Source organism: Camellia sinensis, chromosome 3 (genome assembly GCF_055761805.1).
Source record: "Camellia sinensis isolate YWXY chromosome 3, ASM5576180v1, whole genome shotgun sequence".
NCBI classification, from domain to species: Eukaryota; Viridiplantae; Streptophyta; class Magnoliopsida; order Ericales; family Theaceae; genus Camellia; species Camellia sinensis.
The window spans coordinates 34,111,373-34,255,551 of record NC_138963.1 but is presented as its reverse complement, the minus strand read 5'-3'; the positions used below and the strand labels follow the sequence as shown (position 1 = coordinate 34,255,551).

The following is a 144,179-nucleotide window of genomic DNA, read 5'->3' as shown; positions in this document are numbered from 1 at the left end:
AATAAATTATTTATTTTACTACCACACCCATTATTATTATTATTATTATTATTATTATTATTATTATTATTATTATTTTGACCCCTAAACCTTTAATAATTATATTATTTTACAAAATTACACATACTAATATATAATAAATTATATATTTTTCTAACTGAGATTAAATGATATTAGTATAAATTCTACAGAATAATTAAAAATCTGAATTGTTACACGGGGGATGTCTGAGGAGACGTCCGAGGAGACATCCAGGGACTTCTTCTTCACGCCTAAAACGAAATAAAATATGAATTTATTAGATATAAGGTACAGTGACTCCCTACAAATAGGGAGTCATTGTAGCAATCCTAAATTTAAGGGATGGTATAAGGGATTTATTGGGAAAGAATTTGTAAAGAATTAACCCCTTATAATAGCAAAAAGCTATTATAAGGGAATTGATAAAGATGCTCTTAAAGCCTCCCCACCGAAACCCTTAAACCTTTTCATTACTTATTTTAAGGGGCAAATGACTTCCTATACGCCTGCATCAGCTCCCCTAAATAATCTCCTAAATTGGTTTTTGTTACAGTGATTCCTTATTTGTAGGGAGTCACTGTAGCTCCCTTATATATATATATATATATATATATTGTTTTGCTTTGTTTGGGGACTGCAGTACACATTTATGATTTTTATTTTTTAAAAATTTATAATTAAAAATTATATTTTAATAAAATAAAGCAAAAATAGGGAGTTTGTTAATAGAATAGAGAAAGAATAGGGAGTCTGTTGGGGGAGATAAATGAAAAAGTAATTCCTAAAATAGGGAATGAATTTTTTAATAATATTTTATGACAAAATTTAGGTAAATTAGTGGGAATACTCTTACAAACTCAAAAAAATAATAATAAGAAAATCACCAAAAACTTCAATCAAATGTTAAGATTTATTCCTATCATACACTCACATCAACTCCTTTAAATATACAACCCTTGGGTCTCGTTTATTTTTAGAGATAGAATAGAGGAGATTCATAGTAAGGGAATTAACAGTGAGGGGATTAAGTAAAATTGTATTGATTTTGATGATAGTTGTTAGTGTGAGAATTATTAAATTATTTTTATATAAAATAATAAAACAAATACAAAAAATTAAAAATTAAAATTCAAAAAAAAAATCCCAATATGTAAAAGATAAAAAAAAAAAAAAAAAATTCGAATTCCCTCACTACTATTTTTCTAATACCACTTCTACCTCTTCCATCCCAATCCCCCTTCCAACCTCCATCTTAATCCCCTCTTTCATCCTAATCACTTTCTTAACTCTACAAATAAACATAATACTAAATAATCTCACCTCTATTCCAATCCCATTCCATCTTTTACACCCAAAATAAACGGGCCTTGATCTAATATTTTGTGCACATTTCTAGTTGATTTTTCTGAAACATGAACTTTCTGTAAGGCAAATGCCTCTGATAAAAGTCTTTTCCGTTTGGTGTTTGGGAAGCAAGTTCCCAAATTTTTTTCTCATTTTTTCCACTAAAAGACAAAAGTTTTGCAAAACCAAAAAAAACACATCCAAACAAAATATCACATCCAACCCCATAATCATTTCACTTTTTCTCTCACAAACATCACATCCAACCACATAAAAACCCAACTATCTTCCCAAACACCAAAAAATTTTTATCTCATAAAAACCTACATCTACTAAAATCTACATAAAAACTCACTTCCCAAACACCATCATTGAACAAGCCAAAGTTGTTGGAGCACCAAATATAACAATACACAGTTGGCATTAATTATCAATGACAACGCCTTGTTTGGAATTTGTTATTTTAGTAATTTTAATTTTTTTTTATTAAAATATGAGTTTAAAAAATTAATATGTTTGGAATGATTTTAAGTTTTTATGAAAAGATGTAAAAAAAATAGAGAAAAAAATAATATTTGACTTTTTGATATAGATGGTTGATTTTTTAATTTTTTAAGTGACTTTTAAACTAAAATATTGACTTTTAGGTTAAAATAATAATTTTTTGACCTTTTGACTTTTTAATGTGGTCTTTAGTTGTAGTTGTTTGTTGTTAGTCAATATTGTATCATCAAACTCTTTTTTGTTTTCCCACCCTTATTAGTATGAATAACGTTATATGTTGGTAATGTCATAATATATGTTAATACAATAAAATTGGTATATCAATTGGTGATGTAGCACTAATGTATTAGTAAATATAAGTTGATTTTTTTAAAGACTTAAATGAGAGTTCATAAGAAAAAGTGTGTAAAATATAATTATATTTCATTTATATTTTACTTGCCCTTTTTCTTTTTCTTTCTAAATCTCTATCTAAATCTATGAAATAAATACGGTCTAAGGGTGAGTAGAATTAGGAGACAAGCCCCTAGCCATCTTGGTGCTTTATGAAAGATGAACTAACAATGGCTAAGTGATCGGCGATCCCGTGAGGGTATTTATCACGCAGAAGAATACAATCCGAAAGAGACAAAAATAGAGAGAAAATCAAGTGAAGTTCGGCATTGATCTTGGCCTGGTATTTATAGATAATATGGTGCCTTGACAGAGAAGTCACACCCTTATCCAAGAGACATAATGTTTCACAAAGCATTGTGTCTTTTCATTCAAATTTCAAATCATTTTCCAGATTCTTCTTTGTTGCGGGAAGGTTTAGAGATCACTCCATATATGGACTCTGATTTGGTGTGAGGAGATCCACCATATTATGGTGTCAACATCTCTCATACCTTCATCTCCCACTTGAGCACACTATAATATTGGTGATAAAACCTGAGTTGGGCATGTTTACCTTGGTATCAAAATTTTGCCTCATGCTAACTTTCATCTACGAAATTACCTCATAGATCGACGTCTGATTGTGACTTGGCCATACGTGCGCACGTTTTTGCCACTAATCTGACTGCATTCGTACAAATGTGTTCTCCCACTGTTAACACATTCCAAATGACTTTAATTCACTATATTTCAAGTGAACGACATCAATTTTCAGTGCTGGGTTCATAGTCCATACCCAATCACCATTGATGACTTCAGCCACACACATTCCTCATGTGTCGACCTACGCTGAATTTTTTGTTAAGTACTTCCTCTAAGTCCTATTCCTGAAGGTTTTCCTTAACAAACCTTATCAACGACTTTTTGCTAATCAAGCAAACAACATCATCTAGTCAGCATGTTGCATATTATGGATTTTACATCTTATGCTAACTATGATGTTCGTATCTTGTCGGTTCTTCTATCTTATTACCTGACCAAACACATGTTTTCATGCAAGATAAAGTCGTAAAACATCAATTATCTAGGCATCCCCAGAGTCATCCGACTATGCTCTTATATAAGTAGCTAAACCACCGAGCTAGGTATTTTTCAATCCCATATTAGCTACATGTTCTTTAAATTTTTCCAATGACAACCCTTTGGTCATAGGGTCGCCACCATCTCTTCTAAGGGTATATAGTCGACTTTAACTTCACCTTTCTCCACTATATCCTGAATATAGTAGTAACTTACATCAATATGTTTTCCCATAGAGCTATTCACTCCACTTTTTATTAATGAGATGGCGAACTGATTTTCACAAAACATATTGACCGGTGTGGCAAGTATACCTAATTGTAAACTGTCAACAAATCGTTTTATCCATACCGTAGTACTAACAGCTATGCTGCAGGCTATGTATTCAGCTTCCATGGTGTACTTTACAACACAAATTTGTTTCTTACTTAACCAAGAAACGGCTGTTCCACCAAACAAGAACACATGACTGCTAGTAGATTTTCTATCATCTACATCTCCTGCAAAATCCGCGTCAATGTATCCTTTTATGTTTAGATCACACAAACCAAAACATAATTTTAAGTTTTTAGTGCCTTTTAAATATCTGAATATTCTTTTGACTACTTGCCAATGTTCCTTACCTGGATTGGATTGAAATCTACTTACCAATCCAATTGCATGACATATGTCAAGTTTTGTGCTTGTCATAGCATACATTAGACTGCCTACTGCCTGAGCATATGGGACATCTCTCATTTCCTCAACGTCAGACTTAGTTTGAGGACTCATTCTTTTACTAAGACTTTGTCCCTTTCAAACAGGTGTGCTTAAAGAATTACAGTTATTCATATTAAATCTTTTGAGCACTTTGTCTAGATATTTCTCTTGATCTAGATATAATAATTTCGAATCTCTATCTCTTGAAATTCTAATTCCTAGAACATAGGTTGCAAGACCCATGTCTTTCATTTCAAATCTAGATGCCAAGAAAATTTTGGTTTTTATAATCATATCTGGACAATTTCCTGCCAATAATATATCATCCACGTATAAAGACAATAATGTTAACTTGTCATCATTTTTCCAGATATAAACACAGTGATCTAATGGACTCATAACATAGCTTATTTCTAAAATGGCTTGGTGGAATTTTAAGTACCATTGTCTTGAAGATTGTTTAAGTCCATACAGGGATTTGTTCAATTTGTAGACTTTATCCTTGTTGCCTTGGATCTGGAAACCATCAGGTTGCATCATATAAATTTCATCTTTTAATTCCCCATTGAGAAAAGCTATTTTAACATCTAATTGATGCAATTCCAAATCCATCCTGACTACTACCACCATTAGAATCCTTATTGAGGCAAATTTTGCAACAAGAGAATATGTATCTACAAAGTCTATTCCAGGTTGTTGCGTAAATCCCTTGGCTACTAACCTGGCCTTATATTTCTCTAAACTTCCATTTACTTTGAATTTCTTTCTAAGAACCCATTTGCAGCCAATGGTTTTTCTTCCATTCAGGAGATCGGTTAATTCCCAAACATCATTTTTCTTGATCAAGTCAATTTCGTCATTCATTGCCTCAAGCCATTGTGTAGCATCACTGCTACTCATTGCCTCATTATAACTAGTAGGATCATCTACTAAGTTATTAAGTTCTTCAACTTGAAAAACATAATGATCTTTTAAAAACGTAGATGGACGTCTTGCTCTCTTATTCCCACTTATCTCAGGATTCGAAGCAGGTAAAACAATGTCATGTAATTTTTGTTTCCTCCCACTATTAGGTGGTTCTTGAAGAATTTGTGGATCGTGTGACAAAGAAGGAAGAGAAGAATCCAGAGATATTTCGGAGAGCAATTCAATTTGTTCAATAGGAGTAACAAGATCAGTGGATTCAAGAAAAATAACATCTCTACTTTCTATTAATCCACGTTCGGGATAGCAAAAATGATAACCACTCTCATTTTCAACATAGCCAATAAACTTGCATTCCCAATTTTTACTTCCCAATTTATCCCTTAATGGTTTGGGAATAAGTGCATGTGCTTTACATCCCTAAACTTTGAGATTTTGAACATTAGGTTTAGTACCATGCCAGTATTTGTAAGGAGTTAGAGATTTGGCTTTTGTTTCGACTCTATTTAAAATGTACGTAGCGGTAGACAAAGCTTCTCCCCAAAAATGAATAGGAAGATCAGCATGAGCTATCATGGACCTTGTCATTTCCATTAGAGTACGATTCCGTCTTTCTGCAATTTCATTTTGTTGTGGTGTGTATGGCATTGTAAACAAATGTTTTATGCCATTGTCCTTGCAGAAAGAATCCATCGCTTCATATTCGCCACCTCTATCATTATTTAAGTTTTTAATGGACCAACCAAGTTGCTTTTCTACCTCTAATTTATATTCCTTAAACTTCTCAATTGCCTCAGATTTGTGTTTAAGAAGGTAAATATGTCCATATCTTGAATAATCTTCAGTAAAAGTAACAAAGTATTCCATGCCTCGATGAGTTTTAGTTCTTAAAGGGCCACAAATGTCCGAATGAATTATTTCAAGTAATTTCGAAGATTGCCAATGTTTTAAAAATGGCTTGCTAGTCATTTTTCCTTTAATACAGGGTTCACATATATCAAAATCATCAGTACACACTTCAGGCAATAGACCACTTTTAAACATTCAAGATATTTTATTTTTATTAATGTGACCTAATCGAAGATGCCATAAATAAGAACCATTATTGGTAGAAATAGACAAATAATCATAAATACACACTTTATTATTATCAATAGGAAGAGAGTACATAACATTCACGCTTACACCTTTCACTAATACATTCCGTTTCTTAACCAACACTTTGTTAAACCTAAAATTAATCTCAAAACCCTTTTAGGTTAAAAAGGGAACTGAAATTAAATTTCGGTGAATGCTGGGTGCATAAAGCACATCATGAAGCACAATGGAAGTTCCATTAATAGAGAATTGACAGTTGCCGATGCCCAAAACATCACTATAGGAGTTATTGCCCATGTAGATTCTGTGTTCATCAATCTTCTTTTCAGTAAACTCCACAAACATATCTTTATTTTGCACAATATTCCTAGTTACAGTAGAATCAATCCACCATGAAATCGATGAAGGTTCAAGCACCATTGCTTTAGAAATGGTCATGGCAATGGGATTATGATCCTTTTTCTGCTTGTTCTAAGAACAAGTGACTTTGATATGACCTTTTTTATCGCAATTGTAACATGGGCCTATTTGATTCTTGTGATGTTGTTGTTTTTGTCATCCTTGTTACTTTTTCCATCCTTTCTGGAACCCCTTCTTCTATTTTTTCTTGAAAAAAGTTGTCTTTTTCGTATTGAATGGTGTGTGGGAATTATTTTGTAGTTGTGACGAAAATTGTGCTATCAACAAGTTAGAAGACAAAATTTCTTTACACCTCCGCTTCATTCTTTCTTCTTCCAAAACCAAGAATATAGACAATGTTACCATTGAAATCTCCCTTCCGCTAGGAGTTAAAGATGTGATAACATGATCCCAAGACAATGGAAGACTATTAAGTATGGTAGTTATTTGCATCTTGTTTGACAAAGAATGATCAGCGTTGGATAATTCTTTAGCAATAAATTCCATTTGATTAACATGATCACCAACACTATCATTATCACTCATACGAGTATTATTATATTTGTCCAAGAGCAATTGAATTTAAGTGTCCAATAGAACTCCATACTTACTTTCTAGTGTTTCCATTAATTGTTTTACAGTTTCATGTTCTTCAAAAAGCGGAATAATGTTGTCTTTCATATTATGTAACATAGTGGCCTTTGTCATTGCATCATCTTCTATCTATTTATTTTGAAACCAATTAGAATCATCATCTAGTTTAGAAGTGGATAAAGTGTGTAATGTTTTTTCATCTGTAAGAAGATAAGAAATGTGGCGTTTCCATGCTCAGAAATTATTTCCATTAAGTATCTCAATTCTTGAAGAATCCATGGCATTTTCAATAGTCATACTAAAGCCAAAATGTGTTACATTAAAAATTCAAATGTGAATATTACAAACTAAAATAAACAAATAAGCAAAACTATATACAACAACAAGTCTTAATAAGGATAAGCCTTGAAGTTGTTGAGTCAGCCCTTGTGGTAAGCAAAAAATCGGCCGTCTTGTCTTGGGTAAGAAGAATGATAAAAACCGAATGGCCTATTAAACCCAATACTTTGCTTATGAGTATTGTAAAAATAGTTACGAGCCCAAGGGACACAACGGTGCTTATTAAATATTTTTTCTTTGGATGTTTTACTATTTAACACCCTTGGATAGCCTCCTTGTCCAATTATTTCTTTAGAAAATTGAGAACAATTACCCACGGAAAAATTCTTAGAATAATTCTGAAAATTTTGGCTTTTGAATGACTGAAAACGGCCTTGAAATGAGCAAGAACGGGCCAAAAAACGGTTTGAACCAGGCTGCTGCCGATTCAAGGGCTGGACTGAACCAGTTTGAACCGGTTAGGACCAAACCAGCATGACATACGGGTCAGCACACAGGTCAGATGGGCGCGGGTCGTGCGGAGCAGGCGGGTCGCGCTGGGTAGGCAGGCGCGGGTTTGGACTGACACGCGAGTCAGCGTGTTGGGCGGACCGCATCTCTAGGCCGTTGGGCTGCTAGACCGCACTTGGGGCTATGGGCTGCGCCTGGCTTTTGTAGCTCGCTTTTCGTACTGCTTTCGGATACAACAAGCCCTATAGTTCAGACTCCTGTGATTCTGAATCTGATTTCACAAGTGCATTGTGAAATAGTGAAAACACAAAAAGAGTCCAAATCTGGAAATCTTTTGAAAAATCGATGTTTGAATCAAATGCCAAAAATAGATTATTTTGCCAAATTTCAAAGTCGCCACCTAAATATTTTTGAAAAATTCAAGAAACCTGTGACTCTAGCCAAAGGCCATTAGTCCATCATCACCAAAGTGTCTCGGCTCGGGAACTCAAGTACGAGAGGAAAAGGTCATGAATTGAGCACCCCACTCACCCGATCAAAGATCGGCCTCTACTAATCATGATGTGATTTTTATTTACATTATATACTCTTGTTCTGATTCTTAGGCTAACCTTACTATGTGATACACGCAAGTATAGACTAATTTACAAAAGTTGGAACGCTTTGATCTCATGTTTGTTTGAAAATTGTTTTGAATACGCGTCACTTAAAAAAAGTGAGTTTGTATGTACATTTAATCAATTCATCCAAATTTTAGCACTTAGCCTTCATCCACTGGCATTCAAACAAATATATCATTTAAGTAATTAGCCTCATGGAAAATATGCTTGATACGACAACACGAACACACAACGCAATATGCTAAAGCAAAATGCTCACCTAGTACTCCGAGGCAAGCCAAACAAAGCAAAATAATTAGAAAATATGCATGCTCCTAATTTATGCAAAATGACTAATGTAACACATACAATCATGCAATTAAATAGGCTCGGCTACTAGCATGATATATGAATCAATTTAAGGCATGCAATAAATCACGTACTCAATCAATGAATTTGAATGTTGACATTGGTTAGTATGATGAGCCGAACCTTAATGCGTGCGAGACGAGTGTATGCAAACATGGGAATGCTAAGTAAACATGATGCTCTGCACTACCATCGTAAGTGGGTAAATAAAAGGAAGAAATAAATGAGGGTTGGAAGACATAGAACATTATTATATATTCGCCCTCATGCAAGAGGGTGCAAATGAGTGTCCGAGAGTCCGGATTTTACTAACTATTACAAATTCAAATGAATGAATCAAATGATTGACTAGCTAAGTTATTACAACAAGGATATTAGAATGAGCAATAAACTAGCAATCTAAGGTAACTAACTATACAATTAAAAATAAACAATAACAATAACTACAACAATAATTAATTACAACAAGAATGAGGGCATAAATTTATAACATAGATAAACCAAAAGATGCACAAGGATCTCATGCACGGTGCCCAGAAGTTACTCTGTCTGTCCAGCTTACTCCATTCCACCCCAGTCACTGCCCTCTGTTTCTACAAAAAAGTCACTATTTGCCAAGCATTGGGAGCCGACCGGCACCCAATGAGATCCGGCCAGGCCAAAACAGTGCCAATCGGCACTAAATTTGATGTCAAAAGGTGTTTTGTGCTCTGAGGTGAGAATAGTGCAGACAGAGCTTTTCTAGGCTCTATTTGTCCCTTCTGCTCTTCTCTGTCATGGAAAGCCTCAAGAGAAGGACGAAGTCATTTCCAAAACCATCAATGAGCAAGTTACTTTCTTGATGATTCCGGACATGATTTGGACAAAAATCAATGAAGGCGGTAATAATAAGACCACTCTTCTCTCTTATCATAGAGAGCTCAAAAGGAGAAGTAGAGACGCTTCAAGGGTTGTCAAAACACCGTGAATTGACATGTGACAACTCTTGACACAATAGATTCGGCATAACGTCCGGCCGAGCCCAAGTAGTATAACTCATGTTCTTTATGTTGGTTGGTTCATTTTAAGCCAAATTCATTAGTTTTTGCCATTCATTAATCTATTTTTGTCCAAGGTGATGATTACGTCCACTAAAGATTATATCCCCTAAATGAGAAGCATGTCAAACGGGAAGTGATTCTCAACATGAAAGAGATACTATGCCGTTGACGATGAACCTTCGTAGAGATTAAGCCATTAAGCATAGATCTCTAGCTCATGTTTTGAATAACCATCAACCGGTTGAAACAACTTTCAAATGAAAGAAATGGATGGTAGGTTGCTTGTTAAAATGAGGTTCTTAACATGGAAATCAATTAAAGAAAAGCTAAGAACAATATGCAACAAGCTATGTATAAGGACTTATGATACGACAAACAAACTAATCAAAGCTTGACCCAATTAAACAACCTAGGACAGCCCTAAAACAGTCCCTCATAGGTGAAAAACATTGGCTTAAAGTGCATGAAAAGTGCCCAAAAAGCTAAACAAGCAAGCAAATAAAATAAGGCTAGTAAGCAAGAGTAAGGAGGGGTGGCTAACCCCTTCACCTTTGAAACCTCAAAGGATGATTTTTGGCCTCTTTTAAACTCTGAAAATCAATTTGGAAAGCAAAGAAAAAGGTGTAAAATAAGGATTTCAGCTATAGGTGAAGGTGTAAGAAAGAGTGTTAACTCTCTCTACCCTTTGGTAGCTATCCAAACCCAAGCTTAGACACTTGAAATAGGCTCAAGACAATACATAAAAAGAAGAAATAGATAGCAAGAGATAGCAAAGAGAGCATGAGAAGAGGTAATAAGCTTATACCTCTCAAAGAAGGTAAACTCTTTGTTGTGAATCAAACTAGGTCCAAACACACTCTCAAGCTTGAATTGTGATGCTCAAGGCTCAACCAAGGATAAGGTCTGAAGGTGTATATGGTGTATGGATGTAGGTTAAAGATGGTAAGCTTGCTCAAAGATTGCTTGCACAAGAAGGAGCTCTCAAGAAGGTGTTTAGCTTCTTTGAAAATTTTCTAACCCTTAAAATAGAGATATATAGTCGTATTCATAGAATTTGAGCAAAAGATGTCATAAATATCTTCAAAAATGGACAACTGGCCCATTCCCACCCAGAACAGTGTTTATCGCTCAAAAGTGCCGGTCGGCTCCCAATGGCTACGGCCGACTCCTAATGTAATACGGCCGGCTGCCAATACATTCCCCTGTTCCCCTGTTTCAAACACAGTGCAGGTCAACACAAGGTTCAAAAAGGAATTTCTGGGGTACAATATGTATGAATATGAAGGGTTCGGGATTGGTTGCCAAGCTCGAACCTAAATCCTTCGTTAAGAACTCGAACCATACTCAAAACAACTTTCATCATCGAGTGCGCAGGACCAAGCATCCAAGTCTTGTGCGCGGTAAAAAATGGAGTGTCTACAGTTTGTCTGGGCTGTGCCTACGGCTCTGGGCTGCTGCGTTGGCCCAGGAAATTTCTTTTTAATTTTCAAGCCCAAGGGGACAGATGTCCCAGCAGGAACTCTAAGATTTGGCCCTTTTGTCTTTAGCCCAAATGTCTGATCTTTCAAAACAGAATCTGCAACGACTTTATTGCTCCGGCTATCTTCTCCGGTGACGGGTATCGGTGACCAAATACTGAAAATTGAACTTTGTGGGTCAATTTTTCGCCGTTTATCACAACGAATTTCACCGTTGTGATCAAAATTCTGAGAAGAACAATATGGTGCTAATTTGGAGATGCAATTTGAACCGAAAAATATTTTATAAAATTGCTTCCAACAGTATAATTCGGCCTCACTTTCGGCAAGGTTCAGAACAATTACACCACCAACGGTTATTTTCTTTGGATAGTTTTCTGGGAACACAACACGTTGGTGATGATTAAATAAACAAACGGAATTAACCAATACCAAAGATTGATGTTTCTGAATTTTTTGTAGAAATCTTTCGAAATTTTTTTGTTCTTCCGAGCTGTAATTCGTCATCTGCGTTTATGTGTAAACTGCGCTTTGATACCACTGAAAGATGGACTAACAATGGCTAAATTATCGGTGATCTCGTGAAGGTATTTATCATGCAGAAGAATACAATTCGGAAGAGACAAAAATAAAGAGAAAATCAAGTGAAGTTCTGCATTGATCTTAGCTTGGTATTTATAGCTAATATGGTGTCTTGACAAAGAAGTCACACCCTTATCCAAGAGACATAATGCTTCACAAAGCATTGTGCCTTTTCATTCAAATTTTAAACCATTTTCCACATTCTTCTTTCCTGCAAGAAGGTTTAGAGATCACTCCATATATGAGCTCTAATTTGGTGTGAGGAGATCCACTATATTATGGTGTGAACATCTCTCATACCTTCACTTTATAAGAGTGAGAAAGCTAACTCTTATAGATGTTAATCTAATAATTAGTTGACTTTCACGGATCAATAATATACATACATACATGAAGTTCTAACATTTTATCAGACAGGATAGTTTTGGTTCTTTCATGTCAACCAAAATGGAGAAAACTTTTTCCTCAAAAACGAATCTGAGGTCTAACTTCACTAAAAATTAATGCACCGACTAAAAAGCTAATTTATTAGTTAAAAAAGTTTAATTTATAAAAATAAAAAAAATAGATAATTTGACATATTTATTTTTTTGTCAAAAAAATCAATTTTGGTCATTCTATAAAGCTGTTAGAAATACTAAAAAGTGAAAAATACGTCAAATGAACTAGTATTTTAATCATTAGCTTTATTGTTGATTTTTTATTTCATTTTTTTTTGGGGGCTAATACACTAACCTTTTTGTTGCTCTCAAATTTTGAAGACAAATGCGATAAAATAAAAAAGAATAATTATCGAATTGATTTAATTTTTTTTTATAAATGTGTGCCCTACTAAATCAATGGTTTAAATTATCGAAACAAAATTTGTAGTGAGCTCCATGCGCCTCTCAAGTTATCTCAAATTTAAATTTTAACTTACAAAAACCTGATCCTAATGGAAAAATGATGTACAAGTCTACTTTATAGATCCATTTTCTAGACCTGTGTAAATGAGATGATTGGTGGATTATTAGAAATGATATGAGAGAGAAATTTTACTTTAGATGTTTTTATATATTGCCATACAATTAAATTTGTAAAACAAGTCTAATTTTTATGCTTAAATAGTGAAACCAATCATTTTTTGATTTTTTTTTTAAGAGTAATGTTAGACATCATAAAAAAGAATGAAAAATTTTATAAATTTTTTTTGTCTTTAAATTACACACAATAAAATATCACACATTAATTAAATAATAAAAAATTTTCATAAAACATTGCATCATGCCTTGTACGGGAGCCAAATATCCGGCACCACCCGTACTTCTCGCGTCCAAGCTACGCCTTTCTCCGATCGACCTGCGAACACAACGAAGGTGAGCTACCCAGCAGTGCATTGCCAGAAAACTCAATCGACGGTCAAGTCAACACACACTCAGAGAGAGAGAGAGAGAGAGAAGAGAAGACAATGTGTTAGTGTTTCTCTCACCAGAAGATGTTTCATCCCCAGCATGGGGGGAGCAGTCATGCTTATATACCTTCTGTACGTGCCTCTGCATCCATTCGCCTTTTGACGCGTGGACCTGTTCTCTTATCCCACTTTCCCACGTGTCAACACAAATACAGCTAAACACCACCAAACCAAACTGCCAAACGGCATTGGCGCGAACGGACAGCCCGGTAGCGTTACCCCATCTTCCTACGACTGTGTTACTTCTGAGACATGCAATGCTCCTAGCCGAGCCCCGTTATAACCGAGCTCTTGCTCGGCTGGGATGGTCTGCAGAGGATCTTACAAGCCGATCTCAACGAGCAAACAACGCGAACTGAGCTCTTGCTCGGTTGGGCCGGTCTGCAGAGGATCTTACACGCCGATCTCAACGAGCAAACAACGTGAACCGGGCTGGCAAAGAAGTTATCCCGGCCAAATCGGACCTGGGCTTTAACCAAGCAAACTGCCCCTGGATTGGCCCAGCCCAGCTCGGCCCAAACATGCTCGAACTAATTTTAGCCCGGTTATTACCACGACCCAAAGCCAGATTATGAAATCTCCCTCTCAATTGCCCCTTATTTTCGTCTGCGCTAGCGTGACTGGGATTACATGCTTCGACCGGGGTCGTTTCTCTGTCTGGCCTTACACCGTAAAACATTCACCGCGCTAAGTCCTACGCTCAGTCTCTTGACTTGCTCAGTCGGCGCCTCGACTTACCAACCTGTCTTTTCAGTACTGACGTCGCCGTTATTATAGACGCGTGTCGTTCATTCATTGGCCTCAAACAGCCAACCCAGCCGCCTCCCGCTACCTCTTCACATTCAAATTTCGGCGCTTCTCTTTCCCTTCTTATACCCGTCATCCTTCCTTTCATTCCCCTTCTTGTTCTATTCATCTTTAGCTTCAAAACCACCTTGCGATCAAAAGCTCTCGTCCTCACTCATTCTATTAAGATTGGAGCATCCCCGCAAGCCCATTCCACACCTTCACCGTCGTTGGGGGCCCCGTCCCACTGTTTCAAGCTACCGTCCGAGCCCTAACCTGTAAGTCTTCGACTCTCCTCTGCTCTTCAACTGTTACTCATGTTTTTATTGTATAACTGGGCCATTGACTATCATAGTTGAGTCTAGGGCATGAAGACAATAGGTTTTAGGACTTCGAATGGAGTTAGCCTAGGATGTGACCCCAAAAACCATTTCTGTCCTTTTTCTCTTAACTGTTCATCATCTTCTGTGATGAACACGCGAGGATCTGGGACAGACCGAGCTTTATGTCTTCGTTTGATCCAAAATTATAAGTGGACCGAGCTAGTTCCAAGTTTGTAGGACTTAGGCGAGAATTGAGATAAGAAAGCACTGGGACGCTCGATCGAGCTGATATCTGGTCTGCTTCGAGCGACTGAGCTATTGGCCTCACCCAATCGGACCGAGGTGCTGTTGCGCTCAAAGTGACCGGGCAGAGCTCAAGCTCGTTTGCGCGACCGCGCTATTACTTACATTTGGCTTTTAACTGCAAAGTCCTAGGGGACTAGACACCAACACAAGGGCTCTCAAAGACCGAGCAGCCCCCGTGCAAAATTTAATCAAACCAACACTGCCGAGCTAAACAAGCTGGTCACTCATGAGGCGCTACTGTTTCCTTGTAGACACGCCGGGCGCCCTTGCCGTGTTCTGTGAGGAGTACAGCATCCCCGCCGACGTACACCTGGAGCTCGTTGAAGAGAGCATAAATTCATGGGGCATATTAGAATCTTGCCCCTTCACCGTACTGAGCATGATCGAGAGCGGGTTGCATTTCCCGGTACAACCCCTCATGTGCGAATTCTTAAGAAAAACCGAGCTAGCACCCACCCAAGTATCTACCAACACATACCAAATTATAAACGGCGTGGCCGAGCTGAACAACCGCCTTGGTTTAAACCTAGGCCTAGCCGAGATCTTACATCAATAAACGCTGGTCGAACAAAAGACGGCTTCAACTATTATCTAAAAATAAGGCCGGGGAGGGAAAGATTAGTGACCGGCATGCCAGATAAAGACATGAACGACAACGATTTTTTCTGGGTGACCGGTAACTACGAGACGGCTGACGTGCCTGATTGGTATATTAGCAAGAACTTCGGTTCATCTTGTAAGCTTATTTTCCCAACTAATCTTTTTTACGCAGATTGTTTGCGCCAAGCTAATTATTTTTTATTTCTTCTTCTTTTGCAGCTATTGAAGAACTGCAAGCAAACTACCAGTATCCCAACGAGGAAGCGATCAGGGCTGTGCTGAGAAATCGGGAGCGAGACTGCCACGAACTCCTCAGCTACGTCCCCTCCTACCACTATTCAGTGCCACGTAGGAGTAAGGTCACAGACTTTCTCCGGGCTCCATCTCCCCCTCCTGACCCAAGTCTGCCAAACGTGCCTCTTATACGGCTGACTGAGGAAGAAGAAATGGCAAAAATGAGCAGGATCAAGAACCTGATTACCGCTACCTCTGTCGAGATTCTGAGCATGCCACCTCCTGCCCCATCCGTCAGCCAGAGCTCGGGGACCGTGATCGCTCTAGCTTCCATGGCCGCCCTCTTCGAGCCCCGCCAAGCTGGCAAGAGAGCCCGATCTACTGACCCTTCAGCCGAGCTTGTTGCTGAACTGAGTACTGAACAAGAAACGCAGGAGGCTGTAGACACCCAATTTTTGACCGACCTTAAGACTCAGACGTCATCGATTGAGCGCTCAGTGATGGTGCATGTTCTGCTTGTTCTGAGATTTCAAAGTTTCGGCTGAGAGCCTTGCCTCCGAGTCTCGGAACATTTTGTGCTTTGACTCGATCTACGGACCAGGTCTTGTTTTCTCTTCCCAGAGGGAGGGAAAGGTCTTGTAGACCACCTCTCAGTGGCCGTGGGCTACTTTTCGTGGTCGTGGGCCACTGTTCCCGTTTGGAGACTAGTTTTCGATTTTTAGAGCCGTCGGCCGCGCGCCTCGGCTCGGGACTGCTTAACATTCTCCGTTTGGCACGATTTTTGGAACACACCCTGTTTCCTCTATCTAGAGGGACACTGTGGCCCGGGAGACCACTTTTTTGGTCGCATGCCACTTTCGGTGCTCAACAGCCAGTTTTTGAGGCACCCGGCCGCGCGCTTTGCCTCCCAAACTCTCATTTTGCATCCGTGTTGGTTCATTTTTGGCATGAACCTTGTTTTCCTTGTTTAGGAGGTGGTACAAGGATGGGAGACCAGCTTTCTCCTTAGAAACCACTTTTCTCCCTGCCAGCCAGTTTTCTGGTCGGAAAACTGGTTTTCTTGGTCTTTGGGCCATATTTTCTGGTTTTCCACCCCACCATTGGCTTGCTTTCAGTGTGGAGACCACCAATACCCTTGGCCGACCACTTTTTATCTGGGAGACCACTTGCCCTGGTCGGCCAACTACCTTTTCTGGTCGGCTGGTTTCCTCCTGTTTTGTCAGATTGTGTGGATGCCAGCTGTGCCAGCTGGAAGGCACAGACTGTATCCTCCATACACGTGTATGGAGGATTTGCACCCAAGCTTTTAGCTTCTTGAGGAAGCTTTAGCTTTAAACCTCTATAAGAGAGGCCCTCCATCTCCTCTGCATAGGTTCTGAAATTGGCTAAGGCAAAAATATATAGTTCTCTCTATATCTCTACATTTTGGGTTCAAAAAGTGTGTTGTTCTTGACCTATTGCACCACACCTCATAGCCATACACCTCCACCATTGATCTGAGGTTCTTGGAGGGTATTTTTAGAGGTTGAAGAGTTGGTTTTTTGGTCCCAAAACTTGCTGGTTTTACTGAGCTTCAAGGGTAACTCATTTTTCCTCTTTTTAAGCTCTATCTTGATCATTCTCTTAGCCATACTTGCATGCATATTTAGGCTTTGTTGTCAACTGAAAAAAGATTCATATTTAAGTGTTTTTCATGTTTGTTTAAGGCTCTTTTGGTGTTGAGGATCATCTACCCTCTTTCATGCTCTTTTTAGCCTTGTTTTGTGCCATGCCATGAGACCTTTGTGTTGATCTTTGCTTGGCCTTTTAGCCACTGAAATCTAGCGAATTTTCAGTGGTTGGCATGTGGTTTTGAGGGCCTAAACCAGAGAGGGGAAACCCTCTCTCTTTTGGCCTTGTTTGTTTGCATTTTTGGCCTTTCAAAGGAGCACATACTTTCATACTTCCAAGGCTTGGCTCAGGCCCTTTTTAGTGACTTTTGGGACCTGCCTAGACTCTGTCTGTGGCTGGTTTGGTCACCTTGTGTTTGCCTCTTGCATGTGTAGAATTATTCCTTTCATGGTTTATCAAAGTAGCACCTCATTCTTGCATGCATTGGTCATGTCTCAATGGGGTTTTGGCCATCATTTGGCATGCCATGATTCTATTTTTGGCTGGTTTGGTAGCCTCTCATATTCTTCATATGCTTGTAGTGTAAATCATGTTTACTAGCTTGAAATGCATGATGTTTTGGCCCTCTATTCTAGCATATTTTGGCCATGATCCAAACTGATTTTGTTCATATTTCGGGCTGCCTTAGCTCTGTTTTGAGGCCTCTTGGTCGAATGATGCTTTCCATGCATGCTTGTAGTGTAATAGCCTTGCCTAGCTTTGAGTTTTTGAGGTCCCTTGCATGCTTAACTTGAGGTATTTGTATGTTTTGGCATTATGAGGAATGTTATTTCAGAGCTTATTTCTTGGCCATATTCTCATGTTTGCCACTCTTTCAATGTGCTTGAGAGTTGTATCATTATACCCCATTTGTGAGCCATTGCATGAGCTTCATTTTTGTGCCTTTCAAGCCATCATCTTAGTTCACTTTTGCTCCTATTCTGGCCTGCATAGGGTCTGTTTGGAGTTGGTTTGGCCATTTGAGCATTGCCTTGCATGCCTATAGTGTAATACAGTTCACTAGTTTTGGTGCTTGAGCCATTCAACATGCACTGTGTGAGTTGTTTACATTATTTGGAGTCATTTTGTATGCCATTTCAGAGTTGGAACATGTGTCCTTGCACTCCATATTTCATCATTTTCAATGCGTTTGGAAAGTTGTGTTTTATGCCTTAAGCTTGGGGTCATTGCATTGGGCATGTTTGGAGCCTTGTTTTCATCATCTATGGCCACTAATTTGGGTGTGGCTGAGGCCCATCCATTTTGGTTTAAGTCTATTTTGCATCGAGTATGCAATTGTAGTTCATAGCATCGAGTATGCCACGTTGTCGAATGATTGATCATTGCATTGTGCATGCCTTGGTCATCTCATTGTGTATATTAGTTCCATGTGCATTGGGTATGCTAGTGCCATGAGCATTGTGCATGCCATGTAGCTTATAGCATTGTGTATACTAGTTGCATGTTTGCATGTTATCCCTTGCATGTTTGCATCACTTAGTTGCATTGCATTAGGATTACATGCTAGAGTCGCATTGGTGCATGCCATGTTATGTGTTGCATTGTGTTTGGAATAGGAGTTAGTCCGAACACAGGAAACAAGCGATGTTTCATACTTGAAGTGATGAAACATGCCTCAATTCTCGGTCGTTGACACTCTTGACTACCCATGATGGAGTTGTTGGCTTTAGGTGTTTGTATGTGCGTTCATTTCACATTAAGTCGTGCAATTAAGCTCCTCGGCCATCATGCATCGAAATACGTGATTGGTGGCCCGAGGGTCGAGGACTACACTCCCTTGAGCTTATGCAATGATGGGGAGAGTGGTCGTGCACACATGTGTTACAAATCCTTTGCCGTGCCTCTCTCTTTCCCTTTGTTGCAGAAAACCAGAAACCAGGAGAGGAAACTGGTCGGCTGACCAGATTTACTGGCAGGCCGACCATTTTTTTTGGTTTCCACCACAAAGGGTGGTCGGTAGTTGGTCTCCCATGCCTATAAGCTGGTCAGCAGCCTTCCCACAGATTCCTAGGGTGGAGTTTTATCTCTCTGGAGCTTTGTGCAAGTTTCTGAGATCAATTGCAAACAAAGGCAAGTTGGGGCGTCGTAAGGGATTTCTGAACAAGGCAATTCAAGCATGCATGCGTCCTTCGTCATTCAAAGCAGAGCTAAGGCAGCCCACATTCATTTAGTTTGTATGCTCATTTAGATTGCGTACTTAGTTAATGATGTGTAATAATTAGCTGTAGCTTATCATTCGTTTCATTGTGTAATTACTAGTTTAATTAGATTAGCTTAGGTTAGCTAGTTGGTTTTGTATTATTTATTCGGACCCTCCGTCGAGAGGGCAAATTTTGTAATAAGTGTGCATGTGTGTGCTGCATGTCTTCCAACCCCACGTCTTTCTCATTTTTATTTACCAGCTTACGATGGTTAGTTTTAGGGCATGTTTCAGTTAGCATCCTTATGCTTCGCATGTTTGCATTCATTCATCTGTCTTGCATGTACCGGGCTCGGCGCATCATACTAACTACATTGTATTTCAATTTCGAGTTGAATACATGTTATCTGTGCATCTCATATGCCATCTTAGAATAGCTGAGTCTATCTTAGTTGCATTTTACATTTGTTCCATTAGCCATCTTAACATGAATTAGGATCACGTATTGATTACTAACTAGTTTCTGTTTTGGGCTTGGAGTACTCGGTGAGTGTTTATGCTTTAGCATCCTTGCATGTGTGTGAGTGACTGCCATGATAGCATGCTTGCCATGAGGCTAACTGTTTATGTGATATACCTGCCTGAAAGCCTGTGTGTGAAGGTTGGATTATTTAAATTGGAACAATTCATCGATTGCGAGTTTTAAACCCACTTGAGAGTGGCAAATCACCATGTTTTCTAAGCCCACTTGAGGGTGGCAAAATCCGCATTTTAGCCTACTTACGAGTAGCAAACCGCTTTCAAAAACAAACATGAGATGTTTTGTTCCAACTTAGACGATCCAGTCTATACTTGTATGCTGTGCGCATCACGTAGCAATTCTAGGCTAATAAACCGGATTAAGAACGCATGTGTTTTCAAAAACAAAGATATCATGCTTAGTACAGGCCGATCTTTGATCGGGCGAGCGGGGGTGCTCATCTCATGACCTTCCCCAATCGTACCCAAGTTCCCGAGCCGTGGTAACTTTGGTGATGACGAACATGTGGCCTTAGGCACGAGTCAGGGTTTCCTAAATTCTCCAAAACAAAATATTTAGGTGGTGACTCTGTATCTAGCAAAGCAGTCCATGTTTGGCACTTCTTTCTAAAAAATCAGTTTTTCAAAACGATTTGCCAGATTTGGACTCTTTGGTGAATTATCAATCTCGCATTGCACTTTTCGAGATTAGATTCAGAACCGTGACATTTGAGTCCGAACTGTAGTGAGCCTAATGAACAAAACGGGATTTTCCTGGGACATTTGGATGCGTCTACAGTTTCTGGCGACTCTGCTGGGGAGTTAGAGAACTTGACTCGAACTCATGATATCTTGTTTTGATTACACTTATGCGTTTCTTTACATTGCATTTGTATTGGTGCGCCTAGGACACCGTGTTTGCCATCTGCTATTCCTGAATGGTTTGCCGGAGGCTCGATTTGAGAAGCGTGCCATAAGGCTAATCGGTTACGGGCTCTGCCACGATGGGAACACAAACCCCGGTTTTTACCGGGGCACCCTTTTTGACCATTCGACCTAGTGCATATTTGGAATCCATAGTGACCATCCCAAACTAGGACAGGTTGTTTACCCGATTATAGGTTGTTTGAAACCGCTGTGTGCGTAGTGAAACGCTAGCTCTTGACAAAATAGGACAGGGAAACCCTACCCCAACATAGGGGTGTTTTGGCTCTCACTTGCTTACTATGTGCTTTTAGAGTGTGTCTCTATAGGAATGCATGTATCAGTTTGCAAGTCTGGGTATCAGGCTTGCGGGCATCAGTATCAGTATTTAGGAATCAGTTATATCCGTGGGTATCAGATTCAGATTTGGGGCAGTGGTTTGGAAACAATGATCAGTAGTTGAGAACAGTATATTCAGCTTACAAATGCCAACTGTGTGTTGTGTTTATTTAAGCCGTTATGCTATCCGTTTTTCTGGTTGTTTATTTCCTTATTATGCTTTATTTATCTTTTTGCTAGGTAGTTTAGCACAATTGCTTCCGACCAAGCAGATATTCCCCAAGCACTCTGGACTAGAGGTCGTCGACTCCATCGATCTGAGGATTTGATAGACGGACAACCAGTGTTCAACTCTTTACCCCCGGTTGCTAGACGGAGGTCAATGAGACATAGTGTATCGGTACCACGGTTCCCAGATCAGTGATCCTTGAGCAGTCAGGTTGAGATTCCCGAGTCTACTGCAGAGGCAGATATACCAGCAGTTCAGTTAGATCAGGACAGTATAGCAGGAATGGAGAAAATGATGCGTCAACTCCAAGAAAGTATGAAAACTATGCAGCAGGACACTGTTCGTCAAGCAGAATTCGCCAAACAACAGGCTGAGGTCATGGCTCAACAGGCAGAGTTAATTGCCAGGCTACAACAGCAAACCGGAGCATCTGCTTCATACCAAGCTCCTCTCCCACCAAGAGTCCCAATACCCGGGGAGACGACGAATGTTCAGAATGTCCAGGAGGATACAGACATCCCAACGGGGCCACCTCTGCCCTCGATTCTACCTCAACTATCCAAAGCACCCACGCCTATCAATCTACCAGATTCTCCCTTCGAGTTCGAGGTAGACCCCACAGCATTGAATGTGAGCAAGCTTGAAAAGCTGTTCAAGAAATCTCAGGGTGTCAAGTCCATTCCAGATATCGAAGATGGGTACACCGACGCAGCCGTGACGCTGCTGGACCGGTTTAAGATGCCACCCATTGACCGTATTGATGGATCCGGTGATCCTATGGTGCATCTGCGGTTGTTTTTAGACATACTAAGGCCGATGGGCCTCACCAGATTACAGAAGCTTTCTTTATTCGGCCGAACCCTGTCGGGTGTAGCGACCATTTGGTATGCAAAATTGGAAGATTCCGTCAAGAAGAACTGGGAGGAGATGGCCGAGGCCTTCGTAGCTCAATACTCCTATAACACACAGATTAAGATCGTAACCCGTGATCTTGAGACAACTAGACCAGAGCCGAATGAGAGTTTTCTGACTTCGTGACCCGCTGGAGGGCCAAGGCCTCGATGATGACCATTAGGCCAACTGACAAAGATCAAATACGGATGGTTGTGTGCAACCTCCAGTCCAAGCTCATGAAAAAGATGATTGTCCTCCCTCTCCCCACTTTTGGAGATCTACATGAGATTGGGGTATAGATCGAGGACGCCTTGAAACAGGGTCTGATTGACAATGATAGAGAGCAGCCTAGGAGAACCTTCAACCGCAACACCAATGCAGGCACGAGCAGTACTGCAACTGCCAGAGCCTCAGAAGTAAGCATGGTCACCACCACCCCCGCAAGAACCCTTACAGCTACACCATTCACCGGTGCGTCCGGAAGCAACTCACAAACAACCAAGTACCAACCTCGAGGCCAAAGAACCTTCACCCTATTATACATGCCCCTGTCCAAAGCTCTAGGGGTTTTAATCAGGAGACGGCACTTGAAGCCCCTAGAGCCGTGGCCATTGCCAGAAACACTTTTCCCCTCCCATAACCCAGTCAAATATTGCGCATTTCACTAGCAACATGGTCACGACACCAACCATTGCTTTAGATTGCGTCACGAGATTCAGGATCTCATCGACAACAGGGTGATCATGCCTCCGGAGAAGCCGAACGTCACAACCAACCCTCTCCCACCACACAACCAAGCCCCACCTCCCAAATGCATCCACTCAATCCAAACTGGGGTTGTGTCATATGACCCTAGCATATATATCACCCCGTCTCACCTACCTAAGCCGGAGTTGTTCATTCGTGACAGCACTGACTTGTGCATGTTGGACATCTCTCGAGCCCAACCTGACCCAATGGTGGTGACCATCGAAGATGGAACAGGGATGATTTCGGAGGAAAGTGGGGTTGATGATTCAGGACCTGAGGAAATTGGGAGCTATGCTGAGGAGGTATATGATCCGAGTGGCTACATTGCGTCGGCAGGCCAGGCTAGGCTGAACTTGGAATTGCCAATGGGGGCAGAAATTTGTGTAATACGGGGAAAGGGACTTGATCAGAGGATAGATGACTTAGCAGCTCTGGAAGGGGACATAGCTAACCTTCAGTTTTTCAACGAACAAGATCCGGGAGACGTGACAGTCAACTGGTTTGATTTTGAGGAGTCAACAGAGGTTATAGTGTGGCTTGACGACCAACCAGATATTGTTGAAGAATCTCAGCTAGAAAAGGGCCCGTCAGGGGCAAGGATATCAATTGTGGCCGGAAAGGCCGAGGATCAGAATGCATCACTGGAGAGCGCCGGTGCCAAGAATTTCTCTCGGCATTTGGGTATTTTGAGTACAGGAGATGTTGAACAGCAGGCTGCACTGAAGCAGTTTGAACGGGAAGGGATCGAAGACTCTGAGAGAGCCAGAAAGGCTAAAGCTCCTGTGGGGACTGAACGTGCTGTGTGCATGAGAACAGAGCGCGTTGCGAGCACATGGACGGAAGGTGCTGTGCGTACAAAGATAGTTGTAACAGAGCCCGGCAGGTGTTTGTCGGCTGCCGAGGGCATGTGGTGGGAAGACGATGACCTATGTCTTGCCCACACTGATGAGGACTGGGGGAGTAACCAGCCAGATGATACCTGGTATATTGGTGAAGTTGACCATATGACTAGGAGTGAGCGGTATTTCAAGCCTCTGCACCTAGATCAACCAGAGGCATTCGGGAAGGACAAGGAGTCGGAGAAGCAGAAAGAGAAGCTACTTGAAGAAGAGGCCATGCTAAAGCAGTTGAAAAAGATACAAGCAGACATCTCCATCTGGGGATTGCTTATGGCTTCACGTGTTCATAGACAAGCTGTCCTATCGGCAATGGACAAGGCCAAACTCTCAATAGACACTACGCCTGAACAGCTGGTGGGATGGGTTTTTCCAGGAGGGGCTTCCCCGATGTTGACCTTTTCCGACAAGGAACTGCCGCCTGAGGGCGCGAATCATAACAAACCGCTTTACCTCTCTGTGGAATGTAAAAGCAAATGGATACCAGTGGTTCTTGTCGACACAGGATTCGCTATTAATGTATGCCCGTCAAGGACGACATATGAAATCGGGTTGAAGCCCGCGGACTTTGTGCCAACAGCCCAGGTGATAAGGGCATACGATAACACAAGCAGAGAGGTAATGGGGACAGTGAAAATTCAGACGCAGGTTGGTCCAAGACAACACAAGATTGACTTTCATGTCTTGGACGTTCCCGCAACCTTTAATTTACTCCTAGGGCAGCCGTGGCTGCACCAAGTGAAGGTAGTCTTTTCCACCCTGCATCAGATATTGAAATACCCCCACGGGAAGGGATGGCTATTGTTTTTGGGAATTCGTCAATCTATCCTCTGCCAGAAGTGTCTGCACCGATTTTAGAAATTGAGCACGGCACGGAAGATGTGTTCCTATCTGGATTTACCCTAGCCAAGGCCCGGGTCGTACAGAACATCTTAGCTGTTGATGAGGGGTTGTACGTTAGCACACAGTCAGTGTACCTCATGAATAAGCTCCAACACATCCCCGGGATGGGATTAGGGAAGAGTGGCCGGAAGGGCATTGCAGTATCGGCCAAAGTGCCGCACAACCTGCATACCTTTGGCTTGGGTTATCTGCCCACCAAAGAAGAGTGGGTGAGGAAAGGCAAGGAGATGGCCGGGAGAGCCAGAGCAAAGTAGGCAGGGAAGCCTTATGAATTAATACACCGACCCATCCAGGGTACCCTAAATGGACGCTTTGTCCGGGAGGGGGAGGATTTTCCATTCTGCGGCTTCCCAGAGCCATGGTTGAATGCAGAAAAGCGTCGCTTGCCAGGGTTTGAGATCTTCTTTGACCTGCAGTTATCCGGGGATGACGTTGCTGAGGAGCAGACAGACTCATCAGCCGAAGTTGAGCAGTGTGGGAAAGTGGATTCTGAGAACACCGAGATTGAAATTGGGGTAGCATTGGCTTGTCTACTTTCAGATCCTCCGATCGTACAGAAGTGCTTGGGGGATAACTTCTCGGTGTCCATGATCGGGAATGAAACGGCTGCGAGCCCACCTTCAAACATTTTGGATGCATCCATCGCACCCTCCCTCATCTGGCAGTATAAGAAGGGATTTTTATCAAGCAGCACCGGGTCAGGTAGTAAGCCGAAATCTAATTCCACCGAGTCTGTGGAGTCTGAATTAGGTTCCAGCTCATCTGAGTCTGAGTCCGGTATTCCTGGGGGTGACAACCTGGATGCCACAGTCTTGTCTAGGTCGTCTTTTTCTTTCTCTTTTGAGTCTGTTGTAACAGAGGAATCGGACGATTTGGAAGTGATTAATGAGAATGGATTGGCTGTGGCTTCTGAGTACTTTTCTGTGCCTTTGGTTTATTGTATTGATCAGAACTTTCAAAATTTTGATGAAAACGACAAGGAAGAAATTCCTCCGGTTTTACAACGTTTAATTGATCAAGAGGAGGAGAGACTTGTTAAACCCTTGGTAGATGAAATCACTATAGTTAATGTTGGTACTGAGAAGGACCCGCTGTTGGTCCAGATCGGGTCCACGTTGTCTTTGGAGGAGTGCGAGTGCTTAGTCGCTTTATTAAAAGATTTCAAAGATGTTTTCGCGTGGTACTACGAAGACATGCTTGGAATCGATCCTGAGATTGTACAGAACCTGATCCCTCTTGACCCAGAGGCCCGACCCGTTAAACAGAAACTCAGAAGGATCCGCCCGGACTGGGCTCTCAAGATTAAAGAAGAGGTCACCAAGCAAATTGACGCAGGGTTCCTGCTGGTATCTGAGTACCCAACTTGGTTGGCCAACATCGTTCCGGTGCCAAAGAAGGATGGCAGGATCCTGGTATGCGTGGATTTCAGGGATTTGAACAGAGCCAGTCCGAAGGACGACTTTCCTTTACTGCATATCGACGAGTTAGTGGACTTCATAGCGGGGCATGCTTTGCTTTCGTTCATGGATGGCTTTTCGGGCTATAACCAGATTGTGATGGCACCCGAAGACTGGGAGAAGACTGCTTTCACCACTTCGTGGGGGACTTATTGCTATAGAGTAATGCCATTTGGGTTGAAGAATGCTGGAGCTACATATCAACGGGTTGCGACCATAATATTGCACGACATGATCCACAAGGAGGTTGAGGTGTACGCGGACGACATGATTGTCAAGTCCAAAGAAAAAGAGGGCCACTACACCGCCTTACAAAAGTTTTTCCAAAGGATCAGAGAATTTCAGTTGCGGCTAAGTCCTCAGAAATGTACGTTCGGTGTTACAGCTGGGAAAATGATGAGGTTCTTGGTCACACAGAGAGGTATCGAAGTCGACCCTTCAAAAATCAAGGCCATCTTAGAAATGCCACCACCGAGGACTGCAAAGGAGGTGCGAGGCTTTCTGGGTAAAGTGCAATTCATAAGACGGTTTATTGCTAAATTAACCTTGACTTGTGAACCACTCTTTGGTCTCCTGAAGAAAGGAATGAAGTTCCAATGGGACGGCAGATGCCAAGCTGCTTTTGAACAGATCAAGCAATACTTACAAAACCCACCTGTGTTGTCACCACCTGAGCTGGGGAAACCGTTGATTTTGTACCTTTCAGTAACTGAAACTACAATGGGCTGCATGCTCGCACAGGAGTCCGGGGACAAGGTGGAGAGAGCTATCTACTACCTGAGCAAGAAGATGCTAGATTATGAAACCCGTTACACTCCGCTGGAAAAGGCTTGCTTAGCCTTGGTATGGGCTACCAGGAAGCTGCGGCACTACCTTTTAGCTCACTCTGTAATGTTGGTTTCAAGATTAGATCCCATCAAATATCTCTTCAAGAAATCGGCACTTATGGGTAGTCTAGTCCATTGGTTGCTTCTGCTTTCCGAATTCGATCTGAAGTATGTGACTCACAAGTCAGTAAAGGGGAGAGTGATAGTGGAGTTCCTAGCCGATCACCCAGTTGAGGGGGATGAAGCAGTTGAGTACTTATTCCCAGACGAGGCCATCTTGCATATCGAAGATGAGTTTTGGACGATGTACTTTGATGGAGCGTCAAACCAGTATGGGTATAGGATAGGGGTGTTGCCGATAGCACCCGAAAATTCTCGTATCCCTCTAGCATTTAAACTCCGATTCAAAGTCTTGAACAACGAAGCAGAGTATGAAGCATGCGTTGCTGGTTTAGAAGCCGCCCTAGAACTAGGGGCAAAACGGTTGGACGTCATCGGGGACTCGAACCTTGTTATATCTCAAGCTAAAGGAGATTGGAAAGTCAAAGAATAAAAGATGAGAATTTACCACCAGACCTTAGACTTGCTAATTCCTCGGTTTGAGAAACTGAACTTCGCTCATCTGTTAAGAGAAAATAACAGGTTTGCAGATTCATTAGCAACTCTGTCTTCTATGATAGACATCCCTTTTGGAGTCTGGATGCGTCCGATCATCATTGACCAGAAGTTTGCACCGGCCTACGAGTCGATTGCTGCCATAGAAAAGGTTCAAGATGAGAACCCCTGGTATTACGATGTCTGGAACTTCTTGGAGAAAGAAGCATATCGACTAGGGGCAAATGCCAAAGACAAGAGGGCAATCCGAAGAATGGCTGCTCAATTCATCATCTGCGGGGGAAAACTGTACAAGAGAGGTCATCTGGGAATGCATAAGCTGTGTGTTAAGGCTGAAGAGTCGAAGCACCTAATGGAGGTCATCCATGGAGGAGAGTGCGGAGCGCACATGAACGGGTGATGCTCGCCCGGAAAATCCTCAGACAGGGTTACTACTGGTCCACCATGGAGGAGGATTGTATCGGCTTTGTTCGGCGATGCCACAAATGTTAGGTCCATGCAAACCGCATGAACATCCCACCGTCGAAGCTGTACAATATGACTTCGCCATGGCCATTTTCTGTTTGGGGAATCGATGCAATCGGGGCCGTCACTCCAAAGGGGTCTAATGGGCATGAGTTCATTCTGGTCGCGATAGACTATTTCACAAAGTGGGTTGAGGCCCAATCTTATGCGGTGTTGAAGGCTTCACATGTTGCGAAGTTCATCAGGAATAACATCATCTGTCGCTACGGGGTCCCAAACGAGACTATTTCAGATAACGGTTCCCACTTCAAGAAGGAAGTGATTGACTTGTTGGAAAAATACAACGTGGCTTTTCATATGTCATCCACATATCGGCCGCAGACCAACGGAGCAGTTGAGGCCGCCAACAAGAACATCAAACACATTCTGCAGAAGATGGTGGAAACCTACCGGGACTGGCCAGATAAGCTGTCATTTGCTCTGTGGGGCTACCGAAAGTCAATTAGAACTTCTACTGAAGCGACTCCGTATTCATTGGTTTATGGGATGGAAGCCGTTCTACCTATCGAAATTGAAGTTCTGCCATTACGAGTACTGGCTGAGTGTCAGATAACTGAGGCAGATTGGCACCAGAACAGATTTGAGGAACTCATGCTCTTTGACGAGCGTAGACTGAAAGCATTGTACCATGTTTAGGGTTATCAGCGTAGAATTGCCAGGGCTTTCAACAAGAAAGTTAAGTCCAGGAATTTGAAAGAAGGAGATCTGGTGCTCAAAGACAATCGAGCTCCCATTCATGACCCTAGGGGCAAGTTCAGACCCAATTGGACTGGTCCCTACATCATTAAGTCTATTTGGTCAGGTGGAGCTGTCGTTCTAATGGACCTAGATGGCCTAGAGTTCTCACAACCGATCAACATAGACAAATTGAAGAAATATTATCTCTGAGAGGCTCGCTAGGCCGAAAACCCGAAAGGGCGACCTAGGCAAAAGTTAGAGCACAGAAAATTTGAAATGATAAAAATTGAGCTCGCAAGGTTGAAAACCCAGAAAGGGCGACCTTGGCAAAAGTTAGAGCGCAAAAGGAGAGTGTCAATACACGAGTGAACCTGAGCCGAACTACGTAAGGCTTGATTCCCATCTTTGGGATACGTAGGCAACTTCGTTCTGAAGTCCAACCATAAACACTTCCCCGATCAACTTTGTCCATGTGATCATGTTTGGTCGTCTTTGTCTATTCTGCATTCAAAAGCTCGATTGTGATCTCCGGTGCAGTGCTATTCAGACTAGGGGCAACTTTCCAATTGCTAGGATCCGGGGTTGTGCATTTCAGTGACAGATCTCAAGCGTGTCTAGTTCTGATCCATATCGAAAATGGTTTTGAAAAGTTTTAATAAAAGTTGATTTTGCTCAAATTAATCTTTTTACGACTTAGACCATTTTTAGACCAAACGAAAAAATTTCAGTGCCCACAACCTTCAATTTTATGGATTTCAATACAGAGTTCTCCTACTCTTGAATACAAATTGAAGTTACTTTTGGTTACATTCATAAAGAAAACTTGAAAGTACTGATAAAGCAATAAATTCGGGGCATAGATAGATCAGGTGTTCCTGCGCCCCCTCCCAGAGCTGGTCGAAGCTTCTGATGCCAAGTTGGGCCCAATCTGTGCCTCTTCATTGAGTCAATCTATGTGCTCATCAGAAAGGATGTAACTGAAAGTGGGAGCGGGGGCCAGAAGCTTTCTCGTCCTCCACGCCGTGGCATACCAAGCTAACTGTGTGCCTCGGACCGAAAATGCAGCTGGGTACTCTACCGAGCTCCCATCCATGACCCTAGGGGCAAGTTCAGACCTAATTGGACTGGTCCCTACATCATTATGTCTATTTGGTCAGGTGGAGCTGTCGTTGTAATGGACCAAGATGGCCTAGAGTTCTCACAGCCGATCAACATAGACAAATTGAAGAAATATTATCCCTGAGAGGCTCGCTAGGCCGAAAACCTGAAAGGGCGACTTAGGCAAAAGTTAGAGCACAGAAAATTTGAAATGATAAAAATTGAGCTCGCAAGGTTGAAAACCCAGAAAGGACGGCCTTGGCAAAAGTTAGAGCGCAAAAGGAGAGTGTTAATACACGAGTGAACCCGAGCCGAACTACGTAAGGCTTGGTTTCCATCTTTGGGATACGTAGGCAACTTCGTTCTGAAGTCCAACCATAAACACTTCCCCGATCAACTTTGTCCATGTGATCATGTTTGGTCGTCTTTGTCTATTCTGCATTCAAAAGCTCGGTTGTGATCTCTGGTGCAGTGCTATTCAGACTAAGGGCAACTTTCCAGTTGCCAGGATCCGAGGTTGTGCATCTCAATGACAGATCTCAGGCGTGTCCAGTTCTGATCCATATCGAAAATGGTTTTGAAAAGTTTTAATAAAAGTTGATTTTGCTCAAATTAATCTTTTTACGACTTAGACCATTTTTAGACCAAACGAAAAAATTTCAGTGCCCACAACCTTCAATTTTATGGATTTCAATACAGAGTTCCCCTACTCTTGAATACAAATTGAAGTTGCTTTTGGATACATTCATAAAGAAAACTTGAAAGTACGGATAAAGCAATAAATTCGGGGCATAGATAGATCAGGTGTTCCTGTGCCCCCCTCCCAGAGCTAGTCGAAGCTTCTGATGCCAAGCTAGGCCCAATCTGTGCCTCTTCATTGAGCCAATCTATGCGCTCATCAGAAAGGATGTAACTGAAAGTGGGAGCGGGGGCCAGATGCTCTCTCGTCCTCCACGCCGTGGCATACCGAGCTAACTGTGTGCCTCGGACTGGAAATGCAGCTGGGTACTCTATCCCCTCTACCGGGCAAATCTGATCATGGCCGAACTGGCGCTGGAACCGGAAAAGAAAATAGAACGCGCAGTGTGTCCCGAGATATGCTGTAGCTCATTACCGGTAAATTGAGCCAAGGACAACGCCAAGTAATACGGTCTACGGACAAATTGCACATCCAGTCGAACCACCATCCCTCATCAAGGGCAACGACTAGATGTCGCCGGAAAAAGTAGCCGCGAGCTACGTATGCTGGGCAAGAGTCCACAACCTGCAACTTGTCCATCAACCACACTTGGGGAGGGATGAAAAATGAGAGAATAAAGAATGGAGAGATGTTGGATGATAGAAAAGTGAGAAAAGGGTTTTGAGAGAAAAATTGAGCCTGAGGGCCGAGTGATGTGAGCAATATATATGTGAGGAAGGGTGGAAGTATTACCTGCAGCAGTAGTGGACTCCCCGCAAATCTAGTCGTTTCCCGGCGATGGAAAGCATCCAAGTCCATCAATGTCTCGGCCAATGCCATGGCAATGCAGCTCTTGCCCTCTTTCAAGCCTTGGGCAACTTCGATCAGACGAATGCTAGACCCGCTGAAGCCTGGGGCAAGCAAAAAGTGAGATAGCATGCACAAACAAAGGGCATGGCACCGAAAACCTTGCCATTGGTGATCACTGCGGTCACCAGCATAAGAAAAGCGATGAATCAGGCTGAAGATGTCCAATTCTTCAACGCGGATCAGAGATCGAGCGTCGTGCATAGTGAGCCCACACATTCGCCCTAAGGCTTGTGCGTGGCCGAAGCGAAGCTGTGCAAGATTTCTTCGTTGCGCTCGGATTCCATCAAAGCTTGGAAGTCTTCGAAGGTAGGACACAACGTGAATAGTGTTATCGGGTTCCAAAACCTTGCCGCGGCATGGAGAAACGGAAGGTGCAGCGGAGTACGACTCAACGTGAATAGTGCATTTATGCCGAAGCCTCGGAAGTTCAACTTTTTCGAGCCGTCTAAGGTAGCAATCCAAGTTGTGAGATTTTGGATGAGAAATGCCTCCATTTTGATGTAAAACTGAGATGGAATGGGAGAACCACAAAGCTGGAACTTTTATGGAGGATAAGGCACTGTTTGGGGGACAAGTGTCAAAAATCTGGAGGTCACCATGCCAACTGGTCGGCTGACCACTTTTTCTGGTCGGCCAGCCAGTTTTTCTGGTCGGCCGACCACATAACTGGTTTACTGAGCAAAAAACTAGTCGGCCAGCCACTTTTGGTGGTCGGCCATGGAGAAAAACTGGTTTTTGGCCTTTCCCTAGTCTCTAGAAGAGAGCTCCTAGCCTTTCCATGTGTTGGGGGTGTTGAAAGTCCAAGGTCACCTCTGTTTCGGATGCGTTCCGTCGCCCGTTTGTCTGAAATGTATTTGCTTATCGAGTTGTTAAGTTTTGCTTATCGAGTTGTCAAGTTTTAATGAGTTGTCAAGTTTTGTTCATCAAATTGTTGCTCTTTGTTTATCAACATTGTTGAAGTTTGCTTATCGAGTTATAGACTTGCTGAGGTTTTGTTGTTTCTTAATAAGTTTGGCTATTTAGTTTGCTTTGTTGGCTCGTTACCTGACTTGGCAATGTACAATGTTCAATTTCCATTCAATCTCATTTTTGTGCAAAATGATGCGATGCGATGCCAAGAATGCAAAATACAACACTTTTTGAACAAAAAGCTGTTTCATTCCATCATAGCTTCTTTTGTTACAACATTTTACAACAGGGTACAAATTTTAAAGAAAATAAAACTGCCTAAAGCTGATGTGCTACAACTACTAGTAAAACAAAAAAAAATAAAAATAAAGCAAGAACATCTGTATCAGTGCTGTCAAGCTCAAGATTGGGAGGCGCTCTTCATCCTCTTCGACTGAGCAGCCTCTGCACCATCTCCACCAGCACCATCATTCGAATCGGAGCTGCCGTCCTCGGAACCCTCCTTAGCATCACCTCCACTCTCAGAACTGGAGCCAGAGTCCTCCTCTCTACCTGCGGATGTCTCCGACTGAGGATGCACAGACTCCTCCTCCCCGCTGGACTCCTCATCATCTCTGATAGGCGTTCTACGCCTGCCTCGGCTGCGAGTCGAGCCCCCTCTCCCAGCTCCTCGAGAAGGCCTGGATGGCCTAGTCTGTAGCAGTGGCATCTGAAAACAAAAAAAGAGGGCAATTTGAATACATCAGCCGAAGTATGTATATCAGATGCAGATGTGGGAATGTTGCGTAGAGTGTGTGCTTGTAGGTGTAGTATGTGAATGTGGTGTGTCAGATGTGCTCTACACATGCAGTCAACCAATGTAATGGAATGTTCAATTTCAGTATGTCATCAGAAGTATGATAAATGCAAAGAAATCGAACAGTACCGAGACGCCGGCGATGAACAACTGCGCCTCATCCGCAGGACCATGCTTTCGAGTGAGGCCACCACTCCGAGGAACCCCTCGCAATACTCTCTGGGAGGCTACAGATGTAAGTGCAAGTCATCAGTGAATGAATGAATGTCTAAATATCTGAGTGATAAATCAAAATTGTAAAGCATACCGGTGGCGAGCCAGGGTCACTGACGTATCGATGATCAGGCAATGGAGGCTCCATTGGAATCGGGTAGGATGTCCCATACCGCCAGCCTGTCAGCTCGATCGGAAGATCCGGCCACCCAGCATACTGATAAGTCGGGGGGATCTCTCTAGCCCCACCCCTCGATATGCCGGCTCCGCTGGTCGAAAGAATGTCTTTAGCTCGGGTGCGACTCGAGGAAGGCACGTCAGCAGCCCTCTCCTGGGGGCACGGACATCTGACAGCGGAGGCATCAAGTATGTATGGCGATAGGTCGTGTAATCTCCCTCCTCCAGCAATAAAACTGCATCAGTACCCAACATAAGCTCCTCGACCTCCCGGGAAGTGAGTCTCTCAGTGGATCGCATGTCATCTGGAAGTGCTGAGGGGATACCCTGATCAGGGTTGCCCATTGACTGATGCATGAAGCGATCCCCAAGAAACCAGGCCCTGCCAACTGGCCCCTCAAATAAAGTCCTGTATCGAGAAGAGGCCCACGCCCAAGGGAATCGGTACAGGGCATCTCCTGACAAAGGTGCCCAGGGCTGCCAAGAGATTTGCGGATAACAAGTGCATAAACCGATTAGATGTTGTGAATATGCAAGATAAACCAAAGCTGAAAACATGACAAACTGAGAGTTTTGGATTACCTCCGCCGGCCGTACAGTATCAAAGAACTGGCGGAGGTAGGGCAAAGTCTCCCGAGTCCTCGGCCGACACCAATCCTCAAATCTGCGGGAGTAGGGGATCTCAAGAGGTACCTCCACCTCGAGCTCAGGGGCCAGCGTTGGGAAGTATGCATAAACCCATAGCTGTGAAAGGTAAGACAGCGACTGTCAAAACACAGAATGTATTGAAAATACTGAATGCCGAGTGCAGAACGTGGATGCAGAAAATACGGAATGCTGAGTGTAGAATGCAGAGTAAAGAATGTAATGTGTGCCGTGTGTGCAGTGTACAGATAATGAAAAGCAGAAATGTAAATCAAAAGGACAGAATGTACCTCCCAGGCTCTCCAGTAGCCACCTATTATGTTCCCTCGCCTGCGGGAGGTCGCACTCATATAATAGTAAAGGGTGGCGAGGCCGGCGCCACCCCAATCATATTGGCTGACCTGTGATAGGTCTACCAAAGCACTAAGAAAATAAAGTCCAACCGTGTTCCCCCTGTCGGAGAACAGTGTGGTCCCGATGAGGAACATCAAAAAACCCCGAGCATACTGCTCTATCTCCTCGACAGTCTCGGGCGAAGTCCCCTTATACTGCACGGGAAACCAGGTGTACCTGACTCTACCCGATGATCTGTCGATCGACAGGCGGACTCCCAGTAGATAAAGCCAAGCCGCCTCCCACTCGCCCATATCTGCGTCATAGGGGACCGGTCGGCCGGCTTCGTCAAGGCCCGTCAACATAGAAAAGTCATATGGGGTCATTGTCATGTCCCCAGTAGCTGAAAAGTGGAACGAGTTGGTGGTGTCCCACCATCTCTCCACGAGTGCCCCCATAAGGGTCCTACTCGCCGGGTAACGTGATATCTCCATGCAGAAAGGTCCAAATCCCGCCTCGTCCACGATATGGCGAACGGTATCTGGGAGCTCCGTATACCACTCCCTAGCAAGGATCGATCCATAACCTCATGTGGAACGGGAAGATACCTACATTCAGAATGAACAGATGTATTCAGTTTCAAATTAAAATGTATGAGCTGTGTGCAAATCAAATCAGATACTGTGTTATGGACTGCGTGTTCAGTTTGAGCTATGTACAAATCAAATCAGGCACTGTGTTATGGACTGCGTGTTTAGTATGAGCTGTGTGCAAATCAAATTAGACACTGTGTTATGGACTGCGTGTTCAGTATGAGTTGTGTGCCAGAAAAACGAGCAGTGTGCCCGAAGAACGAGCTGTGTGCCAGAAAAATGAGCTGCGTGCCCGAAGAATGAGCTGTGTGCCAGAAAAACGAGCTGTGTGCCTAAAGAACGAGCTGTGTGCCAGAAAAATGAGCTGTGTGCCCGAAAAATGAGTTGCGTGCTCGAAGAACGTGCTGTGTGCCCGAGAATGTGCTGTGTGCCTGAGACAAACTGCGTGGTCAGAATGAGCCGCGTGTTCAGAGTAACTTGCGTGCCAAATTAACAAAGTGTTATGTTGTGAGCTGCGTGCCAAATGGACAAAATATTGTGTTGTGAGCCACGTGCTAAAATGACCAGACTATTTGTATATATGAGCTATGTGCCAAATAGACCGGGTAGTGTGTGAAGGTGTTCAGAACGAACAGATAAAATACATAGCGAAAGCATAAAATGTGCAAGAAATGCAGAATACATTGCAGAGAACGTGGAAGTAAGGTACGTACCTCTCGCGCCTGGTAGGACAGATGAGACTCTGGTTCCCATAGCAGTAGGTCCACAGGTGCTCGTCGCTCAAAGTCAGTAAAGTGATGGAAGGTGACAGGAGGTAAGACATGCTCTGGAGGGTCGTACCTCTCAGGGTCAAAAGGCCGAATCCTCGGAGGCAATGACATGATATCTGGCTCATCCTCTGCATGTGGAGAACCTCCCCCGTGATGGAAATGATCCGCTATCTAAAGAAATCTGCAAAAATGAGCAAAACGAGCCAAAATTGTAAAAATCAACAAAAGTCATCTCTCGAGAAAGGAAAGAGTCAACAAAAGTCAACTCCTAAGAAAATGTGCCAAACTTCGAGACAAACATACCTCAAGTGGTGAAAGTGGAGAAAGAAGCTCCGAAATCAAATTTTAATCGGTTCAAAGTGAAGAAAATTGAAAGTTTTCGCGAAACAACTTCGCGTGGGGCGTTGGAAAACGCGTATAAAGTACAGATCTGAGGGGAAAAATGGTCTGGGGAGCAAGAGGAGCTGATTTGGCCTTAGAGGTATGAGCAAAAGTGATTTGGACAAGTCAACTTAAAGATCCGAACCTAAAAGGACAAAACTGCCCCAATTTTTGTAAACTGGTCGGCCGACCAGTTTTTCTGGCTGGCCGACCACCTTGTGAGCAAAAACTGGTCGGTGGCTATTCTAGGTGGTCGGCCATTCCCCCTAGTTGGTCTCCAAGGTCCCTTGGATCTCCCTGTGTATTTTGGTGATGATTGGAGTGCTCAGCTCTCGAGAAAGTACAAGAAAAGTGCACTTTTCGGTGCGAGATGTCTCTGCGGGAACTTCAATTCAAGTCTTCGATGTGTGGCTCGTCGTTACTCGCCAAGAGCAAGGTGTATCCTTTTTGAGTACACTGCGACCCCTCCAAGAAGTAAATCGGAGGTCGCGTTTGAGTTGCTATCTTTAAGGCTCGTACTTCTCTACTCAGCGTTTTGTTACAAGCATGCTTTTGACGTTGCATTGTTATGCACACCACTTGCATTGTTGTGCACGTTCCACTGGTATTGTCATGCACCCATAGTTTACTTACGTCGTCACGCATGGTTTGCTTGCATTGCTATGCACCTTTTCATCGGCGTCATACGTATCTGCGTTCGATATAGCGTTAAACATATGTTGCTAACTATGTTGTACCTATTAAGTTTCTCTCTTTTGCAAGCACGATATTGTATATACAGTTCATTCGAGGCTGGTGCGACCAGACGATATTGTATGTACGATTCATTTGATGGTGCGACCAGACGAACCAGACGGTATTGTATTCTCCGTGTGAGACGTAGCGAGAATTATACAATTCTCTTACTTCCTTTCTGCATGTGATGTAGTTTGGTCTGTATTCGCTTGCTTAAATTGTTGCATTTCTCGTGCATATTTGCTTCATTACAGTTTTTTTTGCATGATCATAAGTTATGTTCGGCCTCCTGCATGTCTTTTGCATTCTGCCCCTGCCTGCGGCCACATCTCTTTGATTATCTTGCTTGTTTGTCTAAGTCTTCGGCCTTGTCAAAAATGGGTCGCCTCTGGGCTTTGACATTCACTCTCGTCACTTATGACTTTTGAGTTCTGTCAAAGAGGGGCAACTGTAGACACCCCATTTTTTTACAGACCTTAAGACTCTGACGTCATCGATTGAGCGCTCGGTGATGGTGCATGTTCTATTTGTTCTGAGATTTCGAAGTTTCGACTGAGAGCCTTGCCTCCGAGCCTCGAAACCTTTTGTGCTTTGACTCGGTCTACAGACCAGGTCTTGTTTTCTCTTCCCGGAGGGAGGCAGAGGTCTTGTAGACCACCTTTCAGTGGTCGTGGGCTACTTTTCGTGGTCCTGGGCCACTGTTCCCGTTTGGAGACTAATTTCTGGTTTTCAGAGCCGTCGGCCACGCGCCTCAGCTCGGGACCGCTTAACATTCTCCGTTTGGCACGGTTTTTAGAACACACCCTGTTTCCTCTGTCTAGAGGGACACTGTGGCCCGGGAGACCACTTTTGTGGTCGCACGCCACTTTCGGTGCTCAACAGCCAGTTTTCGAGGCACATGGCCGCGCGCTTTGCCTCCCAAACTCTCGTTTTGTGTCCGTGTTGGTTCATTTTTGGCATGAACCTTGTTTTCCTTGTTTGGGAGGTGGTACAAGGATGGGAGACCAACTTTCTCCTTAGAAACCACTTTTCTCCCCGCCAGCCGGTTTTTTGGTCGGGAAACTGGTTTCTTTGTCTTTGGGCCACATTTTCTGGTTTCCCACCCCACCATTGGTTTGCTTTCAGTGTGAGACCACTTGCCCTAGTCAGCCGACAACCTTTTCTGGTCGGCTGGTTTCCTCCTGTTTTGTCAGATTGTGTGGATGCCAGCTATGCCAGCTAGAAGGCACAGACTGTATCCTTCATATACGTGTATGTGTATGGAGGATTTGCACCCAAGCTTTTAGCTTCTTGAGGAAGGTTTAGCTTCAAACCTCTATAAGAAAGGCCCTCCCTCTCCTTTGCACAGGTTTTGAAATTGGCTAAGGCAAAAATATATATCTCTCTCTATATCTCTACATTTTGGATTCAAAAAGTGTGTTGTTCTTGACCTATTGCACCACACCTCATAGCCATACACCTCCACCATTGATCTGAGGTTCTTGGAGGGTATTTTCAGAGGTTGAAGAGTTGGTTTTTTGGTCCCAAAACTTGCTGGTTTTGCTGAGTTTCAAGGGTAACTCATTTTCCCTCTTTTTAAGCTCTATCTTGATCATTCTCTTGGCCATACTTGCATGCATATTTAGGATTTATTGTCAACTGAAAAAAGCTTCATATTTAAGTGTTTTTCATGTTTGTTTAAGGCTCTTTTGGTGTTGAGGGTCATCTACCCTCTTGCATGCTCTTTTTAGCCTTGTTTTGTGCCATGCCATGAGACCTTTGTGTTGATCTTTGCTTGGCCTTTTAGCCACTGAAATCCGGTGGATTTTCAGTGGTTGCATGTGGTTTTGAGGGCCTAAACCAGAGAGGGGAAACTATCTCTCTTTTGGCCTTGTTTGTTTGCATTTTTGGCCTTTCAAAGGAGCACATACTTTCATACTTCCAAGGCTTGGTTCAGGCCCTTTTTGATGACTTTTAGGACCTTCCTAGACTCTGTCTATGGCTGGTTTGGTCACCTTGTGTTTGCCTCTTGCATGTGTAGAATAGTCCCTTTCATGGCTTATCAAAGTAGCACCTCATTCTTGCATGCATTGGTCATGTCTCAATGGGTTTTTGGCCATCATTTAGCATGCCATGATTCTACTTTTGGCTGGTTTGGTAGTCTCTCATATGCTTCATATGCTTGTAGTGTAAATCATGTTTACTAGCTTGAAATGCATGATATTTTGGCCCTCTATTCTAGCATATTTTGGCCATGATCTAAACTGATTTTATTCATATTTTGGGCTGCCTTAGCTTTGTTTTGAGCCCTCTTGGTCGAATGATGCTTTCCAGGCATGTTTGTAGTGTAATAGCCTTGCCTAGCTTTGAGTTTTTGAGGTCCCTTGCATGCTTAACTTGAGGTATTTGCATGTTTTGGCATTATGAGGAATGTTATTTCAGAGCTTATTTCTTGGCCATATTCTCATGTTTGTCACTCTTTCAATGTGCTTAAGAGTTGCATCATTATACCCCATTTGTGAGCCATTGCATGAGCTTCATTCTTGTGCCTTTCAAACCATCATCTTAGTTCGCTTTTGCTCCTATTCTAGCCTGCATAGGGTCTGTTTGGAGTTGGTTTGGCCATTTGAGCATTGTCTTGCATGCCTATAGTGTAATACACTTCACTAGTTTCGGTGCTTGAGCCATTCGACATGCACTGTGTGAGTTGTTTACATCATTTGGAGTCATTTTGTATGCCATTTCAGAGTTGGAACATGTGTCCTTGCACTCCATATTTCGTCATTTTCAATGCGTTTGGAAAGTTGTGTTTTATGCCTTAGGCTTGGGACCATTGCATCGGGCATGTTTGCATTAGTTTTGGAGCCTTGTTTTCATCATCTATGGCCACTGATTTGGGTGTGGCTGAGGCCCATCCATTTTGGTTTAAGTCCATTTTGCATTGAGTATGCCATTGTAGTTCATAGCATTGAGTATGCCACGTTGTCGCATGATTGATCATTGCATTGTGCATGCCTTGTTCGTCTCATTGTGTATATCAGTTCCATGTGCATTGTGTACGCTAGTGCCATGAACATTGTGCATGCCATGTAGCTTATAGCATTGTGTATACTAGTTGCATGTTTGCATGTCATGCCTTGCATGTTTGCATCACTTAGTTGCATTGCATTAGGATTACATGCTAGAGTCGCATTGGTGCATGCCATGTTATGTGTTGCATTGTGTTTGGAATAGGAGTTAGTCTGAGCACGGGAAACGAGGGACGTTTCATACTTGAAGTGATGAAACGTGCCTCAATTCTCGATCGCCGACACTCTTAACTACCCATGATGGAGTTGTTGGCTTTACGTGTTTGTATGTGCATTTATTTCACATTAAGTCGTGCAATTTAGCTCCTCGACCATCATGTATTGAAATGCGTGATTGGTGGCCCAAGGGTCGAGGACTACACTCCCTTGAGCATATGCAATGATGGGGAGAGTGATCGTGCACACATGTGTTGCAAATACTTTTCCATGCCTCTCTTTTTCCCTTTGTTGAAGAAAACCAAAAACTAGGAGAGGAAACTGGTCGGCTGACCAGATTTACTGGCAGGCCGACCAATTTTTTGGTTTCCGCCACAAAGGGTGGTCGGTAGTTGGTCTCTTATTCTTATAAGCTGGTCGGGAACCTTCCCACATATTCCCAGGGTGGAGTTTCATCTCTCTGGAGCTTTGTGCCAGTTTCTGAGATCAATTGCAAACAAAGGCAAGTTGGGGCGTCGCGAGGGATTTCCGAACAAGGCAATTCAAGCATGCATGCGTCCTTCGTCATTCAAAGCAGAGCTAAGGCTGCCCGTATTCATTTAGTTTGTATGCTCATTTAGATTGCTTACTTAGTTAATGATGTGTAATAATTAGCTGTAGCTTATCATTCGTTTCGTTGTGTAATAACTAGTTTGATTAGATTAGTTTAGGTTAGCTAGTTAGTTTTGTATTATTTATTCGGACCCTCCGTCAAGAGGGAAAATTTTGTAATAAATGTGCGTGTGTGTGCTGCATGTCTGCCAACCCCACGTCTTTCTCCCTTTTATTTACCAGCTTACGATGGTTAGTTTTAGGGCATGTTTCAAATTAGCATCCTTATGCTTCGCATGTTTGCATTCATTTATCTGTCTTGCATGCACCGGGCTAGGCGCATCATACTAACTGCATTGTATTTTAATTCCGAGTTGAATACATGTTATCTGTAGCATCTCATATGCCATCTTTGAATAGACGAGCCTATCTTAGTTGCATTTTGCATGTGTTGCATTAGCCATCTTAACATGAATTAGGATCATGCATTGATTACTAACTAGTTTCTGTTTTGGGCTTGGAGTACTCGGTGAGTGTTTATGCTTTAGCATCCTTGCATGTGTGTGAGTGACTGCCATGATAGCATGCTTGCCATGAGGCTAACTGCTTATGTGATATACCTGCCTGAAAGCCTGTGGATGAAGGTTGGATTATTTAAATTGGAACAATTCATCGATTACGAGTTTTAAAGCCCACTTGAGAGTGGCAAATCACCATGTGTTTCTAAGCCCACTTGAGGGTGGCAAAATCTGCATTTTAGCCTACTTACGAGTAGCAAACCGCTTTAAAAAACAAACATGAGATGTTTTGTTCCAACGTAGACGATCCAGTCTATACTTGTATGTTGTGCACATCATGTAGCAATTCTAGGCTAATAAATCGGAATAAGAACACATGTGTTTTCAAAAACAAGATATCATGCTTAGTACAAGCCGATCTTTGATCGGGCGAGCGAGGGTGCTCATCGCATGACCTTCTCCAATCGTACCCAAGTTCCTAAGCCGAGGCAACTTTGGTGATGACGGACATGTAGCCTTAGGCACGAGTCAGGGTTTTCTAAATTCTCCAAAACAAAATATTTAGGTGGCGACTCTGTATCTGGCAAAGCATTCCATGTTTGGCACTTCTTTCTAAAAAATCAGTTTTTCAAAACGATTTGTCAGATTTTGACTCTTTGGTGATTTATCAATCTCACATTGCACTTTGCGAGATTAGATTCAGAACTGTGACATTTGAGTCTGAACTATAGTGAGCCTAATGAACAAAACGGGATTTTCCTGGGACATTCGAGCGCGTCTACAGTTTCTGGTGACTCTGCTGGGGAGTTAGACAACTTGGCTCGAACTCATGATATCTTGTTTTGATTACACTTATGTGTTTCTTTGCATTGCATTTGCATTGGTGCGCCTAGGACACCGTGTTTGCCATCTGCTACTCCTGAACAGTTTGCCAGAGGCTCGCTTTAAGAAGCGTGCCATAAGGCTGATCGGTTACAGGCTCTGCCACGATGGGAACACAAACCTCGGTTTTTACCGGGGCACGCTTTTTGACCATTCGACCTAGTGTATATTCGGAATCCATAGTGACCATCCCAAACTAGGACAGGTTGTTTACTCGATTATAGGTTGTTTGAAACCGTTGTGTGCGTAGTGAAACCCTAGCTCCTGACAAAATAGGACAGGGAAACCCTTCCCTAACATAGGGGTGTTTTGGCTCTTACTTGCTTGCTATGTGCTTTTAGAGTGTGTCTCTACAGGAATGCATGTATCAGTTTGCAAGTCTGGGTATCAGGCATCAGTATCAGTATTTAGGAATCAATTATATTTGCGGGTATCAGATTCAGATTTTGGGCAGTGGTTTGGAAACAATGATCAGTAGTTGAGAACAGTATATTCAGCTTACAAATGCCAACTGTGTGTTGTGTTTATTTAAGCCGTTATGCTGTCCGTTTTTCTGGTTGTTTATTTCCTTATTATGCTTTATTTATCTTTTTGCTAGATAGTTTAGCACAACTGCTTCCGACGAAGCAGATATTCCCCAAGCACTCTGGACTAGAGGTTGCCAACTAGCAGTCAGGTTGAGATTCCCGAGTCTACTGCAGAGGCAGATATACCGGCAGTTCAGTTAGATAAGGGCAGTGTAGCAGGAATGGAGAAAATGATGCGTCAACTCCAAGAAAGTATGAAAACTATGCAGCAGGACGCTGTTCGTCAAGCAGAATTCGCCAAACAACAGGCTGAGGTCATGGCTCAACAGGCTGAGTTAATTGCTAGGCTACAACAGCAAACCGGAGCATCTACTTCACACCAAGCTCCTCCCCCACCAAGAGTCCCAATACCCGGGGAGACGACGAATGTTCAGAATGTCCAAGAGGATATAGACATCCCAACGGGGCCACCTCCGCCCCCGATTCTACCTCAACTATCCAAGGCACCCACGCCTATCAATTTACCGGATTCTCCCTTCGAGTTCGAAGTAGACCCCACAGCATTGAGACTGAGCAAGCTTGAAAAGCTGTTCAAGAAATCTCAGGGTGTCAAGTCCATTCCTGATATCGAAGATGGGTACACCGACGCTGCCGTGACGCTGCCGGACCGGTTTAAGATGCCACACATTGACCGTTTTGATGGATCCGGTGATCCTATGGTGCATCTGCGATTATTTTCAGACATACTCAGGCCAATGGGCCTCACCAGATTACAGAAGCTTTCTTTATTCGGCCAAACCCTGTCGGGTGTAGCGGCCATTTGGTATGCAGAATTGGAAGATTCCGTGGGAGGAGATGGCCGAGGCCTTCGTAACTCAATACTCCTATAACACACAGATTAAGATCGCAACCCGCGATCTTGAGACAACTAGACAGGAGCCGAATGAGAGTTTTCTGACTTCGTGACCCGCTGGAGGGCCAAGGCCTCGATGATGACCATTAGGCCAACTGACAAAGATCAAATACGGATGGTTGTGCGCAACCTCCAGCCCAAGCTCATGCAAAAGATGATCGTCCTCCCTCTCCCCACTTTTGGAGATCTACATGAGATTGGGGTATAGATCGAGGACGCCTTGAAACAGGGTCTGATTGACAATGACAGAGAGCAGCCCAGGAGAACCTTCAACCGCAACACCAATATAGGCACGAGCAGTGCTGCAACTGCCAGAACCTCAGAAGTAAGCATGGTCACCACCACCCCCGCAAGAACCCTTACAGCTATACCATTCACCGGTGCATCCGGAAGCAACTCACAAATAACCAAGTACCAACCTCGAGGCCAAAGAACCTTCACCCCATTATACATGCCCCTGTCCAAAGCTCTAGGGGTTTTAATCAGGAGAAGGCACTTGAAGCCCCTAAAGCCGCGGGCATTGCCAGAACACTTCCCCCCTCCCATAACCCAGTCAAATATTGCGCATTTCACCAGCAACATGGTCACGACACTGACCATTGCTTCAGATTGCGTCACGAGATTCAGGATCTCGTCGACAACAGGGTGATCGTGCCTCCGAAGAAGCCGAACGTCACAACCAACCCTCTCCCACCACACAACTAAGCCCCACCTCCCAAACGCATCAACTCAATCTAAACTGGGGTCGTGTCATATAACCCTAGCATATATATCACCCCGTCTCACCTACCTAAGTCGGAGGTGTTCATTCGTGACAGCACTGACTTGTGCATGTTGGACATCTCCCAAGCCTAACCTGACCCAATGGTGGTGACCATCGAAGATGGAACAGGGATGATTTCGGAGGAAAGTGGGGCTGACGATTCAAGATCTGAGGAAATTGGGAGCTATGTTGAGGAGCTATGCTGAACAGGTATATGATCCGAGTGGCTATATTGCGTCGGCAAGCCAGGCTAGGCCGAACTTGGAATTGCTAATGGGGGCAGAAATTTGTGTAATACGAGGGAAGGGACTTGATCAGAGGATAGATGATTTAGCAGCTCTGGAAGGGGACATAGCTAACCTTCAGTTTTTCAACGAACAAGATCTGGGAGATGTGACAGTCAACTGGTTTGATTTTGAGGAGTCAACAGAGGTTACAGGGTGGCTTGACGACCAACCAGATATTGTTGAAGAATCTCAACTGGAAAAGGGCCCGTCAGGGGCAAGGATATCAATTGTGGCCGGAAAGGTTGGGGATCAGAATGCATCGCCGGAGAGCGCCGGTGCCAAGAATTTCCCTCGGCATTTGGGTATTTTGAGTACAGGAGATGTTGAACAGCAAGCTGCACTGAAGCAGTTTGAACGGGAAGGGATCGAAGACTCTGAGAGAGCCAGAAAGGCTAAAGCTCCTGTGGGGACTGAACGTGCTGTGTGCACGAGAACAGAGCGCGCTGCGAGTACATGGACGGAAGGTGCTGTGCGTACAAGGACAGTTGTAACAGAGCCCGACAGGTGTCTGTCGGTTGCCGAGGGCATGTGGTGGGAAAACGATGACCTATGTCTTGCCCACACCGATGAGGACTGGGGGAGTAACCAGCCAGATGATGCCTGGTATATTGGTGAAGTTGACCATATGACTAAGAGTGGGCGGTATTTCAAGCCCCCGCACCCCTAGATTAACCAGAGGCATCCGGGAAGGACAAGGAGTCAAAGAAGCAGAAAGAAAAGCTACTTGAAGAAGAGGTCGTGCTAAAGCAGTTAAAAAAGATACAAGCAGACATCTCCATCTGGGAATTGCTTATGGCTTCACGTGTTCATAGACAAGTTGTCCTATCGGCAATGGACAAGGCCAAACTCTCAATAGACACCACGCCTGAACAGCTGGTGGGATTGGTTTTTCCAGGAGGGGCTTCCCCGATGTTGACCTTTTTCGACAAGGAACTGCCGCCTGAGGGCGTGAATCATAACAAACTGCTCTACATCTCTGTGGAATGTAGAAGCAAATGGATACCGGTGGTTCTTGTCGACACAGGATCTGTTATTAACGTGTGCCCGTCAAGGACGACATATGCAATCGGGTTGAAGCCCGCGAACTTTGTGCCAACAGCCCAAGTGATAAGGGCATACGGTAACACAAGTAGAGAGGTAATGGGGACTGTGAAAATTCAGACGCAGGTTGGTCCAGGACAACACGAGATTGACTTTAATGTCTTGGACATTCCCGCAACCTTTAATTTACTCCTAGGGAGGCTGTGGCTGCACCAAGTGAAGGCAGTCTTTTCCACCCTACATCAAATATTGAAATACCCCCACAGGAAGGGGGTGGCTATTGTTTTTGGGAATTCGTCAATCCATTCGCCGTCAGAAGTGTCGACACCGGTTTTGGAAATCGAGCACGGCACGGAAGATGTGTTCCTATCCGGATTTACCCTAGCCAAGGCCCAGGTCGTACAGAACATCTTAGCTGTTGATGAGGGGTTGTACGTTAGCGCACAGTCAGTGTACCTCATGAATAAGCTCGAACACATCCCCGGGATGGGATTAGGGAAGAGTGGCCGGAAGGGCATTGTAGTATCGGCCGAAGTGCCGCACAACCCGCATACCTTTGGCTTGGGTTATCTGCCCACCAAAGAGGACTGGGTGAGGAAAGGCAAGGAGATGGCCGGGAGAGCCAGAGCAAAGTAGGCAGGGAAGCCTTATGAATTAATGCACCGACCCATCCAGGGTACCTTAAACGGATGCTCTGTCCAGGAGGGGGAGGATTTTCCATTCTGCGGCTTCCCAGAGCCACGGTTGAATGCAGAGAAGCGTCGCTTGCCAGGGTTTGAGATCTTCTTTGACCTACAGTTATCCGGGGATGACGTTGCCGAGGAGCAGACAGACCCATCAGCCGAAGTTGACCAGTGTGGGAAAGTGGATTCTGAGAACACCGAGATTGAAATTGGGGTAGCACTGGCTTGTCTACTTTCAGATCCTCCGATCGTACAGAAGTGCTTGGGGGATAACTTCTCGGTGTCCATGATCGGGAATGAAACGACTGCGAGCCCACCTTCAAACATTTTGGATGCATCCATCGCACCCTCCCTCATCTGGCAGTACGAGGAGGGATTTTTATCAAGTAGCACCGGGTCAGGTAGTGAGCCGGAATCTGATTCCACCGAGTCTGTGGAGTCGGAATCAGGTTCCAGCTCGTCTGAGTCTGAGTTCGGTATTCCTGGGAGTGACAACCCGGATGCCACAGTCTTGTCTAGGTCGTCTTTTTCTTTCTTTTTTAAGTCTGTTGTAACAGAGGAATCGGACGATTTGGAAGTGATTAATGAGAATGGATTGGTTGTGGCTTCTGAGTACTTTTATGTGCCTTTGGTTTATTGTATTGATCAGAACTTTCAAAATTTTGATGAAAACGACGAGGAAGAAATTCCTACGGTTTTACAACGTTTAATTGATCAAGAGCAGGAGAGATTTGTTAAACCCTTGGTAGATGAAATCACTACAGTTAATGTTGGTACTAAGAAGGACTCGCGGTTGGTCCAGATCGGGTCCACGTAGTCTTCAGAGGAGCGCGAGCGCTTAGTCGCTTTATTAAAAGATTTCAAAGATGTTTTCGCGTGGTCCTACGAAGATATGCCTGGAATCGATCCTGAGATTGTACAGAACTTGATCCCTCTTGACCTAGAGGCCCGACCCGTTAAACAGAAACTCAGAAGGATCCGCTCGGACTGGGCTCTCAAGATTAAAGAAGAGGTCACCAAGCAAATTGACGCAGGGTTCCTGCTGGTATCTGAGTACCTAACTTGGTTGGCCAACATCGTTCCGGTGCTAAAGAATGATAGAAGGATCCGGGTATGCGTGGATTTCATGGATTCGAACAGAGCTAGTCCGAAGGACGACTTTCCTTTACCGCATATCGACGAGTTAGTGGACTTCACAGTGGGGCATGCTTTGCTTTCGTTCATGGATGGCTTTTGGGGCTACAACCAAATTGTGATGGCACCCGAAGACCGGGAGAAGACTGCTTTCACCACTTCGTGGGAGACTTATTGCTATAGAGTAATGCCATTTGGGTTAAAGAATGCTGGAGCTACATATCAACGGGCTGCGACCACAATATTGCACGACATGATCCACAAGGAGGTTGAGGTGTACGCGGATGACATGATTGTCAAGTCCAAAGAAAGAGAGGGCCACTACACCGCCTTGCAAAAGTTTTTCCACAGGATCAGAGAATTTCAGTTGCGGCTGAGTCCTCAGAAATGTACGTTCGGTGTTACAGCTGGGAAAATGCTGGTGTTCTTGATCACACACAGAGGTATCGAAGTCGACCCTTCCAAAATCAAGGCCATCTTAGAAATGCCACCACCGAGGACTGAAAAGGAGGTGCGAGGCTTTCTGGGTAAAGTGCAATTCATAAGACGGTTTATTGCTAAATTAACCTTGACTTGTGAACCACTCTTTGGTCTCCTGAAGAAAGGAACGAAGTTCCAATGGGACGGCCGATGCCAAGCTGCTTTAGAACAGATCAAGCAATACTTACAGAACCCACCTGTGTTGTCACCACCTGAGCCGGGGAAACCGTTGATTTTGTACCTTTCAGTAACTGAAACTACAATGGGCTGCATGCTCGCACAGGAGTCTGAGGACAAGGTGGAGAGAGCTATCTACTACCTGAGCAAGAAGATGCTAGATTACGAAACCCGTTACACTCCGCTGGAAAAGGCTTGCTTAGCCTTGGCATGGGCTACCAGGAAGCTGCGGCACTACCTGTTAGCTCACTCTATAATGTTGGTTTCAAGATTAGATCCCATCAAATATCTCTTCAAGAAACAGGCACTTACGGGTAGGCTAGCTCGTTGGTAGTTTCTGCTTTCCGAATTCGATCTGAAGTATGTGACTCGCAAGTTAGTAAAGGGGAGAGCGATAGCGAAGTTCCTAGCCGATCACCCAGTTGAGGGGGATGAAGAAGTTGAGTACTTATTCCCAGACGAGGCCATCTTGCATATCGAAGATGAGTTTTGGACGATGTACTTTGACGAAGCGTCAAACCAGTATGGGTATGGGATAGGGGTGTTGTTGATAGCACCCGAAAATTCCCGTATCCCTCTAGCATTTAAACTCCGATTCAAAGTCTTGAACAACAAAGCAGAGTATGAAGCATGCATTGCTGGTTTGGAAGTTGCCCTAGAACTAGGGGCAAAACGGTTGGACGTCATCAGGGACTCGAACTTTGTTGTATCTCAAGCTAAAGGAGATTGGAAAGTCAAAGAAGAAAAGATGAGAATTTACCACCAGACCTTAGACTTGCTGATTCCTCGGTTTGAGAAATTGAACTTCGCTCATCTGTTAAGAGAAAACAACAGGTTCACAGATTCATTAGCAACTCTATCTTCTATGATAGACATCCCTTTTGGAGTCCGGATGCGTCCGATCATCATTGACCAGATGTTTGCACCAGCCTACGAGTCGATTGCTGCCATAGAAGAGGTTCAAGATAAGAACCCCTGGTATTACGATGTCTGGAACTTCTTGGAGAAAGAAGCGTATCCACCAGGGGCAAATGCCAAAGACAAGAGGGCAATCCGAAGAATGGCTACTCAATTCATCATCTGCGGGAGAAAACTGTATAAGAGAGGTCATCTGGGAATGCATAAGCTATGTGTTGAGGCTGAAGAGTCAAAGCACCTAATGGAGGCCATCCATGGAGGAGAGTGCGGAGCGCACGTGAACGGGCTGATGCTCGCCCGGAAAATCCTCAGACAGGGTTACTACTGGTCCACCATGGAAGAGGATTGTATCGGCTTTGTTTGGCGATGCCACAAATGTCAGGTCCATGCAATCCGCATGAACATCCCACCGTCAAAGTTGTACAATATGACTTCGCCATGGGCATTTTCAGTTTGGGGAATTGATGTGATTGGGGCCGTCACTCCAAAGGGGTCTAATGGGCATGAGTTCATTCTGGTCGCGATAGACTATTTCACAAAGTGGGTTGAGGCCCAATCTTATGCGGTGTTGAAGGCTTCACATGTTGCGAAGTTTATCAGGAACAACATCATCAGTCGCTACGGGGTCCCAAACGAGATTATTTCAGATAACGGTTCCCACTTCAAGAAGGAAGTGACTGACTTGTTGGAAAAATACAACGTGGCTTTTCATAAGTCATCCACATATTGGCTGCAGACCAACGGAGCAGTTGAGGCCGCCAACAAGAACATTAAACACATTCTGCAGAATATGGTGGAAACCTACCGGGACTGGCCAGATAAGCTGTCATTTGCTCTATAGGGCTACTGGACGTCAATTAGAACTTCTACTGGAGCGACTCCGTATTCATTGGTTTAGGGGATGGAGGTCGTTCTACCTATCGAAATGGAAGTTCCGTCATTACGAGTACTGGCTGAGTGTCAGATAACTGAGGCAGATTGGCAGCAGAACAAATTTGAGGAACTCATGCTTTTTGACGAGCACAGACTGAAAGCATTGTACATGTTCAAGGTTATCAGCATAGAATTGCCAGGGCTTTCAACAAGAAAGTTAAGTCCAGGAATTTGAAAGAAGGAGATCTGGTGCTTAAAGACAACCGAGCTCCCATCCATGACCCTCGGGGCAAGTTCAAACCCAATCGGACTGGTCCCTACATCATTAAGTCTATTTGGTTAGGTGGAGTTGTCGTTCTAATGGACCTAGATGGCCTAGAGCTCTCATAGCCGATCAACATAGACAAATTGAAGAAATATTATCTCTGAGAGGGTCGCTAGGCCGAAAACCCGAAAAGGCGACCTAGGCAAAAGTTAGAGCACAGAAAATTTGAAATGATAAAAATTGAGCTCGCAAGGTTGAAAACCCAGAAAGGGCGGCCTTGGCAAAAGTTAGAGTGCAAAAGGAGAGTGTCAATACACGAGTGAACCCGAGCCGAACTACGTTAGGCTTGATTCCCATCTTTGGGATACGTAGGCAACTTCGTTCTGAAGTCCAGCCATAAACACTTCCCCGATCAACTGTCCATGTGATCATGTTTGGTCGTCTTTGTCTATTCTGCATTCAAAAGCTCGGTTGTGATCTCCGGTGCAGTGCTATTCAAACTAGGGGCAACTTTCCAGTTGCTGGGATCCGGGGTTGTGCATCTCAGTGACAGATCTCAGGCGTATCCAGTTCTGATCCATATCGAAAATGGTTTTGAAAAGTTTTAATAAAAGTTGATTTTGCTCAAATTAATCTTTTTACGACTTAGACCATTTTTAGACCAAACGAAAAAATTTCAGTGCCCACATCCTTCAATTTTATTGATTTCAATACAGAGTTCTCCTACTCTTGAATACAAATTGAAGTTGCTTTTGGTTACATTCATAAAGAAAACTTGAAAGTATTGATAAAGCAATAAATTCGGGGCATAGATAGATCAGGTGTTCCTGCGCCCCCTCCTAGAGCTGGTCGAAGCTTCTGATGCCAAGCTAGGCCTAATCTGTGCCTCTTCATTGAGCCAATCTATGCGCTCATCAGAAAGGATGTAACTGAAAGTGGGAGCGGGTGCCAGAAGCTCTCTCATCCACCATGCCGTGGCATACCGAGCTAACTGTGTGCCTCAGACCGGAAATGCAGCTGGGTACTCTATCCCCTCTGCCGGGCAAATCTGATCATGGCCGAACTGGCGTTGGAACCGGAAAGGAAAGTAGAACGCGCAATGTGTCAGGCCAATTAACTGAATCCCGGCCTGCCGGGACATGCTGTAGCTCATTGCCAGTAAATTGAGCCAAGGACAACGTCAAGTAATATGGTCTGCGAACAAATTGCACATCCAGTAGAACCACCATCCCTCATCAAGGGCATGGACTAGACGTCGCCAGAAGAAGTAGCCGCGAGCTGAGTATGCTGGGCAAGAGTCCACAACCTGCAACTTGTCCATCAACCACACTTGGGGAGGGATGGAAAATGAAAGAATAAAGAATAGAGAGATGTAGGATGAGAGAAAAGTGAGAAAAGGGTTTTGAGAGAAAAATCGAGCCTGAGGGCTGAGTGATGTGAGCAATATATATGTGAGGAAGGGTGGGAATATTACCTGCAGCAATAGTGGACTCCACGCAAATCTGGTCGTTTCCCGGCGATGGAAAGCATCCAAACCCATCAATCTCTCGGCCAATGTCATGGCAATGCAGCTCTTGCCTTCTTTCAAGCCTTGGACAACTTCGATCAGACGAATGCTAGACCCGCTGAAGCTTGGGGCAAGCAAAAAGTGAGATAGCATGCACAAACAAAGGGCATGACGCCGAAAACCTTGCCATTGGTGATCACTGCGGTCATCAGCATAAGAAAAGCGATGAATCAGGCTGAGGATGTCCAATTCTCCGTCGCGGATCAGAGATCGAGCGTCATGCATAGTGAGCCCACACATTCGCCCTAAGGCTTGTGCGTGGTCGAAGCGAAGCTGGGGCAAGATTTCTTCGTTGCGCTCGGATTCCATCAAAGCTTGGAAGTCTTCGAAGGTAGGACACATCTCTTGCCCGCTAAAACTAAAGACATGTGTTATCGGGTTCCAAAACCTTACCGCGGCATGGGGAAACGGAAGGTGCAGCAGAGTGCGACTCAACGTGAATTGTGCATTTATGTCGAAGCCTCGGAAGTTCAACTTTTCCGAGCCGTCTAAGGTAGCAATCCAAGTTGTGAGATTTTGGATGAGAAATGCCTCCATTTTGATGTAAAACTGAGATAGAATGACAGAACCACGAAGCTGGAACTTTTATGGAGGATAAGGCACTGTTTGGGGGACAAGTGTCAAAAATCTGGAGGTCACCATGCCAACTGGTCGGCCGACCACTTTTTCTAGTCGGCCAGCCAGTTTTTCTGGTCGACCGACTACATAACTAGTTTACTGAGGAAAAAATTGGTCGGCCAGCCACTTTTGGTGGTCGGCCATGGAGAAAAACTGGTTTTTGGCCTTTCCCTAGTCTCTAGAAGAGAGCTCCTAGCCTTTCCATGTGTTGGGAGTGTTGAAGGTCCGAGGTCACCTCTGTTTCGGATGCGTTCCATCGCCCCGTTTGTCTGAAATGTATTTGCTTATCGAGTTGTTAAGTTTTGTTTATCGAGTTGTTAAGTTTTAATGAGTTGTCAAGCTTTGTTCATCAAATTGTTGCTCTTTGTTTACCAACATTGTCGAAGTTTGCTTATCGAGTTGTAAACTTGCTGAGGTTTTGCTGTTTCTTAGTAAGTTAGGCTGTTTAGTTTGCTTTGTTGGCTCGTTACCTGACTTGGCAATGTATAATGTTCAATTTCCATTCAATCTCATTTTTGTGCAAAATGATGCGATGCGATGCAAAGAATGCAAAATACAACACTTTTTGAACAAAAAGCTATTTCATTCCATCATAGCTTCTTTTGTTACAACATTTTACAACAGGGTACAAATTTTAAAGAAAATAAAACTGCCTAAAGTTGATGTGCTACAACTACTAGTAAAACAAAAAAAAACAGAAAATAAAATAAAGCAAGAACATCTGTATCAGTGCTGTCAGGCTCAAGATTGGGAGGCTCTCTTCATCCTCTTCGACTGAGCAGCCTCTGCACCATCTCCACCAGCACCATCATCCGAATCGGAGCTGCCGTCCTCGGAACCCTCCCCGGCATCACCTCCACTCTCAGAACCGGAGCCAGCGTCCTCCTTTCTACCTGTGGATGTCTCCGACTGAGGATGCGCAGACTCCTCCTCCCCGCTGGACTCCTCATCATCTCTGATAGGCGCTCTACGCCTGCTTCGGCTGCGAGTCGTGCCCCCTCTACCAGCTCCTCGAGAAGGCCTGGATGGCCCAGCCTGTAACGGTGGCATCTGAAAACAAAAAAAACGGGCAATTTGAATACATCAGTCGAAGTATGTATATCAGATGCAGATGTGGGAATGATGCGTAGAGTGTGTGCTTGTAGGTGTAGTATATGAATGTGGTGTGTCAGATGTGCTCTACACATGCAGTCAACCAATGTAATGGAATGTTCAATTTCAGTATGTCATCAGAAGAATGATAAATGCAAGGAAATCGAACAGTACCGAGACGCCGGTGATGAACAACTGCGCCTCTCTCCGCAGGACCATGCTTTCGAGTGAGGCCACCACTCCGAGGAACCCCTCGCAATACTCTCTGGGAGGCTACAGATGTAAGTGCAAGTCATCAGTGAATGAATGAATGTCTAAATATCTGAGTGATAAATCAAAATTGTAAAGCATACCGGTGGCGAGTCAGGGTCACTGACATATCGATGATCAGGCAATGGAGGCTCCAATGGAATCGGGTAGGATGTCCCATACTGCCAGCTTGTCAGCTCAATCGAAAGATCCGGCCACCCAGCATATTAATAAGTCGGGGGGACCTCTCTAGCCCCACCCCTCATTGTGCCAGCTCCACTACTCGAAAGAATGTCTCTATCTCGGGTGCGACTCGAGGAAGGCACGTCAGCAGCCCTCCTCCTGGGGACACGGACATCTGATAGGGGAGGCATCAAGTATGTATGGCGATAGGTCGTGTAATCTCCCTCCTCCAGCAACAGAACTGCATCAGTACCCAACATAAGCTCCTCGACCTCCCGGGGAGTGAGTCTCTCAGTGGATCGCATGTCATCTGGAAGTGCTGAGGGGATACCCTGATTAGGGTTGCCCATCGTCTGACGCATGAAGTGATCGCCCAGAAACCAAGCCCTGCCAACTGGCCCCTCAAATAAAGTCCTGTATCGAGAAGAGGCCCACGCCCCAAGGAATCGGTACCGTGCATCTCCTGACAAAGGTGCCCAGGGCAACCAAGAGATCTGCGAATAACAAGTGCATAAACCGATTAGATGTTGTGAATATGCAAGATGAACCAAAGCTGAAAACATGACAAACTGAGAGTTTTGGATTACCTCCGCCGGCCGTACAGTATCAAAGAACTGGCGGAGGTAGGGCAAAGTCTCCTGAGTCCTCGGCCGACACCGACCCTCAAATCTGCGGGAGTAGGGGATCTCAAGAGGTACCTCCACCTCGAGCTCAAGGGCCAGCGTCGGAAAGTATGCATAAACCCATAGTTGTGAAAGGCAAGACTGCGACTGTCAAAACACAGATTGTATTGAAAATACTAAATGCTGAGTGCAGAACGTGGATGCGGAAAATACAGAATGCTGAGTGCAGAATGCAAAGTACAGAATGTAATGTGTGCCGTGTGTGCAGTGTACAGATAATGAAAAAGCGAAAATGTAAATCAAGAGGACAAAATGTACCTCCCAGGCTCTCCAGTAGCCACCTATTATGTTCCCTTGCCCGCGGGAGGTCGCACTCATATAATAGTAAAGGGTGGCGAGGCCGGCGCCACCCCAATCATATTGGCTGAATTGTGATAGGTCTACCAAAGCACTAAGCAAATAAAGTCCAACCGTGTTCCCCCTGTCGGAGAACAGAGTGGTCCCAATGAGGAACATCCAAAAACCCCGAGCATACTGCTCTATCTCCTCGACAGTCTCAGGCAAAGTCCCCCTATACTGCACGGGAAACTAGGTGTACCTGACTCTACCCGATGATCTGTCGATTGGCAGGCAGACTCCTAGTAGATAAATCCAAGCCGCCTCCCACTCGCCCATATCTGCGTCATAGGGGACCGGTCGGCCAGCTACGTCAAGGCCCGTCAACATAGAAAAGTCATATGGGGTCATTGTCATGTCCCCAGTAGCTGAAAAGTGGAACGAGTTGGTGGTGTCCCACCACCTCTCCACGAGTGCCCCCATAAGGGTCCTACTTGCCGGGTAACGTGATATCTCTGCGCAGAAAGGTCCAAATCCTGCCTCGTCCACGATATGGCGAACGGTATCTAGGAGCTCCGTATACCACTCCTTAGCAAGGATCGATCCATAACCCTGTGTGGAACAGGAAGATACCTGCATTCAGAATGAACAGATGTATTCAGTTTCAGATTGAAATATATAGGCTGTGTGCAAATCAAATCAGATACTGTGTTATGGACTGCGTGTTCAGTTTGAGCTGTGTGCAAATCAAATCAGGCACTGTGTTATGGACTGCGTGTTCAGTATGAGCTGTGTGCAAATCAAATCAGACATTGTGTTATGGACTGCGTGTTCAGTACGAGCTATGTACCAGAAGAACGAGCTGTGTGCCCAAAGAACGAGCTGTCTGCCAAAAAAATGAGCTGCGTGCCCGAAGAATGAGCTGTGTGCCAGAAAAACAAGCTGTGTGCCCGAAAAATGAGTTGCGTGCCCGAAGAACAAGCTGTGTGCTAGAAAAATGAGTTGTGCCCGAAAAATGAGCTGCGTGCCCGAAGAACGAGCTATGTGCCCGAGAATGTGTTGTGTGCCTGAGACAAACTGTGTGGTCAGAATGAGTCGCGTGTTCAGAGTAAGTTGCGTGCCAAATTAACAAAGTGTTGTGTTGTGAGCTGCGTGCCAAATGGACAGAATACTGTGTTGTGAGCCACGTGCTAAAATGACCAGACTATTTCTATATATAAGTTGTGTGCCAAATAGACCGGGTGGTGTGTGAAGGTGTTCAAAACGAACAGATAAAATACATAGCGAAAGAATGAAATGTACAGGAAATGCAGAATAAATTGCAGAGAACGTGGAAGTAAGGTACGTACCTCTCGCGCCTGGTAGGATAGATGAGACTCTGGTTCCCGTAGCAGTAGGTCCACAGGTGCTCGTCGCTCAAAGTCAGTAAAGTGATGGAAGGTGACAGGAGGTAAGACATGCTCTGGAGGGTCGTACCTTTCAGGGTCAAAAGGCCGAATCCTCGAAGGCAATGACATGATGTCTGGCTCATCCTTGGCATGTGGAGAACCTCCCCCATGATGGAAATGATCCGCCATCCAAAGAAATCTGCAAAAATGAGCAAAACGAGCCAAAATTGCAAAAAATCAACAAAAGTCAACTCTCGGGAAAGGAAAAAGTCAACAAAAGTCAACTCTTGAGAAAATGTGCCAAACTTCGAGACAAACATACCTCAAGTGGTGAAAGTGGAGAAAGAAGCTCCGAAATCAAATTTTAATCGGTTTAAAGTGAAGAAAATTGAAAGTTTTCGCGAAACAACTTCGCGTGGGGCGTTGGAAAATGCGTGTAAAGTGAAGATCTGAGGGGAAAAATGGTCTAGGGAGCAAGAGGAGCTGATTTCGGCCTTAGAGGTGTGAGCAAAAGTGATTTGGACAAGTCAACTTAAAGATCCGAACCTGAAAGGACAAAACTGCCCCAATTTTTGTAAACTGGTCAGCCGACCAGTTTTTCTGGCTGGCCGACCACCTTGTGAGCAAAAACTGGTCAGTGGCTATTCTAGGTGGTCGGCCATCCCCCCTGGTTGGTCTCCAAGGTCCCTTGGTTCTCCCTGTGTATTTTGGTGATGATTGGAGTCCTCGGCTCTCGAGAAAGTACAAGAAAAGTTCACTTTTCGGCACGAGATGTCTCTGCGGGAACTTCAATTCAAGTCTTCGATGTGTGGCTCGTCGTTACTCGCCAAGAGCAAGGTGTATGCGTTTTGAGTACGTTGCGACCCCACCGAGAAGTAAATCGGAGGTCGCGTTTGAGTTGCTCTCTTTAAGGCTCGTACTTCTCTACTCAGTGTTTTGTTTCAAGCATGCTTTTGATGTTGTATTGTTATGCACACCACTTGCATTGTTGTGCACGTTCCACTGGTATTGTCATGCACCCATAGTTTACTTACGTCGTCACGCATGTTTCTCTTGCATTGCTATGCACTTTTTCATCGGTGTCATACGTATCCGCGTTCGATATAGCGTTAAACATATGTTGCTAACTATGTTGTACCTGTTAAGTTTCTCTTTTTTGCAGGCACGATATTGTATGTACAGTTCATTCAAGGCTGGTGCGACCAAACGATATTGTATGTATGGTTCATTTGAAGCTGGTGCGACCAGACGAACCGGACGATATTGTATTTTCCGTGTGAAATGTAGCGAGAATTGTACAATTCTCCTACATCCTTTCTGCATGTGATGTAGTTTGGTCTGTATTCGCTTGCTTAAATTGTTGCATTTATTGTGCATATTTGCTTCATTACAGTTTTCTTTGCATGATCATAAGTTATGTTCGGCCTCCTGCATGTCTTTTGCATTCTGCCCCTGTCTGCGGCCACATCTCTTTGATTATCTTGCCTGTTTGTCTAAGTTTTTGGCCTTGTCAAAAATGAGTCGTCTCTGGGCTTTGACATTCACTCTTGTCACTTATGACTTTCGAGTTCTGTCAAAGAGGGGCAACTGTAGACACCTCATTTTTGACCGACCTTAAGACTCAAACGTCATCGATTGAGCGCTTGGTGATGGTGCATGTTCTGTTTGTTCTGAGATTTTGAAGTTTCGGCTGAGAGCCTTGCCTCCGAGTCTCGAAACTTTTTGTGCTTTGACTCGGTCTACGAACCAGGTCTTGTTTTCTTTTCCCGGAGGAAGGGAGAGGTCTTGTAGACCACCTCTCAGTGGTCGTGGGCTACTTTTCGTGGTCCTGGGCCACTGTTCCCGTTTGGAGACTAGTTTCCGATTTTCGGAGCCGTTGGCTGCGCGCCTCGGCTCGGGACCGCTTAACATTCTCCATTTGGCACGGTTTTTGGAACACACCCTGTTTCCTTTGTCTAGAGGGACACTGTGGCCCGAGAAACCACTTTTGTGGTCGCACGCCACTTTCGGTGCTCAACAGCTAGTTTTCGAAGCACCTGGCCGCACGCTTTGCCTCCCAAACTCTCGTTTTGCATCCGTGTTGGTTCATTTTTGGCATGAACCTTGTTTTCCTCGTTTTGGAGGTGGTACAAGGATGGGAGACCATCTTTCTCCTTAGAAACCACTTTTCTCCCTGCCAACCAGTTTTCTGGTCAGGAAACTGGTTTTCTTGGTCTTTGGGCCACATTTTCTAGTTTTCCACCCCACTATTTGCTTGCTTTCAGTGTGGTGACCACCAATACGCTTGGCTGACCACTTTTTATCTGGGAGACCACTTGCCCTGGTCGGCCGACCACCTTTTCTGGTCGGCTGGTTACCTCCTGTTCTGTCAGATTGTGTGGATGCCAGCTATGCCAGCTGGAAGGCACAGACTGTATCCTCCATACACGTGTATGTGTATGGAGGATTTGCACCCAAGCTTTTAGCTTCTTAAGGAAGCTTTAGCTTCAAACCTCTATAAGAGAGGCCCTCCCTCTCCTTTGCACAGGTTTTGAAATTGGCTAAGGCAAAAATATATATCTCCCTCTATATCTCTATATTTTGGATTCAAAAAGTGTGTTGTTCATGACCTATTGCACCACACCTCATAGCCATAAACCTCCACCATTGATCTGAGGTTCTTGGAGGGTATTTTCAGAGGTTGAAGAGTTGGTTTTTTGGTCCCAAAACTTACTGGTTTTGCTGAGCTTCAAGGGTAACTCATTTTCCCTATTTTTAAGCTCTATCTTGATCATTCTCTTAGCCATACTTGCATGTATATTTTGGATTTGTTGTCAATTGAAAAAAGCTTCATATTGAAGTGTTTTTCATGATTGTTTAAGGCTCTTTTGGTGTTGAGGGTCATCTACCCTCTTGCATGCTCTTTTTAGCCTTGTTTTGTGCCATGCCATGAGACCTTTGTGTTGATCTTTGCTTGGCCTTTTAGCCACTGAAATCCAGTGGATTTTCAGTGGTTGGCATGTGGTTTACCTCTCTCTTTTGGCCTTGTTTGTTTGCATTTTTGGCCTTTCAAAGGAGCACATACTTTCATACTTCCAAGGCTTGGTTCAGGCCCTTTTTTGTGACTTTTGGGACCTGCCTAGACTCTGTCTATGGCTGGTTTGGTCACCCTATGTTTGCCTCTTGCATGTGTAGAATAATCTCTTTCATGGCTTATCAAAGTAGCACCTCATTCTTGCATGCATTGGTCATGTCTCAATGGGTTTTTAGCCATCATTTGGTATGCCATGATTCTGTTTTTGGCTGGTTTGGTAGCCTCTCATATGCTTCATATGCTTGTAGTGTAAATCATGTTTACTAGCTTGAAATGCATGATGTTTTGGCCCTCTATTCTAGCATATTTTGGCCATGATCCAAACTGATTTTGTTCATATTTTGGGCTGCCTTAGCTCTATTTTGAGGCCTCTTGGTCGAATGATGCTTGACATGCATGCTTGTAGTGTAATAGCCTTGCCTAGCTTTGAGTTTTTAAGGTCCCTTGCATGCTTAACTTGAGGTATTTGCATGTTTTGGCATTATGAGGAATGTTATTTCAAAGCTTATTTCTTGGCCATATTCTCATGTTTGTCACTCTTTCAATGTGCTTGAGAACATCATTATACCACATTTGTGAGCCATTGCATGAGCTTCATTTTTTTGCCTTTCAAGCCATCATCTTAGTTCACTTTTGCTCCTATTCTGGCCTGCATACGGTCTGCTTGGAGTTGGTTTGGCCATTTGAGCATTGTCTTGCATGCCTATAGTGTAATAGACTTCACTAGTTTTGGTGCTTGAGCCATTCAACATGCACTATGTGAGTTGTTTACATCATTTGGAGTCATTTTGTATGCCATTTTAGAGTTGGAACATGTGTCCTTGCACTCCATATTTCATCATTTTCAATGCGTTTGGAAAGTTGCGTTTTATGCCTTAGGCTTGGGGCCATTGCATTGGGCATATTTGCATGAGTTTTGGAGCCTTGTTTTCATAATCTATGGACACTTATTTGGGTGTGGCTAAGGCCCATCCATTTTGGTTTAAGTCCATTTTGCATCGAGTATGCCATTGTAGTTCATAGCATTGAGTATGCCACGTTGTCGCATGATTGATCACTGCATTGTGCATGCCTTGTTCGTCTCATTGTGTATATTAGTTCCATGTGCATTGTGTATGCTAGTGCCATGAGCATTGTGCATGCCATGTAGCTTATAGCATTGTGTATACTAGTTGCATGTTTGCATGTTATCCCTTGCATGTTTGCATCACTTAGTTGCATTGCATTAGGATTACATGCTAGAGTCGCATTGGTGCATGCCATGTTATGTGTTGCATTGTGTTTGGAATAGGAGTTAGTTTGAACACGGGAAACAAGGGACGTTTCATACTTGAAGTGATGAAACGTGCCTCAATTCTCGGTCGCCGACACTCTTGACTACCCATGATGGAGTTGTTGGCTTTAGGTGTTTGTATGTGCATTCATTTCACATTAAGTCGTGCAATTCAGCTCCTCGGCCATCATGCATCGAAATGCGTGATTGGTGGCCTGAGGGTCGAGGACTACACTCCCTTGAGCTTATGCAATGATGGGGAGAGTGGTCGTGCACACATGTGTTGCAAATACTTTGCCATGCCTCTCTCTTTCCCTTTGTTGCAGAAAACCAGAAACCAGGAGAGGAAACTAGTCGGCCGACCAGATTTACTGGCAGGCCGACCACTTTTTTTGGTTTCCACCACAAAGGGTGGTCGGTAGTTGGTCTCCCATGCCTATAAGCTGGTCGGCAGCCTTCCCATAGATTCCCAGGGTGGAGTTTCATCTCTCTGGAGCTTTGTGCAAGTTTCTGAGATCAATTGCAAACAAAGGCAAGTTGGGGCGTCGCGAGCGACTTCCGAACAAGGCAATTCAAGCATGCATGCATCCTTCGTCATTCAAAGCAGAGCTAAGGTTGCCCGTATTCATTTAGTTTGTATGCTCATTTAGATTGCTTACTTAGTTAATGATGTGTAATAATTAGCTGTAGCTTATCATTCGTTTCGTTATGTAATAACTAGTTTGATTAGATTAGCTTAGGTTAGCTAGTTAGTTTTGTATTATTTATTCAGACCCTCCGTCGAGAGGGCAAATTTTGTAATAAATGTGCGTGTGTGTGCTGCTTGTCTGCCAACCCCACGTCTTTCTCCCTTTTATTTACCAGCTTACGATGGTTAGTTTTAGGGCATGTTTCAATTAGCATCCTTATGCTTCGCATGTTTGCATTCATTCATCTGTCTTGCATGCACCGGGCTAGGCGCATCATACTAACTGCATTGTATTTTAATTCCGAGTTGAATACATGTTATCTGTAGCATCTCATATGCCATCTTAGAATAGCCGAGCCTATCTTAGTTGCATTTTGCATGTGTTGTATTAGCCATCTTAACATGAATTAGGATCATGCATTGATTACTAACTAGTTTCTGTTTTGGGCGTGGAGTACTCGGTGAGTGTTTATGCTTTAGCATCCTTGCATGTGTGTGAGTGACTGCCATGATAGCATGCTTGCCATGAGGCTAACTGCTTATGTGATATACCTGCCTGAATGCCTGTGGGTGAAGGTTGGATTATTTAAATTGAAACAATTCATCGGTTGCAAGTTTTAAAGCCCACTTGAGAGTGGCAAATCACCATGTTTTCTAAGCCCACTTGAGGGTGGCAAAATCCGCATTTTAGCCTACTTACGAGTAGCAAACCGCTTTCAAAAACAAACATGAGATGTTTTGTTCCAACTTAGACGATCTAATCTATACTTGTATGTTGTGCGCATCACGTAACAATTCTTGGCTAATAAACCGAAATAAGAACGCTTGTATTTTCAAAAACAAGATATCATGCTTAGTACAGGTCGATCTTTGATCGAGCGAATGGGAATGCTCATCGCATGACCTTCCCCAATCGTACCCAAGTTCCTGAGCCGAGGCAACTTTGGTGATGACGGACATGTGGCCTTAGGCACGAGTCAGGGTTTCCTAAATTTCCCAAAACAAAATATTTAGGTGGCGACTCTGTATCTGGCAAAGCAGTCCATGTTTGGCACTTCTTTCTAAAAAATCAAATTTTCAAAACGATTTGCCAGATTTGGACTCTTTGGTGATTTATCAATCTCGCATTGCACTTTGCGATATTAGATTCAGAACCGCGACATTTGAGTCCGAACTGTAGTGAGCCTAATGAACAAAACGGGATTTTCCCGAGACGTTTGGGCGCGTCTGCAGAGGCCGAGCCGGCTGCACCGTGGAGGCCAAAGCTCTAACACCGTGGCAAAGAAATCTCGGCCACCGCATCTGTGAAGGGTGACAAAGAACACCTCTTTGCCTTTGACCTGTCGAAGGCATTGCATTTATTAAGCGACGTGACCGAGAGCGAACATGTTACTGACACCCGACTCGTTAAATCCACGGTCAAGTCCATAACCAGGGTATGTTTTCGAAATCTTCCCAAGTCTGTGCTCAGTTAGTCTTCTTATTTCGGCTAACATCTTTCTTGTTATAAGCCATCCAGAAACAGCACATGGTCATAGACCGAATTGTGAACCTGTGCCATAAAGTCACCAAGTTAAGCCGCTGAGCTTGGCCAGGCTAAGGCTTCACTTGAAATGGTCAACGCCGGCAACGCTAGGCTTCTTGGCCAGCTCGGTAGGGCCGAGCAAGAGATGGATGAATTGAAGGCCCAACTCACAGCCAAAAACAAGCGAAGTAGGTCGCCGTGGATGAGGCAAACAATCTCGGTTTCAAGGAGGCTGAGGACAACTGCACTGAGCAAGTCGAAGCCACCAAGGACATCTATTTCCAGTCCAATTAGAAGGCCACTTGCGAAAAACTCGGCCAAGGATCTGAGACCGAGGTGTTCGTGTCATGACCCGAACCCGCCCCCATGGGTTAAGGACATAACTAGCCAGTAATCCTGAGATTACCTACGGCCTCAAACCAAATCAGACATAACTCGTCAGAGTAAAGGGGCCAAACGGAAGGAAAATTTAAAACTTTGTCCATAGAGCTGTGCTTACATGGCACGTCATAACAAACCATACATATGCATGTTAATAACTCACTTCAGAAAATACAGTAGCATAAGGTTCTGTATAGACAAGATCATTCAAGTCTAAGTCAACCCAAGAAAACTATATACAAACGTATTCAAAGTCTTCGCTAACGTGACAAAATAAAACAGGATAACAAAAAGGCAGAGACGAATCTCGTGCGTGAGACGCCAGGGCTAACTCTTCAAAACTTGGTTGTTCCTTCCAAACTTCACTGAGGCTGGGTTTGGACCTCTCTTGGCTCACCTACAAACACATGAATAAGCATGAGCGAAAGCCCAGTGAATAATATCAAATAAAAAAGTTACACAAATGGTATTTAGAACAACGTGCTTCAAACGGCCTTGGGCCTAATTCGTATTTCTATCTAACATATATATAAATATAGGTCAAGTGATTACGGTTCCAAATACATCATACGGCCTCGGGCCCAATTCATTCGTATCATTCAAGTCAAACTGGCCTTTGGACCATTTGTACTTTCATTCATGTCAAATTGGCCTTTGGCCCATTCATACTTTCATTCAAACCAGCCTTCGGTCCATTTGTTCTTTCGTGTCAAACTGGCCTTTGACCCATTCATTCAATCATGGCATACTGGCCTTTGGCCCACTCATTCTTTCATGTCAAACTAACCTTTGGCCCATTCATTCCATCGTGTCAAACTGGCCTCGGGCCCATTCATACTTTCATGTCAAACTGGCCTTTGGCCCATTCATTCAATCATGTCAAACTGGCCTGGAGCCCATTCATACTTTCATGTCAAACTGGCCTCTGGCCCATTCATTTACCAACACAAACATTATCCACCATCCAAACTAATGAACTTATAAAACTTACATAGAAGTAAGCAATTGGACAGACAATGCATTTCAGATATCTTTGATAAGATATTACTCACAGTGATCGGTTGGTTGATTTGCCCTAGAGCTTAACCCTACACATCACATAACACATATGAGTCACAAACAATTCAATCTGTTCTTAATTCACATATTCCTCTTTAGGCTTCATTCCTATCCTTTTAACTCATTTACAATGCTCAATGCATGCCTAAGAGTGCTTAGAAGTGAAAGAGAACGGAAAACGAAACACATAATGCATTTACAAAATTTCAAAAACAGGGGTCCCCCGCTCGAGCGTGGACTTCCCCGCTCGAGCGGACCCATAAGGTTTGCAAAAGTGCTGGTTACATCAATTTTACGCTCGAGCGTGAGTTCGGGCGCTCGAGCACGAACTCGGTCTACATAGCTCCCCGCTCGAGCGGCAGTTCCCCGGCTCGAGTGGACATCATAAATTCTGGGTTTTCCAGAATGGTTCTTGAGCTCAAATTCAACATTCAAACCAACATTTCTTGCATATTATGGCTCAAACTTAACATATACATATACTAACATGGCACCAACACCAAATTACAACATTATGAGGCTCAATTCCATGAATTACTTACATGCATGACTCAAATTATCCCAAACTCATCATCAACATGCTAAATACAAACATTCAAGACTCACACCCCCATGATTTGCACATGCATGTGGGAGATACTCATTATTCTCAACTTAATTGGTGAAGAGATGGTCAAATACATGGACTTCAACCAAAATTCAACATGGAATACACACTTTATGTTCAAACATGGAAATTTATAGCAATTTCTTACATGCATGCACTTGTTGACTTCAAATTCAACAAAACCAACTCAATTCATGCTCTTGATCACCATTCAACTTTGAATTCACAAAATTACAAAATTAAACTCATGAATTCATAATCAACTACTCACCTAGAAGCTCAATCTTCCCAAACTATGGTCAAATCTTGAGTTGGTCTTCAATTTACTCAAGCTTCAAGATCAAAACCTCAATTTCCCACACTCCCTCTCTCAAATTCGGCCTCTCCCTCTCTCCTTAGGATGATTTCAGCCAAAATGAAATAAAGAGAGAAGTTGAGTGCAAGTGGCTCTTTTTTATATAAGCCCCATTAATCACAATAACCAATATTAAATAATTGGGCACTATATCATTAATTTAATCTAATTAATATGATCCGAATCAATTTTCAATTAAATTTCACCGTAGGTTCTAAAAATTATGCCAATCACCATAGCGTAGTCAATTTTGATTTATGTGGCCGATAGAGCCTTCAATTTAAATTCCAAAGCAAATAATCAAACAGATATTCCTACGGTGAACAGATAGAAATTCAAAACCACATATTTTCACATAAATGGCACACAAAATCATACCAAACACATAATCATATTCATATTAAGGACCGATTAGCATACTACGGAACAGGGGTATCACAGTTCGCTTCTCCTCTTCCCGTCTTCCTGTCGGTCTACCTGATTCCTTATGCCAACGAAGTCTTCAATGCTTTGCAAGAAGAAGCGAAAAAAGTGGCCGAGGACGAGGGTAGCCAAAAGGAGCTCGGTGAAAAGGAAAAGGCTGTTGTTGTAGACCAAGAGGTCGCGACCGAAGGAGCCGAGGATGAGTTTGCCGACCTCTCCCTATTAGCGTAGTTTAGACTTGTCTTTTTTGATTTCTTTTTGAATTCCTGTAATCGGGCTACAAGCCCCACCATATGTACTAAATTTTCCAATCAATGAAAAGTTCACATTTTTCTTATACTCTTGCAATGTTTGCCATAGTTTTCCTTTTAACCGCGTTATTCTTGCCCGGCGTGTTACAAACTGATTGAACCGAGAAAATTATCTCGGTCTTTAAAGACAAACGAAAATTATTTAGAGTTGAGAAAATCATCAACTCTTCTAACCGGGGTAAAACATCTCGGCTAAAATGCTAGGGTTTGGCAAATCACTAACTTTTCTATCCAGGGTAAAACATCTCGGCTATATAACTAGAGTTGAGCAAATCACCAACTCCATTAGCCGGGATAAAACACCACGGCTAATTTACTTGAATCAAAACATCAACACCTTTTGCCGGGATAGAACATCTTAGCTAATATATTCGAGTTGTGCAAAACATCAACTCTTCTAGCCGGGATAGGACATCTCGGCTAAAACGCTAAAGTTAAGCAAATCATGAACTCTACGAGCCGGGGAACAACACATCGGCTATAATCCTAGAGTTGAGCAAATCAGATCATCAACTCCATCAGCCGAGATAAAACGCCATGGGTAATATACTCAATTTGAACAAAACATCAACTCTTCTAGCCGAGGTATATCATCTCGGCTAAAACCTCAGAGTTGAACAAATCATTAATCCTTTTAGCCGGGGTAAATCATCTCGGCTAAAACCTCAGAGTTAAGAAAATCATCAACCCTTTTATCTGGGGTAAATCATCTCGGCTAAAATCCCAGAGTTGAGCAAATCATCAACCCTTTTAGCCAGGGTAAATCATCTCGGCTTTAGAGGCGGTTGCCCCTCGTTCACTACATTACTTCGAACAAAACAAACTTCCTAAGCAGAAATAATTCATTTCTATTACATTGGCAAATGGAGTATTACATTCAAAAATAAAGGGAAAACTTGTTCCTTCACAAAAAATTACACACAAAAGACAAAGACTAAAAATAATACAGTTTGAGGTTAGCCGCATTCCATGGCCGGGGTATGCTTTTGCCATCCAAGTCCTCTAAGTGGTATGCCCCCTTGCTTGCTAGACCGATTATCCCATAAAGCCCTTCCTAGTTTGCCCCAAGCTTGCCTTCGCCTGGCACCAGTGTGTTGCCCATCACATTCTTTAAAACCCAGTCCTCGACTTTAAGCGTTCTGGGGTGCACTATTTTGTTGTAGTTTCTGAACAATTCTTGTTGATATGCGGCCACATTGATTAACGTATTTTCTCGGCGTTCGTCAGCTAGGTCCAATTCCAGGGTGATGGCTTCAGAGTTCAACTCGGGCTCAAAATTTTCGCTGTGGATGGTGGGTATGCCGATCTCCAATGGAATGACTGCCTCCATGCTATATGCCAGGGCAAAAGGAGTCCCCGGTCGAGCGTGTCGGGGTCGTCCAGTATGCCCAGAGGACACTAGGAAGTTCCTCAGCCCACTTGCCTTTGGCTTTCTCCAGCCTTTTCTTCAACCCATCTAGAATGGTCTTGTTTGATGCTTCATCTTGGCCGTTGGACTGAGGGTACGCCGGGGTGGAATTGTAGAATTCTATCTTCAATTCCTTACAAAATTCTCTAAACGGCCGTCAAATTGGGTGCCATTATCATAAATCAAAGCCTTGGGGACGCCAAACCGCGTTATCACGTTCTGCCAAACAAACCGCTTGACATCCTTTTCTTTGATGGTCGCTAAGGGTTCGGCTTCAACCCACTTGGTGAAGTAATCTGTCGCCGCAATGAAGAACTTCTGGTTGCCTGGCACTGTTGGGAGTGGTCCCACTATGTTCAGCCTCCACATTGCGAAAGGTCAAGGACTTATGAGGGGGAGAAGTCCGGATGTGCCGGTTATGTTCAGCTGTAAGATCCACTAGCTGGTCTATTCTGGGCAGTGGAAAGCTGTCTTTAGGGTAAGCTCGATTGACCGTCTTGTAATCAACGCAAACTCGCCACTTTTCATTTTTCTTGGGTACTACGACCGTGTTCGAAACCCACCAAGAGTAGTGCACTTCCTAGATTGCCTTAGCTTTGAGCAGGTTCTTGACTTCCTCCGCGACTACCTCGACGTGATGAAGGGCTGATCTCCTCGTTCTTTGAATGACCGGACGAGCATCCGGGAAGACATTGAGTTGGTGGCAAATAAAGCTTTGATCAATGCCTAGCATGTCGTATGGCGTCCATACAAATACTTCGATGTTTGCCACCAAGAACTCCACCATCTTTTTCCTTTCTTGGGCGGTCAGGCTAGATCCCAGCAAAAAGAACTTGTCAGGATTCTCTGTACTGATCCGCATCTCCACCAACTCTTCAACAGCCTTTTCCTCAGCCCTAGTGCCCACATCATCTAGGACATTTTAGTCTTTCGAACCTTCGATCATTTGCACGAAGCCTTTGGATGCTCGGTTCCCATTCACTACCACGAAACACTGCTTCGCCATGACTTGATCACCTCAAATCTCCTCAACTTCCCCCGTAGCGGAGAAGAACCTCATAACCTAGTGATAGATCGACGCCACCGCCTGCATAGCGTGAAGCCATCCCCTACCAAGGATCAAATTGTATGTGGACGGCACCTTCAACACCCAGAATTCCACCTGCTTGACTACGGATCCGGCTTTGACCGCCAGGATTATCTTTCCCATTGGCCACTCCGGTTGTGAGTTAAAACCAAAAAGTGGCGAAGTTGCAGGAGCCAAGTCTGTATCTCAGAGTTTGAGCTGCTTGAAGGCGTCGTAGTACATGATCTCAACCGAGTTGCCTTGGTCGACCAAGATGCGCTTAACATCGAAGTCCCTGACGCAAAAGGTGACCACCAGGGCGTCATTGTGCGGAGTTTAAATGCGCTCAAGATCCCTGCTTGAGAAGCTAAGCACATTTTTCTCCTCAGTCTTGCCTCTTTTGATCACGGGCTGAACTGACAAAACTTCCCTCATATGTTTCACTTTTTTGATCATCTCTCAGAGCTCACATACCCGCACCATCTGTACTATACCGTGGATCACGTTGACCACTCCTTGGGAGGATGCCTCTAGGTTGTCCAAACCACTTGGCTCAGCCGGTGCATGGTGTGCAGCCCTAACGCCCCCATCGATGTAACGATCCAAGTGACCGGCGGCGACTAACTCTTTCAAGTGTTGCTTTGAAGGCAAGCAGTCCTCCGTCCGGTGCCCTCGCTCCCTATGAAATGTGCAACGATACCACGAATTGAAGACTTTTTGCGCATCGCCTAACTTAGCGGGAAACCGGACGTAAACCTCATCGCGGATTTCACTAAGTATGCGGTAGATTGAAATCTTAAAAACTGTGGTGATGCCCGTACGAGCGTTCAACTTTTTGTTTGCATCTGCTGCCTCATCACGGGGATAATCTGTTCGGTCGTTGCGGCGACCTTTACCCCGGTTCCTATGATCTAGACCGCGGTCTGATTCCCTTGTGCGATCATGTGGACGGTTTGTCTCCTGTCTGACCGCGTGGACTTTTCCAGCCACCCTCTTGTCCGTTGCCACCTGATTTGTCTTCGCGGTGGACGCCGTCGCATCGTTCTCCACACATATGTGCTTATTGATGTGCTGCATCAACAGCTCCATGGAAGTCAGTTGGTTCATCGTGAGCGAGTCCCTTAGTCTATGTCCGACCGAGAGACCGCACTTATATTGGGTGATTACTAGGTTGGTCGGGCAATCTAGGATCTCATTGAATGTTTCCCAATACTTGGCGTTGTAGGCTTTGAGGGAGTCGCCTGACTCCATTTTGACGCTCAGGAGGTGGTCAACTTCCTTTGGCGTTTTAGTATTGGTTTTGAATCGAGTCACGAATGCTTCCGCCAACTGTTGCCACATTTCGATGCTTTCCTTCGGAAGCCTCTCAAACCACTTCAAGCGCAACTCGCCCAAACTCGACAGGAAAATAAGGCACATGAGAGCGTCATTACGCCTGTATCCAGCCATAACCTGCCGAAAGTGGCTTACATGCATGTACGGATCAGTTTTTCTGTCATAAAGCATAAATTTGGGCTGGGGAAAGCCCGCTGGGAACGGTGTGGTCTCTATCTCAAGGGAGAAGGGGGTGGCTCTCAGTCTTGCTAAATCTTTGTCCAAAGGGACAGGCACAACTAAGCGAGGTGGCGGCATTATGACTTCTTCACTGGTGCGACCTCTGTAGGATAACCGCTGGAGCGCCGGCACCCTTTGAACCTCCCGTCGGCGCGCTCGTTCTTTCAAGACGTCCCTCAAGTCCTCCGAACGGGAGGAGTAGAAATATCTTGATCTCGTCGGCGAACGTGAGGGATGGTAACTACTATCTTGCGCGCAAGACTTCTTTGCAGGCAAGTCTGCGTCTCCAACCCCATAGCTTCTTGTAATGGAAATGGAGGGTGTGTGTCGCTGGTTCTGGCTGTCTGAACGCCGGGGTTGGGTGCGCTCACTGTGGTCACCCACTCCAGCAACACCCTTTCCTTTGACTTGCCGTTTGAGAGCTTCCATCTCTGCCGCCATTCTCTGGATGACGGCGTTTTGGTCCCTAAACTTGTGCTTCAGGCGTTGAGCATACGATTTTCTTCGCCGCCGGTGTCCGTCTGGACTTCGCGAGTGACCAATGCTTCTGGCGCGCTTATCTCGCGTATCTCTGGGAAGTATTCCTGGTGAGGTCTCCAGGCCCGCCATGTTCGGAACGACGGGAAGTCCGTCTTTCCATCGAACTGACTTTGGGGTAATACCATCGATGGCAGACAATGGTACTTTCTTGTTGTTTACCATGGAAGGTGAACCAATGAGCTTGGAGGGCAAGGTTGTGTCTGTTCAAGCTTCCCACAGATGACGCCAATTGTATGGGAGCCAAATATCCGGTACCACCCGTACTCCTCGCGTCCAAGCTGCACCTTCCTCCGATCGACCTGTGAACACAACGAAGGTGAGCTACTCGGCAGTGCGTTGTCGGAAAACCCCTCCGACGGTCAAGTCAGCACACACTCAGAGAGAGAGAGAAAAGAAGACAATGTGTTAGTGTTTCTCTCACCAGAAGATGTCTCATCCCCAGCATGGGGGGCGCAGCCACGCTTATATACCTTCTACGCGTGCCTCTACGTCCATTTGCCTTTTGACGCGTGGACCTGCTCTCCTATCCCACTTTCTCACGTGTCAGCGCAAATACAGCTAAACACCACCTAACCAAACTGCCAAACGGCGTTGACAGGAACGGATAGCCCGGCAGCACTACCCCATCTTCCTACAACCGTATTACTTTCGAGACATGCAATGCTCCTAGTCGAGCTCTGTTATGACCGAGCTTAGCAGCCCTCCGTTATGACCGAGCTCTTGCTTGGTTGGGCCGGTCTGCGAAGGATCTTGCACGCCGATCTCAACGAGCAAACAACGCGAACCGAGCTCTTGCTCGGTTGGGCCAGTCTGCGGAGGATCTTACACGCCGATCTCAACGAGCAAACAACATGAACCGGGCTGGCAGAGAAGTTATCCCGGCCAAATCGGACCTGGGCTTTAACCGAGCGAGCTGCCCCTGAATTGGCCCAGCCTAGCTCGACCCAAGCATGCTCGGACCAATTTTAGTCCGGTCATTACCACGGCCCAAAGTTAGATTATGAAATCTCTCTCTCACCTACCATTATTTTTTTTTTAAACAACATATCAAAGATAGTGTTAATAATATAGCGTCAAAAAATGGACTCATGTAGCTGAGGCTATTAGTATTCATGATTAGAATAATCTGTAATATCTTTAAGGGGAAAAAAATGGGAAAATTAATCTCAGTCTCATCTTTTAAAAATAATTATAAGTTGATGAAACAGTTTTATATTTTAATAATTAAAATTTATAAACTTTACCACTAATTGAATGTTTTTTTTTTTAAATTCACGCTGAATTGGTATTTTCCCAAAAAAATAATAATAATAAAACTCTTATAGGTATGATCATCATTTTTTTTGGTTGATGTGTAATTTTTGTTTAAAAGATATTCCAATTTTTATGATGAATACAAAATTTGTCAGTCATAGAGACTATTTTAACACACATTTAATACTTTTAATAACAAAATTGACAAATTTAAAATGTTGAAAGACTAGAATGACACAATTCGCAGTCTAAAAATTAAAAATATAATTAGCCCTTTTAATTATATAATGAAGACTTGTAAGAAAAAATTATTTATATATTTTGTATTTTCATTTTTTCTTCCTTAACTCATATACTGGATGAGCCTCTCATCCCACCCCACCCCACCCCTATCCCCACCCCCACCAGCCATAAAAAAAGAAAAAGACAAACAACCACTATTAATACCCATGCATATCCAATACTACAATTTAAAACCATAATAAGCATTACTAAAACAAAAAAGACTTCATAACAATACTAAATCTTTCTAATCAAATTAGATCATTGCCACACCACATTAATTCTTCTTGGCCACTGCCATCAGTGGTTCGAATTTCCTCACTGTTACTCCCATCCTCTCCTTTCTATCCATAGTCTCTGCAGTGACTTGACCATTAAGCTTCCACTCAAACTCATGCAACAATGAGCCCAAAACCAAATGCAACATCCGGTGAGCTAGCGGCACACCGGCACACATCCTCCGCCCCGCTCCAAACGGTATCAGCTCGTAGTGTTGCCCCTTGTAATCGGTTTTTGAGTCCAAGAACCTCTCGGGCTTGAATTCCATAGGGTCGTCCCAGCATTCAGGGTCTCTTCCAATCGCCCAAGTATTAATCAACACTTTGGTGTTCTTGGGTATGTGGTAGCCCGTGAAATTGGTATCTTGAATTGCCTTTCGAGGGACTAGGAATGGGATCGGAGGGTGTAGACGGAGCGTTTCCTTCACCAAGGCTTGCAGGTATGGTAGGCCGTCGATGTCAGACTCTTCCATTTTTCGATTGGGTCCAACGATGTCGATGAGCTTGGCTTTGGCCTTGATCATCTTCTTTGGGTTGCAGAGGAGTTCTGTCATGGCCCATTCGATGGTGCTGCTAGTTGTTTCTGAACCGGCTAAAAATATTTCCTGCACCACTTGATGATGAATATCATTAATACAAAATTTGTGTTCAAAAAATGGTATGGTAAGGGTAGATAAGTTTGTTTCGATTATCCAAACCGTTTATATAACTTTAAGCATGCAACATATTACTTGGTGGAAGCAACAATTCCTTTTTCAAAACCACTCTGATTTTGTTTTCCTAATCTGTTTTTGAAAATAAAATAAAATTAATTTGGTGAAAATAAATAAATAAATAAACAGCAATCATTTGCATATGATCTTCTTTTTTCTTTTTCTATTTTTGAGGGAAAATAATTTTTAAAAAGTTAAATTTTTCTTAAATTTAAAATTTTCTTTCTTATTTATTTTTGTGAAATTAATTTTTATTTTTTCAAAAATATTTTAAAAAATAAATTATGAAACCAAACCAAACATAATGTCATTTTGGATGACAGTTTCAAATTGGGTTGGGCTTCCTATCAATTCATATATAGATTGTAGGGGTTATCTCGTCCAGTGGCGGAGTCAGAAATTTAATTTAGAGAGGGCACTTATTAATTATAATAATTTTTACAAAAATATTTCATGTAAATTTTTTACGATTGATTTCAGGAAATATAAAAAAAAAATGTTTGTAACTAGTGTATCATGGACAATATAAAAAAAAATAGATGTAAGCCTTAAAATAAATTATATAATGATAGATTATTTTTTGATACAAAATTTGATTAAAAATTGAATATAATGGTAATACCACGTCATCATTGGTATGCAATAGCACCCACTAATGGTAAATAAACGCATAAAGAGTGAACCTCACATGTCAAATGTAACTAACAATCTAATAAATTTCATATCTTTATAGTGAGATTACTTATACTTGCATATCACTAATAATAACATCATCGTTACATTCAAAAAATTTCATAGTTAGTATAGTTTATTTATAATAGTCTCTTCATTTTCAATCAAAACAACCATTATTGTTTTCATAATTTTTAAAATGTCATTGACATTTCACTCTAATAATATTTTTGTAATTTTTTATTTAATTTTTTTTTATGTTTGCAAAAAAAAAAAAATTCCAAAATCTAGGGGGGCACGTGACCCCCTTGGTCACATGCTGCCTCCGCCCCTGATCTCGTCTCATTATTATATGTCTCCGGCGCTGTTTGGTAAGGAAGTTTTTTGTTTTGTTTTTTTTTTTTCATTAGAAGATAAATTGGTTACAAAACCAAAAGAAACAAATCCAAACAAAATATCACATCAAATCCCATAATCATTTTACTTTTTTTCTCACAAACATCGCATCCAACCACAAAAAAACACAACTATCTTCCCAAGCACAAAAAAAAATTTCTCTAATAATATCCTACAACTAAAAAAATCTACAAAAAAAACTCATTTTTCAAACACCCACTCATTTTGATTATCCAAATCATTTATTTTGTAATTAACCATTCATTAATATACATCAACCATGAAAAGAAGAATTAAATTAATTTAATCATAATATGTTCAATTTATTACATTCGTTACAAAAAAATATTTTTTTTTTAAATACATTTGCCAAATAATAAATTCAACATGTTATGATTATTAAATTAATTTTATTTTTTTAAAAGTAATACACATAAAAAAATGAAAAAAAAAATAAAAACATTACGATATAAATGATTGGAATTATTAAAACAGAACCACTCAAACAACGCTCTCCCATTCAATTTTTAGACTGAAAACTGAAAACTGAAAACAATCTGTACCCTTTGGAAGTCACCTAGATTCTTCCAGTACTACTACTAGTAGACAAAATCAACAGAAAATATATCTCTTTTGAAATTATGATTCTAATTAAAACTTTTCAAAATTCTTTTTAAAATTTATAATTTAAATATATCAAATTTAATTTAAAAATTATTTTCAGAATTCATAACTAAATACTATTGGCTACATATTTTGTACAAGCCAATTACAATTCGACGAGTAGCAAAATAAGGATAATATAGGAAGACTATTCAAGTCTTCGATCCTGATCGTACACGTGGCAATTAGTATTGGTTATTACGAGATCTGAATAGCAGTAGATCAACAAAGAGATGCAAGGTGATGTGGCTTCAACAGTTATTCACATTTCAAATTCAAATTTAGGAGGGAAACCTAACTGCAAGTAATGGCGTAATGGAGCTAATCTTGAGGCAACATGATCAACGATCATGGAGGAGCAGTTCGACGGTTAGAAATGCAGTTCGATGGTCATCCTTGAGCAGTATAAATAGCTGAGAAGGTCCCAGAAAAAGCTCTCAGACTCATATCCAAAAAACCAGTCTTATTATACTTATTTCAGTTTTACATTTCCAGTCTTACATTTTCTGTACTTTAAATTCCTGCATTGCACTTCGTTCATAGGAGTAGTTTCAAGTAGATTGTTGTTGTAAACCTCTACGAGGCTGAGTTTGAATCATTATAAGTTTTTTCATGTTAATGAAATACTTCAACTGTTCTTTATTTAATTGTTATTTTGCTTAATTATCCTAAATCAAGCCACCAGTAAAAGTCCTCTTCATTGAGGCTGAAAGAACTAAAACGCAATCGTCTGATAATTGGTTGGCAATTAATTTTCTGTAAGAACTGATTGATCCTTTCTGGCACGCTCGCAATTACAATAATAACCTTCGAAAGCCAAAAAGCCAACATATATTTTTGGCACGCCCAGTGGGACTAATTCAAATGGCTAGACATAAGAGGCAAGGAGAAAATGAACGCTTGGAAGAAGGCGTGGAAGGAGAGGTAGAGATACCTAATCCAGAGGATAATGTGATAACACATCCTGTGGAAACTCTCATTTTATCAGAATCTGTGGTCGAACAGACCAGTACTTCAGAACAAGTACCACATGTTTGTAATATTGGACGAGACCAAGGAATTGAACCGTCCACTGTCCCATCTACTCAACCAATAAATCCATGGAGTGGCTTAATAGATGCAATGGGACAGCAATTAATGAACACAATGGAAAGGTGGGCAACATCCTTTTTGGATCGAATGAATAACCACCAATTAACAAACGTAAGACACATGGAGAAAGTTTCGAATGTCCGTCAACAAAGATTGGCTAGAGATAAACAGCCTATGCAAGTTAATGGACATTCTAATGGTCAAACTAATAATCAGAACTATGAAAGACCATCACCTCAATCTTGGTACGAACCTATTCCAAGGCCTATAGCAGGTCAAAATGCCTCAGTATTTAACAATGAAGCCATGCAATTTGGTGGATCTGGCCCAGTATAAGAAAATGGCATAACAATGGTTCCAAATCCCATGTTCGAAGCCATACCTAGCACAAGGGGTTTCACTAATCCCTTATTCGAATTAATACCCGGGGGATTGGAAGGTTTTCCTACAAATAGAAGGGACACAACACCAGTCCCAGCACCTTTCGCAGGTCCTTTCGTTGGACAGGCTCAAGAGGTTACCCACACCCCCAACCGCTACCTGCACCACAGGGACAACCAGTCCCAAATATACCACCTTATGGACCAAGAGGACTACAAGCACAAGTTGGCCCACCAATCCTGTGTTTGCTCCTCCCTTAGTGGTTCAGCAGGCACAAAATATGGTCCCTAGGGACCAAATTGTTGACATTGTTAGAGAGACGTGTGGACCAATGGCTCGGGGGGTCCAGACTCTGGTGTACAGGAAACCATACCCAGAATGGGTGGACAGGGTACATGTATACCCAAGGAGTTTCAAGATACCAGATTTTGTCCTTTTTCATGGGAATGGAAACCAATCAACAGTAGAGCATATTGCTAGGTTTGCTGCTCAATGCGGTGAATTTACTAATAATGACTATATGAAGTTAAAGTTATTCCCAAATTCCCTAACTGGGGGAGCATTTGTATGGCATATTAGCCTTACACCTGGCTCTATCCAAGCTTGGCAACAAATGGAAGAGGCATTTCATGCCCAATTCTTCCAATCGGCGTCAAAGGTTTCCATGGAAGACTTGGCAAGATTGGGTCAAAGGCCTGACGAGAAGGCCACTCAGTTTATTGCCAGATTTAAAAGGGCTCGAAATAAATGTAGAGTCATCCTGCAAGAGCCAGAATTCGTGAGATTGGCTCAAAATGACTTAGAATTTAGGCTTCGAAAGAAGTTTGATTCGACTGAGATCAGAGACTTAGTAGAACTCACTTATAAGGTGTCTAGATACGAAGCATTACTAGAAGAGGAACAAGACCGAAATAATGCATCGTACAAGACATATTATAGAGATCCTAATTATGAGATCGATGCAGCAGAGATTGTGGGGAAAGAACTTGTGATCTGTGAAACATTGATTCATAAGGATACAACAATTGACCAGCAGTTTAAAAAGAAAGACCTTCACAAGAAATACTCTTTCGATTTAACTAAGGCAGATGACATTTTCTATCATTTGCTTGCGGCTAACTTCCTTAAGTTACTAAAAGGGGTTAAAATTACATCTCTTGATGAACTTAAAGGAAAAGTATATTGTAAATGGCATAATTCTTTGTCTCACTCGACTAAGAACTGTATTGTTTTTTGAGACAGGATCCAAGAACAAATTCGGAAAGGAAGTTTGAAATTCCCAGCCAAAGCTGAAAAGGCCATGGGGATCGACAGTAATCCATTTCCAGAAATTGGAGAGGTGGCAGCCAATGTCATTATACCGGACTTTCAGAACCTGTCTTTGAAAGAATTGGAAGAAGTCAATGTGCAGATGCATGTGGCCAACCAGACAACTATCAAGAAAGACACTGGAAATCTACCAACTATTGGACAAGGTTTTTCACACCAGAGAGAAGACTCTGATGAAGAAGCACTGTATGACGATTCCTTAGAGGCAGCTGTGATGCAAAGGATGTGTCCTAGGTGCAGACTAAGTTACAAGTGGTTGAAAGGACTTCCAATTGATGGGAAGCAATATTACAAGGATGTGCAGAGACATCCTAAACCAACCAATGCTTACAATAAAAGGCCATATCCATCTGGTATTAGGCAGCAGCCATTGAGGGTTGAACTAACAGCTGATAGAATCCATTCCAAGGGCAAGAGGCCTTTACATGAGTCTAGGCCACCTAATTATTACAGAATGGAGAGCAGTCATTCTGAGAGGAGACTGGAGAGAGGTTCAGTTTATGGGATCAAAGCCAGAGATTGGCCCCCTAGACCAGCCTCACGCAAGATAGAAAGTGGACACCTTCATCAAAGGCCTGAGTTAGGCCCAAAGCATGAAGTCAAGGCCAAACAATGGCCTTCATGGCCAGCTTCGAGGGTGACTTTGAAGGAGGAAAGAAGCAATTCAATAGCTAGGTCAGTAGGTTCGTGGGTACCTGGAGTCCCAGACTGGTTTGTGATGCAGAACAAACCTAGGGAGGTGTCTACCCAGAGAGAGGTTGTTGGAAACCAAGGTAGGATGGTAAAACCTCCTTTGGTGGCTCCAAACAATTGGGTCCTGCTTAAATAACCAAAAACAAAGGAACCAGATATGGTCCCCGTAATTTCTAGATCACAAAGGAGGAAAACTCAGCGTAGGTACACTCAGTACCAGCAAGACCTGAAAGAGAGTGAAGAGAGTTCTTCATTGGTACAGACAAAAGGAAAGAAGGATCCAAAGTCAGACAATACTCCAAAACCAACTCTATAAGGAAAAATAGGTTGCAGCAGAGAACAGTTGGCCAAAGTTCACTCTGAACTAAAAGCCAGAGAGAAGTCCAGTTTAGCAGGATTGGAGAAGGCATTGATAGAGAGTGACAACGAGACGGAGAAAGAAGTTGGCTGGGGCCAAAAGAAAGAAATGGTTGAGGAAGAAATGTTTGAAGCCTTCATGGCTGAACAAACATTTCTGGTTAAAAAGCCAGTCGTGACAGACCATTCGAAGGATGAAGTGCCAGAGATCAGCATGGAGGATACTTCTGCAGTAACTGAACAAGGTGGCCAAAGAGAGAAACAGACACAGCCAGCCATCCAATTTGGCTCAATGTCAGTGAACATGGTACACATACTACCGCATGAATTCCAAGCTGGAGATGAGAATTAAGAGGGGCAAGAAATTGACCCAATTCTAGTTTCTAGCAAAGACTCACAAGTGAGTATGGTGCAAGATAATTCCGGAATGGTTACCCCAATAGAAACTGAATATGAGAGTGAAGAAGTAGTGAGTATTAACCTCTCATATCCTTTTGAGTATCCCTCGAATTCTATGACACAGCATGTCAAGCCTTTGTATATCAAGGCCTTCTTCAATGGGATACAATTGAACCGAGTCTTGATGGATAATGGGGCAGCAGTGAACTTACTACCGAAATCTTCATTAAAGAAATTAGGGAAAAGGAATCCCATATTAATCCCAACCAGTACAACCATTGCTGGTTTCGCTAGAGACAGACAGATGGCTCAGGGAATTCTACCCATCAACCTGAGTTTGGGAACCAGGGACTGCATGACGACATTCTTCGTGATCGACAGTAATACTAAGTACAATGCTTTACTTGGTAAAGATTTGATCCACACTAACAAATGTGTGCCTTCCTCTTTGCATCAGAAAATAATGATGGCCTTAGGCAATGGAGAGACAGAGGAAATTGATGCAGATTCTCAACCTTTTATAACCTGCGCAGACTTCGTAGAGGCCAAGTTGTATATTGAGGGAGTGACACCACTCAGTATACTGAGGAAATCTGATAGCTCAGCTGAAGTGACGGCTGATGAGGAAGTGACACACCTGAAGCACTTAGTCCAGGAGAGTGCTGATGAAGAGGTTGTCGTTAAAGATGACAATGATGCCTGGTTGTAGGCAAAGAAATGAAGCACCAGAAGCCAATTCTTTGGCTCTAATTAAGTTTTTAATATTGGATGTAAAATTAATAGTCCAGAAAGAGCAAGAGCAAGAGAAAGAAGCCATGATAATTGGCTGCAAGCAGAAGCAGCAACAGGCCAGAGTTTAGGCCCTTGACAAATACTGTGCATTGGACATTGAAACAAAAGTCCAGGAGATACAGGAAGAAGAAGCCTTGTGGACAGACTTTGTCTATGAGGAGGAGGGTAAAGATGTTGACTCAAAAAACCTGGGAGCAGAATACAGCAAGGAGATTGCTTCGAAGCCAGAAGGAATTAAAAAAGGAGCTTTAGTAAGTTCTCAGATACAAGACCCTTTGGAAAAAATAAATCTAGGAGAAGGTTCGATACAACAACCCATTTATATAAGTACTTGGTTGAATGCTCTTGACAGGAACCAGTTGTTGGTTATTTTGAGGAGATATAAAGATTGTTTTGCATGGTCTTATAATGAACTAACAGGATTGGATAGGTCATTAGTGGAACATAGGCTCCCTATGAAGCCTAATTTCAAACCATACAAGCAAAAACCAAGAAGAATGAGTCTAGAAGTGATTCAGAAAATCAAGGAGGAAATTCTTAGACTACTCAAGGCAGGCTTTATTAGGACAGCCAGGTATGTTGAATGGCTATCTAATATTGTGCCTGTAGTTAAGAAGAATGGTAAAATGAGGGTATGTATTGATTTCAGAAACTTGAATCTGGCAACTCCAAAAGATGAGTATCCTATGCCTATAGTAGATTTGTTGGTAGATAGTTCAGCAGGGCATCAAATTTTTTCAATGATGGATGGGCACTCTGGTTATAACCAAATCTGCATTGCAGAGGAGGATGTTCACAAAACAGCATTCAAATGTCCTGGAAATATTGGCACCTTCGAATGGGTTAAAATGCCATTTGGTCTGAAGAATGCTGGGGCTACATATCAGAGGGCTATGATATTGTAGTTAAATTGATGATATTGTAGTTAAATCCCAATCCATGGAGGAGCATCTGTTTCACTTGGAAGCAGCTTTCGAAAGAATGAGAAAGTTCAAGTTGAAACTCAATCCTCTTAAGTGTGCTTTTGGCATATCATCTGGAAATTTCTTGGGCTATGTAGTACACAAGAAAGGAATACAGATTGACCAGAACAAAGCCAAAGCCATCATTGAAGCTAGACCCCCATCAAGTAAGAAGGAATTACAAAAGTTCCTTGGACAGGTTAATTTTCTCGAAGATTCATTTCTAACACTGCAGGGAAAACTAAAGTATTTTCTTCCTTGTTAAGGTTAAGAGATGAAAAGGAATTTGTATGGGCAGCAGAGCATCAAATTGCTTTCGAAGAAATCAAAGCCTACTTGGCCAACCCTCCAGTGCTAATGCCACCAAAGGGTGATAAGCCCTTGAAATTATACATAGCTGCAGCAGAAGATTCATTGGGAGCTTTCTTAGCCCAAGACAATGAAGAAGGCAAGGAGCAATCTGTTTATTACCTTAGTAGGTTTTTAAATTCTTGTGAATGTAAATATTCAGCTGTAGAAAAACTGTGCCTTGCATTGTATTTTGCTGCAATGAAATTAATATATTATTTTTTGCCTACAACTGTCTTGGTAATTGCAACTACAGATTTGGTTAAGTATATGTTATCTAGAGCTATGTTGAGAGGAATAATTGGCAAATGGGTATTAGCCTTGTTAGGATTTCATTTAGAATATGTTTCCCAAAAGGCAGTGAAATGACAAGTTTTAGCCAATTTTTTGACAGACCATCTATCTCAAACAGAGAGCCAAGAGATAATGAAACTTGGTATGGCTAGTGTTGAGCCATGGCAAATGTGGTTCGATGGATCGAGAGCCAATGGCCTAACTGGAATTGGTATAGTGATTAAGTCATCACAAGGAATAGAAACCACACATGGTTTTAGAGTGAATGAAATTACTTGTTCTAATAATCAAGCTAAATATGAAGGCTTAATAGTGGGATTAGAAATTCTTATTGGATTTCAAGTTCATGCAGTTGACATATTTGGAGATTCTCAATTGGTGGTTAACCAAGTGAAAGGGATTTTCAGATGTCAAAGTATAAGCATGTTGCCATACTATGTTGTTGCATTACATCTGCTTTCTCAATTTCAAATAGCAAATGTAACTCATGTCCCAAGATTCTTGAATAATAGAGCTAATGATGTGACTCAGAAAGCTTCAAATTTCAAGAGGAGGGATAATACTTAAAGGGACATAAACCAAACAACATACCAGAAATCTATACCACCCTTAAATAAAAGGAATGTGGTCCTGGAAGTCAATCATAATGACTTACAGGAACAAGATTGGAGGCATCCAATAATGCAGTACTTGGCTGGCCCATCCTCGAAGGCCAGCAGAAAAATTAAATTGTAATATATGCAATACATCATATATAGCAATGCTCTCTACAAAAGGGGGGAGATGGTTTATTGTTGGAATGTTTAGGCCCAAAAGAAGCATTAGCAGCTATGGCTGAGGTTCATGAAGGCATCTGTGGTGCTCATCAGCCTGGTGTGAAAATGAAATGGGTACTTAAGGCATTCCTACTATTGGCCAACTATCCTTAAAGACTGCATAGAATATGCAAAGGGTTGTCAGGCATGTCAAAAGCATGGCACAATAAGGCATGTGCCCATAACTGACCTGCATGCAGTAGTAAAGCCTTGGCCATTTAGAGGATGGGCCATGGATATGATGGGAAAAATACACCCACCCTCTTCGAAGCATCATTGTTTCATTTTAATGGCTACTGATTACTTCACCAAATGGGTCGAAATTAAGCCATACAAGGCTGTAGACCAAACTGAGGTCATTGGATTTATCAAGGATTTAATCCATAGGTTTGGCATCCCCAAAACTATAACTGTTGATAATGGGACTGTTTTCGATGGGAAAATTGTGAAGTTTTTTGTGACAGAGTTTGGAATTAGCCTTGTTAATTCCACCCCCTATTATGCACAAGCCAATAGCCAGGCTGAATCATCCAATAAGTCCTTGAAGAAAGGAATACAAAAGGTTGTGGAAGACAATCCTAGGGATTGGCATAACTTATTGTTTGATGTATTGTGGGCTTTTAGAACTTCCCCAAGGTCAAGCACTGGAGTTACTCCTTATGCCTTGGTGTATGGGCATGATGCTGTGTTGCCTGTGGAAATTAATGTTAAGTCTTTGAGGGTAAGATGCCAAGACCAGCTAGATCCTGAGCAATACCATCAGAGTATGTGCTTGGAATTAGAAGGAATAGATGAAGCTATAATTCTGGCATTAAATAGCAATCTCTTTCAAAAGAAGGAAGCAGCCAAAAATTACAATAAGAAAGTCAAACACATTGGCTTTGATAAAGGTGATTTGGTATGGAAGATAATACTCCCAATAGGAATTAAAAGCTATAAGCTTGGTAAATGGTCACCTAACTGGGAAGGACCATATCAAATTCATAGAGTCCTGCCTTTCGGAGCATACCATTTGAGAAATTTGAATGGATACATACATCCAAAAAAGATTAATGGCAGATATTTGAAGCCTTATTTTCCAACTATTTGGAAAACACAAGGAATAGAATAAATGTCAAGCAAAGGAACACAAGAGTACTCAAATGATAAATCAGAATTTATTTTTTCATAAAGAGTTAAATACATTTTGCCATAAATTGGCCTAGAAATCATTACAATGCCTTAATTGTTCTTTTACAACAGACTTCCTATTCTTAAATTAAGAAAACAACTGGATGGCTATGGTCATTTCTTGCTTTCGATTGGCCATTCCTTGGTTGGTGATCTGCAGTTTAGTGTCAGTACGGATTAAGGCCTGGTTCAATGCAGATAGCTCCTCTTCAAGTTGAGCTTTCCTCTCCAGTAATCGGGTTCGATAATGGGAGACAAAGGAATGCTGTTCCTTTAGCCCGGAGACTTCAGCATGTACTGTGGAAACAAAGCTCTGGTCTCTCACTAAGTTCTCCTCTGCAGCCTTGGCAGCATGACAAATGTTGATGTAAAAGTCAATAGTAGTTGCTGCCTGTGATAAATGACTTGAGACAGTTATACTGGATTGCTCAACAACTTTGCAGCACTAAAGGAAGCCATTTCTCATTATAGGCCTTTGTAAAGCCTCAAAAGGAATCCTTAAAAAGGATGTCAATAACTCCAGATAGCTGTCTAAGTCCATCAAGGGTGCAGAAGGCTTACAACCGGAGGAAGAGGAGCTCTCAAGAATTGTTAACAAGGAATCAGCCAGAACTAATGACTCAACCTCATAATTAGCTATTAGAGAGGTAGAGGACATGTCAAAGAGACTGGTCAGTCTTGCTTCGAAGATATCTACCTCATCCGAAGACATAAGGGGTACAGAAAGAGCAGTGGTGGAAGGCACAGAAGACTGCATAGGGATAGGAGAAATGGGTGGAGCATCTTCAGTAGTCTCTATGGTCCTAGCCACCAATAGGTCAAGGGAAGAAGGGCTGGAAGTAGGTAAAGGTAACAAACCATAGGTTGGAGAGTTGCCAGCATCCTCTGTAGGGGAATCAGCTACCATTAGAGATGGAGCAGCAGAAGTTGAAATTTCCTTAGGAGGAAGGGGAAGAGCAAGGCTCGAAAAAGAACTGAATTGAGGTAGATCCAAAGATAAGTAAGGAAGATACGGATTTAATCCAAAGGAAAGAGATGCAAGAATGCTTGGCCTAAATGAGGGTACGTTGAATGTAGGCCTAGGAAGTGGGAGTATTATCTGAATAGTCCTCACATTTTGCATCTGATCAACTTCAACTGAAACTGAGGGAGTCCTTATTGGAAGAATAGGCTCAGTAGTTGTTGCTATACAAAAAGAGATGTAAAGTAATGTCAGGTTTCAATACCAAAAAATTTGATAAGAGAGAAACAGTAGAAGCATGAAAGAAATTACTTGTTTCAGAAGTGATAGCAGCAATAGGAGAGCTTCGAAGGGAATAGTGCTCAGCAATATGTTGCCTTCTTGCAGTTTCCCTTTAGATTGCATCAGCAGTAGCTGCTTCATCTCTTAAGAATTGCTGCTATCGTCTCTTCTCAGCTCTCTCAAAAACAATTATGGCCTTAGAATGCTCTCGTTCTACTGCCTTAGCAGCTGCTTCATGAATAGGGTCTTCGACCAAATCAGAAGGAGAGACAGTCGTGTTCCTTCTCTTTTTCCTTTGTACTGGTATTTCCTGTTCCTTCTCAATTTCTTTCTCTCCAATTTGGGATTCAGTAAGTTCCTCTTCCACTACTCTGACAGTTGTCTCATGAGTGGGATCTTGAACCAAGCCAGAAAAAAGGATGGTCACTCTTTTCCTTCTTTTCAAAGGTGACTCTTGCTCTTCAGTTGCTTCTTCTTCTTCTTCTTCTTCTTCTTCTTCTTCTTCTTCTTCTGCTTGAACCTCAGGTACTTCCTTTTCAGGCTCAAGTAAAAGTCTCCTTTTCTTTTGTTGCCGTTTGCTTTTGAGAAGATTTAGAGCTTGGGTCTTCTGAGGAGAATCTCCCTATGAGGCACCCGCACCACCTTCACAAAAGAAGAACTAAAGACAAGGCTAAAAGCATTATAAAGAAGGCAAAATGAGAAGAGACAAGGGTATATACCTTTCTTCGAGGCAGCCCGAGTAACTCTAGGAGGAGTCGAGGCAGCAAGAGCAGACTGTGTGGTAACAGGCACAAGAACTGAAGTGGTAAGGACAGTGGAAGGAATAACAACTCCAGCTCCTTTGGGCTTGGGCAAATTCAACACCATCAATAAGTCTTGAGGAGAAATGGCCAGATATACTTCCATATTGGACACCCACCAGTTGTGGTACCTCTTCAACATGTTACCTTGAGGAAGAAAAGGGCTATACTCAAAATCGATCAAGTCCTGTATAAACTTAGAAGTTGCCTCTTTTAGTCTGGACCGACGAACTTTCAAATCCCTGGTAGTAAGACTTAGATTGGTGTTACTGCAGAGAGGTATTGGGACCCCTTGTGAGAAGCCAAATTGTCTAGTAAATTGAGCAGGACAGTAGGGCTCAGCAATGCATTTGTAAGCTCTGGTGTTCATAGTCCCAATGAATAATTCTCTAGGGATTAAAATAGAGGCCCATATGTCTTTTTGAGCAGGTGAAGCACAGAGCCTATCATTCAGGAAATTCTTCAACCAAGATAGGCCAATGGTCATGGGTTCGAAGGGACGAAAGCAATAGGAAGGAGGAGAAACTGGAAGTCGGTGGAAGAGAGAGAAGTAAAAAGCAAAAGTAGAAGGATAAAGGGAAGCATTGGCTAGCCTCATGCCATGAGTAGGAGGGTTTGGCTCAAAAAATTTAAGGCATTTGGATTGTAACTCAGTGAAATAAGCAAAAAGTCAAAGCTGAAGAATCCAAAATGGCCCCCCTTGATTGGCATCTAAGGGTTTCTCACAGAAAAGAGAACAGGCTCTATATACGTGACCAAGAACGTATGGAGCTAAAGCCACCCTCTTCTGTAAAACAAGGGCTTTGGCAAGAGGGGCAAATTCAGGCATGATTCTTTGAGAGGAGGTGCAGAAAAGGAATTTGCAAAGCCAATATAGTAAGAAAGAAAAGAATTCCCTATCGGTCACAGGACCCTCTCTTCTATTCTCAGCCTTGACAAAGTCACTATAGGATGAGTTAAGAGAGGGAAGGGAAAAAAGGACTGCTAGGTCAGGATAATCTGGTCCAATGGGGGTTCCAATGGGAGATAATCGTAATAGATGGCAAATGTCAAGAACAATAGGGGCCATCATCCCACATCTGAATTGGAAGAAATTAAAAATAGGATTCCAAAAGCATAGGGCAGCAGGAATTAAGAAGGGGTCCTTTGAGATAGTTGACCTGGATAATCGGAGGGCATCGAGAAGGCAAAGTTCTTGAAGGTCCAGAGTCCTACCGAGACAACCCGATCATACCATTCTTGCCATTCCGGTCTCACTGTAGGCCAGCATCGATGAGGGCGATTCGTCCTCCAATTCCTCCAGTCAAGGCCACCCTCGTAAAGGAGACAATGGTCTTCTAGACGAGGATATAGAGCTGGAAGCTCAGCAAGAATCTCCTTGAATATAGGCCCAAGCACATAGTCTTGTTGCTCATAACGACAAGGGATGAAGATGCGTCCATCGATGGCACTTTTCAGGATACAGACGGGCTCGCACGTTCTACGACTGGTACTTTAATGAAGAAGAAGCCATTGATCGAACGCTTCCTCAAAAGACAAAGCTAGAAAAGGGAGTAGAGAGAAGTGGAAGATTGGTAGAAATAAAGGGTTTCTGTATTAAGCGAGCAAGTGATTTCAGAGCACGAAATAAAAGGGTTTTAAAAGCTTTTATGTTTGGAAGATATATTGCGTGATTCGTTAAGTACTAAAGTACAAATACGAAGAGTTTCCTTCAATATTGATACTTTTGGAGGGAAAAACACATCCCAGACGTTGAAGCCAGCTTCGAAGTATAGTATTTGGCTTCGAAACTAGATTTTGGCGCCAAAAGTCAAATAATAAGCGACTTCGAAACTAAGAAGCCAGCTTCGAAGTATATTTCATACTTATGGATGCAAGAATGCTCAAGTATTCGTTTACTTCGAAAGGATTAAAGACCTGTTTTAGGTTTCTCAATGAAAGCAATGTCCTTTGAAGCAAAACTTGAGATCCTTTAAGGATGGAAATTGTTGTTCGAAACATCAAAACCATTAATTGGTTTATATATATATTTAAGAAAGATTCTCTTTCTAGACTAAAAATAGCATGGACTGTTCTTCGAAGCAAAAATGGTCAATTTAAAATGGTTCATCATACTAACCATGACCATATGTTGGTTATAATCAAAACAAACTTTAAGGGGTAAGATTGTTAAATTCGAAGCACCAATTTTAAATGAAAATCAGTAAAAAATTGTTAATTATATTCCATAAATTGGAAAAGTTCATTGTTGGTTCTTTTAGTGTTTCATTTAAAACGAACGAGTCCAAATTCGAAGGATAAGATTGTTCAGTTCGAAGCTCTGAATTTGCTTTTACATTCGTTACAAAAAAATATTTTTTTTTAAATACATTTTCCAAATAATAAATTCAACATGTTATGATTATTAAATTAATTTTATTTTTTTAAAAGTAATACACATAAAAAAATGAAAAAAAATAAAAACATTACGATATAAATGATTAGAATTATTAAAACAGAACCACTCAAACAACGCTCTCCCATTCAATTTTTAGACTGAAAACTGAAAACAATCTGTACCCTTTGGAAGTCACCTAGATTCTTCCAGTACTACTACTAGTAGACAAAATCAACAGAAAATATATCTCTTTTGAAATTATGATTCTAATTAAAACTTTTCAAAATTCTTTTTAAAATTTATAATTTAAATATATCAAATTTAATTTAAAAATTATTTTTAGAATTCATAACTAAATACTGTTGGCTACATATTTTGTACAAGCCAATTACAATTGGACGCGTGGCAAAATAAGGATAATATGGGAAGACTAGTCAAGTCTTCGATCCTGATCGTACACATGACAATTAGTATTGGTTATTACGAGATCTGAGTAGCAGTGGATCAACAAAGAGATGCAAGGTGATGTGGCTTCAACAGTTATTCACATTTCAAATTCAAAGTTATGAGGGAAGCCTAACTGCAAGTAATGGCGTAATGGAGCTAATCTTGAGGCAACATGATCAGCGATCATGGAGGAGCAGTTCGACAGTTAGAAATGCAGTTCGATGGTCATCCTTGAGCAGTATAAATAACTAAGAAGGCCCTAGAAAAAGCTCTCAGACTCAGATCCAAAAAACCAATCTTATTATACTTATTTCAGTTTTACATTTCCAGTCTTACATTTTCTGTACTTTAAATTCCTGCACTGCACTTCGTTCATATGAGTAGTTTCAACTAAATTGTTGCTGTAAACCTCTACGAGGCTGAGTTTGAATCATTGTAAGTTTTTTCATGTTAATGAAATACTTTAACTGTTCTTCATTTAATTGTTATTTTACTTAATTCTCCTAAATCAAGTCACCAATAAAAGTCCTCTCCGTTGAGGCAAAAAGAACTAAAACGCAATCGTCTGATAATTGGTTGGCAATTAATTTTCTGTAAGGACTGATTGATCCTTGCTAGCACGCTCGCAATTACAATAATAACCTTCGAAAGCCAAAAAGTCAACAAATACATAATTCAAAATTCAATTCAAAACTTTTTTTCAAAACTCAAAAAACTAAACTATTTTCAAAACTCTATTTAAAAAAAATCAAAAAAACATTTTTTTATTTTATTTTTTAAAATTATTTTTAGAATCATTATTTGAGTGTGGAGTCGTATTTTGAGTTACAATTTTGAGTTGAGTTTTGAAAAGAGAAATATGTTTGATTATGAGTTTTGAAAGAAGTTTGAGTTGTATTTTGAATTTTTTTTTGTTTTTATTTTTTTAAATATTTAAAAAAATTATTTATTTTATTTTTTTAGAATAAATATTTTGTATTTTAAATTTTTATTTTTTTATTTTAATATGCACTGTATTTCATACATTTGGGCGTTGTATTTTTTTTAAATATTTTAAATATTTAAAAATTAAAAAAATATTTTTTATTTTAAATATATAATTTTTATTTTAAATATTTTAATTTTTTAGTAATGTGTTTGCTTACGATTTGAATGTGGAATTTTGAGTTACGTGTTTGGTTATGAGTTTTGAAAATAATTTTTAAATTGAGTTTGGAGTTATGTATTTGGTAACAATTTGAGTGTGAAGTTGTATTTTGAGTTTAAAATATTATAAAAATTAAATTTTTACAAAATAAAATAAAATATTTAAATAAAAATTATATATTCAAAATAAAAAAATAAATTTTCTTAAACATTTTTAAATATTTTAAAAAATAAATCCAAAAAATTTCAATATAGAACTCAAAATTTAAAATACAACTCAAAAAAATTTTCAAAATTTAAAATTTAAAAACTCTTTTCAAAACTTTTCTCAAATCATATAAATTTTTTCTTTTTAAAATTTAACTCACAATTTCTCATTTAAACACTTAAATTATAATTTTAAAATTAAACCACACGGAGTCTAAGGACTCGTTTGGGAACATATTTTTTTAAGTAACTTTTTGATTTTTTGACTAAAATATGATGTAAAAAAAACTAGTATATTTGGGATGACCTTTTGATTTTTTACTAAAAGATGTGTAAAAAGTAGGGAGAAAAAAAATCTTTAACTTTTTTATATAAATTATTGATTTTTTGACTTTTTTAATAAAATAAAAAAGTCTCTTGACAAACGAGGCCTAAGTGATCAAGGCAGTCAAAGGAATTTAAAGACGGACAATAAACAGACTACATCGTAAATTCAGAATTCTATGTTTGGTTCACTCTAATGTTTCTCTTTGGTTTACCCAATAACACTGACGTCTCAATGTAGACGCGCCCGCGTGAGGCTTTCGCGCTACAGTTCGAACTCAATTTATGTCACGGTTCTTAATCTAAACCAAAGAGTCCAAATCCGGCAAATCGTTTTAAGAAAACAGATTTTTAGAAAAAAAGTGCCAAATATGGACTGCTTTGCCAGATACAGAGTCGCCACCTAAATATTTTTTAAGGGGGAATTTAGGAAACCCTGACTCGGTGCCAAAGGCCACGTGTCCGTCATCACCAAAGTTGCCTCGGCTCGGGAGCTAGGGTACGATTGGGGAAGGTCAGCTATGAGCACCCCCTCTCGCCCGATCCGAAGATCGGCCTCTACTAACCGTGATATCCGTTTTTGAAAACGTTATGTGTTCTTATTCCATTTATTAGCCTAGAATTACTATGTTATGCGCGCAGCAATCGCCTAAATTAGAACAAAACATTGCATGTTCGTTTTGAAGATGGTTTGCTACTCGCAAGTAGGCTAAAATGCAGGTTTTGCCACCCTCGAGTGGGCTTTTAGAAAAGATGGTTTTGCAACTATCTAGTGGGCTTAAAAAAATTCACAGTTTTTAATGCATTATTCCAATTTAGGTAATTCAACATTCATCCACAGGCATTCGAGCAGTTATATCACATAAGCAGCTAGCCTCATGGTAATCATGCTGTTATGGCAACACTCACACGCATGCAGTATGCTAAAGCATAAATGCTTACCGAGTACTCCGAGCCAAAAAAAAAACTAGTTAGTAATCATATGCATGATTCTAGTTCATGTTAAGATGGCTAATGCAACACATGCAAAATGCAACTAAGATAGGCTCGGCTAATCTATAATGACATGTGAAATGCTACAACTAACACGTATTCGATTTGGAATTGAAATACAAATGCAGTTAGAATGATGCGCCGAGCCCGGTACATGCAAGACAAATGTATGAATGCACGCATGCATAGCATAAGGTATGCTAATTTAAATATACCCTAGTCTACCATCATAAGCGGGTAAATAAAACAGAAGAAAGACGTGGGGTTAGAAGACATACACACACTCACGCACACTTATTACACAATTGCCCTCGTTCAGAGGGTCCAAATAAATATTACAGTCCGAATACCAAATTAATTATTACAGAATTTCTAATTAATTAACAAATTAAACGTAGGATTAAAGTGGCCACAGCCCCGCCTTGGGATGCGTGGATGATGCATGTTTGACTCGTCTCGCCCGGAAATTTGCTGCCATAGCACTGTTGCCTCTGTTGACACTGCCCTGCCCCTCTGAAATTTATGAAAGTCTCCTGAACTGTTCTGAACTTCATTCTGAGTGCAGTGGAGTTCCACCGGCCATGGGAATGAGGTTATCGGCTAAAGATTTTGCTCTCGGCCAAAATTATTTTCCGGTCGACACTCATCATTGCCGGTCGGCCAAATCTTCCTATTGAAACCTGCAGTTGACAGCAGCAGAGGGCAAGCAATGTATGGCATGGAATTTTCAAGCAAATGTGAGCATGAGCACACTCCTTATCATGCAAGGGACTCAAGGGAGCATGACCCTCAACCCTCGGGCCATCAATTATGCATTTTTGATGCATGATGGCCTAAGAGGCCAAGTTAGCAACTTTGATGTAAATGTATGCAAACAAAAGAGATGAATGCCAGCACCCTATCATGTTGAGGTCAAGGGGATTGACGATCGAGGGTTGAGACGTGTTACATCACTTGGAGTATGAACACTTCTCAATCCTCATACTTGGTTTGACACCCCAAACCAAGCCAAATGTAATGCATGGATGCAACATACAATGCAAAGTGATGCAACTCATGCAAGATAACATGAACATGCTAAGCTAATGCAACATGACACTATCTAATCCTGCATGCTAGACTAATGCAATATGGACATATCAAGCATACAACAAGACTATATAATGCCATTAACTAAACAACATGCAAACATGCGAAAATGATACAATGTAAGCATGCAACCAATGCAATACAACATGCAAGCATGCAAAATATGCAAAGACAAACTTATACTGAAATGAGAGGACCTCAGCCCACCCCCAAAACAGTGGCCTAAGAGGATGCACAAGAGCACAAATGATGCATGCAAGCATGCACACATCAAGGTCCATCACCTAATCATAAAATGAGACAACTCTAAGCATACTTAAAGGCGATATATATGGGTATTAAACCAACATGCTAAGCTCTGAAAATCAATAGAGAATGATGCCAAATCAAACAAAACATGCAAGCAAGGCATGTAACAATGACCAACACTTGAAGCCAATAAAGGGGGTCAAACCAAAGCTATGTCAACCAAACCTTAAAGGACCAAAATGACCTAAAACAGTCCCAAGGGACCCCAAAACAAGACTAAAGCATACATAGATCATGGTCAAAACACGCCAAGGAATGAGTCCAAAACATGGGCATTCAAGGCCAAAAATGGGAGCATTGCTCAACATCTCCCCCAAGCAAACACGGCATGAATTTTTCAATACAAAACAGAGTTTTAGCATGCAAAAAGGGCCCTCAAAACCACTGATATGGCAGCCTAATGTCTAAACACATAGGCATGCACAATGACCATTTCCCAAGGCACAAAAGAACAACCTTTCAAGGCAAGAAAGTGATGATGAATGTGGGCATACAAGCATGGATTAGGGACTGAAATGGCATATGAAATGACTCCAAATCATTGAAACAACCCAACTAAAGCATGCTAGTGACTCACACACTCAAGGCTCACAAGCCAAAATACAAAGGGACTATACCAAACATGGCAAATACGACCAAACCAGCACCCAAAAGACCTTAATCATGATAAATTATGACCAAAAGCTTCACAAAGCTAGGCAAGAATATGCAAGCACGATGGTTTAATGGCTAGATGCATTTCTAGGCAAAATAGGGGAATACAAAGCAAGTGTATTAAGCATGTAAGGGACCACAAATCCGACCAAAAACAGAGGTAAGATATGCCCAAATAACACCCAAAAACCTCTGAAATAGGGCCAAATACAACCAAGCATACATGCCACCCTTATGAGCCAAAACATGAACAAAATGAGAGACCAAGGGAGAGGGGTGTCCCTCCCCTATGCAAGACCTCAGAACCCCTTCCTCACCACTGAGAATCTATTTGGTTTTAGTGGTGAGAAGGCCAACACACCAAGGTAAACAAAGCTTACCGAAAGAGCACAAAAAGAGGCCAAAAGAGGCCTAAGAGGGGGAGGTCGACCCCAAACACCAAAACAACCTTAATGAAGAATCTTAAGCATGAAAGTACAAGAATTTTTTCAGTTATACACAAAGCTTAAATCAACATGCAAGACAGGTCAAAAGCCAATGCAAGATTGGAAAAACTAAAGTAAAGTAGTTACCCTTGAAGAACTCTTGATGAACAGCAAATGCAGCCCTCTTCTTTTGATCAAAATCATCCCAAAAGCTCAAGAACAAACCCTCCAAGCCCCTTAAGGTCGAAGTAAGGTGTGATGGTGTGTGTGTTAGTGCAAAACTAAGGTAAAAATACACTTTTAGGCCACAAAACACACACAAGGGAGGAGAGAGAGGGAAATATAGAGAGAGAGGATATATATATCAGAATATATGTATAAGCTCTGTCTTTTTTGTTTTGTTTTTTGCTAACCCTTGACAATGGAAGAGGAGAGGTCCTTATATAGGCAAAGGAAATGGTTCTAAGCTTCTCAAAGAAGCTAAGTAAAATGGGGCAAAGGGGGCAAGGAGGTCAAGGCTTCTTGAGGAAGCTAAGACAGCTGGCCAAGGTTCTTGAGGAAGCTTTGACAAAGGGTCAAGCTTCCTCAAGAAGCTTTGACCAAAAAGGGGCAAAAGGGGCAAAACAGCCACATGTAAGCCCCGGGGTAGGTTTGGTGCATTCCAACTGGCACAGCTGGCATGCACCATGCCTGAAGAAGGCAAAAAGGTGTTACCGGCCAAAAAAAGAGGTTGCCGGCCAAACAGATAGCCAGCCGGCCATACTGAATGCCGACCAGCCAATGGTATAATTCACCAATGGCCAGTAGCCTCAAAACATAGCCGGTGGCCTCAAACCAAGGCCGGTGGGTGCCAGGGGTAGCTAACAAGCTACTTTCTACCCTCAGAAGCAAAAAAAACACAAATGTTTAGTGCAAAACCAAACACAGAACAGTCGAGTTGAGAGATCCTGAGGCAAGGCGCGTAGCCAAGACCTCCGGGAACTCAAAACGAAACACAAACATGAGTAATCACCGAGTGTTTGAGCGGTGACGTCCAAGTCTTGAGGACGGTCAAAAATGGGGTGTCTACAGTTGCCCCTCTTTGACAGAACTCGAAAGTCATAACAATGACGGGAGTGAATGTCAAAGCCCAAAGACGACCCATTTTTGACAAGGCCGAAGACTTAGACAAACATGCAAGGCAAACAAGATATGCGCCCAAAGGCAGGGGAAAAATGCAAGACAATGCACAAAGCCGAACATAACTTATGATCATGTAAAGAAAACTGTAACGAAGCATAACATGCAATAGTTTTAAGCTAGCATATACCAAACTACACTATGATGCAGAGAGGATGTAAGAGAATTATGTAATTCTCGATACGTCTTTCTTGGAGAATACAATACCTGCGCGGTTCGTCTGGTTGCACCAGCCTCAAATGAACCGTACATACAATATCGTGCCTGGAAAGAAAGCAAACTTAACAGGTACAGATATCGTTAGTAATATGCATAACATGCAATCGAAAGTGCGTGACAACGCAAGTTGAGTGGGACGCATAACAATGCTGTGAAAGCACAAACATATGTAAGTAACGAACACGTGACAACGTGCACAATGTGCATGAAGAAATTTGAACACATGTAAGTAAAGCATGTGGTTTACGCAAGCAATGTGTATAGAAACTTGAAATTGAACACATGTAAGTAAAGCATGCGGTCTACGCAAGCAATGTGTATTGAAACTTGAAATTGAACACATGTAAGTAAAGCATGCGGTCTACGCAAGCAATGTGTATTGAAAGGAACTTGAAATTGAACACATGTAAGTAAAGCATACGGTCTACGCAAGCAATGTGTATTGAAACTTGAAATTGAACACATGTAAGTAAAGCATGCGGTCTACGCAAGCAATGTGTATTGAAAGGAACTTGAAATTGAACACATGTAAGTAAAGCATGCGGTCTACGCAAGCATTGTGTATTGAAACTTGAAATTGAACACATGTAAGTAAAGCATGCGGTCTACGCAAGCAATGTGTATAAAAAGGAACTTGAATTTGAATACATGTAAGTAAAGCATAACGCAACAACGCATGCAATGTGTATAGAAACTTGAAATTGAACACATGTAAGTAAAGCATGCGGTCTACGCAAGCAATGTGTATAAAAACTTGAAATTAAACACATGTAAGTAAAGCATGCGGTCTACGCAAGCAATGTGTATAAAAAGAAACTTGAATTTGAACACATGTAAGTAAAGCATAACGCAACAACGCATGCAATGTGTATAGAAACTTGAAATTGAACACATGTAAGTAAAGCATGCGGTCTACGCAAGCAATGTGTATAAAAAGGAACTGGAAATATGGTAAGGACCAGTTATTCATGATGTTGAAATGTCATGCACTGTAACATGGTATAATTGAAGTGATTTGTGGAATTCACAAGATACAAAAAGGATACAGGAAGGGACGTTCCTTGCGCATACCGAGCATCGCTCATAGAAGACACGGTTTGAGGTCAACTCCAAGGCCTACTAACGTGCCGAAAGTGTACTTTCTTGCACTGTCTCGAGTAATGGAGGCGCCAAACCACATAGCTGACCAGAACAAGGGCGCGGGAGGTGCGTTGACCATAAGGGGAGGTTACCAGTATCAATTCCGATACTTTGCTGCCCCGCTCTTCTTTTTGCTTTACTTTCCTTTTTACTAGTAGTTCGAACACATTGCACTGCCTTAAGCAGGTTTTACCTTTTCAAAAATGTGTATTTTGCAAAACACATGAGGGAAATGAAACAACCATTTTAATCAAAATGATGTTACATTTGTGCTTTCCTAAGAATCGCATCGCATGGTATCACATAACAATGTGGATGAAATTGAACTCGGTTTGAAAATTGAGCATTCGCATGGTAATAATCAGGTAGCGAACCGACTTACAACTCGACAAGCAAGGCAGGGAAACTTAATAAGCTAGCCACGTGCGAGTACAGCTTGACAAGCAACGAAAACTTGAAAAGAGTGAGATAAGCAAATTTACAACAACTCGATAAGCAAATGGGCGTGACGCCGCAAAATCCATCATCGGAGGGTCTTGGAAGTGGTGGCATTCCCCAAATTCTCAGCATAAACAGTTCATAGAACAAGGAGGAAGACCACCGGCCAGGGGTGAAGGCTATCGGCCATGATAACTTGTCACCGGCCAAAAGTGGTGGTCGGTCGGCACAATATTCGACCGGCCGGCCGTGAATGAAAGAATCACCAAAATGTTGACACATGTCCTCCACTCAATCTTATCCCCTATAAAAGGCCTCAGCTTCGTAGTTCTACTTAATTCAACACTAATTTGCTCGAAATGGAGGGATTTCTTGCCCAGAATCTCTCGTCCTGGATTAACAACTTGGATGGCTCGGAAAAGCTGAATTTCTAGGGTTTCGGCATAAATGCACTATTCACTCTGAGTCGTACTCCGCTGCACTTTCCGTTTCTTCATGCCGCAGCGAGGTTTTGGAACCCGGTGACTCATGTCTTTAGCTTTAGCGGGCAAGAGGTATGCCCTACCTTCGAAGATTTTCAAGTTTTAATGGAATCCGAGCGTGACGAGGAGATCTTACCCCAGCTTAACTTTGGTCATGTTCAAAGCCTAGGGTGAATGTGTGGACTCACTATGTATGACACTCGATCTCTGATTTGTGACGGAATGCTAGATGTTCCGAGTTTGATTCATCGATTTTCGGATACTGGTGACCGCGGCGACCATCATTGGCAAGGCTTCCGGCGACATGCCCTCTGTTTGTGTATGCTATCTCATTTTCTGTTTTCCTCAGGCTCCGGGGGATCTAGCGTCCAATTGATCGAGGTTGCCCTAGGCTTAAAGGAGGGCAAGAGCTGCATTGCCATGACTTTGGCAGAGACGTTGATGGGCTTAGACGCCTTTTATCATCGAGAGACGACCAAATTTGCGGGGAGTCCACTACTGCTGCAGGTAATGTTTCCCACCCAATCTTACATATGTGTTGCTCACATCACTCGACCCTCAAGCTCGGTTTTTCTCTCAAAACCCTTTTCTCACTTTTTCTCTCATCGTACATCTCTCTATTCTTTAATCTCTCATTTCTCATCCCTTCCCAGGTGTGGTTAATGGATAAGTTGGAGGTTGTGGACTCTTGCCCAGCATACTTAGCTCGCGGCTACTTCTTCAGGCAACGTCTAGTCAATGTCCTTGACAAGGGATGGTGGTTTGATTGGATGTGTAGCATGTCCGCAGACCGCATTGTTTGGCGGTGCCCCTGGCTCAATCTGCCGGCAATGGGCTACAGCATGTCCCGACAGATTGGGATTCAGTTGATTGGCTTGACCCATTGCGTATTCTATTTCCCGTTCCGGTTCCAGCGCCAGTTTGGCCATGACCAGATTTGCCCCGCAAAGAGGATAGAATATCCGGCTGCCTTTCCGTTTCAAGGTGCATAACTTGCTCGGCAGGCCGCAGCGTGGAGGACTAGAGAACTCCTGGCCCCCGCTCCTACTTTCAGTTGTACTTTGTCTGATGAGTGCATAGATTGGCTTAATGAGGAGGCACAGATTAGGCCCAGCTTGGCATCGAGGGTTTCGACCAGCTCTGGAAGGGGGCGCAGAAACACCTGACTTGGCTATGCCCCGGACTTATTGCTTTATTAGTACTTTCAAGTTTTTCTTATGAATGTAATAAACGGCAACTTTAATTTGTATGCAAGAGCAGGAAGAACTTTGTACTGAAATCAATGAATTTTGAAGGTTATGGTACTGAAAATTTCCCGTTTTGGTCTAGAGATGGTCTTAGTTGTAAAAAGATTAATTTGAACAAAGTCAACTTTTATCAAAACTTTTCAAAACTATTTTCGATATGGATCAGAACTGGACACGCCTGAAATCTGTCACTGAGATGCACAACCCCGGATCCCTGAAACTGGAAAGTTGCCCCTAGTCTGAAGAGCACTGCACCGGAGATCATAACCGAACTCTTGAATGCTGAATAGACAAAGATGGCCGAGATGATCAAATGGACAAAGTTGATCGGGAAAAAGTTTATGGCTGAACTTCAGGATGAAGTTGCCTACGTATCCCAAAGATGGGAATCAAGCCTTACGTAGTTCAGGCTTAGGTTCACTCAAGTATTTTCACTCTCCTTTTACGCTCTAACTTTTGCCAAGGCCGCCCTTTGCGGGTTTTCAACCTTGCGAGCTCAGTTTTTATGTTTTCTAATTTTCTATGCTCTAACTTTTGCCTAGGTCGCCCTTTCGGGTTTTCGGCCTAGCGAGCCTCTCAAGGGTAATATTTCTTCAATTTGTCCATGTTGATCGGTTGGGAGAACTCTAGGCCATCTAAGTCCATCAAAACGACAGCTCCACCTGACCAAATAGACTTAATGATGTAGGGACCAGTCCAATTGGGTCTGAACTTGCCCCTTGAGTCATGGATGAGAGCTCGGTTATCCTTGAGTACCAAATCTCCTTCTTTCAAATTCTTGGACTTAACCTTCTTGTTGAAAGCCCGAGCAATTCTACGCTGATAACCTTGAACATGGTACAATGCTTTCAGTCTTCTCTCATCAAAGAGCATGAGTTCCTCGAATCTGCTCTGCTGCCAATCTACTTCGGCTATTTGACACTCAGCCAATACCCGCAATGACGGAACCTCAATTTCGATAGGTAGAACGGCCTCCATTCCATAAACCAATGAATACGAAGTTGCTCCGGTAGAAGTTCTAATTGAAGTCCTGTAGCCCCACAGAGCAAATGGCAGCTTATCTGGCCAATCCCGGTAGGTTTCCACCATCTTCCGCAGTATGTGCTTGATATTCTTGTTGGCGGCCTCAACTGCTCCGTTGGTCTACGGCCGGTATGTGGACAACTTATGGAAAGCCACATTATATTTTTTTAACAAATCAATTACCTCCTTCTTGAAATGGGAACCATTGTCTGAAATAATCTCGTTTGGGACCCCATAATGGCAGATGATGTTATTTCTGATGAATTTCGCAGCATGTGAAGCCTTCAACACTGCATAAGATTGGGCCTCGACCCACTTCGTAAAGTAATCTATCGCGACCAGGATGAACTCGTGCCCATTCGACCCCGTCGGAGTAACAACCCCGATCACATCGATTCCCCAAACTGAAAATGGCCATGGCGAAGTCATATTGTACAGCTTCGACGGTGGAATGTTCATGCGATTCGCATGGATCTGACATTTGTGGCATCGCCGGACAAAACCGATACAATCCTCCTCCATGGTGGACCAGTAGTAACCCTGTCTGAGGATCTTCCGCGCTAGCATTACCCCATTCATATGTGCTCCACATTCTCCTCCATGGATGGCCTCCATCAGGCATTTTGATTCTTCAGCTTCAACGCATAGTTTATGCATTCCCAGATGACCTCTCTTGTACAATTTACCTCCGCAGATGATGAACTGAACGGCCATTCTTCTGATTGCCCTTTTATCCTTGGTATTTACCCCTGGCGGGTATGCTTCCTTCTCCAAGAAATTCCAAATGTCGTAATACCAGGGGTTTTCATCTTGAACCTCATCTATAGCAGCAATTGACTCGTATGCTGGCGTGAATTTCTGGTCAATGATGACGGGACGCATCCGGACTCCGGACGGGATGTCTATCATGGAAGATAGAGTTGCTAAAGAATCTGCAAACCTGTTGTTCTCTCTTAGTAGATGAGCAAAATTTAGCTTCTCAAACCGAGGAATTAACAAGTCTAAGGTCCGGTGATACATCATCATCTTTTCTTCTTTGACTTTCCAGTCTCTTTTTGCTTGAGACACAACAAGGTTTGAATCCCCGATGACATCCAACCGTCTTGCTCCTAGTTCGAGGGCTGCTTCTAGACCGGCAATGCATGCCTCATATTCTGCTTCGTTGTTCGAGACTTTGAATCGGAGTTTGAATGCTAAAGGGATACGGGAGTTGTCGGGTACTATTAGCAACACCCCTATCCCATACCCGTACTGGTTGGACGCTCCATCAAAATACATCGTCCAAAACTCGTCGTCGATATGCAAAATGGCCTCGTCTGGGAACGAGTACTCAACTGCTTCACCCCCTTCCACTAGATGGTCGGCTAAGAACTCTGCCACTGCTCTTCCCTTGACTGACTTACGTGCCACATATTTTAGATCGAATTCGGAAAGCAACAGCAACCAACGAGCTAGCCTACCCGTAAGCGCCGGTTTCTCGAAAAGATATTTGATGGAATCGAGTCGTGAAACCAACATTACAGAGTGAGCTAACAGGTAGTGCCGCAGCTTCCTGGTAGCCCATACCAAAGCTAAACAAGCTTTCTCCAACGGTGTGTAGCGAGTCTCATACTCTAGCATCTTCTTGCTCAGATAGTAGATGGCTCTTTCCACATTGTCCTCTGATTCTTATGCGAGCATGCAGCCCATTGTGGTCTCGGTTACCGAAAGATACAATATCAACGGTCTCCCCGGCTCTGGCGGTGACAACACAGACGGGTTCTGTAAGTATTCCTTGATCTGTTCAAAAGCAGCTTGGCATCGGCCGTCCCATTGGAATTTCTTTCCTTTCTTCAGGAGACCAAAAAGTGGTTCACAAGTCAAAGTTAATTTTGAGATAAACCGTCTTATGAATTGCACTTTACCCAGAAAGCCTCGCACTTCCTTTTCAGTCCTTGGTGGTGGCATTTCTAGGATGGCCTTGATTTTGGAAGGGTCGACTTCGATACCTCTCTGTGTAATAAGAAACCCCAGTATTTTTCCCGCTGTAACACCAAACGTACACTTCTGAGGATTTAACCGCAGCCGAAATTCTCTGATCCTTTGAAAGAACTTTTGCAAGGCGGTGTAGTGGCCCTCTCTTTCTTTGGACTTGACAATCATGTCGTCCACGTACACCTCAACCTCTTTGTGGATCATATCATGCAATATTGTGGTCGCGGCCCGTTGATATGTAGCTCCAGCATTCTTCAACCCAAACGGCATCACTCTATAACAGTATGTCCCCCACGGGGTGGTGAAAGCAGTCTTCTCCCGGTCTTCGGGTGCCATCACTATCTGATTGTAACCTGAGAAGCCATCCATAAACGAAAGCAAAGCATGCCCCACCGTAAAATCCACCAACTCATCAATATGTGGCAAGGGGAAGTCGTCCTTTGGACTAGCTCTGTTCAAATCCCTGAAATCCACACATACTCGGATCCTACCATCTTTCTTCGACACTGGAACAATGTTAGCCAACCAAGTCGAGTATTCGGATACCAGTAGGAAGCCTGCATCGATTTGCTTGGTGACCTCTTCCTTAATCTTGATGGCCCAGTCCGGACGAATCCTTCTGAGCTTCTGTTTGACAGGTCGGGCCTCGAGGTCAAGAGGGATCCGATGCTGTACAATCTCAGGATCGATTCCAGGCATGTCTTCGTAGGACCATGAGAAAACATCTTTGAAATCTTTTAATAAAGCGACTAAGCGCTCGCGTTCCTCCGAAGACAACGTGGACCCGATCTGAACCAACAGCGGGTCCTTCTCAGTACCAATATTCACAACAGCGATTTCATCAACTAAAGGTTTAACAAATCTTTCCTGCTCTTGATCAATTAATCGTTGCAAAACCGGAGGAATTTCTTCCTCGTCGTTTTCGTCAAAATTTTGAAAATCCTGATTTAAGCAATATATCAAAGGCACAAAAAAGTACTCGGAAACCACATCCACATTATTCTTATTAAGTACTTCCAAACCGTCTGATTCTTCTGTTACAATAGACTCAAAGGAGAAAGAAAAAGACGACCTGGACAGGATTGTGGCATCCGGGTTATCACCCCCAGGAATACCGGACTCAGACTCAGTTGAGCTGGAACTTGATTCCGACTCACAAGACTCGGTGGAATCAGATTCCGACTCACTACCTGACCCGGCACTGCTTGATAAAAATCCCTCTTCGTATTGCCAAACGAGAGAGGGTGCGATGGGTGCATCTAAAATAGTTGCTAGTAGGCCCGCAGCCGTTTCATTCCCGATCATGCATACCGAGAAATTATCCCCCAAGCACTTCTGTTCGATCGGAGGATCTGAAAGTAGACATGCCAACGCTACCCCCATTTCATTTTTAGCGTCCTCAGATTGCACTTCCTTACTCTGCTCAGCCTCAGCTAATGGGTCTGTCTGCTCTTCGGCAATGTCATCCCCAAGTAACTGTAGGTCAAAGAAAATCTCCAACCCGGCACGCGTTTCCTCTCCGCGTTCAGCCACGACTCTAGGAAGCCACAGAACGGAAAGTCCTCCCCCTCCTGGACGAAGCGTCCGTTTAGGGTACCCTGAATGGGCCGGTGCATTAAGTCAAAAGGTTTCCCCATCTGTTTCGCTCTGGCTCTTCCGGCCATTTCCTTTCCTTTCCTTACCCAATCCTCTTTGGTGGGCAGATAACCCAAGCCAAAGGTATGTGGGTTATGTGGCACCTCGGCCAATGCTGCGACGCCCTTCCGGCCGCTCTTTCCTAATCCCATCCCGGGGATATGTTGAAGCTTGTTCATGAGGTACACCACTTGAGCACTGACATATACCCCCTCGTTAGCAACCATGACGTTTTGTACAACAGGAGCCTCAGCAAGGGTGAAACCTGACATAAACACATCCTCCATGCCATGCTCAATTTCCAAAACTGGTGTAGATACTTTCGGCGGTGGGTGGATTGATGAATTTCCAAAAACAATGGCTACTCCCTTTCCATAGGGATATTTCACCATTTGATGCAAGGTAGAAGAAACTGCCTTGACTTGATGCAGCCACGGCCGCCCCAAGAGTAGATTGAAAGTGGCGGGAACCTCTAGGATGTGAAAGTCAATTTCATGCTGCCCTGGCCCAACCTTGGTCTGGATCTTCACTGTCCCCATGACTTCTCGGCTTGTATTGTCGTATGCCCGAATCACCTGGGCTATTGGTACGAAGTCCGCGGTCTTCAAGCCAATTGCATAGGCAGTCCTTGCTGGACATACATTGATGGCGGACCTGGTGTCGACAAGAACCACGGGTATCCATTTGTTTCTGCACTCCACGGAGATGTAGAGTGGCTTGTTGTGGTTCGCACCCTCAGGTGGCAGTTCTTTGTCAGAAAAGGTCAACATCGGGGTAGCTCCTCCCGGAAAAACTAAGCCTACTAGCTGTTCTGGCGTAGTTTCTATCGAAAGCTTTGCCTTGTCCATGGCTGATAGGACAGCCTGTCTGTGCACTCGTGATGCCATAAGTAGTCCCCAGATGGAGATGTCTGCTTGTATCTTTTTTAACTGCTTCAGTACAGCTTCTTCTTCAACTTGCTTCTCTTTCTGTCTCTCAGCTTTCTTATCTTTCCCAGATGCCTCCGGCTGGTCTAGGTGCGGGGGCTTGAAATACCGTCCGCTTCTCGTCATGTGGTCGACTTCTCCAAGGTACCAGGTGTCATCGGGTTGATTGTTCCCCCAATCTTCGTCTGTATGGGCAAGACATAAATCCTCATCTTCCCACCACATTCCATCAGCAGCCGACAGACACCTGTCCGGTTCTGGTATGATTGTTCTCGTACTCGCGGTACCTTCCACCCCTATGCTCGCAGCATTCTCTATTCCTGTGCGCACAGCAATTTCAGTCCCTACATGGGCCTTTGTCTGCCTGATTCTCGCGGGATCTTCAAATCTTTCTTGTTCCGACCGTATCAACACAGCTGGCTGCTCAGTAATTCCTGCATTCAGAATGCTCCAGTTCCGAGCGGAATTCTTAACACCGGCGCTCTCCGGCGATGTATTCTGTTCTCTGACTCTTTCGACTATTACCGACATTCGTGCCCCTGCCGGACTCTGTCCTGGTTGGAACTCTTCCACCACATCTGGTTGATCATCTAACCACCCATTAGCCTCTGCTGATTCCTCATAGTCAAACCAGTTGACTGCTGCGCCCCCTGGATCTTGGTCACTGTAAAACTGGAGATTGGCAAGGTCTTCTTCTACAGCCTTTAAATCATCTGTTCCCTGTCCCAGACTATCTCCTTGGATCACACACAGTTCTCCCCCTACTGGTAATTCCACGTCTGGTCCGTCCTGGCCTATTGATGAAATGTAGTCACCCGGACTATATGTCTTCTCAACACGACTCCCAGATTCTGCAGACTCTGACTCAACGACCTTCTCCTCCTTTGGGATCTCCTCTTTCTTGTTCTCGATAGTCACCACCGTTGGCTTAGTTCGGGTCATAAAGACGTCCATCATGCACAAGTCGGTGCAGTCGGGATGGAGTACCTCTGGTTTAGGCAGGTGGGAGGGAGTGATATAGATGCTAGGATCGTAAGGCACGACCCCACTTTGGATGAAGTTGATCCTTTTAGGCAGTGGAGCTTGGTTATGTGTGGGGAGAGGGTTTGTTGTAACATTGGGTTTCTCGGGAGGCAGAATCACCCCATTATCAACGAGATCTTGAATCTCATGACGTAGTCGGAAGCACAAATCGGTGTCATGACCGTGCTGTTGGTGAAATGCGCAATATTTGGCTGGGTTGTGGGTAGGGAGAAGTCTTTCTGGTAAGGGCCGCGGTTCTAGGGGCTTCAAATGCCCTTTTCTGATTAAAACCCCCAGAGCTTTGGATAAGGGCATATACAGTGGAGCGAAGGTTCTTGTGTTTTTGGGTGGGTATTTGGCTGTTTGGGTATGGCTTCCGGACGCGCCGGAGAATGGCGCAGCTGCCATGGTTCTTGGAGGGGGATTGGTGGTGACCATGCTCACTTCGGAGGCTCTTGTAGTTGTAGTACCGCTCGGGCCTACATTAGTGTTGCGGTTGAAAGTTCTTCGGGGTTACTCCCGGTCATTATCAATTAAGCCTTGCTTCAAGGCATCCTCAATCTGCACCCCCATTTCATGTAGATCAGAAAAGGTAGGGAAGGGGAGTACAATCATCTTTTGCATCAACTTCGGCTGAAGATTGCGCACAATCATCCGAATCTGGTCTTTGCCTGTAGGCCTTAGGGTCATCATCGAAGCCTTGGCCCTCCATCTAGTCACGAATTCTGAGAAGCTCTCTTTAGGCTCTTGCCTTGTTGTCTCGAGATCACGGGTTGTAATCTCGATTTGTGTATTGTATGAGTATTGCGTAACGAAGGCCTCGGCCATCTCGTCCCAGTTTCTCTTGACATCATTTTCTAATTTGGCATACCATATGGCCGCCACACCCGACAGGGTTCGGCCGAACAGAGACAGCTTCTGAAGTCTGCTAAGACCCATTGGCCTTAAAATATCTGAAAACAACCTCAGGTGCACCATGGGGTCCCCGGACCCATCAAATCGATCAATGTGCGGTATTTTGAATCTGTCAGGCAACATCACAGCTGCGTCGGTATATCCGTCTTCGATGTCAGGGATGGTCTTGACTCCCTGGGATCTTTTGAATAGCTTTTGGAGCTTGCTCAACTTCAATGCTATGGGATCTGTCTCGAACTCAAAGGGAGAGTCCGGTAGGTTGGTGGGTGTTTTGGATAACTGGGGTTAGATTTGGGGTAGGATCGGGGGTGGAGGTGGTCCCGTAGGAATGTCCGTGTCATTCTGAACATTAGCTGTCTCCCCGGGGGTGGGAATTCCTGGCGGGGGAGGAACTTGTTGCGAAACAGATGCTCCGGTTTGCTGCTGTAACCTTACGATTAACTCTGCTTGTTCATTCATAACCGTGGCCTGCTGCTTGGCGAACTCTGCCTGTCGGACAGTATCCTGCTGCATCATTTTCATACTCTCTTGGAGCTGGCACACCATCTCCTCTAAATTGGCCATACTGTTCTGATTTGATTGTATTACCGGTATATATTCCCTTTCTGCGGGAGAAACAGTACCCTGATCCCTACTGTACTCAGGTGGAGTAGACAAAGCCCTCTGTACTGACTGTTGAACTGATATCCTCTGCCTAACTACCCTCCGTCTAGTAACCGGGGGTAGAGAGTGGTACACTGGTTGTCCGTCTACCAGATCCTCAGTTCGATGGAGCCGACGACCTCTAATCCAGAGTGCTTGGGGAATATCTACTGGGTTAGAAGCAATTGTGCTCGACTACCTAGTAAAAAGATAAATAAAGCAAATAAATAAACGGGCAATTGGACAGCGTAACAACGTAAAATAAACACAACACGCAGTTGGGTATCACAACAAATTGCCCACAAGCTGAATGTACTGTTCCTTAATCACTGATCACCGTTTCCAAATTGTTGTCCCAAAGTCTAAATCTGATACCCATAGATGACTGATTCCCAAAAACACTGATGCCCGCAGGCCTGACACTCAGACTTGCGAACTGATATGTGTGTTCCCCTGCATAGGTACACTCTAAAAACACATAGCAAGTAAAGAGAGCCAAAACACCCCTATGGAGGGGGTAGGGTTTCCTTGTCCTATTTTGTCAGGAGCTAGGGTTTCACTATGCACGCAGCAGTTTTCAAACAACCTAACATTGGGTAAGCAACCTGTCCTAATTTGGAATGGTCACTATGGATTTCAATATGCACTAGGTCGAATGGTCGAAAAGGGTGCCCTGGTAAAACTAGGGTTTGTGTTCCCATACTGTCAGAGCCCACAACCGGTCAGCCTTATGGCATGCTTTGACAAAGTCAAGCCTCCGGCAAACCGTTCAAGAATGACAGATGGCAAACACGGTGTCTTAGGCGCACCAATGCACATGCAATTCAAAGAAACACATAAATGAAATCAAAACAGGATATCACGAGTTCAAGTCAAGCTCTCTAACTCCCCAGCAGAGTCGCCAGAAACTGTAGACGCGCCCGCGTGAGGCCTTCGTGCTACAGTTCGGACTCAATTTGTGTCACGGTTCTTAATCTGAACCAAAGAGTTCAAATCCGGCAAATCGTTTTGAGAAAACTGATTTTTAGAAAAAAAGTGCCAAACATGGACTGCTTTGCCAGATACAGAGTCGCCACCTAAATATTTTTTAAGGGGGAATTTAGGAAACCCTGACTCGGTGCCAAAGGCCACGTGTCCGTCATCACCAAAGTTGCCTCGGCTCGGGAGCTAGGGTACGATTGGGGAAGGTCAGCTATGAGTACCCCCTTTCGCCCGATCCGAAGATCGGCCTCTACTAACCGTGATATCCGTTTTTGAAAACGTTATGTGTTCTTATTCCATTTATTAGCCTAGAATTACTATGTTATGCGCGCAGCAAACAAGTATAGACCAAATCGCCTAAATTGGAACAAAACATTGCATGTTAGTTTTGACGATGGTTTGCTATTCGCAAGTTGGCTAAAATGCAGGTTTTGCCACCCTCGAGTGGGCTTTTAGAAAAGATAGTTTTGCCACTATCTAGTGGGCTTAAAAAAATTTACAGTTTTTAATGCATTATTCCAATTTAGGTAATTCAACCTCCATCCACAGGCATTCGAGCAGTTATATCACATAAGCAGCTAGCCTCATGGTAATCATGCTGTTATGGCAACACTCACACGCATGCGGTATGCTAAAGCATAAATGCTTACCGAGTACTCCGAGCCAAAACAAAAACTAGTTAGTAATCATATGCATGATCCTAGTTCATGTTAAGATGGCTAATGCAACACATGCAAAATGCAACTAAGATAGGCTCGGCTAATCTATAATGACATGTGAAATGCTACAACTAACACGTATTCGATTTGGAATTGAAACACAAATGCAGTTAGAATGATGCGTCGAGCCCGGTGCATGCAAGACAAATGTATGAATGCACGCATGCATAGCATAAGGTATGCTAATTTAAATATGCCCTAGTCTACCATCATAAGCGGGTAAATAAAAGGGAAAAAAGACGTGGGGTTAGAAGACATACACACACTCACGCACACTTATTACACAATTGCCCTCGCTCGGAGGGTCCAAATAAATATTACAGTCCGAATACTAAATTAATTATTACAGAATTTCTAATTAATTAACAAATTAAACGCAGGATTAAAGTGGCCACAGCCCCGCCTTGGGATGCGTGGATGATGCATGTTTGACTCGTCTCGCCCGGAAATTTGCTGCCATAGCACTGTTGCCTCTGTTGACACTGCCCTACCCCTCTGAAATTTATGAAAGTCTCCTGAACTGTTCTGAACTTCATTCTGAGTGCAGTGGAGTTCCACCGGCCAAATCAAAAGGCCACCGGCCATGGGAATGAGGTTATCGGCTAAAGATTTTGCTCTCGGCCAAAATTATTTTCCGGTCGACACTCATCATTGCCGGTCGGCCAAATCTTCCTGTTGAAACCTGCAGTTGACAGCAGCAGAGGGCAAGCAGTGTATGGCATGGAATTTTCAAGCAAATGTGAGCATGAGCACACTCCTTATCATGCAAGGGACTTAAGGGAGCATGACCCTCAACCCTCGGGCCATCAATTATGCATTTTTGATGCATGATGGCCTAAGAGGCCAAGTTAGCAACTTTGATGTAAATGTATGCAAACAAAAGAGATGAATGCCAACACCCTATCATGTTGAGGTCAAGGGGATTGACGATCGAGGGTTGAGACGTGTTACATCACTTGGAGTATGAACACTTCTCAATCCTCATACTTGGTTTGACACCCCAAACCAAGCCAAATGTAATGCATGGATGCAATATACAATGCAAAGTGATGCAACTCATGCAAGATAACATGAACATGCTAAGCTAATGCAACATGACACTATCTAATCCTGCATGCTAGACTAATGCAATATGGACATATCAAGCATACAACAAGACTATATAATGCCATTAACTAAACAACATGCAAACATGCGAAAATGATACAATGTAAGCATGCAACCAATGCAATACAACATGCAAGCATGCAAAATATGCAAAGACGAACTTATACTGAAATGAGAGGACCTCAGCCCACCCCCAAAACAGTGGCCTAAGAGGATGCACAAGAGCACAAATGATGCATGCAAGCATGCACACATCAAGGTCCATCACCTAATCATAAAAAGAGACAACTCTAAGCATACTTAAAGGCGATATATATGGGTATTAAACCAACATGCTAAGCTCTGAAAATCAATAGAGAATGATGCCAAATCAAACAAAACATGCAAGCAAGGCATGCAACAATGACCAACACTTGAAGCCAATAAAGGGGGTCAAACCAAAGCTATGTCAACCAAACCTTAAAGGACCAAAATGACCTAAAACAGTCCCAAGGGACCCCAAAACAAGACTAAAGCATACATAGATCATGGTCAAAACACGCCAAGGAATGAGTCCAAAACATGGGCATTCAAGGCCAAAAATGGGAGCATTGCTCAACATCTCCCCCAAGCAAACACGGCATGAATTTTTCAATACAAAACAGAGTTTTAGCATGCAAAAAGGGCCCTCAAAACCACTGATATGGCAGCCTAATGTCTAAACACATAGGCATGCACAATGACCATTTCCCAAGGCACAAAAGAACAACCTTTCAAGGCAAGAAAGTGATGATGAATGTGGGCATACAAGCATGGATTAGGGACTGAAATGGCATATGAAATGACTCCAAATCATTGAAACAACCCAACTAAAGCATGCTAGTGACTCACACACTCAAGGCTCACAAGCCAAAATACAAAGGGGCTATACCAAACATGGCAAATACGACCAAACCAGCACCCAACAGACCTTAATCATGATAAATCATGACCAAAAGCTTCACAAAGCTAGGCAAGAATATGCAAGCACGATGGTTTAATGGCTAGATGCATTTCTAGGCAAAATGGGAGAATACAAAGCAAGTGTATTAAGCATGTAAGGGACCACAAATCCGACCAAAAACAGAGGTAAGATATGCCCAAATAACACCCAAAAACCTCTGAAATAGGGCCAAATACAACCAAGCATACATGCCACCCTTATGAGCCAAAACATAAACAAAATGAGAGACCAAGGGAGAGGGGTGTCCCTCCCCTATGCAAGACCTCAGAACCCCTTCCTCACCACTGAGAATCTATTTGGTTTCAGTGGTGAGAAGGCCAACACACCAAGGTAAACAAAGCTTACCGAAAGAGCACAAAAAGAGGCCAAAAGAGGCCTAAGAGGGGGAGGTCGACCCCAAACACCAAAACAACCTTAATGAAGAATCTTAAGCATGAAAATACAAGACTTTTTGCAGTTATACACAAAGCTTAAATCAACATGCAAGACAGGTCAAAAGCCAATACAAGATTGGGGAAACTAAAGTAAAATAATTACCCTTGAAGAACTCTTGATGAACAGCAAATGCAGCCCTCTTCTTTTGATCAAAATCAGCCCAAAAGCTCAAGAACAAACCCTCCAAGCCCCTCAAGGTCGAAGTAAGGTGTGATGGTGTGTGTGTTAGTGCAAAACTAAGGTAAAAATACACTTTTAGGCCACAAAACACACACAAGGGAGGAGAGAGAGGGAAATATAGAGAGAGAGGAGATATATATATCAGAATATATGTATAAGCTCTGTCTTTTTTGTTTTTTTTTTTTTCCTAACCCTTGACAATGGAAGAGGAGAGGTCCTTATATAGGCAAAAGAAATGGTTCTAAGCTTCTCAAAGAAGCTAAATAAAATGGGGCAAAGGGGGCAAGGAGGTCAAGGCTTCTTGAGGAAGCTAAGACAGTTGGCCAAGCTTCTTGAGGAAGCTTTGACAAAGGGTCAAGCTTCCTCAAGAAGCTTTGACCAAAAGGGGGCAAAAGGGGCAAAACAGCCGCATGTAAGCCTCGGGGTAGGTTTGGTGCATTCCAGCTGGCACAGTTGGCATGCACCATGCCTGAAAAAGGCAAAAAGGTGTTACCGGCCAAAAAAGGAGGTTGCCGGCCAAACAGATAGCCGGCCGGCCATACTGAATGCCGACCGGCCAATGGTATAATTCACCAATGGCCGGTAGCCTCAAAACATAGCCGGTGGCCTCAAACCAAGGCCGATGGGTGCCAAGGGTAGCTAACAAGCTACTTTCTACCCTCAGAAGCAAAAAAAACACAAGTGTTTGGTGCAAAACCAAACACAGAACAGCCGAGTTGAGAGATCCTGAGGCAAGGCGCGTAGCCGAGACCTCCAGGAACTCAAAACGAAACACAAACATGAGTAATCACCGAGTGTTCGAACGTTGACGTCCAAATCTTGAGGACGGTCAAAAATGGGGTGTCTACACTCAAACAGTTTTAGGAGAAGTTATTGGTTAGTTTATATTAGGGGTGCAACTTGCACGGGTTCAACCCAAGCAAATCGAGCTCAGTCTAAATTTTTTTTAGGATTTTGACAAAATATTTTTAAATTCAAAAGCTCGAATTAAATTTGGACAGGCTTGGGCAAAGACGTCAAACAACCCGAGCAACCCGAAACCCGAATTATGTATATATAAATATAAAAATGTTAAATATACATATAAATTATTAGTCATTACACGATATTAAAGTAATTTATATTATTAAATCATATTGAATATATATTATATATACTATAAAATCTTTTTTTTTTCTTTTTTTTTTCATTCATAAATTATAAGAACTACTATAGTGGCATCTTTCTTACATTATATAAATTATTTGTTTTGATGGTATTAATAATTTTCTATTAAAAAAAATTGTAAATATAGTCAAATTTTAATAATTTAATAATGTAATTGCAAAAACAAAAACAAAAACAAACAAACAAATAAAAAAAATGAAATTCATTTACAATTTGGGCAACTCGAGCAATTCAGGTTTAACTCAAGTCGGACTTGAGCAGACAATCTCAGGTTACAATTCGGGCTTGGGCAGTCTTGGGCAGGTTTCAGCACAACTTGGGCTAGGCTTGGACAACCTCCCAATCCGCCCGAACTCGCCCGAGTTACACCCCTAGTTTATATTGGTTGGCTTAGAGGAGCACCACATAGTGTTTTATATGTATTGTGATTATTAGAGTGGATATAATTTAGAATTTTATATTAGATAATTAAAGAGAAGTTATTGGTTAGTTTAGAAGAACTGTTGGGGTGGATAGGATTTATAATTTTATAGAAGATAATTGTGGAGACATATATTTTGGGTAGTCCACGTGACCGAGGTTGTTAGCCGAGGTGCTACGTGGGCAGATCATGTTTGCCAAGATATTTGGGGCATTGTCGAGGTATTTTGCGGCAATACCAGAATCCGAGATAAGCGGATAAGGGACAAGAGTCCTAGAATGGGAGAAGACTTCAGTTTGGGTAAGGATAAGACTCTTAGAGAGTTTATCCAAATCATACTGGGAATCCAAGATTAGCAGTAATACTAAGTCCATTGAAGCTAGGCTTCTATTGGGATTAGGTAAGTGTTGGCTATAAAAGAGAGGCACCCCCATGGGTCTAAGGTACACAATTTATATTCTGAATAGTGAGTTTAGCACTATTGATTATCTTTGATAGATATACTAACTTGATCGTCGGAGTGCCCCCGGGTGGACGAACCACCGCCGGAATCTTCTCTTTCTATTGCAGGTCAGACTGGTGCCATCTATTCTGCCAGTGCTCTCCAGCTGAATACCGAGTTGGCAGTGTGGTCGGAAAATCACTCACACAATTTGGCGCCGTCTGTGGGAAAGAAAGGAGAATAGATGGTCAAAAAGAGAAGGTTGGGGACGACACCCCTACTGAGAGTGGGAAACATATTGACCTTGACATCGAAGAAGACAACTGCAACAAAGAGACCCATGATAAGAATCACAGAGGAAAGGACGTCGGCTAGGAGGGCGGCATACCGAAGAAATCGGATCGGAGCGGGTATTATAACGAGGACGACCTCCAGGTATGGAAAGATAGATGCTTGCGGAGGGACGACGAGATAAAGGGAATGGCGGATAAATTGGCGGACTTGCGAACGGTTGTCAATTTCATGATGCCGAACAACGTCATGCAGACACCGTTCCCGCTACAAGATACGCCGATTCCAGCGGCCAAGAAAGGTGCCCAGAAAGGAGGGCAGAAAACGGTTCCTGCAGTCCCTCAGCATGGCGGGACCAAGGGACATTCTCACCGGTCTTCGTGGGAGGTCGGGAATGGAGAATCCCAGAAGGCACGTCGAACAAAAGAAATCTACACCAAAGAACATCGGGATGTTCAGGGGAAGGAACTCTGTTTCGACACGACCAGTGGAGGGAGGTCCAAAAAGACTCACGATGACACTAGAAGTAGTGCCCCAAAGAGGCTGAAATCCGGAGATAGCCGGGCCCTTGGACAAGCCAAAGAGGATCTGCGAGATCACCTATAGAGGAAGCAACAAGATGTCGAGGTAACCTCTCCGGTCAAACCGAGAACGTCGTTCCCGGAAGAATTAGACAAAGTTGAGGTCCCAAAGAGATTCAGTATGCCGAGGTTCCAGATATACAATGGGAAGTCGGACCCCAACTTTCACGTCGGATTACACCTGAACGCGATGGCGTTATACACTGGGAATGAGCCGTTGCTCCGCAAAGTGTTTCCCTCATCATTCGGGAAAATTGCATCGGACTAGTTTCACAAGTTGCTGAAAGGAATTGTGAAAACCTGGAAAGGCTTGGCCGAGATATTTGTGGCCAGGTTCGTGACAAACAAACTACAGCCATTGAGGGTAGACGCCCTAATGGCCCTGAAGATCGGCGAGGATGAAGGCTGTAGGGCCTATGCCAAAAGGTACTATGAGGTATTCAACCGAATACCAGGATGCAACCAAGAGGTGGCGGTCATGTCGTTTAAAAACGGCTTAAAGGATGACAACCTGCCTCGAAAATCACTAGCAAAGACATTGCCGAAAAGCATGGAGGAGCTGATGGCCAGAATAGAAAAGTATGCCAGAGCCGAAGAAGACACGCCGGGGACAAAGGCGTCCAAACAAGAGAAGAGAAATGGTTCACCGAAGCAAAGCCGAGATAATACTGGACACGAGAAGACAAGAGCCTAGCCCAAGTGAGCAAATTCCAGATTCCAGATCTGGAATCCCAGATCCTAGAAGACAAGATATCGGCTTAGATGATTAAGTCCAAGAAGAGAAAAGCCTGGCCTAAGTTACATAATTTTTTTTCCACAAAGGAGTATGTGGAAGCCATGCAGGGGGCAGATCCCCTGCCTATAGAGCAATATCAAGGTCAAAGCCACGTTCCTAATGAGAACCCAAGTGAAACTTAAGTTCACATTAAGGGGCAAAGGACTAAAGAATAATGCTTGGGAGTTGGAATTTCACAAGCCGAGATGATGTTTAACACTTATGAAACTTGAAAAGTTTACAAGTTGAAGTTAAACCGAGATGATGTTTAACACTTGTTGAAACTTGAGAAAAGTTTACAAGTTGAAGTTAAACTGAGATAATGTTTAACACTTGTTGAAATTCTGAGAGAATTTACAAGTTGAAGTTAAACCGAGATGATGTTTAACACTTGTTGAAATTTTGAGAGAATTTACAAGTTAAAGTTAAACCGAGATGATATTTAACACTTGTTGAAACTCGAGAAAAGTTTACAAGTTGAAGTTAAACCGAGATGATGTTTAACACTTGTTGAAATTCTGAGAGAATTTACAAATTGAAGTTAAACCGAGATGATGTTTAACACTTGTTGAAATTTTGAGAGAATTTACAAGTTGAAATTAACCGAGATCATGTTTAACACTTGTTAAAATTCTGAGAAAATTTACAAGTTGAAGTTAAACCGAGATCATGTTTAACACTTGTTGAAATTCTGAGAAAATTTACAAGTTGAAGTTAAACCAAGATGATGTTTAACACTTGTTGAAACTTGAGAAAAATTTACAAGTTGAAGTTAAACCAAGATGATGTTTAACACTTGTTGAAACTTGAGAAAAATTTACAAGTTGAAGTTAAACCGATATGATGTTTAACACTTGTTGAAATTCTGAGAGAATTTACAAGTTGAAGTTAAACCGAGATCATGTTTAACACTTGTTGAAATTTCGAGAGAATTTACAAGTTGAAGTTAAACCGAGATCATGTTTAACACTTGTTGAAATTCTGAGAGAATTTACAAGTTGAAGATAAACCGAGAAAGAAGATTGATTTAACACTTGTTGAAATTTTGAGAAATTTTACAAGTTGAAGTTAAATCCAAGGTTATAGAAGTATCTATACACGTGCCGAGGTGACTATGTTGCCAAGACTTGGAAGATAATGGAAGACAGAAGTCTTAAGAAGTAAAAGTAACATTTGTGAAAATATTTGTTACAATGTTTTCAAGTGTTAAACTGAGACCAGATAAGCAAGGTTGGAAGTTTTGTCCGAGGTATGTTAACCTTGGAAGATTGCACAGTTAAGGTGTATATTGAAGACATGCAAATTATATTCTAAGTATGGAATCATACAAGGCATTAAGAAGAGGGTAAACATTCAAAACACTTGAAAGAATAAGGTAAAAAATGCATTCAGATAAGGAAAGAAGGCACTTCGGCCTGACATTGAAGAATAAATTCTTTGAGTAACAAAAAAGGACAAGGTACAAAGACAGTACATGTTCAGTACATTGTGAAATTCAAGATACAGGTTAAATGATCAAAAGACATGAACGAGTAAAGCAATGAAGCCGAAGTAAAGTTCGTCGGGATCAGACGGTGGCCGTAAGCAAGGAAGTGCAGCAGAAGCCTCACCAGAGGGGAGAGTGAAACTGGTTGCAGAAAACTTCACAAAAGCAGCAATAAAGGGTTTGAAAGGGAAAATTTAAACAAAAACAAAGATGCAGAAGTGAAAAGTCAGAGAGAGTGAAGAGATTTTGATCAAATACGCAGATGCAAGGCGACTTAATGACGCGTATCAGACACGGCTCAGTAGAGGAAAGGTACGTGGCAGAAACGGTTGAAAAATTGTACGTGCCGGCTCATACGCATGAAGAAAACTCTTGAAGTTCTTGATTTAATGAAACAAATACCTCGGCTAGAATACCAGTTTCGGCTGAGAAACTTGAATGAATTTGGTTGTTGGTTCCAAAGCTTTGATGAAAGCAGACTATAGGTTTGGGTCATATTGAGCCGACGAGTTCTGACTTCGGCAATAAATGATGAAGCAAGCTTAGCCGACGTGCTAGATGAAAGAGATAATATAGGTTCCATCACCTCAGCTTGCCGAGGTAATAGAACCTAGGGGGCAATTGTGGGGACATATTTTTTGAGTACTCTATGTGACCGAGGTTGTTAGCCGAGGTGCTACGTGGGCATATCATGTTTGCTGAGATATTTGGGGCCCTACCGAGGTATTCTGCGGCAATACCAGAATCCGAGATAAGCGGATAAGGGATAAGAGTCCTAGAATGGGAGAAGACTTCAATTTGGGTAAGGATAAGACTCTTAGAGAGTTTATCTCAATCCTACTGGGAGTCCAAAATTAACAGTAATCGTAAGTCCATTGAAGTTAAGCTTCTATTGGGATTAGGTAAGTGTTGGATATAAAAGAGAGGCACCCCCATGGTCTAAAGTACGCAATTTATATTCTGAATTGTGAGTTTAGCACTATTGATTATCTTTGAGAGATATACTGACTTGATCGTCGGAGTGCCCCCGGGTGGACGAACCACCGCCGGAATTTTCTCTATCTATTGCAGGTCAAACAGGTGCCATCTATTTTGCCAGTGCTCTCCAACTGAATATTGAGTTAACAGTGGGTCGAAAAATTACTCACACAGTAATTTAAAAAAAATAAAGAGACATGATAATATGTGATTAATTAAGAATATAACTATATGATTCCTAAACTAACTAATAAGTTTTCCAGGTTTACTTTGTAGAATCAGGTCCGAAGTGTTGTTGCCTTGAAAGATTTCGGAAGAAGAAAGCAGCGCAGCTATCCACAGTATTACAAAAATATATATATATATATATTAAAAAATTTATCTGTGGTTTATATTTATTTCAGATGTTAATTTCACTATACTAATGGTAGCATTTATTTAATATGTATGACTTTAATATTTTAAAAAAAAATCAATCAGCTTGTTTGATTTTGGTTTTTAAAAAATAATTTTCAGAAAATTCTACTTTTTTATTTTTTGTATTTTAATATTTTCAATGAATTTTTTAATATTTTAAATAAAAAAAATTTAAAATTTTTATATGTACCCAATATAAGTACATTTAAAAAGTATAATATTTGTGAAAAAAAATTTAAAAAATTTACTAAATACCAAAAAAATATATTAAAAAATATAAAAATTTCATATATTTTTCGTATTTTTGTGTATTTATTAATTTTTTAAAATATTTTGTCATAAATATTTTACTATTTAAATACATCTAAGTAAGGTGTATTTAAAAAAATAAAAAAATATTCAAAATTGAAAACATATTTATTAAATAAAAAAATATGAAAAATAATAAATTTAATTTTCACAAAACTGAAACGAAACTAATAGATTATTTTTATGGCAGATGTGTCCAAAAAGGGCCTTTAACTTTTCCACGGTTGGATTGCTGACAATCCTATAGCATTATAAATTAGATTCAACTCTAGCTACAAACACCCCAGGTTAATGGACTATTTTCTCATTGATTACTACAGTCAACATGGAGAAGAAAACAATAACAAGAAGAACAAGAAAAAAAAAGGATAGATCACCACAACACCTAAATAAAAATATAAAAACGAGCCCATTAAAAATATATAAAAAATGTGAGTCTTTGTGCCGTTTTGGTAACAAAACAAATGTTGGAATAATTTTCTGTGTAGATAAAATAATTTGAAATAAATTCAAACAAAATAAATAAATAATATATCAGATTTATTTATCGAACCAAATTAAAATTAAGACCAAGTCGAGTGTGTGACACTCTGTCCTTAAGACAGATTCGCCCCACTACGGTGCTTACGGTTGAGTGGCGTCTATCTCCCAGGATACAATGATCTTCACAAATTGTAGTAGCACTTCAAACAATTTGTTCGGCGAACCAAACCTGTTATCTATACTCTCTCTATTTTATTCTAAAACTAAATATGAAGAATAAATGCACTAGAGAAAAATTGAACAGTAATGATGGAATATCATACTGAAATTTTCGAAATTTTTCCCAAGTACCAAAACTGCTGGAATAGCTCTATATATAGGCAAAAAATGAGACAAAAAACCTGCCCGAACAGGTGCTACCTGTTAAGAATCCAAAACAGTTTCGGACCGTTAACACTATGAAACCTTATATTCAAACAAATTTGAAAAAGGTTGTCCGTTGGTCAACTAAAACAACTGCTTGTAACCTTATATATTCTAAATAGTTTTTAATAAATAAGGTTACAAGCAGTTGCTTTAGTTGACCAACAGACAGCCTTTTTCAAATTTGTTTGAATATAAGGTTTCATAGTGTTAACGGTCCGAAATTGTTTTGGATTCTTAACAGGTAGCACCTGTTCGGGCAGGTTTTTTGTCTCATTTTTTGCCTATATATAGATGCTATTCCAGCAGTTTTGGTACTTGGGAAAAATTTCGAAAATTTCGGTATGATATTCCATCATTGTTGTTCAATTTTTCTCTAGTGCATTTATTCTTCATATTTAGTTTTAGAATAAAATAGAGAGAGTATAGATCACAAGTTTGGTTCGCCGAACAAATTGTTTGAAGTGTTACTACAATTTGTGAAGATCATTGTATCTTGGGAAATAGACGCCACTCAACCGTAAGCACCGTAGCGGGGCGAATCTGTCTTAAAGACAGAGTGTCACACACTCGACTTGGTCTTAATTTTAATTTGGTTCGATAAATAAATCTGGTATGTTATTTATTTATTTTGTTTGAATTTATTTCGAGTTATTTTATTTACACATAAGATTGTTCCAACAATCTTAAGACAGATTTGAATTATTCTGTTTACAGAGTTTTTCGTTTGTTTCCTTTTTTTTTTCTTTCTTCGTAAATAATTTCGGAAGAAAATTATTTTCTGTGGATTTACAAAATAATATTCTGATTGGAAAAACAAATAGTGATTACATGCTATTTGACAGACAGTAGTAATATACTGTCTCTTTTCTTTGACAACAACTAGTAGTACGATACTGGTGTCATTAACAATTCAGAATATATTTTTATGAAATTTTTCAGAAATTAATTTTGGGTTTTAGAAATTATTTTCTGAGTTTTCATTACTTAAAATTCTGTTTTAGTATTTTAATTATTGAAGTGCTATAGAAATTAATTTTCTGTGTGGAATTAATTTGGTTGAATAAAATCTTATTTTATTTCCAAATTAATTGAAAAATAAAAGTTATTTTCTTATTTCTTTTATTTTACAGAATTTAATTTCTTATGTGGAATTAATTTGGTTAAATAAAATTTTATTTTATTTCCAAATTAATTGAAAAATAAAAGTTATAGTTTTTATTTCTTTTATTTTACAGAATTTATTTTTCGGTGTGGAATTAAATTGTTTAAATAAAATTTTATTTTATTTTCAAATTAATTGAAAAATAAAAGTTACATTCTTGTTTCTTTTATTTTTACAGAATTTAATTCTATGAATTTGGTTTAATTTTCTGTGTAGTGAAAATTCTAATTATAAATTTGTTTTATAAATTAGAATTGATGACTACTGAAACAAATGCCCAAACAAGTACTACTGTGGTGGCTGCAATTGCACCAACCCCCTCTCCTGTGATGACAGTACCAATAAATCATGGAGAGAAGCCAGGGAAGTTCTCAAGAACTGACTTTAAAAGATGGCAACAGAAAATGTTGTTCTATCTTACAACTCTGAACCTGACTCGTTTTCTCCGTGAAGATGCTCCTATCCTGAAAGAGGATGAAACCGACCGGCAAGTGGTTGCTGTGGTTGATACTTGGAAACATGCCGATTTCCTTTGCCGGAACTACGTCTTGAACAGACTTGACAACACATTATACAACGTCTACAGTCCAATCAAGACAGCAAAAGAACTTTGGGAATCGTTGGAGCAAAAGTACAAAACGGAAGATGCCGGCTCAAAGAAATTTGTGGTTGGCAGATTCTTGGATTTTGTAATGGTTGATTCAAAAACTGTGATCAGCCAAGCTCAAGATTTCCAACTCATTCTGCATGACATTCACGCAGAAGGCATGTCACTCAGTGAATCATTCCAAGTTGCAGCCTTAATTGAAAAATTACCAAAAGGCTGGAAGGAGTTCAAGAACTACCTCAAACACAAGCACAAAGAAATTTCTATGGACGAATTAATTGTGTGTTTGAGAATTGAGGAGGACAACCGCAATTCTGAAAAGCGGGCTGGTAAGCATCCTATGGAGTCTAAGGCAAATGTGGTGGAACATGTTTCAAAAACCAAGAAACGAGAGTCTTCTGGAGAAAGTTCATCGCAAGTCTCTAAAGGGGGGATAATAAAAAGTACAAGTTTAATGGCAAATGTTACATCTGTGACAAAGAGGGACATCGGGCCAAAGATTGCCGTAGCAAAGGCAAAAGCAAAAGAAGAACAAACAAGAAGCCTGCTCAAGCCCATATGACCGAAGTGGACAATATTTCCAATGGTGTCGATGACATCAATCTTTCTACAGTTGTTTCCGAGGCTAATCTTGTCAGAAATCCTAAAGAATAGTGGGTGGACACTGGTTCTATTCGTCATATTTGTGCCGACAAAAAGATATTCACATCTTATTCTATAGTGGACAATGGTGAACAACTCTTTATGGGCAACTCCTCAACTTCCAAAATTGAAGGACAAGGAAAGATTGTATTCAATATGACATTTGGAAAGGAAATCACTCTCAACAATGTGCTGCATGTATCGGACATTCGCAAGAATTTAGTTTCCGGATCTTTGTTGAGTAAGAATGGGTTTAGGCTAGTTTTTGAAAGTGACAAGTTTGTACTTACCAAAAACGGGATGTATGTAGGAAAAGGTTACATGTCTAATGACCTTTTCCAATTAAATGTAATGTCCGTTGTACCCTCAGTTATTAATAATACATCTTCTTCTTACTTGCTTGAGTCTTCAAATTTATGGCATGGTAGACTATGACATGTTAATTATGGATCTTTGCGTAGATTAATTAATATGGAATGTTTACCTAAATTTATATATATATAAAACTAAATTGAAAAATTTAATAAATAAAGTAAGAGATACAAATTTTAGGAAACCACTAAGGAACCTAAAATTTGAATTTAGAATTTAAATAAAATTCCCACAATTACAAACTTTAGGAAACCACTTAGGAACCCAAAATTTGAATTTGGAATTAAATTATATTCCCACAATAATTTTTATAGAAAAAATTCAAAAGAATTTTTTTATCTAAAAAATTAATGTTAAACCCGAAAACGACGTCAACTTCCCATTCACTCATAAATGGTTTTGGCGTTCCGTCTTCACCGTGTGACTTGCCACGCGATAAGAAACACGTCATCTCTTCGGATCCACCCCAAAAGACGTTTGGGGCCCACTCAAATTTGTGCTCAATAATATGTCTATATTAAACCATTTTTTCCAACAACAAAAAGCTGCGTTTTGGCAACAGCTCAAAAACGTCAAATCATCCCATTGCATTTTCAATCTCATTTGGGAAGACTCAAAAAAGTAACATCCAAATTTATCAAACTATCCTCTGAAACATTTTAATTAATTAATTCAAAAATTTAAAAGTAAAGATATTTTGGTTATTTTGGAGTGATGTGACATTTTTAAAAAATATTAAATCAAAAATCAAAAAAGTCAGTTTTTTACCAACTTCACAAATTACTACCAAAAAAGTCAAAAAAACTTGATAAAAAGTCAAAAATTAACTTTTTATCAACTTCTCAAAACACCCCTTTATTATAATCCATTAAGTGATTACTTGTAGCTAATTGAACTCATACACGTAGTCCGGATTGTCCTATTTTTTTTTTTTTTTTTTTTTTTTTTTTTTAAGAAAAGTCCAATTGAAAATATTATTAAATTTTTTTGAAATACTATCTAATCTATAATATATATTAAGTAAAAGGAGATTTTTAACTCCAAGCCTTGTGGGAGATTCAGTCTCTCATTTTAAATTTTTTGATTTTTTAATTTAAAAAAAAAATCTTATCGTTTATTAACTTCTCCCAACTCCCAAGTCTTACCCTCATAATAACACTTTAATGCATTAAGAACAAGTATAAAAAAAAATTCTTCGAAATCCAACACATATAAATTCTTTGAAAAGTCTCAACACATATGATTATTATCCCTCAGAGTAATACTTTAATGCATTAAAAACAAGCATAAAAAAATTTCTTGAAAAATCTAACACATATGATTATTATCAAAATATCTATACTATATATTAAGCAAAATGAGATTTTTAACCCCAAGCTTTATGGGAGTTTCAATCTCCCAATCTAAATTTTCTGATTTTTTAATTAAAAAAAATCTTAACATTTATTAACTTCTCTCAACTCCCAAGTCTTACCCTTATAATAACACTTTAATGCATTAAGAACAAGTATAAAAAAAATTATTTGAAATCCAACACATATGAATTCCTTGAAAAGTCTCAACACATATGATTATTATCCCTCATAATAACACTTTAATGCATTAAGAACAAGCATAAAAAAAATTTCTTGAAAAGTCCAACACATATGATTACTATTAAAATATTAAATTTTAATATAATATAATAATAAAAAAAAGGACATTTAATTTCTTGAAAAGTGCAACACATATAATTATTATCAAAATATTAAACTTTAATATAATATAATAAAAAAAAGAAAATATTTAAAAAAAATTTACAAATCACAATTCACATATATAGATAATTGTAAACACAATCCGTGCATAGCACGGGTGATACACTAATTAAACTTTAATATAATATAATAAAAAAAAGACATTTAGTTCTTTGAAAAGTCCAACACATATGATTATTATCAAAATATTAAAATTTAATATAATATAAAAAAAACATTTTAAAAAAATATTTAAAAATTACAATTCATATATATATAGATAATTAGAAACACAATCATTACATAATACAAGTGATATGCTAGTATTATCGTTACTAGAATATCATGTGCGTCATCATTAATCTTCTAATAACCTAATAAACATAAATTAGCATGTACTATCTGTGTGTAAGCATCAACACATGGTGTCGAGGGATTACAAAATAGAGATTTATTTGGAAATAAATAGTAAATTAAGACATTTTATGCTCAAATTTTTATAATCTTCAAATTGTATAGAAATTAATCATAAAATCATATGAAATCATCTTATTGTGTCTGATTTTATGATCGATTTATATATTTATAGACTTTTTTTAATTGATAATTTCCAATAAGTAAGAGACTGAAAAACAATGTATGTGCTTAGTTTGAATTTTTTGGATTTAGTTTTTTGTAATTTTTTTTTTTTTTGTGTTTTTTTTTTTGTTTCTAGTGAATATTTTTAAAAAAATTAGATAAACCTTACTTAAATGTATCTAAAAAATAAAAAAAAAAATTATAAAAAAATATTTTAAAAAATTAATAAATTCCTAAAAATACGAGAAATATATTGAATTCTCGTTTTTTTTTTATATTTTTTGTATTTAGTTAATTTTTTTTTTACAAAAATTATAATTTTTATATGTATTTATATTAGGTGTGTCTAAAAATAAAAATAAAAATTGTTTAAAATATTTAAAAAATTGATAAAAATACAAAAAAAAATACAAAAAAAAAAAAAATAGAATTTTTTAAAAAGTATTTTTAAAAAATCAAAAACAAACAAAGTGAAATTATTGCCAGTATGAAGATGGTGACATTTTTATCAGATATTTTATCGATCTCGTTCTTCCCATTGCCTTCAAAATCCAGCAAAACGTCCAAGAAGTCCTACCGGAGCTTCCCGTCTCCAGCAAGCTGGTCTTTTATGCGTTCCTTCACATACCCAGAAGCAATCTTCAATGCCTTCCCCATATCCCTTTCCATTTTCCCCTTCAAACCCTTCAAGTCAAGAAACCCGAGCAACGGAAACAAATCTCCGATGTTGGGGTGTCCTGTCCACTCCATTAGTCCCATCATGGCTTCGAAAAACTCCGACCCTTCCTTGGACTCCGGGTCCACCAAGTCCCGAGACAACATAAGGTTTCCAAGCATGTTGAATGAGGCTAGGAACACAAAACGCGCCACGTGGACCCCGCGTGCACCGTTGAAGGAAGAGAATTTCTCTTCTATCCAAGTCAACATGTTGTCGACGCACTTTCGCCTTACGGGTACTGTTTCGTTGATCCGTTTGACAACGAGCATTTCGACGGTGTAGATCCGCCTAAGCACGCGCCAGTATGTCCCATAGGGGGCGAGGGCGAGGGACCCTTTGTGGTAGTCGTGGACCCGCATGAGGCCGGAGATGGAGCACTCGGCAAAGGAAAGGTCGTGGTTCTTGAACAGCTCGGTGGCAGCTTTGGTGGTGAGGATTACCATGGTGTTAACCGTGCCTATCCGGAGCCAAATGACAGGGCCATATTGGTCCTTTAGCTCGGTTAGGGTGTGGTGGGGCATTTTGCCCAGATCGAACATGTGGCCGAACACTGGCCACCTGGTGGGCCCGGTGGAAGGCAGACGGAGGCAGAGTTTTGGTGGTGGCGGAGGAGGAGGAGGAGGAGGAGGAAGAAGGTTGATGATAAAATAATTGAGGACCAAAAGAAGAAGCTCCAAGCCCATTCCATGCTTGCGAAAAAGTGTGAAATTATGCTCTTTTTTGGGTTGTTCCTCTTCAGTTTAGTGTAGTGTACGGGAAAGAAATAAATCTTCTCGTATAATCCTGTTGATTAAGTCTGGCTCCTCCGTACGACATCGCCTTATTCCCTGAAAACACAAACGTGAGCTAGCCGGCGGGTGTGTGCTGGATACCTCTCCGATGCCTAAGTCAGCGAAATAGACAAAGACAAAAAGCTCTTGTGTATTTGTGAATCAAAGTTGTGTGTTACCTCTCCATAGGTGATGTTGTAAGCTTTTATAGGTTCAGCGTGGCACAATTTTAGTACGACTTTTGCTCCTCCATGTAAAGTCCTCCTAGGATTCATACTCCTGAAAGATAATGCATATCTTTCAACACCCCCCTCACTATATAAACCAAGTGAGATGGTTCTACCATGGTCAGACTTCAACATGATCGAGGTAAGCATGGCTATGCTAAACCGCAGACTAAACTGAGATAACATTAGCTCGGCTCTTCCATTCACTGCCCTTACCTTGGCTCTTCTTAATGCTAACCACGGTATGTCTAAACCGGAATAACCAATACTCCGGTCCAAACCGGGATAACTTTGTGAGTGACGACCAAACTTACTATAAGCTCTTTGGGACCGGAGTAACTTTACACCTCTCTTGGGCCGGAGTAACTTTATGGCCTTTTTACTCAGCCCTTTGCAATATGGCCCATAACGGCCCATTACCCAGCTCGGCCCAATTGATAAGTATAAATTACCCTCTCATGTAGTGTAATGTGTTGTGTGTCTTTGTTTGTAGATGAAGGCATTATTTATAGAATAATAATAAATAAATCAATAGTTCTAGACAACCTTATCATACGAAGTTTAAGAGTACATCCAAAAACGTTATTTAGAACATCTCCAACGGTGAATTAAATTTAGCATCAGATTCAAATTTTGATAAAAAAAATATTTTTTGGTGTTCTAACCGTTTCACCAAATTGATATCAAAATGAGAATTCAACAAAAAAATCATCAAACTGAGAATAAGGTACTGATTTTACCAAATTCCTGTTCCTGACCGTTAGAAGAGCTGAACCGGTCAACTAGCCGGTTGCCCGGCTGGTTGACCAACCGGTCGACCACTAAAAGGTTCAAACAGTTCAAATGGGTTGATTCGAACAATTCCAAAAATATATATATATATATATATATATTTTGTCTTACCGGTCAACCACTAAAAGGTTCAAACAGTTCAAATAGGTAGGTTCAAACAATTTTAAAAAAAAATTTGCCTTACCGGTCGACCAACCGGTTGTCCCTGGAGCAGATTTGATGAAAATCAACCATTGGAGCATTCTGTATCAAATTGAGAAAATGGTCATTTTTTTACTCAAATTTGGTGAAAAATTAGGTGAACCGTTGGAGATGCCCTTAGATCAACTGGTGTTTTGAGAAGTTAGTAAAAAGTTGACTTTTTGACTTTTTTTAATGATTTTTTGGATAAAAAATTGGATTATTTTGGATTAAAAAAACTGACTTTTTATGGCTAAAAAAAATAAAAAAACTAGCTTTTTAGTGGTGTTCCCAAAACTGCCCCAAATAGAGCATTTAGGGCAAACTCTATAAAATAATAGTTATGTTACATTAGAATTTTACTCACGATTAATCTATGATTCAAATTCATTTTATGAACGGACCACACAATACATATACTCAAATTCAATAATATTATAACTAATATGTATGCAAAAAGAGAAAATGTAACCTGCCTTGTTTGTTTGGGGAGTTAACATTTTAGTATTAAAAAAAATTACTAAAAAAGTCAAAAAATCAACAAATTATACCCAAAAAAAAATTAAAAATTCTTCTTTCTCTCTATTTTTTGTATTTTTTTCATAAAAAATTATCACAAGCATACTAATTTTTCTTGCCTAATATTTTAGTAAAAAAATTTAAAAGTTACTAAAATAACATGTTCTCCAACGAGGTGACCATATGTACCCTTTGTTACGACTCTTGTGTGTTTATGACTTGTGGTGATATTATGAAAAATGCTTGGGAGCACTAATTAGTGCTCCCACTAATTAGGTGGCAGTGGGTCCCGTCATTAATGATGTGATGTTTTGGTCTTGGAGTTGTATTTTTTTTTTATTTTTTTTACTTTTTTAATGCATTAGTGCTATTAGTGGTGATGTTTTTAGTGGGATGAATCATTGTTGGTGATATTATTATGACACATTGTAATGTTAATTATGATATTATTTTAGTTATGAATTAAGAATTCTTTGGCTATATCTCATATGATGTTTAATTATAGCTTAATTTTTTATTTTTAGTTACAACCCTTGTAGTATTGAGTAATGCCATTTACAATAATCAAAATCACAAATGACATAACTTGTACATGAATATATACCATAGAATTCCCCCTAGTTATATTACGGGATTTGATTTGTGTTAGTCTTATTTTGATGATTTGAAACCTTTCAATTTTTAGAGAATACTAAATAGAACATATTGTTAAAAGTCAAATTAATCGGACATTAAAGCTCATTCATCAAATCAAATTTGTATTCAGAAAAATGAATATGTATTTATCGAACCGAATACAAATGTAATTTGATAAAAGGGCTATCGATATTTGATCAACTTAATTTTTTATATATACTTTCTACTCGATATTCTCTAAAAATTGAACGGCTTGGATGAATAAAATCTAAGCCGAAATGAGCCTCACAAACTGCACAACAGTCATTGCTTTGCATGCGCACAATAGTGACTCTAGACTCGTACACCATATACACTTTATTATGTATTTTTATAGAAAAATGCTTAAGGCATCTAATCTATCATCCCTAAAATTCACTCCTAATGATGTGTCTGACAAAGTGTCAAATTTTAATTTGTCAAACATTTTATCATGTGGGGTCTAATCTCAATACTACATCATTAGTGGTCATTTAGGGGTGATAAATTAGGGAATGTAGCATTGTTGATTTTTATAATAAATGTTACGTAAAAAAAATAAAAATTTACTATATTTTCCTCTCTTTTTTTGAATTTTTATATTATATTATATATATATATATATATATATATATATATATATATATATATATTTGTGCATCTAGGTATCTAAAAAATAAAAAATAAAAAACGACTAAAATATGAAAAAAAATTCACTAAAAATAACAAAACACAATAAATAAAACAATTTAAAACTCAAAAAAAAAAATTGTTTTTTGTTCAGTTTTTTTTCCTGTTTAAAAAAAGAAGAAAAATATTGCACCACCAATTGAGATAAAATTAATTTTCTTTAAAAATTCACCAAATACAAAATATATATATATATATACAAAATATTGAATATTTTATATTTTCATAGTTTTTTATTTATTTATTATTATTTTTATTTCTTCACAAATATTTTATTTTTTACGTACATTTAGATTATGTACACCTAAAAATAATAATTAGAATGTAAAAAAATATTAAAGAAAACAAAATATAAAAAATCAAAAAACTCAAAAACTATTTTAAAAAATAAAAATCAAACAGAATATCTATATTTTGCTGTTTAAAAAAAAAAATAAAAATACAGCGCTACCAGTTTTTTTTTCTAGAAGGCGAAGCGTTTGATGAGTATGTTTTGCATTTCGGCCACGGCTTCTCTCCGCTTCTCAATTAGATTGGAGGTGTTAATGGTGGATCCAAATTCGGTAAAATATCACAATAATTTAAATAGTGTAATATGTAAATATCATCTTTATAAAAAATTATATTGATTAGATATTAATAGTTATTTGATTAGATTTTATTTATTTTAATAGTAATTATGATTTTAAAAATAAAATTGTAAACACAAATATAAGTTGATTAAGTCATTATTGATATCCAATTACTAATATAATTTTTTATAAAGACAATGTACTCAACAAATTTTACACATTAAACGATTTAAATTATGAAAATGAACCAGGTTGAACTCACTGCAGCCTAACAACACTATCCAATTTAGGAGTTGTTTGAAATGTCATAAATAAGTATACTTTTTAACTTTTTGGACTAAAAAGTTGAGAGAAAAAAAATGGTTTTTGAGTTAATTTTTTGACTTTTTACACAAAAATATGTATTAAAAAATTGTATAAATTAGTGTGTTGGAAAAGATAAGGACAATAGGCAGTAGGCCATATCGTTTGGGGGTGTGAATTAATGATAAGAAATGCTTGTTTACTTTTCACGCATTGCATTGGACGGTGCTGTTTGGTTCGTGGGGGCCATCACGGGTCTCGTTTTGATAATCCGAACCGTTCAATGTGTAGAACTCATCGAGTGCTATATTTTTATAAAAAATCACGTTGATCGGATATCAATAGCTATCTGATCGGATTAGGTTTTTTTCAACAGTTAACCATCATTTTTATACAAAACTGATTTAATCATGTAGTTAGCGATATCCGATCAATGTAATCTTTTACAGACATATAGTACTCGACGAGTTCTACATATTGACGGTTCAGATTATCAAAACAGAACCCGTGATGGGCCCTCACGGGCCGAACAACACTGTGTTGTTTGTGCACCTCGCCTGTGCAATTTTTCCAAATCATTTCAGCAACCGTCTGTGGGACGGTTTAGACTGAGTTGTAATTATTTGTGTGTATAATTAATTTTTTTTAAATAGTGATAACTTTTTAATTTTTTAAATAATTTTTTAACTTTTAAAAAAAAAATTTAGGCCAAGTTTGACAACTCAAAAATAATCAATCTTTTTATCTTTTTTTTATCATATCATCTCTCTATTTTTTTATACATTTTTTTATAAAAAAATAAAAAATAAAAAATAAAAAATACATTTATTTAAATCATTCTAAACAACTCTGAACGAGTCCATATTTTTGGATCAGAGAGGAGCTGGACGCTTGATTCCCTTTTTGTGTGTTTTGTATTTTATTTTTATTTTTTTCTTGACCCTTTTTGTCTTGTCTTTCCTCCGAATGTTTGTCATCATTATGAACCCAAACATGAGTATCTTTTCCGGGAATTGGGATCCTCCCCTTAAGCCCCTCCTTCATTTCCTCCTTGCAAGGGCCTTCGGGTCCACTTTGAGGCCCAGTTTTGATAATCCGAACCGTTCATATTTTTAGATTTATTCAGTATATTATACTTGTAAAAAATCAAGTTGATCGAATATCATAAAGTATGTGTTCGGAAAACTGTTTATTAAAAAATAGTTTGTAGTCCTAATTTTCTGAACGCATACTTTCTGATATCCGATCAACTTGATTTTTTACAGGTATAATATACTGAATAAATCTAAAAATATGAACGATTCGGATTATCAAAACTGGGCCTCAAAGTGGACCCGAAGACCCCTGCAAGGAGGGAATGAAGGAGGGGGCTCAAGGAGGGAATCTGGACTCTCTTTTCCGGAGGATTTCATAGATGACCCTATGAAATATGAACCCTCTTATATTAGATTATCAACAATGATTTAGATTATTAAAAAATACGTCATTAATAATATTAATGTATTGAAAATAGTAAAAAAAAAAAAGAAACAAGGCATAGAAAGTGAGCAGGGTCCACTGCCACATCATTAGTGATCCTTCTAATGCTCTATTTCTAGTGCTTCTAAATATTTTTCTCAGATCATTTAAAACATTTTTCTTTATGTGACCACCTTGTAGTCCTCTCTTCTTTAAAAAAACAATTTTTTTTTTAGATGGGTTCTCTTAAAAAAAAAATTATCATATTCCATTTTTAACTACTATTGCTGTGTCTTTGCCACCAACTTTTTAGTCATGTTTGATTTGTATTTGTGAAATAATTTTTTAAAAAGAATTTATAAAATTTAAAATTTAAAATTTTGTTTGGTTGTATGTTTTGAAATTTTGAATGATTTTTTTTTTCTTTTTTGTAATTGAATAGATAGATGTGACAGAAAAAGTGATTAATTGATGTGTAAAATGTGAGAGAAGAAGAGATGAGAGAGAAAAAGTGATTAATTGAATGTAGTAAAAAAATAATATTTTTGGATTTTTTTTTCATAAATTTTTAACCGAACAAATTTTTTAAAAAATTTCTTAAAAATTGTCTCTCATGAAACAAACTAAACAAGTTTGTCATGGGTCATTCTAGGGGATGATTATTTAGTACGATTCTGCTGGGTAGCTCGAAACGAGCAATCCCGAATGGCTTGAAAGTGTATTTTGCGCTTGCTGTCATGCGCTTAGTAAGTTTTTCAAAAAAAAAAAAAAACGACAATGTTACGTAACTCAAATTTTGTGGCTCAAAAGTGGCTCAAATGGCCAAAACGACGTCGTTTTGAGTACAGAACAACATAAAAATGGCCATGGCCATTTGAGCCACTTTTAAGTCACAAAATTTGAGTTACAAGACATTTTCTAAAAAAAAAAAAAGGCATAACAATTAAAACACCAAACACATTAGAGAGGAAAGGAGATGACCAAGCGCGGGAAACAGGAGAGCAGACGACCGACCAACTTGGGTGTTCGCCGACGACTGACTTAGGTAAGCTACAATAGTGAAACATCTTCTCCGACGACTACCACCTATGTTCGAAATCTCTACCGCCATGCATAGGAGATTAGGTAAGTTCGTTTTCTGATTTTTTTTTGCATTTGTGATAGGTGCAAATCTATTAATTTTTGTGATGCATTTGAGATGTTTGCAATGGTCTGGGTTTTTTTTTTTTCCGTTGGTTGTATGGCCAATGTTTTGGTAGTGATGCATTCCAGATGTTTGATGAAAATCCACATAGAGAAATTGTAATTTTGTTAATGAAAATAGTAAATTCTGATGCATTCATGTATGAAGTGGGCATTCCAGGTTTTTGTATCAATTATGATGCATTCAATTATGATGCATTCCAGTTTAATGAAAATAGTAAATTCTAAGGAAAATGATTTAGAGTAAATTCTGATGCATTCTAAGGAAAATGGAAATAGTAAATTCTGATGCATTCATATATGAAATGGTTTGTAATTTTCGTAATGAAAATAGTAAATTTTGATGCATTCTATGAAGTCAGAATTATGTTTATTGCTTGAATGTGATGGGAATCAGTTTAAATTTGTGAAAATATGGTTTGTTCTTTTTTCTTTTCTTTTTTTCCAATTAGTGCGGCTTTTTTTGTGTACAAAATGTGAGGGGTTTTGGACATACTTGTCATACAGTCTGGTTTGGGAGGTGAAAGAATACATGGACTGAATTTCTGTTAATACACTCTACTTTTTAACTATCTGCAGTCACTTACACTTTCTTTTATGTCTGTTTACTAGACTGAATTAGGAATTTCATGCTCTACAAGAAGCCCAAGATGGAGTTAGGAATTTCATGCTCTACAAGAAGCCCAAGATGGAGAATGATGCTGCCATTGATGATGAAAAGCAGAGGATTGACAGGAAGGGGAATGGAGAAGTTCTGTTTTGAGGCTTTAATTGTAACCATTTTTTTTTTTTTCTATTTTCAATCTTTTCAGGTTTTAATTGTAACCATTTTTTTTCCCTTACAATAAAATAGAGAAGTTCTATTTTTATTGGTTGTGTTTATTAATTTTGAATTTTATTTCTTCTTATATTTCTTTGTAATGGCTTTGCTGGAGAATTGGCTATTATACTAATAGCTATTCATGGTGAAATTGCATGGAAATTAAGTTCTAGAATGTATTGTTTCTTTCTGGATGTTCATAAATGGGTGATTTTTTTTATTACACTATAGAATGAAATGAAAGTAAAAAATATCTTATCAAGTATAGTGCTCATATAAAAGGTTTTATATTGGAAGACAAAAACAAGGGGTTCTAAAGGACACCAAAATATAAACATTAGGGATCACATAAATCATCGCCTTGAAATTTTTTTCCATCCTTCGAAGCCTTCTACCATGGTCATGAATTTCAATGTCCATCTCCGAAGAAGAAGCCATTTTAATCTGCATAAACAATGAGAATGTAACATATATGTACAAAACATATGGGTGTGATTGCAACTTATGCATACAAATCCAGCAATTCATTGTTAACTTTCCCCGAAATAGTATTTGAAATTCCTTTTTCTTAAATCCCTATGTTAACTTTCCAAAGAAGTCAATGGAACTCTCCAAAGAAGTCATGCGCATAAAAGGGGATTGCTTGCATGAGTTTTATATATACTTGCTTGATGACAAGGTGTGAAACATGAATCAGTGTGAATAATGAATCAGTGCTAAATAGTCAATGGAACTCTCTAAAGAAAAGGGTGAGAAATTTTTATCTTCTTCTATGAATAATGAATCAGTGACAAAGTACTTTCAGTGGACAACAAAAACCATATATATCTCATTTACAACTTGCTATTATAATTTTTTAGGACATGGAAAAATTATTTAGGTGAATTCTGTGATGGTTATCTAGGGAATAGGTTGCTGGATGGTGTTGGTTGTAGCAAGGGAATATGCTGAAATGGACATTCTATTGTTGAGGTCTTAGAACTGATTTGGTGAAAGCATGTGGAATTTCTCGCAATTTATTGCCTCAAAGGACAAAGATTTTTGGGGCTGGTTCTTACTCATATTTGGCTCTGTTTTCTTTGTGGGTTTCTTCTATGCTGCAATTATATCGAAGTTTCTTCCACCATCTGATAATGCTCTCATATCTGCTATACAAACCGACAGGTAAGCTTTTGGTATATATAAGTCTTATGTCTAATAAAATTATTTAACATTACTTGGTATCGTTGAGTCCTGTTTTAAGCCTAATTGGGAGCTTTAGTGATTTATAGCTTTATCTAACAAAACAACTTCACTTGCTTAATGCCAGGATATTAGGTAGTTTATAAAATTGTATCAAACACTGCCTAGACATTGTATCAAATGGATTGCCTATTAAATTTTTTTACCTGTTTAACACTGCCCATACATTGTATCAAATGGACAGTGTTGAAAATTTTATTCATGTTCAACAGAAAATTTCACCAACAAACTAATATGTAGCAGTGAAAATCATCAAATTTTTCATTCAAACAGCAGAACATATATACATACAATATATCAATGAGTCAGGCAAAAAGGAAAAACACAAAACCCCAATTTCTTGAATCAGGCAAAAGGGGAAAACATGAAACCCCAATTTCTTGAATCTTCAAACCCTAGTTTTGTGATGTCGAGTTTACCTGAGATTCATTTTCAATTGGTCGGTAATCCAATGTATTACAAGTTTCTGGCACTGAGAGGAGTTAAATCAGTATAGTCGAATAAGAGGAGCATGAGATGGGAGGAGTATCCCGCTGACCACCAAGTCGGAGGAGAATGATGAGAGTATGAGAACTTTCCGCTGTGGAGGCGGATGAGGTAGTCGAATGGAGTCGGATGTCTGCGTCGGAGAGGTAGTCGGATAGTCGGATGAGGAAGCGATGACAAGGTTTCAGGTGGAGAGGAGAAGAGAGGAGTAAGGGGATGAGAACGATAGGGCTTTAGGTAGAGAGGAGTTTGGGTCCGAAGGACGGAAAATGATTGGTGGCCCTAAAAAAGTTGGCCCTAATACCCCTAATTTCCATTTTTGGAAACTGTTTTTTTTTTCTTTCTTTTTTCCTTTTTTTTTTTTTTTTTTTTACCTAAAATGGCATTTCGGGGCATTCGAGCCCCGAAGCCTCGGGCCCTCAATCAGCGCCCGATAGAGAGAAGTGCGTGACTTCAAAGTTTCGAGCCATTTCGAGCCAATATATTCGATCTCTAAATCATTTTCCTATCAACTCTGTTACGTAGTTCGAAATATCAACGGCTCGAATAGTTTACAATTTCAAAACGACGTCGTTTTAGGATTTTTTTTTATTCTCTTACCGGTAAGATAATATTTTCCGTACCATTCAAGCCATTCTAGCTCTCACGCATTTTCCTTTTCCTATTTCGTATTCTAAGAGTGTGTGTTATAAACAAATTATGATATTTGTAATATTGATTATTATAAATGTCATAATTAAATTTTTTATAATTATGATTGAAAAGATAATGAGTCACAATCAAATACACATAAGGAATAATTAAAAAAAAATAAATTATAATCAATATAATAATCATAATATGTAACACTCCGTTTTTTTAATTCCACTTAAGAAGTTTAAGGTTGGATTTCTCTTTTGTTGTTTGCTCGGTTCATAGGCTCGGAGAGTGGCCACTCTGGGTCCAATTGTTTGCTCGGTTCATAGGCTTAGAGAGTGACCACTGATTTTCCAATTTATATGCTTGGTCTGGGTCCAAAAGAGCTTACGTAGACTGAGTTCTCAATCATTAAAATAATAATAATAATAATAATAATAATAATAAAATAAATAAAAAGGAAAAAGAAGATAGATTGAATGAGGTTGGTAAAGAATTTGAATATAACTAATTAATTAATAACTAACATCACAATCAATTATAATTAATTATCACAAATGTCATAACTGAAATATACAATACACACTACAAAAAAAAGGATACATATCATAGAATTTTTCAACATGATTTTTACCGACTAAGCTAAGCAAAGAAGTCTAAAATTGAGCAGTTTTTGAGTATTTTTGTAACATGCTACTTTGTTCCAATTGTATAGGATGAGGTGCACAATAGTGTTTTATTTGACAGTTGTTATCTATATAAAAAAAATTACTTAGAATTTTATTTATAATTTATAATTTGTGAATAAGATTAACTCTGCGTATAGTTTACAACACATTAATTTTAATTTTACGTCTTATATTTCACTCTCATTGTAAAATTTTGGGTAAGCCTTTTCATGGTACTTAAAATTATTGTTTGTTTAATAATATGAAAAGTGATAATTAATAATTGAGTAGTATTATGAAAACATAAATATATATATATATATATATATATAAAAACCATACATAATGACTTGGGAGTGGTTTGGGATGATTTAAATAAGTGCACTTTTTGACTTTTTACGAAATATGAGTTAGATATGGGTTGGATTTGAAGTGATATGTTAGAGAGGTGATGTAACTGAAATAAGATGATATGATTTAAATATGATAGTGATTTTTTAACTTTTTAACTTTTTTAGATCATGCCAAACAAGGCCTTGATTAAGTTTTGAACATGTTACGTTCTATTAGGCCTCGTTTGGGAACAGGCTAATTTAGTAACTTTTTGGCTAATTGGCTAAAAAAGTAGGTAAAAAAAACTTGTATGTTTGGGATGACTTTTTGACTAATTAAGAAAAGCTGTGCAAAAAGTAGAGAGAAGCCGTAATTGTTGACTTTTTGGTATAACTAATTGGCTAATTAACTAATTTAGTAACTTTTTGGCTAATTGACTAAATAGGTAGCATCCCAAACGAGGCCTTAGTATCCAACAATTTTTCATCAAGAGAAAGAGTAGAAATAATAATAGATTGAAATCTTTGAGAGAGAGGATAAAGGAATGAAAAATGCTTATGACCCTTATAATAGGAATGAAAAATGCTTAATACACTTATAATAGGATAACTATTAAGTAGTTCAAAAGCATAATACAATTACGTAGTGAGAAATTTTGCAAGCGAAACATGCTGACTCTTCTTTATTAAATGGTTAGAAGACAAATAATGATTCACTCACGTTTTCTCATTCGTTAATAGTATTAAATAGATATTGTTACATGGTAGTATATTATAATTTTTTTATCCTTAAATTTTCCCCAATAAAATAGACTATTACATGTCATTGTTCATTGATTTATTTAAGAATTAATCAATTAAAACCAAACTTTAAATACGTTAAATCTATACTATATATTAAATAAAATGGAGTTTTTAACCTCAAGACTTGTGGGAGATTTAATATCTCAATATGAATTTTTTAAATTTTTTATTAAAAAAAAAACTCAGCATTTATTGATTTGGTCAAAATCCCTTGATTAACATTTATTAACTTTTTTCAATCCACATGTCTTTCTACATGCTTGCATTTATTGATTTAGTCAAAATTCCATGATTAGCATATAAAATCCCCTCATACAAATAATTATAGATACAATCCGTGCATAGTTACTGCAATACTCTTTTCAACTTCTCACATACACTATGGTTAGTGATAAGATTGTTAAATTATTTTTATAAAAAATCTTTAAAAACATAATTTATATATTAAAAAAATTAAAAACAAATATAAATATCTATAATTATCTCGTGCATAGCACAATATTATGATGTCTGCGTGTATTTTACATATAAAATATATATATATATATATATATATATGTCTTGGCCCATTTGTAGTTTCCATTAATTAAAATTTTTGTTTTAGCTCAGCATTTATTAAATTCTCTAAAATCTTTTTGACTTCTCCTATATACACATCCTTTTTAACTTTTTTATTTTTTATTTTTAACAAATATAAATATCTAAAAAATATCTAAAACAAATATAAATATCTATATCTATCTATCTATACTTACTATATATTAAGCAAAAGGGGTTTTTAACCCCCAAGGCCTGTGGGAGTTTTAAAATCTCAATCTGCAATTTCTAAATTTTTTATTAAAAAAAAAACTCAGTATTTATTGATTTGGTCAAAATTTCTTGATCAGCATTTATTAACTTTTTTCAATCTACATGTCTTTCCACATGCCTGCATTTATTGATTTGGTCAAATCCCCTAATCAGCATTTAAAATCCTCTCATACAAATATTTATAGATACAATCCGTGTACAGTTACTGTAATACCTTTTTCAACTTCTCTCATACATTATGGTTAGTGATAAGATTGTTTAATTATTTTTATAAAAAATCTTAAAAAATATAATTTATATATTAAAAAAATCTAAAACAAATATAAATAATTATAATTATCCCGTACATAGCACGAATGACAGACTAATATGGATAAACTTTAGAGGTGCTATTTTAAAATTTTCTATCAGTAATACAAAGGAATATTATATGTAGCCGGCCTCAATGTAAAAGGGTGTGTTTTATGGGTAAATAACGTCATGGATGATCAAATTGTCAAATAATATTAAACATAGTCACCAGTAGTTAAGTAATATCAACAATTTGATTCATGTAATAATAATTGATATATGTTAGACCAACTGATCATATTTCAATTTAATTTGTTCGGGGCCGGCCCTGAAAATTCAGGGCCCTAGGCGAGCTTATAAATTTGGGTCCCTTGTACATACGCTCAAAAAAAAATATATTTGCTAGTGACTATCCAAGTTTGCTTGAGTAAATTTGGGCCATTTGTTTGTTTTTTCAATTGGACTAATTTTTTTATTTGTTTTTAATATAGGCCTGCAACATGTTTTTATTTGGGCCTTTTATAGTGGGTTGTTTTATTTTAGAGGGCTTCTATTTTAGTGGGCTGTTTTGTTTTTGAAGGCTTCTAACAATAATTGGACTTTATTTAAAACTTAAGGGGAACTTACTGATAAGTCCCATGTACCAAGTTCAAGATCCAGCTAATCTCAAAACAAAACACTTGCACCAATTAGTCCAATACATTTTTAATTGTTACCAAAAAATCTTTTTTTTTTTTTAATTTACAGACACTGTTCACATCTTACTACCGTCGGACTTCCGTTTAACGGTCGCCGAAGACTCACCGGAATGTCTAGAATATTGCCCGAAAAAAAAAATTAAAAAACATGTTATAAAACTGTAAAATTTTACAGTTCTAAAGAATGTTATAAAACTGCAAAATTTTACAGTTTTAAACCATGATTCATTCCAGCACCAAAAAAAAAAATTTGAAACTGCAAAATTTTGCAGTTTTCACCGCCTATAACTAAAACTCGAAAACTACTTGTTCAGAATTCGAAAATTTTCTCTATTAGAACAGAAAAACAGAAGTGTATAGCAGAGGAAAAAAAAAAGAGATCGAAGGAGAAAGGCAGATGTAGAGAGAGGATTGTACTCCGACAATTATTTTTTGTTTAGATCTAGCCAAATCTGATGTAGATCTACTCAGATCTACATCAGATCTAAGTAGATCTACTCATCTTCTTCGTCGGAAATATATATCTTCGCCGTCGGTGAGAGTGAAATCACGAGTTGATTTCGATGGTTGGCGGTTATCAGTGAACCCCGATCAATGGAGAAAGACATGAACACTTTGCACCATCGTTTATGACGAAGACGATGAGAGAAAAATGTAGAAAAAAAGAGAAAGAAGAAAACGTAAAAGGGGAGGAAAAAACCAGAGAGATGGAGGAAAGGACTTTTGGGTGTACCCAAAAAGTTATGGGATTAAATGGTGTCTACATGTTCCACATGGGACCTGTGGGTAATTTCCCCAAAACTTAATAGTATAATGGATTTTCAAAATTTGAAACCCTATTTTAGGCCAAATTTTAGAGACCCTAGGCACAGGCCTTACTCGCCTTAGTCCAGGATCGGCCCTGAATTTGTTCCATATGTTAGACTTCATGATCATATTCCTCATTTTGAAAAGTATTAAAGGACAATTTTATTTTTTATAATCACATGAAAGTGTTAAATGGGTTGTTTATTATGACTTTTTATTTTAAGATTATGTTATAATTTCTATACAAATTATTCTGAAATTGAAGGAGAAATGCTTTTAAATTATATTCGTTAGACTGTCAGCTTTTAATTTAAAATAAATTACTTCAAACAAGTGACGTAATGAGAAAGAATAATTAGGATAAATTATATTCATGGTCCTTTTAATTGGTATCTTGTGCCAATTTAGTATATGTTGTTCCAATTATATCAATTTTGTCTTTTAATTTTTTTGTATTGTGTGAATTTAATTTTAAACTAATTGGCAATATCTGTTAATAGATTAGACCCAAAAAAAAAAACAAAACAAAATAAAATAATTCACTTTCATTTAAAATTGGACACTATCTATTTCTTTACAGAGATGAATGAAATGAGCCGTAGCCAACTTTGTAGGGTTGTTATCAATTTGATTAGTTTACCTAATGTGAAAAATTTAAGAATAAAATTAATACAATTAATGTTGAAAAAACAGTTTCAAACTATTAAATTTTGGTAAACTTTGAGCTAAAATTGAAGCGACCACCTTTTAAGATGGATCCAAATGGTGATGTGTTCACCTCCAAGTGGTGATTAGGGGTTTATTTGTCAATTATACATTTTAGTTAAACCATCTCTAATCGTTCACCAAATCTATCATCAAATTCAAATCTGGTGAAAATGATGTACTTTTTGTTCTCCAACAGTTTCACCAAAACGGTATCAAATTGAGAAAATAGCAAATAGCAAATATTTCACCAAACTGAAGATCTGGACACCTTTCACCAGTTTACTGTGTAAGACCGTTGGTGATCTGACTAGGGATGGCAATTTAAAACCGGCCCGATGGGGACCCGACCCCTCGATCCCGAATTGAGCGGGTTTTCCCCGAAAAATACCTCCGACGAGGCGGGGATGGTGATTAAAAATCAATCCCCGAACAGATTCGGGCTAGGGACGGGGATCAGTGTTCCAGTCCCGTACCCGGTCCCGGCCCCGTCCCTGATCCCCGGCCCGATTTTATCCCCGATGTTAAATTACAATTTTACCCTTATATATATATATATATATATATAAACCAGGTCAGTCAGTCTCTCTCAGCTCTCATTTCTCTCTACCCTTTTTTTTGGTTACAGACATTTCTGTCTACCCGTCTCCGTCTCTCACTGACTACTCTCTCTCTCTCAGATCCACCACCGCCGAGCCTCGCACCACTACCGCCGACCACTGTCGAGCCTCGCACCACCACCGCCGACCACTGCCGAGCCTCGCACCACCACCGCCGACCACCGCCGAGCCTCGCACCACCACATCGCAACTCTCATCCACTCCCTCTCTCTCGACGAGCCTCGACACCACAGATGAGATCTTTTTTTTCTTTTTTTTTTTCAGATCTGTTTCAGATCTGATTCACAATTTTTTTTTTAGATCTGTCTCAGATGAGTTGTATTTTCTGATGATGTTGTTGATGTTGTATTTTCTGATTGTTGATGTTGTATTTTTGGATGATGTTATCTATGTTGTTGTATTTTTGGATGTTGTTTCAAATCCGTTTCAGACCAGGAATAATTTTGTTTTAGATCTGTTTTTAGATGATGATGTTGTTGTTGTTGATGAGTTGTATTTTCTGAATTTTTTTTTTTTTTTTTAGCCGAGGAATACTCGGGGTCGGGGAAACCCGATCCCCGTTGGGGGCGGGAGCGGGGGCAGTGATAGGTTCCCCGTCAGGGATCGGGGCCGGGGGAAATTCTACCATCGGGGATCGGGGACGGGGAGTGCGATCCCCGGCCCCGCCTCGCCCCGTTGCCATTCCTAGGTCTAACATACCAAACAACTGGCCAGATGTCCAGCCAGTTGTCCCCCCCGGTCGTCTGGTTACATCAACAATTCCCACCAAAATATGTAACATAGAGTGAATGGGTGATTGGGTAAAACAGAAAGGATCTATGTGGATCCACCACTGAAGTCAGATCTGAAGGAAGGAGATGAAGATGAAGAAGAATAAGGGAACGGCTATGGGAAAAGAGGAGGAGACTAGTTTTCCAAGCTTTTCTTGGAGGCAAAAAGCACAAATCCCACCTGGTGTGGAGTTTTTGTAAGGGTGGTTTATACATTGCATGTTTCCATCACCCATGTCTTCTTGCAAACCTTCCATCACCATTGTTGCACCCCTCAAAAGCTCTCTACAATCAATCACCAAAATGAGTTTCTTATGATTTAACACAACCCATGAACAAAAATGGTTACTGAACCAGAAACATTGGTTGAGTTTGAGTTTCAACACAAACCCAGATCAAGAAATAGGTAAATTGAGATGGGTTTTCTAGTTTTCACAACAATTTGCAGCACAAATTGTGATTTGAGAACACAACCTATGAACCATTGGTTGAGTTTCAACAGAACTTATGAAGAAAAAATGGTCACTGAACCAGGAACATTGGTTGAGTTTGAAGACAAACCCAAATCAATAAATGGGTAAATTGAGGTGGGTTTTCGAGTTTTTCAGAGCAATTGCAGAGGTTAGTAAATCAGGTGATGCTTCTGAGTGTAGGAAAAAAAAATTCATTTTTCTTATTCAAGTCGATCGGTCGGTCGATCATCCTCCCGGATGTCCAATGTGTTTTGATGATCACCGTTGGAGTGACTGATATTAGATTGAGGAATTCATCTTTTTTTTACTCAAATTCGATGAAATTTCTGGTGAACCGTTGGAGATTCTCTTGAAATGTCAAAAAGTTATTATAAGTTGTCACATCACTCTCTTTACTTTTCTGCACATCTTTTCGTAAAAAGTTAAAAAATTATTAAAATAGTTTGTTTGTAAACGAGACCTAAATATATGTAGGAAAATGACTGGTAGCTCGAAAAAAATGGCCCAATTTTGGCTTGAATCGCAAAACGGTGTCGTTTTGCGATTTTTTTTTTTTTTTTTTTCTTTTTCTTCATTTTCTTTCTCTTCCTTTTCTTTCTTTCTTTTCTTCTTCTTCTTCGTTGAACACAGGAGAAGAACAAAGGGGAAGAGGAGGAGAGAGGGAGAAAGAGAGAGGAGAGGAGCGAAGGGCCCCTCCTGTGCCTCCACCGCCGCTGATTGTCGCAACATCTCCGATCGTTGCAGCAGCTCCGATCGTCGCAGCCCTACGCAGCCCCGCCTCCTCCAGCCCGATTTTGATAGCCCCCTCCCCCCTCTCCGAATTCGAGCCAAATTCGAGCTACGAATCGAAGTCGATATATGTATTTGCTTAATCAAAAGTTTACCATTAAATTTTGATAAACTCTGAGCTAAAATTAAAGTGGCACCCCATACAATAGTGATGTGTTCAACTTCATATGGTGCTTACATATATCTATTTGCTTGCGTGGTATTTGATAAATTTGAAAATTAAAAATTGAAGATTCAAAATTAAGTATTGAAAACTGGATGTTGAATTTTTTAAGTTGAAAAATTATTTGATAAAAATTTAAGTACTAAATTAAAAATAAGTTGTTTGATATGTGTACGATAAAATTTAAAATTTATTATTTTTAAATTTTATATTGTGATAATGGTGGTGGTGGTGGAGGAGGAGGAGGAGTGGCATAGTGGTGGTGGTGGTGGTAGTGTTAGTTGTGGCGATGGCGTCATGGTGGTAGTAGCGATGATAGCAGTAGTAAAATGATAGCAATATTCATGGCAATAATGACAATGGTGATGAAGGTGATCGTAATAGTGGTGGCGGTGGCGACGGTGGCGGCGACGACATGATGGTAGCGGTGGTAGTAGTGGTGGTAGCAATAGCTGTGGCATAGTGGTGGTGATAGTGATAGCGATAGTGATGGTGGTAGTAGTGATTGTGGTGGTGGTAATGGTAGAGATGGTAGTGGCATGATGGTTGCGGTGGTGGTGGTGTTAGTAGTAGTAGTGGTAGTGGCAGTAAGTTTATAATAATGTATATCGATATTTATATTTAATATTTATAAATTCAATTAGAATTAAATAAGTTTTATATGATTTAATTTTTTTAAAAGTTTTAGCCTACATTTTAAAAGTTACTTAAATTTTCAAGTGATATTAATTATGATTATCAAACGGACTTAATTGATTATCACTTTAATCAATTCAGTTTTAAGTGTTGAATCATATTATCAAACACACCTCGAAACAATTAATGGGTGAATTCAAAATTGACTGCAAAATAGATCATTTGAAAATTATTGAATTATAGTAACAAGACTAGTCCCACATTGGCTGGAGAAGTTACCTCTGTGTTATATACATTTTTAGCATTTGGATTTGAGTTTGGGCCCTAAAAAGGCACCAAAATTTTTATGAACTCTAAATTTCTTTCTCGTCCATTCTAATTTTCTAAAAAACATTTTGTTTGTAAGTTTAATTTTGTTTTCCAGTTACTTTTTGTTAATTAGCTTTGTGTTTCTGTTATTTCATGACAGTATCATATAAGATTGTCCAATAATTAGAAATAAGACTACAATTTTGAAATGTTTGCATAAGTTTGTCCAATAATTAGAACTACAAACAGAGATA

General features: G+C 40.7%; 1 protein-coding gene, 1 long non-coding RNA gene and 1 pseudogene across 2 annotated transcripts; all 3 read right to left on the bottom strand.

The window, feature by feature from the left end:
- Positions 1-3,450: 3,450 nt before the first annotated feature.
- Positions 3,451-4,095, bottom strand: LOC145821421 (secreted RxLR effector protein 161-like). Its single transcript, XM_082917934.1, has 3 exons — positions 3,948-4,095; positions 3,676-3,848; positions 3,451-3,519 (listed from the first exon to the last, which is right to left on the bottom strand). The coding sequence occupies exons 1-3, from the start codon at positions 4,093-4,095 to the stop codon at positions 3,451-3,453; spliced, it is 390 nt and encodes a 129-aa protein (XP_082774060.1).
- Positions 4,096-53,362: 49,267 nt separating this feature from the next.
- On the bottom strand, positions 53,363-125,747 carry LOC114306067 (cytochrome P450 76A2-like; annotated as a pseudogene).
- A 7,133-nt stretch (positions 125,748-132,880) lies between these two features.
- Positions 132,881-134,826, bottom strand: LOC114301879 (uncharacterized). The gene is made up of 2 exons (XR_014363746.1): positions 134,348-134,826; positions 132,881-133,130 (listed from the first exon to the last, which is right to left on the bottom strand). It is a non-coding gene; the product is annotated as an uncharacterized LOC114301879 (long non-coding RNA).
- Between the last annotated feature and the right edge of the window lie 9,353 nt (positions 134,827-144,179).

Bases quoted from the DNA above. Each gene is read 5' to 3' on its own strand.
- LOC145821421 (XM_082917934.1), bottom strand. From the start codon at position 4,095: ATGAGTCCTCAAACTAAGTCTGACGTTGAGGAAATGAGAGATGTCCCA. The intron at 3,849-3,947 runs GTAAGGAACATT...TAAACATAAAAG, and splicing joins TAGATTTCAATCCAATCCAG to GATACATTGACGCGGATTTT. The intron at 3,520-3,675 runs GTATGGATAAAA...TACTATATTCAG, and splicing joins GCATAGCTGTTAGTACTACG to GATATAGTGGAGAAAGGTGA.